General features: G+C 29.8%; 5 protein-coding genes across 5 annotated transcripts; 2 read left to right on the top strand and 3 right to left on the bottom strand.

Moving 5' to 3' along the window:
* The first annotated feature begins 60572 nt into the window (after nucleotides 1–60572).
* Nucleotides 60573–99831, top strand: LOC122859553. The gene is made up of 3 exons (XM_044163217.1): nucleotides 60573–62100; nucleotides 71598–72027; nucleotides 96161–99831. The coding sequence occupies exons 1-2, from the start codon at nucleotides 61433–61435 to the stop codon at nucleotides 72007–72009; spliced, it is 1080 nt and encodes a 359-aa protein (XP_044019152.1). The 5' UTR covers nucleotides 60573–61432; the 3' UTR covers nucleotides 72010–72027; nucleotides 96161–99831.
* Nucleotides 99832–99947: 116 nt separating this feature from the next.
* LOC122859550 (cytochrome P450 4g15-like) lies at nucleotides 99948–115622 on the top strand. The gene is made up of 10 exons (XM_044163214.1): nucleotides 99948–100373; nucleotides 100465–100503; nucleotides 112710–112881; nucleotides 112956–113252; nucleotides 113348–113649; nucleotides 113733–113842; nucleotides 113923–113991; nucleotides 114870–115038; nucleotides 115119–115293; nucleotides 115369–115622. The coding sequence occupies exons 1-10, from the start codon at nucleotides 100223–100225 to the stop codon at nucleotides 115538–115540; spliced, it is 1656 nt and encodes a 551-aa protein (XP_044019149.1). The 5' UTR covers nucleotides 99948–100222; the 3' UTR covers nucleotides 115541–115622.
* An 18437-nt stretch (nucleotides 115623–134059) lies between these two features.
* LOC122859870 (death-associated inhibitor of apoptosis 1-like) lies at nucleotides 134060–135289 on the bottom strand. The gene is made up of 3 exons (XM_044163552.1): nucleotides 134458–135289; nucleotides 134246–134343; nucleotides 134060–134065 (listed from the first exon to the last, which is right to left on the bottom strand). Exons 1-3 carry the CDS (start codon nucleotides 135287–135289, stop codon nucleotides 134060–134062), a joined length of 936 nt encoding a protein of 311 aa, XP_044019487.1.
* A 711-nt stretch (nucleotides 135290–136000) lies between these two features.
* LOC122859869 (uncharacterized protein F54H12.2-like) lies at nucleotides 136001–137332 on the bottom strand. Its single transcript, XM_044163551.1, has one exon. It carries the CDS (start codon nucleotides 137330–137332, stop codon nucleotides 136001–136003), a length of 1332 nt encoding a protein of 443 aa, XP_044019486.1.
* Nucleotides 137333–141687: 4355 nt separating this feature from the next.
* LOC122859868 lies at nucleotides 141688–143289 on the bottom strand. Its single transcript, XM_044163550.1, has 2 exons — nucleotides 143019–143289; nucleotides 141688–142886 (listed from the first exon to the last, which is right to left on the bottom strand). The coding sequence occupies exons 1-2, from the start codon at nucleotides 143287–143289 to the stop codon at nucleotides 141688–141690; spliced, it is 1470 nt and encodes a 489-aa protein (XP_044019485.1).
* Nucleotides 143290–144179: the final 890 nt, after the last annotated feature.

Here is a 144179-nt window from a genome sequence, read left to right as displayed (position 1 = left end):
GGCCAATAAGTGGCGTTTTTCAATGAAAATTGCTATGGCCTGTCTCAAAATTTAATATGATGCTCTTATGGTTCCAGCTTACTGTAACACAACGCAAAAATTGCTATGGTATTATATTAAAAAAAAATGTAAATTTTTCTCCGTGTATGTCTACTGTATTTGTTTACACAATTAGGACGTTCTGATGCTTCATCCTTGAAGTTGTTCAGTTCCTCTGTAGTCACGTTGAAGAAAACATCAAATTTTTTTTTAAAATGTCCAATAGCAAAAAAAGAAATTTCAGTGATATTAGTGATAACGATTCAGGTGATAATTTCCCTCCACAGAAAAAAAAAGAAAAATCAAAGTATCAAGAGTGGTTTGAGTTTATTGATCGAAAAGAAAATGGCAAAGATATTAAAGAAGCTCTGTGTTTACTGTGCAAGAATAAAAGAGTTATTATTGCGCGTAAAGACCGAGGTACATTTTTGATATAAATATAATTTTTTTTTATGAATTTAATAAATGAAAATAAAAAACAAACGTCGTATATAAAAATAATTCTCGTCATAATTATGTATGATTAATCAATTTTATTAATATTAAAATTAATAATCAATTTATTAATTAAAATAATTCAATATTTATTGCATTATTTTATATTTTATAATTTAAAAAAAACTAGGTAATACAATATTAATTGTTTTTATTTTACACGAATTTGATATACATGGTATTATTCAATCACTTTTGTTACTTTACTTGGACGAATAAATATTAGTATAAAAGCGAGACCCGGCGATACTTGCGAGACGAGACCGAGACCGAGACCTGGTGCGAACGAGCGAGACCGATACCGAGACTCGTCGAATCTCGTCTCGTCTCGTACCGCATGAAGCCCTAGTAAAATCATTCAGCAAATTTTACTAAAATTTGCTGAATGATTTTCTCCGTGTACATAAATATGAAAACACAGGCCATATTTCATGGCAACCAAATACTTACTCTAAACTCAGAAATGAGGAAATGATAGAAATAAAGCTCTGAAAACAATTAAACCAATAAAACCACAAGAAAAGGAAAAAACTATGTTGTATAGTCTAAAAGAAGGATAAAATAGAGCTCAAAATAAAACAAAACAAAGGAAAGAAGTAGAAGAGAATAAAGACTGTGCTGTAAAGTAAAAAGGAAGTGAAGTAAAAAAAAATGTTTAAAATAAAAAATTGACGGTGAATATTCGACTTGATTCAGAAACCTGACTGGAACTAGAAGGCCCCCAGGTTTTTTCGGGATTCAGGTAGCATATGTCGAGCTTGACAAACGTATCCTCGGGAGGGTATACATAAAACGAGTACGATTGAAGACCCCAAGTTTCGATCAAGCATACCCATATAACTATAGTTATTTAGAAGTTTAAAGGGAGCTAGAAATTTACGTATTAACAGTGGTTATCATTTCCAATGATGATAGAACCATAATAGGATGCAATCAATGAAAAATACAGGTGAAAAAAAAAATGATTAATTTTTGACTCAAGTTTTGTTTCAATTATTCTTCAATCATCGATAGATTTCATTATAAATTCGACTAGATTGTAACGGATACAAAATGTCAGTGTTGATATCTATCACCTTCGCGCTCGAGTATTCAAGAAAATATAAAATAAACTATTATTCGTAATTTTTTTTTATAAAAATAAAAACGGTATAAGGAATATAGATCGAATTAATATTCGTCTAATTTTTATTCACGATTTCTTACGGAATTTTTCACACACATTCATTTTTATTCAAATATATATATCTTATTTATACACATTGTAAATTACTGTACTCAGAAAAAAAACTTCTATATCTGAGTAAAAACTTCTACTATAGAAAAAAATTTTCTTGCTAATAAAAAGCTTGAACTATAAAAAAGTTTTATCTGATTTGATTTAATAATGCAAGCTTGGTTACAATGATAGAAAAAAAAATTACATTTCCTAATTGTATGTTGCATTCTTAACTGTCATGACGTAAAATTCAGAAATTTTAATGGATCTGATTAATTTTTAAAGAATGTATGTATTTATTATTAGAAATATTTCCTTATTTTATTGTTCAATTTTAAAAATAAAGTTATCGTTATTGATTCCTTTAAGAATTTTCGGGTACGTGTGTAAATTACATAGATATCTGTTGTGAAAAAACGTCAAGTTACTATATATAAGGAAGTGAAAACTTAATAAGTTTAGGAACGTAATTAATATTGAGTAACATTATTTGCATTTTTTTTTTTTTTAACAGTAGTTTGAATATCAGTTGTATTATTCATTCAATAAATTTCAAATTTGCAAATGGATTTTTTCCTCTTCCTTTCTTAATAATAAAGAATTATATTTACTGGCAAATTGGACAACAAAAATCGTAATATTTACACGACACCAATTTTGATACTTACATTCTTTTCATTTGACTTCTATCGTTATATTAGTTATAAATTTTCCACTAGTGGATTCAAAACTGCCATCGAAATTGTAAGAAACGATGGTCTGATTTTGTAGAATGTTCCGTAGGAACATATTTTTTTTCGCTCTATTAGCTCAAAATAAAAACTTTAATTCATTGAAATCGTTTGAATTGATCGTTACGACTTTAGAATATCAACCTAATATTACGAATATAGTTGAGAGTCACTATAAGGCTGCATAAGAAATTGAAACTTCTACGCACATGCACAGCCATAGACATGAAGGGTCGTGGAGCACAACAGTGCACCCTAATACACCCCTCAATTGTTCTCACGTATGAGAATGTATATATGTATATACGTACTGTTGAAGAAAAAAAATAATAATAGAAAAGAAGAGCGCTTCAATGCTAGCGGCAAGTAGAATTGAAGTACTGAAGAAGGTTAAAGAATGTGAAAGAGAGAAAATTCAGCTATTTCAACAACAGAATATCGTCGCATGCCAGTCTCATGCTCCCCAGCCTTCACTTTTCCCTGAATATAGAAAAATCTTTTCAAATATAATAAAAAAATTTACTCAGTCTGTACCTCTTTTTCTTATACACTCCACTCACCGTACACCACTTTTTCTTATACTATCAGTGGAATATAAATTTGTGATTCATGATTTTCGGTGTGAGGAATCTAAATCTGCAATTTTTTTTCCATAACTAATTAACATTTATCGTCACAATCAATTTTCACAATCAAGTTTTTGGAAACTTACGATAATCAACTTGTGGTGATGATCGATATTATAGTATAAGACGATAATGATGATAACGATAGAATAATGCCATTTTTTATCCTATCGTCTTCACGGTAAGATACGATATTTGACATACCCGGGGAAAAATATATATTGTACGTGGAATTGTATATAATAACATATAAGGTTACTGTCTGGGTTTCGGGACGCTTAAGGAAAATTTTTGTCTAAAACTGCTTATAAAACTACCAAAAAAATACATTTCTATATATATATTTTTTTTTTTTCATTAAAATAGTCTTTGAAGTTATTAAAAAAAAATATAAGTAGTAAATAAACATAATGGTTTATTTATAATGATTTGTTTATGATTTTATAATGATTTTTGCCCAATGGCCGAGTTACGGGACATTTGAAAATCTGGTGCCGGAGTTTCGGACCGTGTAAGTACGAGTTACGGGACGCTTATAAATAAATTGGTCGTACAGGGAAAAATAATTGTAAATAAATACTTATAAAGTGTTTAAATGTTTTAGTAATCATTTCCCTTTATTTAAATATAAATTTTAATAATATAAATAAAATAAGAAGGCTCTGAAACAGTCATCTATGAACGCGCATTATGTTTTTTTTTTTTTGTTCTTTTTTTTTAAGTTTATCATGTATTTTTTTCAATGCAATTGTTATTGTTTTATTTGTGTAATCACGTTTTTTATTTTTAATTCTCATTTTAAATATTTAATTTTTATTCGAAAAAGTAAAAAAAAAATTAAATAAATAAATTCAACAATTTTAGGTTAAACATGGTGGAGATAGGAAATCCGTGATCGGGCCAAGCATTGATTTTCGAGACCCAATTACGGATTCCAGTATTATTAAATAAATAATTAATAAAAAAAAAATTATTTATTAAAAAATGAAAGAAATTAAATTTCGAATAGATTATGTCTCATATGTATTTTTTTTTATACTTACATAATATCATATCTTAACAAACAAAATAACATATATTCTTAACGTTCAGGACTACGACAAACTACGACACTACCGAAAAGTGGTGGAAAAGTTTTTACACGATATTTTATTTTTTTTAAGTGATTAATACTAGAGTTAAACATTAATCCTTTTTTTTTCGCCAAAAATAAAAGTTTTTCTTTGTAATAGAATTTTTGATGTGTAAACATCTTTAGGCGCGGGTTGGGTTAGAGTAAAAGGAAAAAACATAGAGTTTAGACGTCAGATCCGGTAACGGATCTGGGCAGGAATCCATTTTCTGTTTGCGTTTTTACATGGCTGCCATAATTCTAAACATGGCTGCCGTAATTTTAAACATGGCGCCTCCGTGATCCAAGCTTTGAACACTAGATACACTACACACACATTACACACAACTACATTTTTCAGTGATATTTTGGTAATATATAGCAATATATAGTAATTTCGAGTGATTTAAACGCGCGTGTGAATTTACCCGCTCGACATTGTCGAGCGGGTGGATTAAATCACGGAGGCGCCATGTTTAGAATTATGGCAGCCATGTAAAAACGCAAACTTTTGCGTGTCGTGAGTTCGCACCCTCAGTCTACATTGCGCCTTGCAGCGCCATGGTAATCGGTCGGTAACCGTTACCATCAGCCGTTCTGTAGTATAGATGAATTTAAATGCGCGTATTTATATATTTAATTTATTTATTATTATTATATATATTTATGCGCCGTTGTATATATTAATATACAAGTATTTTATTTGCATTTATTAGTTATACTTGCATTTGTTAGGCGAAGTAAAGTTCATATTGTACATATATGTATATTGTATATACATGCATATGCAAGTATTTTTCATTTACAAGATTAATATACCTATTATTGTTTATATAAAATAATATTTCCTAAATACAAAACATAATATGGAATTATTATACAATAATAATTTATTTATAATATTGACTAATTTTATGTTTTAAAAAAAGAAATAGACATTGATGACTGATGTGTTAGTTTGAAAGAAAATTATTATTGTAATTGTACAGAAGAATTTCAGAAGATATTATCATAACCGAGACAACATGTTTTTATTCGGTTTTATAGAAAATTTTCTCACGATTACGGGAAAAATACGGAAAAATTCCTACGAATGCGCAGTGGTTAAAATGGGTTGAAATATGGAAAAACGGCTATTTATCGGTTATAAATTGTAGTTATTGAAATAACGATTCATTCTCGAATTTAATAATGGCCATCAATGAATCTCGTCAAGTAAAAAAACAGTCAACATAAAAAAATTCGATATCGCGAATAGTTTTCGAGTTATAATAACTTATATATTTCGATATATTAAGTTTTTAATATTAATAAAGGCAATCGATAAAACTCGCCAAGCTAAAAAAGCCCAATAAAAATTTTATATCTCGAATAGTTATTAAATTATCGATATTTTTTAAAATGTATACAATTTTTTTCTCAAAAAAGTCAAATTTTGTTTTTTTCAAAAAAACTGCTAATTATTGATTGTCACGTATTGTTAAGCACGAATATATATTTTTTCGAAAATAATGAATATATCAAGTTTTTACTTGGTCGCTAGGTTTTTACTGAGCTATATTTTTACTTAGCTATTTTTTTACTTAGCTATATTTTTTACTCAGCTATATTCATAGCCAAACACACAATATCTACATAATTTTACTTAGCTATATTTTTCCTTAGCTATATTTTTTACTTAGCTATATATTTTTTACTTAGCTATATTTTTTACTTAGCTATATTTTTTGCTTATCTATTTTTTTTACTTAGCTATATTTTTTACTTAGCTATATTTATAGCCAAACACACAATACCTACATAATTTTACCAGCTATATCTTTTACTTAGCTATATTTTTTACTTAGCTATTTTTTTTACTTAGCTATATATTTATAGCCAAACACACAATATCTACATAATTTTACCAGCTTTATTTTCAACTTAGCTATATTTTTAACTTAGCTATATTTTTTACTTAGCTATATTTTTTACTTAGCTTTATTTTTTTACTTAGCTCTATTATATTATCAATTATGAAAAAAATTATCATTCACATTAGAAAGATATCGATAATTCGAAAACTATTCGCGCGATCAAAAAATTGTATTCGATTTTTTTCTCTCCTTGATGAGTTTAATCGACTTCCATTATTAAATGAATAAATAAAAAAAAATCGATATATCGAAATTTTAAAAAATATTATAACTTGAAAACTATTCGAGATATTGAAATTTTTTTAAAAACATTTTCTTCTCCCCGACGATCTCTATTGATTGCCATTATTGAATTTGAGAATAATTCGTTATTTCAATAACTATACGACATATAACCGATAAATAGCCGTTTTTTCATATTTCAACTTCATTTTTAACCACTTTGCGCATTCGTAGGAATTTTTCGTAGAAACACGCCGAAGATGTTTACACATAATAAACCCGCGAGTCTAGATGGCTCACAAAATTTTTTTTTTTATCGTATATATCAACAATAATTAATAAATATAATAAATAGACGTACCGTCCCGTAACATGGACGTGTCCCGAAACCTGGACAGTGACCTTAATTGCATATTATTGTATTGCATATTATTGCATATAATTGTATGTTATTTTATACAATTCCATATGTAAAATAAGATTTGATAACATACGTTCACATATGATTGTAGTATTTAATAATAAATAACATATAATTGTATATGGCTTTATTTTAATACAGAATCATACGTGCGTATTATTATATGCAATTGTATGTGATAATATACGACTATATATGGAAACATAAAATTTCAAATGACTCTAGTTTTTTGCAAGACCTTATGTCCATATTATTTCAAGTTTTAATATACAATTGAATATGATAACATGTAATTTTATATGACTCTGGTTTTATGCAATATTTTATGTCAATGTTATTGTATGATATAACATATAATGTTAAGTAGTATCATATAATTATATATGACTAGTAATACGCAAAAAGTTATGTCGATGTTATTGTATATTATTATATACAACTATCAAAGATAACATATTATTACATATGACTCTGGTTCTATGCAAAATCTCATGTCCGTGTTGTTGTATGGTATGATATACAATTGTATATAATTTCGTATAATTATATATAACTCTTGTTTTTATGCAATATCTTATGTCAATGTTATTGTATGTTATAACATATGAAGATTCAAAATTATTGCAAAAATTGGAAGAAAGTGAGAGAGGTAAAAAAAATTTTTGTGGGTTTTTAACATCTTTTTTTTTTATTCATAAATAGAACAATTTTTTTCTTTTTTGTGTTATAGAAATTGCTTGGTGTCAATACGAAGCTAAATTAACACCAATCACTAGGGATGGAACTTTTGAGGACCTGCAAGCTCTCTACCCAGAAGAAGTTGAAGAGTATGAATGGGGTCCAACTATATGCAATGCGAACACAACCCTCAATCAGTTTGAAAGATGCCTCAAAAGGAATAAATAAATGTATTATATAAATAAATGAATACAATTAAAATAAATAAATAAAAAAAAAAAATAATAAAACAGGAAAATTCAAAAAAAATCTTCTCATTTTTGACCCTTAATTCCCAAAAAAATAGAAAGAAAAGATTAGTATAAAAAAAAAGATAAGCACATGCACCAATGAAATAATAAAAATTAAGAGAATAATTAAGTTGTATATTACAAAAAAAAAATTGAATTGAAAATTAAAAAAGAAAAATTATATTAAATTTACTTACTTCTTTCATTAAATTTCCACGATACTCTCTTAAAATAACACTTGGACGTGGAACCATGATTATGAATAGAAGGATTTAATTTGAGGATAAGGTTGCAGGCAAGGATGCAGGTTGAAATGATAAGATCTTATAACCCTAAAAAGGGTAGGAAAGTCAGGTAGTTCTAGGATTTTTCTCTAGAGAGAACTTTGAACCAATGGTCTATTTATGAAGATTTCAACCAATAAAAAAATTCCCTACCCACTGATTCTAGCGTCATTAGTTTTCACCATGTAACTGGAAAATTTAAAACTAATTCAAATTGAAGATCTTTCTAAAAATTCGACGCGATTTTTTCGTTTTAACCAATAGGAAAATTCGATGGTGTTGTTCATGGCATAATCTAGCGGAAAATGTTTGAATTAAAAAAAAAAAAAAAAAAAAAAAATGGGTGAAATATTAGGCGCGAAATTATTCAATTTATTATTATTTTTTTTTTGCTTATTTTTCTCATTATTTTAGATGAGAAAATAAGAAAATCTTCAGGCAAAATTGGTTCATTCTCGAGTTAGGGTCGTTTTTTTTTTTTTTTCTTTGCTATACAAACTATTTTTTTCTTTTATTATTTTAAACATAAAAAAAATAAATAAAAATATTCAAGTTTTCCTTTTTTTCTCAATTATTTTCAAGAGTGTTAATTGTATTTTTTTTTATTATAATATAAAGGTAATAATAATAATAATAATAATAATAATAATAATAATAATAATAATAATTTTCATAATTTAAGTTCAACTACTATTTTGTAGAAAAACTTGTTTCCATTTTTTAAGAAATTATTTTTTAATATTTTTATCTTTTTTGTTTTTTTCTTTACAGATAAATCTTTTGTTAAATAATATTAAAAATGGATCAACTCCCAGACCAGATTCACCTGAAAAATAAATTCTCTCAGCTTAAAGAAAATCCGAATGCTTTGGGAATTGTAAAGAACATTTGCGAAATTCAAGATTACATAAAACGTTACAATAGATCATTAGGTGGCCTCACAGGATCTAGAAAGAAAATGACTGGTGCAACAGTTGCATTGTTGACTACTTGGAAATGTAAATTAGAGCATTTGCAGAAAAAAAGCGGTATGGTTGATGAGTCTACAATACACCAAAACCATGCTGATGCTATTGATGCAAGAATCCAATGGAGTGACTTAGAAAGTGCTTTTAAAAACCGAATGAGAACTAGAATGATTATTAATATATTACATAAAAATTTAGATTTATTTCTTGAAGATGCAAAAATGATGTTGATTGATCGTTCAGAGAATGAGTTAACCAAAAAGAGCGCTATTAAACTTAATACAATTTTGGTTTGTAATTTTCAAATTGTTAAACAAGAAGAAATAGAAATTGAGACAAAATATTTTAGTGATGGATGTATGGAAATATTGGAATCATCAAATCTTGATAATATTTTATCAAATAACTTTGAGATACTTAAAGCTGATCTGGAAGAGAAAGAAATGCGTGGTTCAGGTTGGACCTTGCATGAAATTCTACATTTAGAAATAAATATAAACGAGTATGTACCTTTACGTGGTGGTTCATCAACTTTTATTGAAATGCCTGATTGGATTATAAAAACAAAATCAGTTGTAAACGTTATAAATTATAAAGATAATTATTGCTTTATTTGGAGTGTGTTAGCTGCCATGCACAAGGTTCCACATCCAAACAGAGTCACATCATATGAGAGATACATGAATGATTTAAATTTGGATGGAATAACATTTCCAATGAGTTGGTGTAAAATAAAACAATTTGAAAAAAATAACAATTTGAAAATAAATGTATATGGCATTGATAACACTGATGATTTAGATGATAAATCCAATGATGAAGAAGGCGATAGCGTTGATGATTCAAATGGTACAAATGAGAAAAAAAAAAGAGACGTCAAGAAAGGATTGTTCCATATTATTTGGGTAATAATGATGCATCAAATCATTCAACAATTCATCTTTTAATTATTGAAAATCCTGAGAAAAAAGTTGATGGATTCCAAGATGAATCAGCAGATGAAGATGTTGATGAAGAAGAAGAAAGTGATGAAGATTATGATGAATATGATTTTAATAATATTACAAATAAAAGAAAACTTGGTAAATTCTCAAACCATCACTTTGCTTACATTAAAAATTTATCTAGTTTAATTAGTGCACAAGTTTCAGCATATAATGGCAAAAAATTTATATGTGATCGTTGTTTATCATATTTCCATTCTTAAAAGTCAATCGATTCTCACAATCCTGCATGTAGAGAAAAGAATCAATATGCAATGGAGATGCCAACAGAAAAAAACAATATTTTAAAGTTTAAAAATTACAAATATCAGCTTCGAGTGCCTTATGTAGTATATGCTGATCTGGAAAGTATATTGGAAGAAGTAATAGATAATTCCAATAATTCGTTGAAAAAAACAATTCAACAAAAACATATTCCAAACAGTGTAGCATACTATATTAAATGTTCTTATGATAATACGCTCTCTAAATTTAAATTAAAACGAGATAAAAATTGTATTGAATGGTTTATAAAAGAGCTTGAAGAGCTGGCACACAATGTTGATAATATATTGGAAAATATCAAACCGATGAATTTAACATTTGATGAAGAATTGCAATTTTTTAATGCAACAAAGTGCCATATATGTAACAAATTGTTGACAGCGGAAAACATTAAAGCACGTGATCACTGTCATCTCAGCGGGGTGTATAGAGGAGCCGCCCATGCTGCGTATGTATAATTAGCCTAATTAAATTTTTTAATTTTTTAATTTTTCTCCGATTTTTTTTTCAATTTTTCTGTTTTTCTTAAGAAATAAAACTTTATAAAAATAAAAATTACTGTTGAAATAAATATTAAAATGAAAATTTATTATTTCAGATGCAACCTTAATTATCAAGACTCTTGCATAATAGCTGTGGTGTTTCATGGTCTCAGTAATTATGACAGCCATTTCCTAATTAAAGAATTAAAAAAACAATTTCCAGGCAAGATTAATCTTTTGGCTTTAAATAAAGAGAGCTACATAAGCTTTACTAAATTTGTGGACGGTACTAGGATTCAATTACGTTTTATAGACTCATATAAATTTATGGCCAGCTCAATAAGTACACTCGCTAATGAATTAGAGGATAACGATAAAAGTATAAGTCGTAGTTATTGCGACAATTTAGAAGAATTCAAATTAATAACAAAAAAAGGTATATTTCCATATGATTATATTGATTGTTGGGAAAAATTTGATGAAGAACAATTGCCTTCAAAAATTGATTTTTATTCAAAGCTTAATGAAGAACATGTGAGTGATGATGATTATGCTCATGCTTGCAATGTATGGAGAGTATTTAAATTAAAAAATCTGGGGGAATACTCGGATTTATATCTCCGTACAGATGTTCTTCTTTTAGCTGATATATTTGAAAATTTTAGATATTTTTGTTTAAAAACCTATAATTTAGATCCAGCTCACTATTACACCCTCCCAGGGTTGAGTTTTAATGCAATGTTAAAATATACAGAGATTGAGTTAGAATTATTAATGGATGATGATAAATTATTGTTTATTGAGGGAGGCATTAGAGGTGGTTTATCACAATGTTCACATCGCCATGTCATTGCAAACAATAAGTATATGAAAGAATACAATTCAAATATTAGAGATTCATATTTAATGTACTTTGATGTTAACAATTTATATGGTTATGCAATGGCTTCTACACTTCCAGTAGGTAATTTCCAGTGGGTTGCGAACTTTGATATAAATTAATTACAATATATTGGGGATGATGCTGAGTGGGGTTATATTTTGGAAACAGATCTGGACTATCCAGTAGAGCTTCATGATGAACATAGGGATTTACCTTTGGCACCAGAACGACAAATACCTCCTTTATCCACAAGTAAATGTCCAAAATTATTAGCAACTCTTTATCCTAAAGAAAAGTATGTAATTCATTACAGAAATTGAAAACAATACGTATCTTTGGGGATGAAAATTAAAAAAGTACATAGAGTTTTAAAATTCAAACAACGAGCTTGGTTAAAACCATATATTGACTTACCAAGGCAACATCACTCTTTGCTAAAAATCTATTTAAATCATTAATTAATATTTGTTTTGGTAAAATGTTAGAGTCAACACGTTCACAAAGAATAATTAAATTAGTATCAAAATATGGTGGTCGAGGTGGAGCAAGAGCTTCGATATCAAAACCTAATTTTCACAGCTCTCTAATTATTGATGATTTAGTTATTGTTGAAATGAAACGATTGAGTATCCTTTTTGATAAACCAATATATGGTGGTTTTACTATTCTAGATATTTCAAAAACAGTCATTTACGATTTTTATTATAATTATATAAAAAAGGAATTTAAAGATAATGTTAATTTTGTGTATATGGATACTGATAGTGCAATTTTAGAGATTTTTACACCAGATATCTATGAGTTTATTCGTAGAGAATGTAATAATTTTGATATATCTGATTACCCTCTAAATAATCGATATAACATTCCTCAAAAAAATAAAAAAGTACCAGGTATTATGAAGGATGAATGCAATGGGAAAATTATGAAGGAATTTGTTGGGTTACGTTCGAAAGCATATTCATTTCTAGTTGAAGATGAGACTTGTATCAATAATGTAAAACTTCATAAAAAAGCTAAAGGAGTAAAAAAATCATCAATGAAAACGATCACTTTTGAAGACCATAAAAATGTGTTGAAAATCATGTTCAAGTATCTAGAAAACAAAATTTAATTCGCTCTGGAAGACATCAAGTTTATACAATTACCACAGAAAAAATAGCTTTAAGTTGGAATGATGATAAAAGAGAACTTATTGATGGTAAAAATTAAACTCTGCCTTGGGGTTATGCAAAAGAACTTAGAAATAAAATTAAATAAATAAAACAATGTAATATGATTGAAATAAAAAAAATTTTATTTAATGAATTATGTTTTTATTTATTTATTTATTTACTACAAAGCTGTCTGATCCACTCACTGGTTGTGTGAATTATCAAATCCCAGATATTTCACATATATTTTATTTCCTTTCTTTTTAATAATTTTTTCAATTAAATAGACGTCAGGATGTTTTACTTTTTGTAATTCAGGTTGATAAAAACACCCTTCAATTGGGTTCTGTTGATAGTCTTCAAGTTTATATGTTACTGGAGATGTGTTATTTATTTTTATAATTTTAAATATTTCAGTTGTCCAATTGGGTTTATAATTTTTCTCAAAGACATGTTTATATTTACTTATTCTAACATGATCATTTAATTTAAATTTATTTTTCTGATAATATTGATTTAAATTTTTAAATACAGTATGCTTTAAAATTTTTATATTGTCACCAACAACTTTTGCTGGTGCCATTTTGATTGTACGATGTTTTGTATTATTATATTGTTCAATTAATTTCGGTAATATTTTAATCCATTTTTTAAGTACCTTCTAAACTGAATTCAAAGTACAATTTATTTTTAATTGTTCTATTAAATCTTTCAACTATTGATGCTTTCATATGGGTGAAAGTTGAATACATATGAACATTGTATTTTTTCAACATCGCTTGAAAAATGGAATTATAAAATTCTGTTCCTTGATCCACATGTAGATTTTTACAAACTCGTCCTTTTTTAAATATTGATTCCATTGCAGCTGATACTTCTTTTCCGGTCTTGTTTTTGAGTTCAACAGCCCAACTGAACTTTGAAAAAATATCAATAATATTAAAAATATATTTATATCCAGAATTTACAGATGAGTGTTCAATCATGTCAACAAGATCAGCTTGCCAAGTTTCATCCTTATCTCGAATATCAACTTTACGTCTTGGAAAATTTCGGCGAGCTGGTGCATGAAGCTCTCGTACTATGTCTCTTTTAAATTCAGTCATGTTTCATTGAGAGTAGTATGATGACTGAATTTTAACTAATGTTAATGTATAATGTTGGCCTCTCTTAGTTCTTCAATGATTGACATGATTTCATTATCGTGACTTGGATTGCCAGCTGTTCGTGAAGCAACTAGCAATCTTAAACGATCAACAAGCTCGTTCGGATTATCCCAATAAACATTATTAACTTTAGATTGATTTTTACTTTGAATTATCATATTTGTTGGTAGTAAACCAGAACCATGATGTTGTGTACTCTTCATGTGAGGCAATATGAATGTAATATACTTTTGTGATGCTGAATTTTTCACTGTATTTTTAGAATTATGATATCTTAAATGTGCATTTGTGTTGAGAAGAATTTGAGCATAATTTTTTTCATCAATTTGAGTGACTTTGGTTTTTTCTGGGGATTTCATAAATAATAATTCCAGTAGTCCTTGGGTTATTTCATACGTTTTATCAGCAACAATCATAACATTATTTTCGAATAGTAATTCAGCATTTCCAATTTTATATTCTCCACTGTTTTTTCTTTTAACCCCATAATCTTTATCCCATTGTAAAGTATCTATTTTATTTAAATATTGAGTTGTTAAATCATTTTTAAGACCTGTTTCATCAGCCTCTTGCTCTATCAGTTGTAGATCTTCAATAGTATCATGGAAAGCCTCTGTTTCCTCATCAGAACTGAGATTTTGTTCTGTATTTATATTTCCAGAATTACTTGAATGCGTTCTATCAGAAATGATACTGTCTTCTTCTCTCTCAGAATCATATGTGTTGTCTTTACTAATTTTGCTTTTTTTATTGTTTATTATCGGTGTTATTTTAGCAGCTATATTCTCAAGTGGTCCAATGACTGGTTTCAAGTACTCGTTAGCAGTTTCAGATATGCTTTCTTTCCCTAATTTTAATAATTGATGCTTCTTTTTTATTACATCTCTAACTTTTTCTATTTCTTCAAGAAATTTTGCTTCTTTTGACAGTGCTTCCTTCTTGAGAGTCATGTTGATTCGACAGGATTTAAACATGAACTAATATTTTTTTAACAAATTGTATCGTTATTTATATTTATAAAACAATCAAAATTTTTTCTGTATCTTCCATCATTTATATTGCGATCTTTGTCAATACATAGGAAACAATATTTCTCTTCCCAACACTTGATACATATCCGAAGAAATTTATTATACTCCATATCAATATTTGCATGATCCTGCCAAATATGTTTGAGATTTAGCTGATCACAAGGGAACACAACTAAGAAATTAATATTATCGCGAATCAAATGCTTTGGAATTCGAGAATACGATTGACACAAATAAAACGAATCAACATTACAATGACGTCCTATTGAAAAATAATCTCTTATTGGCTGTTGATTTTCAGTTGCAACATCATCAAATATAAACAATGAGTTTGGTTTTGCTTCTTCAACAGGAATTACTTGATCATTGCTTGAAAATTTATGATAATTTATATTTTCAAGTGGTTCCAATAGTTTTTCTAAATATCGATATTTTGGTTGGTATAATGATTTACTATAAATATAAATATTAGCAAAACGTAAACCATTTGTATTAACAATTAAACTCATAAGTGCGTTGGTTTTACCACAATTACTTCCACCAATAATAGCACAACGTATCGTATTTGGGAAAAAGTCTCCATGTCTTTTTTGAATTAAACCCTCACCACTTTTTGCTGTAATTATATCAAAGTTTATCACTGGTAATTTGAGAGCTTGCTTCTTGTACTCCATCTTGATCAACACTAATTGAAAAAGTATAAAGTCAACTGTTTTATATGGAAAAAATCAGTCAATCATCAACCATGATAGAGCATACAAATAATAAGAAAAATAAAAAACGTTTTGGAAAAGGAATATTAAATAAAATTATTAATAAACTACCTATCGAATTACATCTACCTGGATATTCTTTTTGTGGACCTGGAACTAAGCTAGAGAAACGTTTGGCAAGAGGAGATCGAGGAATAAATCCTCTAGACGAAGCTTGTAAAAATCACGATATCGCATACTCAAAAGCTGACGATATTTTAGCGCGTGAAGCTGCAAAACGAATTTTTGCCAAGGATTCAAGTCTGGGTGAAAGAGCTGCAGCTGCACTTGTAACTGGAACAATGAAAATCAAATCAAGATTCGATATGGGTTGTGTAAATAAAAAAAATTGTGTTAAAAAACGTAAAACAACTGGTGGAAAATTAAAGAAAATTAAAAAACTGATAAAAAATAAAAATAGTTCTGGTGAAAAGAAAAAAAGCAAGAAGAGCAAGAAAAATAAAAGAAAAAACCTCAAGAAAAAAGTATCATTTATGAAAATTGTACAAGCTGCTAAAGAAGCAAGTAAGGGATCCAATGTTCCATCAATAGCAATTAAAGCAGCATTAAAAGGAGCAAGAGGAGCTATTAAAAATGTTGGTGGTAAATCTGCTGTCTTGATGCCAAGAGTGGTACCAGTTGCTAAAAGTATAAGTGGTGGTGCATTACCACTATTAATTCCAATACTTTCAGCCATTACAGCATTAGGTGGATTAGTTGGTGGAGCATCAGGTGTTGTTAAGGCAATTAATGCAGTAAAATCAAGTAAAAATCAATGACAAGAAACTGTAAGACATAATAAACAAATGGAATCAATTGCTATTGGAAAAGGACTTCATTTAGCACCATTTAAAAGCGGAATGGGATTCTATTTAACTCCAAAAAACTAGATGTGATGCTACCACAGAGAGCCTTGACTGACGGTGATATTATCAAATTTGCTAATCAATTAAAAATAAAAAAATTTCGTGGTGTTTTCATGCGAAATGATATGCCTCGAGATGGTTCTTGGACACGAGAATCAGGAGTTGTTAATTTAGATGATAAACAAAATCCTGGAACACATTGGGTTGCATATAAAAAACTCAACAACAATTTAGCAATATATTTTGATAGTTTTGGTAATTTGCAACCACCAAAAGATCTTGTCAGTTACCTTGATGTTGGTAGCATCAATTTCAGTCATAAACGATATCAAGATTGGAATACATTTAATTGTGGGCATTTATGCCTTGCATTCCTTGCTGAAAAACTATAAAAGACTTGAATATAATAATTTGACAACAGTCTTTAATGAACTTTTAACATGAACGATACATTTACTTTAACATTAAGTGGTACATCATCAGTGCTTGAAACTCAATATTTTCCTCCAATTCAATTAACAAGAGGAAAACATTATTCATTAGCACTTATTTCTTTTTTAACATTTAATTCAATACCAAATATTGATAGTCATAATAATCAAATTGAATTTATTGATGCTAATGGTCATTCTGAATCAATTACAATACCAACTGGCAGCTACGAAATAGATGATCTTATTTAAAGCTTGAAAATACATTCTATCAAGTTAAGCTGCAACAATAATACTCTGCATACATATATCCAAAGCGATAAAATAATTGATTTCACTGGACCAAGATCACTAGGACCTTTACTTGGATTTACATCAAAATTATTGGAAGCTGGTAAAACACATGAGTCAGATCTACCAGTAAATATAATTCAAGTCAATAGTTTGCGTATAGAGTGTAATATAACAACTGGAGGTTATTGTAACAACCAAAAAGTACATACAATACACAGTTTTTTTCCTGCTGTACGACCTGGTTATAAAATAATAGAAGTACCAACTTCTCCTATTTATTTACCAGTTACTGTGAAGTCAATAGATTACATACAACTGAAAATTGTTGATCAAGCAGGTCGAGCTGTTAATTTTCGTGGTGAAACAATTACAATCACTCTACATGTTAAATCATAGTGATGGGGATTGAGTTTAATTCTCACACAATAAAGAGAGGATTTTCATATAAAAACAGCAAATCATGGACATCACCAACCAGTCTCAATCGAGCAGTAAAGAGATTAACAACTCAGAATATAACATACCTAAAAAGTCTAGGGTTAAAAGTAAAAAATACTGGACTTGGAACTTCAATTGGGTAAATATAACTTGTTTCAATTGTTTTGCACGTCAAAATGGGTGATATACTTGATATCAACGCACCAGTCCATTTCAACAATGATATATCCAGTTATGAGCTGCATGCACATCAAACATTTGGATCATCAAGCTTTGAGAATAGTGATGAAATTAGAATATCAATACAAAACCAAGATTTATTCATTTTGCCATGTAAAAGCTACATTCATATAAGTGGAAAATTATGTAAAGAAGAAAATAATGATGTACCAATTGGTATTTAACTAGTTAATAATGCAATGGGTTTTTTATTTGAAGAAATGCGTTATGAGTTAAATGGGGTTTTAGTTGATAAATCCAAAAATGTTGGGATTACAACAACAATAAAAAATTATTTATCAATTAATTCGAGGGAGAATAATGAAAATGCTGGATGGTTAAACGGACTTGAGCAAATGATGTTAACAGATGAAAATGGTTATTTTGATTTATGCATACCATTGAAAATGTTTTTTGGCTTTGCTGAAGACTATCAAAAAATCATTGTTAACGCCAAACATGAAAATATTCTGGTACGATCTTGCTCTTATTTAAATTCAATCGTGAGAGATGTTGCAACTTTTCAAGAAGAAGTTAAATTTGATTTAAAAATTACAAAAGTTGAATGGTTAGTGCCATATGTAACACTATCGAATAGAAATAAAATGGAAATGATGAAATATATACAAAAAAATCCAGTCATTTCTATTGGGTTCAGGACCTGGGAACTCTATGAGTATCCACTGCTACCAACAACAAATCATCATATTTGGACGGTGAAGACATCAACTCAACTGGAAAAACCTCGCTATGGTATTCTTGCTTTTCAAACAAATAGAAAAAATGTATGGCATGCAGATGCAGCAAGATTTGATCATTGTAATATAACAAATGTTAAATTATATCTTAACTCACAAATTTTCCCATATAGAAATTTAAATCTTGACATTTCGAAAAATCAATTTTCATAATTGTATGATATGTATGCTAATTTTTCTGAGTCTTATTATGGAGCTAAAAAAGATTTGATATTAAAAAATTCTTTCATCCATCAATCACCATTAATTGTAATTGATTGTAGTAAACAAAATGAACTTTTAAAAGCTGGTGCTGTAGATGTACGTTCAGAATTTGAATCTAAAAACAATTTTCCACAAGGAACTGCAGCTTATTGTTTAATTTTACATGATAATATAATTGAGTATAAACCAATCAGTGGCATTGTACATAAATTAAGTTAAAATAATAAAAATTAAGTTTAAATTTAAGAATGAAAAATAATAAAATAAAATAAACTAAATTAATGTAAACAAAAAAATTAATGTAATAAATAAATAGAAAAAAATTTTCTTTGTCAACTGAATGCTCTATTTAACCCCAATGTTTGCAAACTGTGAATTCGCAGTATGTAACTCACAGCATGTTTTTGGAACATTACAAATTTTGGGAAAAATAGATTAAATTTCTTTGACGGTGAAAATGCTTTATATTTTTTCCGAGAAAATTATAACAAAAAAAAAAAAATTTTATTTAATTATTTTTACAGGAAAATTTTTTTTTTTTTTTTGGGTTTGATAAAAAACAAGAAAAAATTATTTATTTATCAATTTATTTATTTATGTAATTTATTTTATATTTATATTTTATTTTACATATCACAATTTTCATTCGAACTTGATTCTTTACATTTTACACAATCTTTTACTGGTACTTGTAAAAAAAGACCAATTTCATCTTCATAATCATTTTGTAAAGGATGCTGCTTACATTTTCTTAGTCCTAAAATTGTTTTATTCATTTGTTGTTTCTCTGATAATTTATCCCAGATTTGATCTATTTGATTTGCCGCAAATTTTATTATTGCCATGATTGGAAATGAACTAATTTCTGTTTTAGCCAAATCATTTATATTTTCAACAGCACAATAATGGATAATCGATTTATTTGAACTTGGTCTGGTTGAAAAGGTTTTAATATACCATGATCGAAAACGTTGAACATTTTCAACTGAACATTTGTAAGTTGAACAATTGTTGTGGATCCTTGAGTGTCTTATAGCTGGATGTTGTTCTTCCAGAGTTTTTATCTCTGGACAATTTAAATCATCCAAATTGAAAATTGTTATTTGAATTTCACGTAAATCAAATTTTAACCATTTCTTTTTCTCTTCTCCTTTTACAAATAAATATTCAAATTTTCCATTTATTGATTGATTTAAAATTAGTGAAATGTCGTTATATTCCTCACAACCTTGTTCCCATAACATACCATGATGATTCAATTCACATTTTAATACCGTTTCTTGATAAGTTTCACTTAAATGCGATCTATCACAAGGTGGTTTAAATATTTTAGATATTGGAGTCAATCTTGAACTTAAGGGTTGAATAGCTAGTTCTTTCAGCACAAATAACCCTTGCTCTTCTTGAAATCCTTGGAAGTCGATGAATGCAGACATTTTATTTTATTTTATTTTTCAACTCAAATTTATTGTATACCTTTTTCACTGAAGGCTTTGGAGCTAACTAAAGATATTTTTCAAGGCTTGATTTTCAACAAATTTCTTCCCCTCTTTAACTCACTACTCCCACTTTTTTTTTCTAATATTATTTCTATTTTACACCAAAAACTCGAAACAAAATTATATATTTTCATTAGCAGTCTTAATGGTAGATTGTAAAACATCTAATTGCTCTTTTATTTCAACATTTTCAGCCATTAAAATTCCAATTATATCACCCAATTTTTCATAATTCAATTCAACACTTTTTTTCATTTCATTGAATAATTTTAAAGTTACAACATCCATCTCATCTTGAGGTGTTGCAACATTGCAAATTCGCCGGTTGCCAATATCGAAATTATTATATTCATCTAAATTAAACCCAATTCCAGGAGGCCCTGATCTAGATCTACCAGCAGCTCCAACCAAATAACGACCAAACAAATCAACGCTCATTTTATAACTGACTTAGAACTTAAAAATCGGTTAGTTATATGTATAATAAAAAAGAAAAAAAATTTTTAAAGAAATAAAAAAACAATTATTATAAATAAATTTTTCCATTTACAACAAATTTTCGAATTTTCCAGTATCACTCACCTTCTACTTCCAACATCCAATAAGATTGAGCCGTGGTCTTGGGGATAGCGCACTCGATTTTAAATCCGAAGTCCGTGAGTTCAAATCTCCTTCGAAACACTTTTTTTTTTTCTCACAAATTTAAAAAAAAAAAAATAATAAAATGGCCGAAATTCGAAAAGACTCCCCACTCATATTCCCCTCTCTTATTCCCCTCTCTTATTCCCCTCTCTCATTCTCTTCTCTTTCTTTCTACCCCAAATTTATTTAAATACCAACCACCCATCCCACCCACAATCTCGCGGTTTTCCGTGGTCCAGAACTCTTATAAGTACACTACTGACTGGTTTTATGCAAAATCTTATCACTATGTAATTGTGTGTTATAATCTACAATTGTATATAATGCGATATAATTGCATATAGCTCTGGTTTTATGCAACATTTTATGTCGATGTTATTGTATGTTATAACATATAATTCCAAGTAGTATCATATGATTTGATATGACAGCTTTTATAAGAAATCTTATGTCGATATTATTGTATATTAAATTATACAATAATATACAATAATATACAATAACATATAATTACATATGATTCTAATTCAATGGAAAATCTCATGTCAATGTTATTGTACATTTTTGATCATAGACAGTGCAGCTTTTTTGAGACAGCATCATTCATGTCTTGAGCATCGGCAACGTGACATGATTTTTGTTTCTGCACTGTGATAATGTCCGTCTCCTGTTAATTCAACGCCTTTTCCAGGTGGAGATTTTAAAGCTAATAGAGGATCAGGATTTTCCTGTAATTTTTTTTACGTTGTCTATCACGATATTGTCGTACACGTACGGTACTTATGGTCTTAATTTCTTTGCAGGATTTTCCTGTGGTTTTTGATCAGTTGAATCAGGATGGCAAACTTGAACCTCGACGACTAATGGAGTTAGATTGGTTTTTTTTTTTAAGCATACCTATGACGTGCTGTAATTGTTATACCCCAATAATATCTTAAATTTTAGAAATATATTTATCTTAGTTAATTGATCAATTTGACGATGGCTGTGGATAACTAAATCTTTTGTTGTTACTTCACATGCTTCATTGATAGAAATGATACCTGAACCTTCCAATTCTATAATCTCTGTTGCGTTAAAGACACAATTGATTTTGACTTCTTCCTTGAATGGACTCGTGAAAATCCATGAATTTCGTTGGTGTAATTTAATTAATGTCAAACCCTTTAGTCTAGTATGTTTAATTTCACAAGATTCTGGCAACTTCGTTAGGCAGGTATACAACTCAATTTCACAAGTTTTATGGTTAGCATTGTGAATTGGATACATATCATTACACAAAAAACTATCTTCAATTTGTTTGCATTTATAGAATCGTTCTATACTTATTAGCATTGTCTATTTCGTTGCCTCATTAATAACTAAAAAGTCTTCTGTTGGTTCGATATATGAAAAAAATTCTCCCTCTGTTGGCACTAGAACCCCATGAATTTTGAACGCTTCGAATTTTTGTCTGTCTACTAATGGTATTTGTTTCTGACAACTCATCCAATTTATTCATCTCTCGAACTGCAAATCCAATGGGAAAAGTAAAGCCCAGGGGCAAAACAATTTCTCCCAGAATTTTTACAACCTGATCTTCCCTGATTATGCTGGGATGAAGCAACCTAACTCCTCTCATAACCAGTCATTCCTCAATATCTTGAGCATATTTTATATACGATCTGTTATAATCACCAAAGTCACAAGTTTTTCATCAAGACTACTCCGTAATTCTATGTTATTAAGCCCTTCTGTGAATTTCTCTGCCATAATATAAGTTATGTTATATAATTCTTCTTCATTTTGCTTGAATTCCTTCTCAGCAAATATTAACTCTCCTATTGTCGAATTTATTAATTTTAATCCTTTACCTGCTACTGCATGACTATTTATTTGATCGTTCTCTATCTCTCCAAGACGATTTTAAATTATTTCTCGATCTCCAGAGTCCATTACACCAAATATAACCTTACACAAATATCCACCTAAGTCGAAGAAGCCTCCTCGTGTCCTACGATTTATCCCAACGATAGATTGTATTGAATTAATAGTTATTTAAAGGTCGTCTAATTTCTTTTTTAAAAGACCCTTGACGCTTTTTGAGTCCTCCGAAATTATTCCATTGGGAATTTTCTCCATGTAGTTGTAGAATCTTTCTGTAGTGCTCAAACTTATTTTCCCAATCTCTTAAAAATATATCTCCGAATTATGTGAAAATTCTGTCACCCAATTCCCCGTGCTTCCACTGAATCCCGACACCAAAAGAAATGATAATTTGTAATTATTTACCAGACTAATTAAAATTATTGTACTACTATATTTTATTTGTTGGCAATTTCATTATAATGTTCCCAGGTAGAAATTGATGTCAGAATTTGACGTTCAGTGTCAAACAGACGTCTCAGATTGACGTCTGCTTGACATACATTTGTTACGCTTACAGACATTAACTTGACGTCTGTGTCAGAAAGATTCCCTAAAAAAATGGTGACCCGTCACAGATAGCAGTGGCTCTCAAATACATGTTGATGACAAAAATAAAAAAAAATTCCCTATAAATATAATTTATCATTTTTTACAGAGTCGATAATGTTATTATCGTTAGTCGATTATTATTATTATTAAATTTTTTAATTTGAAAAAGACAAAAGACCTGAACGAACAAGAAATCATTCATTGAATTTTCATATCGTTTGAATAAAATCATATATATATAGTGTAAGGGATACATTAACAGGTTAAAAAAATTGAAAAGTAATATATGACAGTTCTATTTAAAAAGAAATATGTAAAATTAATTTTTGCATTACATGAAAATATAGAAAAAAAAAAAGAAATAAAAAAACATTACAACTGATACACTGTTACACTATTGATTTTTTCTAACTAAGACCATTGTAAACTGTCTTGTTTAACAATAATGCAAAATTTAAAAATATACACGAAAAAAAAAAGAAACATATAAATATTACAAATAAAAACAAAACATAAATTTACAATAAATGTCACCAAAAAGCCTTAATTTTTAAATACCTGTCTATTCATCATACCTTTAATAATCAAAAGACGTAAAATATCCAAAAGAATGTCAAAATTTTGAAGTATAAAGTTGAATAATTTGCTGGATAAAAAAAAATTTTTTTAAAAATTAGGCACTGCAGTTTTTATCATTTATTATGCTATTATTATATCATGTATCGAAATAGCGCCTAATTTTTTTTAAAATTTTTTTTTATCTAGCAAATTATTCAACTTTATACTTCAAAATTTTATCATTCTTTTTTGATTATTAATATGATGACAGGTATTTGAAAATGAGGGCTTTTGGCGACATTAATTGTTTTGTTTTTATTTCACTTATTTTGTTCAAATTAATAATAAATTATATTTGTAATTCGTCTACTTTAAATTGACCGTGAATACTATAATAAATAATGAATGCGTTTCACACAATATAACACGAGCGCTGAATATATATTTTACAGTGTAAAAGGTGGTGTCCACTATGCAATTTTCCCAGATATCACCAAAAAATATAGTTGAATTCAGTGACAATGCCAATAAGCTAAGGGTTTGAACTCACAATAAGCCTAGTTTCGCTTGCCCCCCAACTGAAAAAACAAAAAAATTTTAAATTTGAAGAAAAAAAAATTAACATAAAAAAGACAAATTAACTTCAAATAACTTAAATTTTATTTATCACTCTCTTATTATATTTATTTTTCAACTAATAAACTTTTTTATTACATAAACTTACTTACTAATTATATATCAAAATATTATTTGGTCATGTTGCACAATCATTTTTTTATTGCAAAATAATATTAGTAACACATGAAAAAAAAAAAAAAAAATGTCAAACCAAAATAAAAAAAGACCTGGTAACGTTTGTTGGGGCGTGTGGCCCGCGTTACCCGTTGAAAATTAAAAATTTTCAATACTCCGGCTAGGGCCATGATTATTTCAAATTATTGCTGAAATATAATTTAATGGTTTATCAACAATAACATTACTCGAATCAAGGCTTTTTTTGGAGCCTCATAAACATTTTATTTCAACTCTATGATGACATTTTTTGGTCCATTTTTTTGATTTTTTTTTCGGCGAGTCATAACTTTTGTTATAATCAAGATAGGAAGTTCGTATTAGGCTCAAATTATGCGCCTTAAAAACATCTAGTGACGGCATTGGGTTTTTTTTTTCTCTCAATAACAGTTTTCGAGCAAAAAATTTAAATATCCGAATTTTTTGTCAAATTTTGAAGTTTTTTTTTTTTTTCTCAAAAACTATTATAGATAGGGGAAAAAACCCATTATGCGGGCGATAGAGTTTTTTGAGACGCATAATATAAGCCTTATACGAAGTCTCTCTATTGATTTCGCGTTGAGTTATTCATTGCGCCGTTTTTCAGTTTTTTTTCGGCGAGCCATAACTTTTGTTATAATCAAGATAGAGAGTTCGTATTAGGCTCAAATTATGCGCCTCAAAAAAAACTAGTAATGGCATTAGGGGTTTTTTCTCTCTCATCAACGGTTTTCGAGAAAAATAATTAAATATCGGAATTTTTTTTTTCGATTTTATAGTTTTTTTTTTTTTTTTCAAAAAACTATTATAAATGGAAAGGGATTTTGCAAAGCGGGCGATAGAGTTTTCTGAGACACATAAATTGAGCCTAATACGAAGTCTCTACTATGATTTTGCGTCGAGTTATTTATTGCGCCGTTTTTATAACTTGTAAAATTTTCACATAAAAACGTATGTACTATTTTAAGTTACATAAATAATAATTTAAGAATAATGAAATATAAAACAGAAAAAATTTACGAACAAAAAACCTTTGGTGATAAATACTCTCTGATGGATAGTTTAGACACCACAAATTTTTAAGTAAGAAAAAAAATTTTTTCAAAATTTACATTTTAATTTTTTGATTAAAAACTATTATCAATAGAGCAAAAAACCTATTACGCGGGCGATAGAGTTTTTTAATGCGCTTCTTTTGAGCCTAGTACGAAGTCTCTCGGTTACTTAGTTCGTAAGTTATGAGCGTTTTTTTTTTTTCGCCGATGAATTCAAGACTGCGGCTGAGCCCATGGCTCCTAGCCTCCGTAATAATAAAGAAAAAAATAATTAAATTAAATTTCCAAACATTGACAAGACAAAAAACTCTTGAATAAAAAAATAATAAAATAATAAAGAAAAACGTAATTTTTTTCTTTTATCAAAAAAAAAAAAAAAAAAGGAAAATAAATTTAATATTATATCAGTCATCATTGTCAGTAGTTTCTTGTGATATGTCATCATCATTTTTAGATGTTTCGTTTGATGTTTTATCTAAAATTTGAAATGTAACATTACAATTATTTAATTGAAATGAAAAATGTTCATTTGAAATTTTTTTCATAATTGAATTTGGTTGACAAATATTATTCTTTTTTTTTTTTAAATTTGGTTTCATCTTAATTGAATTCAACTTTGATTTCTTTTCAAATGAAATATCATTTGGTAATGATGATTTCTAGTTGATGAATTAAGTAGTTCATTATTATTTTCATCATTGGTCAAATTCTCCTGTTGTGTATCTCCATAAATACCATAATTAGTATACATTTCTTCGTTATCTTCAAAACTTGGTATATCATAAACTGTTGTTGGTTGTATTACTTTTGGTTCTTCTACTGGTGCTTGTTGCTGGTAATTGGTACTTGTACTTGGTACTGATTCACTTGCTTTTATAAATGATTTTTTATTAGCAATTGAACCAATATGAACAGTTAATTCAGATGACATATCTGAAAACAATTATAAACGAAAAATAAACAAATTAGAATTTATAAATTTCAAGTATAAAAATTATATAAATAAATATTTACTTTTAAAAATTTTTCTTTTATTGCCCTTTGAATCTTCAATATATGTTGCTGCTACAGCTTGGGATTTCCACCCACCAAAACGCATTATAGTTGTAATGTCAGCAAGAAGAGTTGCCCCACTTCGTCTGAATGAGTGACCAGTATATGCAGTTGTATCTGGTAACTCCAAATATTTAGCAACTACAGCTGGGACACCTCCTATTTTGTTAACACCAATTGGCTGACTAGTGCATTTACCTTTCTGGTAGTTAAGAAATAAATTTGCTGCTGTTGTTGGTTTTGTTGGTCTTAGACTGAGATATTTTTTACAAATAATATATAAATCATTTGCAATAATGAAAGATCGAGCAACATCATTTTTAGTTTCTGGTATTGAAATGAATAATTCTTTTCCACTGTCCTGGACTTGGTCAATTGTTATGTCATGTAATTCAGTACGCCTGCAGGCACCAAATGTACCAACAATTAAAATAACCTTAAAAAAAAAAAAAATTTATTATTATATGATAATTAAAAAATTACTGAATAATAAATTTATTACCTTGTTAGCTAAATGATTCATATCATCAGCATTAGCACAAAATTTTGCAAGATCCTCTGAATATAATATTTTTGACTTTTTTGGTTTATGACCTTTGTTTAATATCTTCAAGTAAGATTTTAATTTTTTAAATTCACCAATGTCAATACTATCATAGCCATTGAGAGTTGTTCTTAACATCGACCAGAGTGACCACAATGTGGACGATGATAAACCTTTGTCTTCTTTTAAGAAATTAAAATAAACTGTCATCACAGATTCATCAATTGTTTTTATTTTCATTTGGTTTTTCCATCCTTGAAACTGATTGTACGTTTTTAAATATTTTTCTTTTGACTTACTTGGTAACAAATTTTGAAATATTTTTGAAGCCTTTTGTTTGACATCATGTGGTATATCATCATCATCAGAATCTGAATCACTAGCTGGAATAATATGTTCCAGTTTTTTTGAAGCTTTTTGTCTAATGTCAAGTGGTACTTTCTGATTGGAATCACTATCACTTTCAAAACTAACAACTTCCATTTTTTTTTTAATTAATTATAAAAATATTGTTTTAATTGTTTAAAACACTGACAAATAACATTGATAAATAAAAAAAATTTAGAAAATCATCTGCTGGACCTAATGCGTTGTTGTAAACATACATACACATATACACAAAATCGTACGGCGCATGCTCGACGACAGCTCAACGGTTTACTGTTTACACATACAACAATAGTTGGTGTGTATGCGACACACCAAATATCGTTGTATGCGTTATTTTTTTTTGGAGAGGGTAAGTTTCCCGCATTATTTCGTGTTGAAATAATGCAGGAAATGAAAAAGTTTCCTGCATTATTTCAACTATGCTCCAAACGAGTACTTTCGGAACTAAATTTAGTGTCAGAAACTAGTGTTTCTCGAGTACGGATAGTAAAAAATTATTATCACTGTTTTGTTATTTTTTGTTGATAAAATTTTATTTAATAAAATTATTTAATTGACTCATTGTTGAATTACCTGTAAACAGCTCTTTCATTTGGTGTTGATGATTTGAGACTTCTTTGCTGTAAAACATGAGCAATTTTTTTTCTAAATGTGATTGTGTAATTTTTGCTTACTAGGAAATGATTGTACTTGTACACTTCGTATCGAATTTTACTTGGTCCAAGTGGCTTTGTACTATCAGCAGCTCCATTAACAACTGAGCTTATTAAACAATATCTTTTGTTTTTTTTTTTTTTTTTCAATTATTTTACTAACTGGAATATCAATTATTTGTTTATTTGTTGTTGTTGTTGTTGTGGCCTTAATAATCTTCTAGATCTTGTTTGTGCTACTTTTTTTCCTATCATCCTGTAACTATTTACAAATTAATAATATATATAAATTATTTAAATAATATTCTTATCTTCACCTTTGAATCATCAATTTCTTTTCAAACATGTGGTGGTGTTGGTGTTACAACTGTTGACACTGGTGTTAGAACTGGTACAGGTTTTGGTGATGTTACTAAAATTTAACCATGAACTTTTTTTTGGTCTTCCACGTTCACCAGTACCATGTCGTCAAATTACATTACTTGGCGGATTTCTAATTCTCAAGTTCGATTCTTTTAATTAATTGATTTTTTTTTTTTTAGAGCTTGCATTATTAATCATCGATGTTGAATTAAACTTTTTTTTTATAATTTGTTTATTATTGATTATTTTTTTTTTTTTTGATGATAAATTAATGTTAGGTTGATACAAACAAATGGAGCAAGTACTGGTACAACAATAAGAACTACAAATCAAATGAATTCAACACCAGCATCGATTATGTTAAAACCACAACAATTTACAAAAACAAATAAACGAATGCATTATTACAAATACTTTTACACATCAAATATCTGAACAATAACGTTTGAATTTTCCTTTATTTTTTTTCAACAATATTTTATCAAAATTATTATCTTTTCAATTCAAAAATGAATTTTTCTTGCCCGTTATTGATCCATTTGCAATTTTCAGCACCTCGAGTTTTCTAAAATTTTTAATTTAAATTATTATCATTATTTTTCGTTATTTTTTGTCGATAAAATTTTATTTAATAAAATTAATTTAATTGACTTATAAGTTATATTGTTAAATTACCTGTAAACAACTTTTCCATTTGGTGTTGATGATTTGAGACTTCTTTGCGGTAAAACATGAGCAATTTTTTTTCTAAATGTGATTGTGATAATTTTTGCATACTATGAAATGATTGTACTTGTTGTACACTTCGTATCGAATTTTACTTGGTTCAAGTGGCTTTGTACTATCAGCAGCTCCATTAACAACTGAGCTTATTAAACAATACCTTTTTGTTTTTTTTTTTTTTTTAATTGATTTAATAACTGGATTATCAATTATTTGTTTATTTGTTGTTGTTGTTGTGGCCTTAGTAATCTTTCAGATCTCGTTTGTGCTACTTTTTTTTTCTATCATCCTGTAACTATTTACAAATTGTGTACAATGATTCTAAAATGGTGGATGGGGAATGGACCATACATGGTTATCTACCAAGAAGACTAAAGACCTCCCCAGTCTCCTTGGTATGTACTAGCATCTCTTAATATATGTATCGATATATATCGATTATATATCAATGCCAGACATTTGTTTGCCAAGAAAATTGTATGTGAATGTGACACCACAATACACATTGTCTTATGTATACTCTCTTTTTTTTATTTTTATTTTATTTTGTTTTTGTTTGAATAATAATATAAGTTATCTGCGAGCAACTTTTATTATATTCATCGATATATAATCGATAGATATCGATGATATATCAATGCCAGACTTTTGTTTGGTGTCACATTCACATACTCACAATTTTCTTGGCAAATAGACATCATTTTATGTACTCTTTTATTTTTTTATTTTTTTTCTGAATAATAATATCAGTTAACAATCAAAAATTTAAAAATAAAAACATACATTTTTGTAAATTGTGTTGCAAGCTATTATATTTTTTATTTACTTCAAAAATTTGTCTTTTTTTATGAAACATTTTGCAAACTACCTCGAGCAATGAGTAACAGAAGATTATTTTATTTTTCTACATCTGAATTATGATTTTTTATGTCTAATTTTTTTTAAATATTATTATGATATTAATGAATATTATACGCCGATGAATATATCTCAGTCATCCTCGAGATTTGATTTCCAGTTATTCGATCTTGTCATCTGGTAACCCAATGTACTTAATACTTTACTTTCTGACAGTTGTAGATGCTCTTTTAAAACTCCTTAAACGTTAAAGATAAAAAAAAATTATAATTTTTTTCTTATTATTTAAAGAATTTTATTCAAAGTGTTTTTCACTTACTTGTCATTGCCTTCACGAATATTGGTGAAATTCTTCTTTCAATTTTTTTTTGTGTGTTTCAAGTTTTCCTTTTTGCATTGTGAATTGTGAACATAATTCAGGTGAGATGAAATTTACCAATATTGTTGTAGCGTGTAAAAACAGGTACACACATATTGTAAATATAAAATGTATATATGTATATATTGGTGCCTCCGTGACACCAGTATAATTGTTATATTTATTGAGTGATGTATGTATGAGTGGAAATGTGTGTCTGCGTGTCGTAGAGACGACGTAGAAAAATATAAACTGCACTTCTTGTCCGGCCACCATCGAGTGCGTCCGCAAAATAAAACATATAAATACTTCTGGTCCGGCCACTATCGAGTGCGTCCGAAAAACATTGAGAATTAATTAAAATTTGTATTTGTGATTTGGCTTTGCCATATCACAATTAGTAAAATATATACATATTGTGTCTTGTTAAATTATCACATTAAATATTTTGTTTGTTGAATGAATTATTTTATTATTTTTAATATTAAATATAATTTTGTATCTCTGTTTTAAATTATTGTTTTAAAATTAAATTAAATGTAAAAATAGTAAGTGAGAAAAAAAGGCTACTTTCATTGTTTTGGCACATTTCCCTGAATTTTTTTCTCCAATTAATAAATTTTTCATTGCATCCTTCTGAAAAATACCAGCATTAAAAGTTTCTTCATTAATAATATTCTTTCTATATTATTACTGTGTATTATAAGTATTATAACAAACTTACTGTGTTTTCATAAATTTTTTTGTCAGTCTTTAACTTTCTATCAAAAGATTGTAAAGATTCAAGTGATTGAATTGGCAACTGAATATTGTATTTTTCAATCAAGTCTTCACAAAAGAAAAATTTTCATCAAATGCCTCAAACTTTTTTGCATATTGGTCATTTTGTTCAACCAAACTATTCAATTTTTGTAAGATTTCACCAATAACTGTAAAAAAAATAATATATGTATGTATGAATATTTGCATATAAATTATAAAATTGAAAAATATCATCTACTCAATGCTTGTTGAATTATTAATTGTTATTTATTGTCTATAAATTCACTTTCCATTATTAAGATTATATGTATTTATTATTGAGGGTTTTTTTTTTTTTTTTTATTATTTATTTATAGTGAATCTTTTCCCATACCTGATTGTGAAACTAAGACATAGTTATTTGGCTCTTCTGTATCAATTTTTTTATTTTTATTATTTTTTGGGATTAAATTTTTTGGATTGTTTCCATGACTACCAACTATACTGTCAGTATCATCATCAAGATCTTTATAATCTGTATCAGCATGAGAACAATCTTCAGCATCTGCTTCAATGTCAACATCACTGTTGTCTGTAGCATTAACTTCATGATTATTATCATTATTTCTTTCAGCAGCTAAACCAATATTATCATCAATATTATTATCAGCATTTTCATCAATACTATCATCAATATCATCACCAATATTATCATCATCATCAACTTCAGTATTATCATCATTTTTAGCATTTATATTCTCAACACTTTTACCAGCATCTTTATTACCCTGTTGACTTTTTAAAAATTCTAATTGCTTATTATTTTTTTCTGCAAAAAAAAAAAAATATATCATGATTACTATTCGATTGAAAAATATGATTCTTTGTTTCATGTAAATATTATCAAATAATTACTTTTATATTTCTTATTTATTTGATGCTGTTGGTCAAGCAAGTGTTCTTTCCGAAGATTGCTCTCTAAAGTTTCTAATCTTTCTTTAAATTCGAAATCACTTGCTGATGAGAAGACAGACTGGGAACCTCGTTCTAGTTTTCCAAACAAGTCTTCAGCTTGACTAAATAAATCTGTGATGAACAAGAAAAAAAAAACATTTCAATAAAATATTAAACTATTAGCACGGAGATAAAAATTTTAAGCACTTGTTAAATACAAACGTACTGGCATCACCAAGAATCTTCACTGTGTTCAATGTCCATGTTTTTTCATCAGGCTTTTCAGAATTTTGTGCCATCGATTGAACATTATCATAAGGAGCTGGTGGATATAAACACTTCCAAATTGTTTTTTCTTTTTTTATCCATTTTCTTGGAACAATGTCGACACACTTTTTTGCTGGCTTTCTTCCTCTATTTATAAATTCTACTACAACAAAATTTTTAACCGGAGTTTCACTGAGTTGCGACATTTTTTATCAAATGAATTGAATGAAAAACCAAAATTTGAACAGGAATATTCTCGTACTTTTAATCTAACACAAAAAAAAAAAAAAAAATATTCTAAGACAATGGATATAAAAGGCATTCAGCGGGTGACTGTAAATGAACGAAGGACTCAGTTTTTTATGATGTCAGATTTTTTTTATGCCGAAGGTTGGAATGTGATATGCATGCGCAAACGTATATGCGCCAACGTTTGTACACTTGAACGATGTTATAATATTTCACTTATAATCATAAACTGTAAAAAAAAAGATTTTATTCTATTTTTATTTTTTTTTGTTCAATCAATCCATATAACTTTATAAGAAAAAAATATCATAAATTGTTTATAATAATAATAAATATTACATTATTTGAGTATTGCCGCCCAATCCACCATGTTGAGAACACTGATTGGTTCTTTTGACGAATTATTTTTTTTTTATTGTTATTTGTTTTTCTTTTTTATTTTATTTTATGAGAAAACATAAATAAACAGAGATGGAAAGAAACATCTTTTCTAGCATACAATTGATAATAATAATATTAATTTCAGGCTTGGGAATTAATACAAAAATAATTATAGTGATACAGTGTTCATGAGGAAAAAAAGATTATACAATGATGAATTGTGTGAAATAATCAATGAAAAGTTAAAAGTGCAACGAAAAAAAAGCAAGATGACATGAAAGAAAAAAATTGGTAATGTTGAAGATCTAGGGGTGTTTTCAAAAAGAATTGTAAGTTGTGATACATCAGATTGGCTTCAACAAGCATTCCAAAGTGTCGTTGATGATGATACTGATGATTATGAATTATTGTAACACATCTATAAAAACAAATTCTTTTTACTCGACAAGTGGTTATGACTGAATTCTAGTTATAACATTTGACACAAATAATGGATTCTTTGATGATGGTGATGACGATGATGATGACAATGATTTATCATATAATCACAATGTAACACAGCTTGAAGATATGAGAAGGGTGATAACACAAAATTTAAGAAATCAAACAACACAGACTCAACCTGAACGATTGACGAATATATCATTAAATAACACTTATGAAGAATGGCTCTATGACAAAAATGATGATCGTAATATTATTGAATCTCTTCATGAAACAATTAATGTGAAATCACTTGACATAAAACAAGATGATATAATTAAAGATTATGATAATATAGAAACTGATAATATAATCAATAAAGTTGTATAAAAGTCATGATATTGAATAATTACAACGTTAATGATTATAGATTGACGAAACAAATAATTCAATTTTTGAACAAAATATAACACAAGAATCGGCACCAAAAATACAACAAGCAACGACAACAACAAAACCATAAAATAACTCGAAAGAATTGAACTTGAGAATAAGTAATCCAAATATTGTAATTTAAGGACGTGGTAATGGTGAACGGGGAGGACCAAAAGAAAAAATACGTGGTAAAATTTTAGTAAGATCACCAAAACCTGTACCAGTTCCAATACCAGTGTCAACAATTGTAACACCAACATCCCCACATGTTTCGTACAAGTAAAAATATTGAAACACCTTGTAAATTGGATAATAATTGACAGTACATAATAACATCAAATGTAAAACAAACAAATAATTTACACGTTTTAAGAATCAAAGTTTAAATAAAACAAATGCAGAAAGTATTGGTACAACAATAAGAACCACCAGTTCCAACACCAGTGTCAACAGTTGTAACACCAACACCACCACATGTTTGAAAAAAAATTGATGATTCAAAGGTAAAGATAAAAATATTATTTAAATAATTTATATATATTATTAATTTGTAAATAGTTACAGGATGATAGAAAAAAAAGTAGCACAAACAAGATCTGAAAGATTGATACGGCCACAACAACAACAACAGCAACAACAAATAAACAAATAATTGATATTCCAGTTAGAGATGCCGCGATAATCGATAATATCGCGACAAGACGATACGATAATGACGACAACGATACGATAATGTCATTTTTTATCGTATCGTCGTCACGACACGATACGATATTTGACTGACGATAACCGATAAAATTATCGCGTTATCGCGATAATATCGGAAAAATTATACATTTAACTTCAAGCAAAATTGTCTTGTTTATAAAAAGGAAAGAAAAATAAACACTTGAGTTCATAGACTTTAAATTTTTTTAACTCCACACCATATCATAATTTAAAAAAAAAATAAATTATTGCAACATATAATATTAATTTTATTATAATCTAATAATATTAAAGTAATATAAATTTAAATTATAAAATAATTATTAATAGTTTTATATGAAGTTTTATATATATATAAAATTTTGCTGCAAAGAGTATATTTTTTTTTAAATTCGTTTAAAGAAAACTTGTCAAATTTATAAAAGCCACGAACTTCTCATATTGACTTTTTTTTATTTAATAAATTTTTTATGTATAAATCATGATATACTTATTACTTGGTAAATTTCATAATTAAAAAAAGAAAATTATCGTCGATAATGCCGATAATACACGATACGATACGACAACGCCTATGACGATACAATAATAAGACGACACGATAATTTGATTTTTTGTCGAATTTTCAGACGACACGATACGATAACGACAATCAAATTCCACGATACGATACGATAATAAGCTAATTATCGTATCGTATCGTATCGCGGCATCTCTAATTCCAGTTAGTAAATCAATTTAAAAAAAAAAAAAAAACAAAAGATATTGTTTAATAAGCTCAGTTGTTAATGGAGCTGCCGATAGTACAAAGCCACTTGGACCAAGTAAAATTCGATACGAAGTGTACAACAAGTACAATCATTTCATAGTATGCAAAAATTATCACAATCACATTTAGAAAAAAAATTGCTCATGTTTTACAGCAAAGATGTCTCAAATCATCAACACCAAATGAAAAAGTTGTTTACAGGTAATTTAACAATAAGTCAATTAAATAATTTTATTAAATAAAATTTTATCAACAAAAAATAACAAAAAATAATGATAATAATTTAAATTAAAAATTTTAGAAAACTCGAGGTGCTGAAAATTGCAAATGGAATAATAAAGGGCAAGAAAAATTCATTTTTTAATTGAAAAAATAATAATTTTGATAGAATATTGTTGGAAAAAAATGAAGGAAAATTCAAACGTTCCCAGGTAGAAATTTGACTTCGAGTTGCGACATTTTCGACTGTTTCGTTTGCGACTTTTTTTAATGTCGCAGCATGCTGGGCGCGAGCTATCTATTGCGATACTCGCAGCCCTATGCAGCTGCGAGCTTGCTGCGAGGTAATAATATCCGTGGCCCTTACAATAATATATGCGCATGTGCAGTGTGCACTAAATCTGATGCAGTCTTGTGGTTCTCTCATAACAGGGAGAATGGAAAATGACATTGTTGACGTTTTAAAATATATAAATTTATTGTAATCAAATTTAATGACTGTTTATACAAGTAAGTACTGATTTTTATTCTTATATTACTTTTGAGTATATTCTTGTGATGATGGTTTAGTTATTGTTTTATTTTAATAATATAAATGAATAGATTGATATTTTATAATAATTATAACCTCAATCTTTTTACAGGAAAATGAACAATTTAATTAATGATGAAGTCAATAATCATCAGGAATTGATACTTCAAGCCGAAGAAAATATGAACAATCATCAACATGCAAATGGCATATAAGGGAATTATTACTAGCTATCAAAGTAAGACAATATAAAATTAATTGTGAGATTGTAATAAAAATTTTTAGTTTTTCTTTTTATCAACTTCTATTTGTTATTGTTTTTTTAGCCTTGGGAGAAGCCTACTGGCAGCTGTTTTCCAAGTCGAATAGCACTGAGTGTTCAACAAAAGTTCGTGATACTGTTGATAACGATGATAAAATAGTAGCTTGAAGTCCCATCAAGAAGAAAATAAAAGTACCACAAAAATATATTATAGCAGCAAAAAAAGAAACCTAACGACTATGATAGGTTAGTAATGGCATTATTATAACCCAGGTAGGAGTTCTCGGGCTTGAACAACTGTGCCAGGCTTGTGCGAGGGTCGTGTATCGAGCCTGGGGAGCACAGGCTTGACACAAGCTTGTGCCCATTGTTTTCTCCGGCCTTACACGAGCCTCGTTAACACAGGCTTGACACAAGACTGTCCCCGTTGTCTTTAAACGGCTTCACACAGGCCTTAATAATTCAAGCCGGTGTCAAGCCTGTGTTTTTTGTTTTCCCCGGCCTCACACGAGCCTTGTTAACACAGGCTTGACACAAGACTGTCCCCGTTTTCTTTAACCGGCCTCACACAGGCCTTAATAATTCAAGCCGGTGTCAAGCCTGTGTTTTTTGTTTTCCCCGGCCTCACACGAGCCTCGTTAACACAGGCTTGGCACAAGACTGTCCCCGTTGTCTTTAACCGGCCTCACACAGGCCTTAATAATTCAAGCCGGTGTCAAGCCTGTGTTTTGTTTCCCCGGCACGAGCGTGTAAGCAAGCCCGTTTTACCAAGCCTCACACGGGACTTGACTTGTGCATATATTCAATTAAAAAAAAAAAATTAATTAATTCGATCTATAAATTGTAAATAGACATTTTAAATAAAAATTATTAGGTTTTGACTATCGTGCCAGGCTTTTACAAGAACTGTGTATTGACTCTCGAATAAATTCATTCATATAAAAATTTTGACTGACTCTTTCATGAATCCCCCGTGGTCGACTTGATAGAGCATTGGAGTTCCACGTGAGAGACCTAGGATCGATCCCCCGTTACGCCGTTTATTTTCGTACATATAATCATCGATAATTCAAATTGTATCGCGCACAAATAATAATGTCAAATAAATAAATTAATAATAATTGTTTATTTATATTTTTTTATAATTTTTTTTGCAAGCCGGTGTCAAGCCTGGGAACACAAGCCTGTGTCAAGCCCGATACACTAGTCCGACACCAGCAAATACATCGTGAACATTCCAGACTTGACACAGGCTTGTGTCTCAGGCCCGACACAGGCCCGAAAGCCGGGTAATCAGGCTTGTCCCAGGCTTGTGCCCGTCGTCACTTCCTACCTGGGAATTCATATTTATTTTTTTGAACAAAATATATAAATATTTATATTTGTTTTCAGTATCCCACCAGGCTTTTGGAATCCAACATTCTCACTATCATTATCATCATCTAATGAAAATTAATGTGTTTAATGTATTTTTAAATTGAATAAAAAAAATGTTTTGTTATTAATTTTATTATTATTATTATTATTATTATTATGAAATTTACCCCCTAATCTCACCTAACCAAACCTGACTTGTCTATATCGCATGCGACTCAAAACATCATTACATTGCGGGGTCGCCACGAGCTTTTTGCGTTTTTTTTTGCGATACTGCTGCGACATTGTATTTCGCGCACAAACATCGCAGCTATATCGTTGCGAGATCAAATTTCTACCTGGGTTATTGTTCAGATATTTGATGTGTAAAAGTATTTGTAATAATCAGAGCCGGGAAGTTCGTCTGTTATTTCAGCTTGCCGTAAATACCATGGCAACATGGTGAAATATAGTTTAAAAAAAAGACGATCTGAACCTCGTACATGGAAAAAATGGCCTCAAAAAATGGCCTTTTTTTTTTTGGCCTCTTAAAAATGGCCCTTTAAAATGGCCTTATATTTTTGGCCTCTTAAAAATGGCCTTAAAAAATGGCCTTATTTTTTTTGGCCTCTTAAAAATGGCCTCAAAAATGGCCTTATTTTTTTTTTTTGGCTTCTTAAAAATGGCTTTAAAAAATGGCCTTATGTTTTACTAAATTATCACTGAATTAACTACTATTTACTGAATTAACTGACAATCCGTAGTGTCTTTCCGTGACTGCAGAACAAGCTTGACACTACCAAGCTTGTTCTAAAATCACGGATTCGCGATAAATTTAGTAAATTCAGTTACTTTTTGGTGATTTTTATAACCACCATGTTTACAAGCGGAAATTTTAGCTTGTCGTGAGTTCGCACCCTAAAATTAATGTCAAGTATTGGTTATTTGTTTGTAGGAAACCTTAAATTTTCGAAAAAAAAACTGTTTTTGGAATAATTCCATGTTGAATAAAGTGTATTTTATATTTTGTTATTTTTGGCTTATTAATATTATTTCATCATTGTTTTATCAATTATCGATATTTTATATATTTTTCTATTGTTGTCAAGTGTATTCAATTTTAGAGCTCTGTGTTCACACGCGAGTTTTTGCTGCGATGCTTTATGCTTCATGAATGAGTGCCCTCATCGGTAAGTTTTCTCGCTCACTGACGAATCGAGTCTCCGCTACAACTTCACAGCTCTATGGTGTTATTCATTTTTCATTAGCAATCTACAATTGTAGCTACGAACAAAAGTATTTAGAAAAATATGAATCGTGTTCATATGCAAATGTTTCCTTGTCAAACGAATTTATGATAAATCTTTTAATACCAAATAAAAATAACACATCCACTTTACAAGAAACTTATCGACCAATCACTATCATTGTGGCACGAAGGGGTTGGTACATGTGTCGATTGTTTTAGATCAACGAAAATTCTAAGAAAGATTGAAGTCCTCAAAATTAATGATATTATTGTTTTAAGTCTATCATCAATAAATTTAAATGGTCAAGTAAAAATGATAATTCGTTAATCAAAGGAATACCCACTTCTAAAATTCACATTTGTGGTTCTACCAAGAAGACTAGAAAGAAGAAGAGTCAACTCCGTACATTGGAAATGGACAAAATATGTCCTGTACCTCGAGCTTCTTAAATTTGCCAATTTGGCGCTGATTGGGTTCTACGTATAAAGTTAGTTATTTTGTCAGTATTTTCCGCAAAAATACTAGCTGGATAAAAATTGATAATTTGTTCGTTGCTAGCAAAAACTGGTGAAGTAATGCAAAAAATGCTTACATATTTTTTTTTAGAACGAACAAAAATTAATACGGATGGTACCAAGTAATTTTATATACTTTTTAATATTATCGTTTTTTCTATCGAATGATTGAAGGACTTTACAAAAAGATGTGATATCTAAACAAAAAAGAAACACAGTTTTTTTTACAAAAAGGAGCGTCAAGTATTCGAAATCCCCACTAATTATGTGATTATAGTAATTTTATTTTATATTGATATTTATGAATTTTTAAGATACAAAAAGATATAATACCAAAATAAGTCAAGAAGGAAATATTTAACGCATATAATTAAGTCTTAATCTTTGACAGAATTTTATACTTGACCCGGCCCGGTTCTTCCCAAATAAAATTTAAAGACTTTCACACCAATGCAGATCTACTGAAATTTAGTAGTCGTTCTACATAAATGTATGCGCGGTCACAACCTCGCGACTTTATTATAGTAGTTTCATATACAAGAGACAAAAAGTGTAGAAATCTATGAAAAGTATTTGAATTATATTAGATTAATGTCTTTGAGCTCAAACGCACGACAAGCTAACTTTTCCTTGTAAACATGGCTGACGTAATTCTGAGCGATCTAAGCATGCGCGACACGTAAAATTACTAGAAAAACCACGATGGCTGGGGACATATTACTAGTTTTATGGGAATTAGGACGGCCATGTTTACAAGTTCGACACAACCCAACTTGTTGCGCGTGCTCAGTGCGCTTTACAAGCAAACGTTAGCTTGTCGTGAGTTTAAGCCCTAACTTGTTACACATGTTAAGGCGCTTTACAAGCGAAACTAGGCTTATTGTGAGTTCAAACCCTTAGCTTATTGGCATTGTCACTGAATTCAACTATATTTTTTGGTGATATCTGGGAAAATTGCATAGTGGACACCACCTTTTACACTGTAAAATATATATTCAGCGCTCGTGTTATATTGTGTGAAACGCATTCATTATTTATTATAGTATTCACGGTCAATTTAAAGTAGACGAATTACAAATATAATTTATTATTAATTTGAACAAAATAAGTGAAATAAAAACAAAACATAAATTTACAATTAATGTCGCCAAAAAGCCCTCATTTTCAAATACCTGTCTATTCATCATACCTTTAATAATCAAAAGACGTAAAATATCCAAAAGAATGATAAAATTTTGAAGTATAAAGTTGAATAATTTGCTAGATAAAAAAAAATTTTAAAAAAAATTAGGCGCTATTTCGATACATGATATAATAATAGCATAATAAATGATAAAAACTGCAGTGCCTAATTTTTAAAAAAATTTTTTTTTATCCAGCAAATTATTCAACTTTATACTTCAAAACTGGATATTTTACGTCTTTTAATTAAAATATGATAAAATAAATGAAGTATTTAAAAATTAAGGCTTTTTGGTGACATTTATTGTAAATTTATGTTTTGTTTTTATTTGTAATATTTATATGTTTCTTTTTTTTTTCGTGTATATTTTTAAATTTTGCATTATTGTTAAACAAGACAGTTTACAATGGTCTTAGTTAGAAAAAATCAATAGTGTAACAGTGTATCAGTTGTAATGTTTTTTTATTTCTTTTTTTTTTTCTATATTTTCATGTAATGCAAAAATTAATTTTACATATTTCTTTTTAAATAGAACTGTCATATATTACTTTTCAATTTTTTTAACCTGTTAATGTATCCCTTACACTATATATATATGATTTTATTCAAACGATATGAAAATTCAATGAATGATTTCTTGTTCGTTCAGGTCTTTTGTCTTTTTCAAATTAAAAAATTTAATAATAATAATAATCGACTAACGATAATAACATTATCGACTCTGTAAAAAATGATAAATTATATTTATAGGGAATTTTTTTTTATTTTTGTCATCAACATGTATTTGAGAGCCACTGCTATCTGTGACGGGTCACCATTTTTTTAGGGAATCTTTCTGACACAGACGTCAAGTTAATGTCTGTAAGCGTAACAAATGTATGTCAAGCAGACGTCAATCTGAGACGTCTGTTTGACACTGAACGTCAAATTCTGACATCAATTTCTACCTGGGAACATTATAATGAAATTGCCAACAAATAAAATATAGTAGTACAATAATTTTAATTAGTCTGGTAAATAATTACAAATTATCATTTCTTTTGGTGTCGGGATTCAGTGGAAGCACGGGGAATTGGGTGACAGAATTTTCACATAATTCGGAGATATATTTTTAAGAGATTGGGAAAATAAGTTTGAGCACTACAGAAAGATTCTACAACTACATGGAGAAAATTCCCAATGGAATAATTTCGGAGGACTCAAAAAGCGTCAAGGGTCTTTTAAAAAAGAAATTAGACGACCTTTAAATAACTATTAATTTAATACAATCTCAAGTCAAGGTTCAAGTTTGCCATCCTGATTCAACTGATAGAAAACCACAGGAAAATCCTGCAAAGAAATCAAGACCATAAGTACCGTACGTGTACGACAATATCGTGATAGACAACGTAAAAAAAATTACAGGAAAACCGTGATGCCATATTAGGCTTAACACTGACTACTTTATCAAGTACGGAACGTTCACAGCAATATCAAAGCTCGAATGAACGATTAATACAAAACAAAACGAATACAAGTTATATTCTACTCCATTAATCGTCGAGGCTCAAGTATATCATCATGATTCCGACAATGAGAGATTACAGGAAAATCTTGCGAAGAAATCAAAACCATTAAGTACTGAACGTGTACGACAATATCGTGATGTTCTAAAATAAAATTACAGGAAAATCCTGATGCTCTATTAGCTTTAACATCTTCACCTGTTTCAAGTACTGAACATGTTTCGTCGAAAGTAACTAAATGTACATGTCATCGTTTAAACTTTTATACAAGAGATATCTAAAAACCTTAACCAAGGCTGACGTTTAGCTGACGCCTTGTACCCTTAACTAATTGGTAGATGAATTTCTACAGGGATGAGCGCTCACCTAACTATTTGATGGACCCCTGGACTGCTTGCAAACATGTCTAATTTTCTTTGTATTTTCTTAAGGTCAACTTGCCGCCAGCCCAGAGGTCAATAGATTTCTCTCACCAGAGAGAAATCAAGTCAGTCTTTTTCTCGAGCTCGACTAAAACATAACAACCTGAAAGGGCTGATTCAGTTGTAGCAGTTTCACTGCCTGATAGATTCGTCTATAATTTAACTTGCAACTGAATAAGAAATCTCTTGCATTTGAGTGATAAATTCGACATTTGAATTAATGTTTTAATATTTCATGAATAAACTCTAACTAATTAATTATTGATTGTGTCAACAAGATTCATTTAAACCCCTATGAACTATGTGGTGAATATTAACTTAGTCACGACAAAACAGAACATTTACGGCAATATTGTGATAGACAACGTGAAAAAAAAATAACAGGAAAGTTCTGATGCCATATTGGCTTTAACATCTACGATTTTATCAAGTACTGAACGTTTACGGCAATATCGTTCTAAACAACGATAATTGATAACAAAATAATTTATAAAAATACAAAATTTTATACTCGTTTTTTATTATTTTATAATTTAAAATAATATAAAAAAATGACATATTACAAATAATATCTTGAATTCCTAAAATAATTACCGTATTATTTTAATTTATAAATTTTACTAGTTGATAAAATGAACAATAATATGAATACCGACCGTAATATGAATTGTCAAAACCAACAGAAAAATCAATTAAAAAAACTTATAGTTTCATCATCGCATTGACTCCAAAAGAAGTTTCACTTCGCCCGCGCGTACTCGCAACAAGCTTAATTTTTTTAATATATGTGCTCATTTAGTCTTCAATGTACAGTCATCGGAGGAAAAAGTGATGGCGATGCTATAAGAGAACCACCTGGAAAAGGCGTTGAATTTACAGGAGACGGACATTATCACAGTGCAGAAACAAAAATCATGTCACGTTGCTCAGGACATGAATGATGCTGTCTCAAAAAAGCTGCACTGTCTATGATCAAAAATGAAACTAACAATCTTCTCAGAATGATGAAAGAAGATAGTCAAAAATAGAATACTGAAGTCATTAGCGAACTGACAATCAAGGTGGACACATATATATCTCGCTATTTAACAGAAACTTTAGGAATACGCTTAGAAAATCAAAAATAAAATGAATGGAACAACAAAAAAAACCAAAAAAAATAATTAAAAAGAAGACAATAACTATTTGAGAAGCGTTGTGGCACATGATCTACACAAGCCTGTTCGCGGATATTATTAACTTAAACATGGCAATGTGATCATGTTGACATGAGTGCATAGGCTTCCGAAAACGAAAATTACAAGTTTATACTTACAATAATTGATAATTTTTCCGAATATGCATTTGCTGTACCACTCAAGACAAAAAGTGCAAAAGATGTTGCTGCATCAATGAAATCTGTTTTCCTAAAAGGTCGATATCCACAAAAACATCTACATATCGATCAAGGAAAAGAATTTTACAACAGTCAAGTTAAGAACCTCGGGAAAGAATATAATATAAATATGTACACAACATATAGTACTTTCAAAACAAGTATAGTCGAAAGGTTTAATAGAACCATGAAAAATCAAATGTGGGAAAGATTCACTTTCCGAGGCAGTTATAAATGGTTGACGATACTTCCTAAATTAATCAGAATTTATAATAATACAAAGCATAGAACAACAAAAATGAAACCAAAAAATGTCACTGAAAACAATGAAAAGGATATATTTAGGGGAATATATCATAATCAAAATTCAACGTTATGTGTCACATCAAAGTTGAAAGAAAAATTTAAAATTGGCGATAAAGAGCAAATAAGTAAATATAAAAAAACTTTCGAAATATGGCTACACTCCCAATTGGACAACTGAAGTTTGAACTATCAAAATAACAATGTTGAAGGATGTTTTTATCAAGAAGAACTGAGTCCAGTACGCTATCCAGATATACAGACTGTCCCATTTTGATTTATCAATGGATTTTTTTCAAAAAATATTGCTTAAATTGAAAAATGTTTCAGGTAAAAGTTGTAGGGTACGGAGGGGAATGTAATAATAATTCCTTTTATTTACCCAACTGGTTATATACCAAATTACAGGGTCCAAAAATTACATATTATAAGTTTTATTAATTACAAAATCTTAATTAACTTAGCCTACTAAAATAATACTTTATCTTTTTATTTTATCATTTTAACCTGCAACACAGCAATTCTACTTTAATTCCTTATCAGAAATACCATTGTTAATTACTTAATTAGTAAGCCTACATGTTCAATAATTGTGCATACAAAATAATAATAATAAAATAATAAATACATTAACTATCCCTTTAATTTAATTTAATATTATTGTAATGAACGAAGCGTTGATAATTTAACTGGTCTAGTAACCGATAGTATACATAAATCCTGATGTTTGTCTGAAAATGTATTGGCTGATTGCATTAGTACATTTGATGGCTTAAGTAGTGAGAACGAAGAGTTTGAAATAGATGGATAGAAAGGAGTAATCATTTGCCTCATCTGCTGCCTGGCTGGTACTAATAAATTAATTGTATGAAGTAACTGTGAGCAGTCAATGTGCCCAGAGACTAGGTTTAAGCAAGCAGCAGATGCAACAAGACACCTCCTTTCTTCCATTGAAATTAATCCTACTTTTTTACACATTTCTTGGTTGTCGTATCCTTTTTGAAAGAAAACAAGATTATTTTTTATTGCATAATGCCTTATAAATTTTCTTTGCAATGCTTCAATTTTTTTTATTAAATATTTTGCTTTTGGTGACTAAATTAATAATGCATATTCGACTTTTGGGTAAACAAATGCATTAAATAATAGTTTAGTTATGTGTGAATCACTAAAATTTTTACTTTGTCTAATTATTAAACCCAATATTTTAAATGCATCTGTTACCATATTATTAATATGAGTTGCAAAATTTAATTTTGTATCAAAAGTGACACCCAAGTCCTTTTTAAATGAGAAGCGTTTTAGCTCTTTATTATTAAGAACATAACTAAATAAAATCGTAGTTCTATTTCTAGTGTACGACACAACCTCACACTTATCTTCATTGATTTTAATTTTTTTTTTCTCACATAATTTTGCAAAGTTATTCGAAACTAATTGTAAATTCTTAGCATCATTAGTATCTTTAATTGTTAAGTATAATTTGGCATCGTCTGCAAAGAATAATATGTTACCATCTGTCAGCTTCATAATATCATTAACAAAGATAAGGTATAACAAGGGTCCAAGGTTTGACCCCTGAGGGACCCCTGACGTTGGTGTGAAAAGTCTGACTCAGCACCATCAACTTTTACAAATAATTTTCTGTCTATTAAATACGATTTAACAACTCTTATCAGCTGATCAATGTCATGGAGACTCATGAGCAATTCGTTAAACGATACCTTATCGAAGGCCTTTGAAAAATCTGTATAGATTACATCTACTTGTAATCCTGATTCAAATGCATTGATTATATATTCTTTAATTAACGCTAAATTTGTAACAGTTGACCTCATTGGCAAGAAGCCATGGTGTTGCATAGATACATATGGTTTGAAATATGAATATATAATTGTGTACAAACATTTTTCAAAGACCTTTGACAAGGCAGATAGCACTGTAATTGGTCTTGAATTTTTAACATTATCTTTTCTTCCTACCCCTTTATAGATTGGCGTGACTCTTGATATTTTAAAAAAATCCGGAAATACCCCACTTATAATTATACAGTCAAATAAAATTTTTAATGGGTATAGTAACTCCATTTTACAGTGCTTAATAATTGATGATGGTATTCCATCAGGGCCAACAGCTGTGTTTATTTTTAATGAGGATAAAGATTTCTCAATCAGGTCAACATCAAATAACACATGACCACCTATCAGTGGCTTATAACAGATGCTATCATTACTCACACCATGACCCTGTTCTAAACTATATGTAACATCTAATGACTTATTTTTATTATTAAGCCATGGTAGTTGCACCATAAGTGCTGGGTGATAAATTCCCTCCTCAACTATAGCCTCACACGCATTAAAAACTTCAATATAAAGTGAACACAATATTAGGTCCAGAAGCCTGCCTTTATTATTTAATATATTATTATATTGGCGAAGACCAAGAAAATTAGTAAAGTCCAAGAGTTGAGTTGAGAATTTATCAGTTACAGTGCCAATGCAATGATTATGATAATTGGGAATGTTAAAGTCCCCTAGAATCATAATATTGCCCTCTAAATTAATTAATACATCTGTGACGCTATCCAACACATTTTTATATTTAACTATATTTGAATTGTACTGTGGTGGAATGAAAACAACAATTATATTTAAAATAAGTTTCTTGAATAATAATCTAACTGCTAACAAATCAACATCATCAAATGGTAGTTGAAAATTATCTGTAATGTCAATTACATGTTCATTAATATCATTCTGTACTGCTATTATGCAACCCCCACCCATAGTCCTGATTTTATCCCTCCTATCCACTCCGAAAACATTATACAAATTATTTGGAAAATATTCATTTGTGTTTCTGCTATTGTTTAACCAAGTCTCTGTCAGTATATAGATATCATAATTCATAGCAAGTAAATTTATTTGCATAGATTGGGCCTTATTTAAAATACTAGTAATATTTTGATAGTAAATTCTCATGTTGTATTTTAGACAACTATCTGATAATGATGATAATTCACGATGATCTTGACTTTTGAGATTATCAAGAGTTGATGATGATGATTTATTTAACGATGATTTAGAATAACTCGTGCTAAGATCCATGGGGCACAAGCTATTAACTACTACATTTGTAGAAGTATTAGTTATGTCTGAGCTTGATGCCGATGATGTTGATGTATAACATATGTACCATTCTTTTCTTTGATAAAAATATTCTTCTCCCCTTTCAACTGTCTCTTGATTAATAAGTCCTTTACCTTGGCGTACTGCTGCCTTCGATATTTTGTACGGTCTTGAGCCACATAGACTTGGCCTAGTCTACTTTTTTCTTTCAAGATTTTCCTCATTTTCTGTAACAGCATATTAGCAACAAATTCATTAGCAAATTGGATTAGTATTGGCCTGGGTTTAGCATTATTTTTATCAAAAATACCGAGTCTTGAGAATGAATAAGTATCCAGCTGCCCTTTGGCATCCATTGACTTCATTGATGTGTCAACAAAACTTTTAACAATGTAGAAAAAAAAAAAAAAAAAAAATTCGAAAAATCCAAAATAGTGAAGTTTCCGGTATAAACATAGTTTTTTTTGAATAGATACCATATTTTTTTATTGCACAGAAAGGTTCTTTACATCAAAACTAACTTTTTTTATTTGAAAAATTTTTCGATAAAATCACTTTTTTCTTCGGCCCAATTTTATCTGTTTATGGATTTTCTTGAAAAAATATGGCTTTAATTAAAAAATGATATTTAGAAAAGTTGTAGCGCTCAGAAAGAAAGAAATGAAAAGAAAAAAAAAAAAATTTAAAGTTCAAAATGGCGGAGTTTCCGGTATAAACATTTTTTTTTTTTGAGGTTAGGCGTAATTTTTTATTATTAAAAATTGTTTACATCAAGACTAACACTTTTTCTAAGTGAAATTTTCTAAATAAAATGGGATATGAGACATGGGACATGAGACATGAGAAATCACACGTTAACATGACGAAATTTAATTTTTTCCGGTCAAGTCTGTATTACTGACACATGACAATTGTGTATTCACACATTCAAATGATACATTCAAATTTCCTTACCATCTCTGCATTATCGACACATGACAATTGGGAGTTCTCACATCAAAATGACATATTTAAATTTTTTTACCATCTCTGTTTCACTGACCAGGTTGCAGTCTTCCGACGTATCCGATCTACTTTTCCCCTGACCACCCTCTGATCAACAACTCTCCTTGATACACTACTTTCAATAATGACTAAATTACAAAAAAAAAAAAAAAAAAATAAATAAAATTCATAAATCAACATTATTTGGAATTTATTTATAATTATAAATAGTTAATTGATTTTAACATAAAAAAATAAAAATTAGATAGAAATTGCTTTGGCAATACAACGTAAATGTTTTCACATCTGTCTCTTAGTCATATTATTACACTGAACTTTTATTATATAGTTATCCAGCATCAATGAATTAATTTCATGAGGTGCATTTTTTAAAAAAAAAATTATTTTTTCACTCTGCAATTTCGCCTTGTAATACCGACTAAAAGCTTGAAACAGAAACAACGACAAAAGTAATAAAATCCTCTATGTAATTCTCCAGACTTTAAACATTCACGATAATATCCTGTACAACCTATGTGACAATAACAAACAATACAGAACAATTACAAAGAGTCAGTTTTTGGTTTATGATAGCTTGATATAAACATTAAACACTCATTCAGGATATTTCTTCAATAATAGTAGCCGAATAAAAAAAAATGTTATGTGCCAGTACTGTCATTACACGGAACAGCTTTTTCCTATAAAATTTTGGTTGGTATTACAGGGCGAAATTGCAGAACGAAAAAAAAAATTTCTATTAAAGGAATTCACCCATGGTATTCTAGAAAAACACAGAAATATTTAATTCTACTTATTCATTTTTCTTGATAAAATAAACAACGTGTGACACTAAAATATATATATTTTTTTCCGATAGATTACCAAGTCAAGACTATTATAGTATACATCAGAACGATACTAATAAAGAAAATAGAGGAAATCCATGATATCGATCAATAAGTATTCGATATACCATAAAAACGTAAAATTAAAAAAAAAAAAAAAATTACGGACATTAAAGTAATTTTGTTAAATATATTTGTTGAAATTAGATCACATAGACCTCAATTGAAAGACAAGTCATTCAACTGAAAGCAACAAGCATTCGAGTTGAGAGAAAATTTGCAAAAATGAAATCAAAATTTGCTTTATTACATAATAATTCACTCAACTTAAATATGTTTTTGTCTAAACTTAAATTAGTAAATAATGAAAAGTTGAAATAATATATTTTTTCGTATTATATACAAAATCAATCGCATATTTTATTTTTTAAATACATAATTTATATAGATTTAACTTATTTTAATTGAAGTATGTTTTTTTTGAAATTAAATTGCATAACCATTCATATTTCATTATTTGTACAAAAAGAATTTAAAAAAATAAATTTTATTTAAATAAATGTATTATTATTACGTGAAGTTGATTATGTATTCGAAAAATAATATATGTGATATTTTAATTAACAAATATTTTACATAAAAAAGATCAATACTGTTTTGAATTGAGGTATATATTATTTTATTTTAGCAGATTTTCTCTTAACTCGAACGTTTATTGCTTTAAATTGAATGACTTGTCGGTCAAATTGAGGTATATGTGATTTAATTTTAGCAAATTTTTCCTTAAATTGATCGTTTGTTGCTTTGATTTAATTCTGAAGTTATTTTAATTAACAAATATTTTACATGAAAAAAATCAATACTGTTTTGAATTGAGGTATATATTATTTTATTTTAGCACATTTTCTCTTAACTTAATTGTTTGTTACTTTCAATTGAATGACTTGTCTTTCAAATTGAGATATATGTCACTTTAGTTTAGCAAATTTTTCCTCAAATCAAAAAACGAAATAGCTTTTAGTTTACCACAAGTTTTCTTCAGTTAATTTTACATTTTTTCAAAAAAAAAAAAAATAATTATCTCAAATCGAAAAAAAATATTCTTTCAAATTGAGACATTTTTTCTCAAATTGCTCATTTTATTTTTCAACTTAAGACAAAAAAGTTCCAAGAAAAAATTTGCTAAACTGTAATAATTTTTTCTAGAGTATCTAGTTGATTATTTCTATTTTTTGCTTATTAACAATAGTAATATTAGTTTAATATGACAAGAATAATAATGAAAAATATAAGTTGACCAGGTTGTCTCTGTTTAAGATATACTGAATAGCATCCTAAACAGGTAAACTTGTAAAAAAAAAAAAACAAATTCTATGACATATTCATCCTGATAGGATTCTATTCAAAATGAGTTAACTGTCAGCTAGCACAAAGGACTGTTGTTCAGTTAGAGCAGTGGTGTGGTTTGGTTGCTCCAGCATGGAAATAAACATGCAGGCAACATCCTTTCCTTAGCTAATATTTTTCCCATAGGTTTTAATTGATTCAAATTAATAAATGGTCATAGGAAAATGGTAGCTACGGAAAGGAAGTTGTCACATGTTAATTTATACGAAATTAATTTTGCCAAAGAAATAAACATAAAGGCAACATCCTTTCCTTAGCTAATATTTTTCCCATAGGTTTTTATTTATTTAAATTGATAAATGGTCATAGAAAAAATGGTAACTAAGGAAAGGAAGTTGTCACAAGTTAATTTATACGAAATTAATTATGCCAAAGAAATAACCATGCAGACAACTTCCTTTTCTTAGCTACCATTTTTTCTATAGCTTTTTGTTTATTTAAATAAATAAAAAGCTTTGGGAAAAATATTAGCTAAGGAAAAAAAGTTGTTTGTGGCCACATTCTTTTCTTAAACTTTTTTTCTATAGCTTATTATCTATTTAAATTAATCAATTACCTGAATATATTTACTACAATTATCAAACGAAAATTCAATTTAGCGGGTAAGAAAGAAACGCGACAAATAACGTAGAAATATACCGATTTACCATCTAAATACAGCTACATGTTTATTTCTTTGGCAAAATTAATTTTCTATTAATTATGGGGACATGGAACAGATTCCTGTTTTACCATGGATGATAAATAAAATTGAATTTTCAAACATGGTTTTTTTGAAAATGGATGAACAGAAAGTTCTAAAAATTTAACAGGGAATAGAGAATAGTACCCCCGAGGGCACTTGAGTCCAACTTTTTCGAAACTCGAAATTTTTTTTTCGGTCGGTAATTGAAAAAAAATTTCAAACACGTTTTTTTTTGGAAATGAGTGAATAAAAAATTCTAATAATTTGTCAAGAAATGTAGAATAACATCCGTGAGAGGACTTGAGTCCAACTTTTTAAAAATTCGGATTTTTTTTTTAGATTTTAATATTTCTTTCATTTCTAGGGGAAAAAAAAATTTCAAACATGGTTTTTTCCCAAATGAGTCAATAGAAAATTCTAAAAAATTCGACAGGGAATGTAAAATATTCCCCTGGAGGGCACTTAAGTCCAACTTTTTTAAAATTTTAATTTTCGAAAAAAAATTTCAATATTTTTTTCTACTTCTAGGGGGAAAAAAAATTTTCAAACATGGTTTTCACGAAAATTTACAGATTGAAAAATCTGATTTCTTGGCTGGTGACAGCTGGCATGATCTTGAAGAGCACTTGAGTCCAACTTTTTCAAAATTTTGACTTTTAAAAGACTTATCAATTTTTTTTTCACTTCTAGGGAAAAAAAAATTTTCAAACATGTTTTTCACGAAAGTTTACAGATTTAAAAATCTGATTTTTTGTCTGGTGACAGCTGGCATGATCCTTAAAAGCACTTGAGTCCAACTTTTTCAAAATTTTGATTTTTAAAAAAAATTTTGATGGTTTTTTTACTTCTAGGGGAAAAAAAAATTTTCAAACATGGTTTTCACGAAAATTTACAGATTGAAAAATATGATTTTTTGGCTGGTGACAGCTGGCATGATCTTTAAGAGCACTTGAGTCCAACTTTTTGAAAATTTTGACTTTTAAAAGACTTATCAATTTTTTTTATCAAAATTTACAGATGTAAAAATCTGATTTTTCAGCTTGTTCGGCTACGTAGTTAAGGTCAATAATGAATTTATTGTTTCTGATACTTTTTCACTATATGCCTCTCGTTTGTTCAACGTGTTGGAAATAGCGATATTTCATCGTTCGTAATTACTTGTGCCATATGTTCACGAATTTCTTTCGCAACTGGTGAAAAACGCATATGCTTGGATCTTGGCCCAATACAATCGCTGTTGCAAATGCAGCAGAATACGCACCACAACTACTTCCATCTGGTTGCCGTGTGACTTTTTTGAAGAAAATTTTATCTTTGGAGATATTAGGATATCTTTTAGCAATATATTTCCTTTCAACATCTGTCAGTTTTTCATATGTATCACGTAAGAGACTGTCATAAATGAATGCATGCCCAATGTCGAAATTCATTTGTACCACCCATGATCTGTATATCACGCTTAGTGTCAGAAGGCTGCCCATATTCAATACTCATAAACCAGTAAACGGGATATATGTTAAAATCAGAATATTTCGCTAATATCATCAGAAAACATTGTATCGCATCATCAAATATGTACGCCTTTTCATTAAGAATATTTTCAATGATTCTTTTCTTTTCTTTACCCAGTAATATATCACGTATGAAAACATTATAGCCTTTCGTCAATCTGTTGAGTTCAGATTTATAGTAAGCTTTCTCGTTCCTTGATTTTAGAGTTTTTGAAGGAATTACTTCACTGATATCTTCCTCTTCTACTCTTCGTTTTTTACATTTTTTTTTAGGTTTTTTTTCTTTGTCATCTACTCTCTGCTGTGCTTCCATGATATACTGTGGATCTCTGATCGGTAAATTTCTCGTATTTCGAGGATCTATTATCTCAGGAAGGAGACAGTGCATATAAAATTTTTCAAGTACAGGTTGTACTATTATCCAGAAGCTACGATCTTCCATGACTTTGATATATTTTAAATCATATATCTCCATGTTTTTATAATCTTTGGAGTCGTTACTTTCGTTTTTCCAGTTTAAAGTATATACTACAAAGTAACAGAATTTTTTTCCGGCTATATGCATTTGGCTTTGAACTTGATAATAGTAATTATGATTTTTATTCATTTTACTAATATCTTTTTTGTCAAAGATACGGCGATAGGAACTTTTTGGAGTTGATATTGCTTCATCTACAGTTTTACCGATTGCAACTGATGACGCAAAGCATTTTACTTCAACACAACTATCTTCACCTTCTACTAGACCGTCAGGGGAAGCACCAATATAAAAGCAGTCTTTATCAATAATTAAACCACATGCAGTCACTTTTTTATTTATTAAAACAGACAGCTTTTAAATGGCATCTTTCTCAAAATCTGATCCAAGTTTCATTTCAATCGTTTGTCGACCCATAGCAGATTTTTTTAACGATATTTGTGCAAGATGTAGTTGGTTCTAAGTGGAATATTTCTCCAATAACTGATGCAGTTATTAAGTTTTTACGATACTCTTTCCATAAAAGAGATGAAGCTTGAAGTCTTGTGTTTTCTTCAATTTTTATTCTATCAATTTGATTATCTTTCATTTTCAAAAAATGTTGTTTTACGAAGATTTGATATTCATCTTGTGGAATATCAGGTTTTTCACAATTAGTACCATAATTTGTGTCTGTTTTGCTATGATATTTGTGTCTTTTAAAGTTGTTTCGTGCTCTATGTGCTTGCGTAGCTCTAACTGCAGCTTGCCTACTAGCTTCCATTTTCAAAATTTGGCAAGGGACTTTTTTACCTTCATTTTTATGAAGTTGGCTTAATACATCTAGGCTATTATATTGTACAACTGCACTCATAATTCCAACTTTATAGCCATTGCGCATACTTTAATTAATTCTTTGTCCTCCTAAAACTTCGTTTGCAATTGAATTCATGGATTCAGCGTGGTTAGTTGTTTTATTATGTAAAAGACTCTTTGAGTGTTTCCTTAGGACGTTTAAGTACTTAGTAATTTCGGTATACATACCAACAGTTATAAGGTCATTGACCATATCGACATCATCGTTGGTACAGTTAATTATTTCCACAGATTCACAATTTTTATGGTTACCAAATGTATGGGGTAGAACTGCTGATATAAATGCTGATAACTTTTCGAGTTTTTTTATATTGTCAATATCCTCTGCAGCATTGAGCTCTTTGATTTTGTCTTCAATCAAAGTTCGCATTTGTTTTCCACTTGTGGAAACTTTTTCTCGAAGTTGCATAATTGTACATGTTATCAATTTATTTCTAATTTCAGGTTCGACTTTTAATAGTGATACTTCGAAAATGTGCCTACAAAAATTTCTAAATAAATGATTCTTACATTCGATTTTCTCAACATGAATTCCTAAATGGCCATAAGGATCCATTTCTTGAATTTTCGGGAAACTGTTGCTGTCACCATCACCAATTACTGTTTTATAAATTACACCATAAGTAGCATAACTTGACCTAAAACCTTCTGTAAGAATATCCATTTCCATTGGAGTCGAAGGACTATTTCTATCGAAATTTTTCCAACAGTACTTTTTATGAAGTTGATCAGATTCGACGTTGCGGCGTTTTCGACTTTCACATACTGAGCAGTACTTATTGCGTATACCGATAAAAAGTACTTTTTTGGTATGAGCGCCTACAATAATTGCCATTCCAGACAAAGCATCGTATCTTCCTCCTCTGTATGATCTTTTTGACCATGATCCGTCGATTTCCACGGTTAAGCATGGAATACCTTCAGCAGTAACACTTTTCGTTTTTCTTGCCCATTTAATTTCTTCCGCAATGGCTGCTTCCATGCTAGCTGCTGATGCTTTATGAATAAGATCATTGATTCGCTTTATATGAATACTTTCATAAGTTTTATGGGACATAGGTCGTACACCTACGCCTGATAAAAATTCTTGCAGTGTATTATAACCGATTCCTGATGTTACAGTTGCTAAAACAGCACTTTCATCGAGTGGAATTTTTGTATCATCAAGCGAGTCAGTCCAAGCATCATCTGTATATCCGCAATGGTTGCACTGTATATAAAGTCTTGATCGTAAGCCTTTGTCATAATATTTATATATTCGCATATCTTTAAATGCACATGGGCACTCATTATCATGATTATCAAATTTTTGGTGCAACTCAGTCATAAAATAGTTGATGTCAATTAGTTTTCTATCTTCTATCAATACATTCTTGCATTCTTTTACAGTATTCACATCATTATCGAATTTATCAACAGTACAAAAATTAATATCGTCTGATACTGTTTTTTCTGATAAATTAAAGCTTTCTTTTACTTTTCTCGTGTTATCGTAATCGTCAAAATCATACGGTAATGGTGAAACTAATGAATCAAAACTACTTTCGTTATCAAAAACATCACGAGATGTATTCAAGTCACTACATGTATCATTTGATAATACGTTTACACAGTCATCAATGGTCTTTGTACATTGATTAGAATGATTACTGTTTGATATTTTATTCGAGTTATTATTGGAAGATGAATCAAAAATTACTGATTGCTCCAAATTTGAAGATTTATGTATACATGTTTCGACGTTATTATTTTCGACTATATCACTCGGTTTCATGTGTATAATGTCGTTTTCAATGCTTAACATTGAATTTATATTGACGGTCTTATTACTTTCATCTTTTAGTGATGCTTTATAACAATTTGAATTTTGTTTTTCATCACATCTGCAAACGTTTATACAAAAACATTTGATTCCCATTGAAATATTGATATTATTCTCAATGCTCGACATTGATTTAATATTGACACTTTCATCTTTTAGAGATGCTTTATAACTATTTATATTATGTTTTTCGTCGCATGTACAAAGGTTTATACAATAACACTGATTTTCTATTAAATAATCAATAGTTGGAGTATTCAATGATATTGTAATTTCACCATTATTACTTTCATTTTCAAAAGCAACATTTTTCGATTCATCAACATTTTGCAATGCTGATGATTCATCACGTATTTTAAATAAAATATTACTATTACTTACTTTACCATTACTTGCTGCTGATTCTTCTGACGAATTCCTCTGGGAACTCGATGTTCCCTGAACCTGCCTAACGCGATTTTGATTTATTCGCCTAAAGTAAATGTAAAAAAGTCGTGCTCGTTACAATCGTTAAAAAAAAAACTGTTTCATTTTTTTTGACTATGATGGGGTTGAGCCATCTTCGTAATTTTTTTTTTAATAAATTGTTCAGGATCAAAGCTAGCTAAGGAAAAAAAATGCAAATTTTTGAAATGGTCAAAAAGGGGTAGAGGGTGGATTTTAATTGTTTTTTGATTGTGATAATTACAAATTTGAATTTCTTTTGTCTCTGTCTATTGCCGCAGAGGGCGTCAGCTTCTGATATTGAATAAAATAAAAACAATCAAAATCCACCCCCTACCCCCTTTTGACCATTTCAAAAATTTCCATTTTTTTCCTAAACTAGTTTTGATCCTAGAAAATTTAATATTAATAAAAAAAAATTACGAGGATGGCTCAACCCTATCATAGACAAAAAAAATAAAAATAGTTTAAATCCACCCTCTACCCTCTTTTGACCATTTCAAAGATTTCCATTTTTCTTCTTAAACTAGCTTACACCCTAAACAATTCAATGAAAAAAAAATTACGAGGATGGCTCAACTCTATCATAGACAAAAAAATTATTTAGCCAACAACCCTTGAATTTATTCTCTTTAAATACGATGTAACTTATTCCAGGGGGTTGTTTTTTTATATTTGTGACTTCTTTGGGGTATATTAACACTTAATTAATAATTTCTAATAAATTTTGATAAATTTCATATCATTTTTAATTGTTTATTCATGTTGGAACCTTGGGACCCGAATTATTCCTGGATCAGGAGATTCGAGACGCCAATTTTAGCGCCATAGTCCAAAATATATTTTTTTCGAGGCATAACAAGCTCAAAAAATTTTGGACTGTGTATAAAGAAAAAAAATATATATTTGAAGACCTTTACCATCTAATTTTTTTTAGCTAGATTATCGTAGACCTTATGAGCGATGTTTATGAATTTTTTTTAGAATTTTTTATGTGCCTTTTTATGGGAAAAAAATAAATACCAATGTGCGCAATTTTTTTTCCCATAAAAAACGACATAGATAAATTCTAAAAAAAATTCATAAACATTGCTCAGAAAGTCTACGATAATCTAGCCAAAATAATCAGATGGTCGAGTACTCAAAATAAAATGACTGTGTAAAAATTAAAAAAAAATATATTTGAAGACCTTTACCATCTAATTTTTTCGGCCTAAATTATCGTAGATTCTATGAGCAATCTCTATGAATTTTTTTTTAAAAATTATCTATGTCGTTTTCTATGGGAAAAAAAATTGCTTGTAGGGTCTACGATAATCTAGCCAAAAAAAATTAGATGGTCGAGTACTCAAAATATATTTTTTTCAAGGCATAACAAACTCGAAAAATTTTAGACTGTGTGAAAATTAAAAAATATATATTTGAAGACCTTTACCATCTAATTTTTTTGGCCTAGATTATCGTAGACCCTATGAACAATTTCTATGAATTTTTTTTAGAATTTTCTACGTGGTTTTTTATGGGAAAAAAACTTGCAGGTATTGATATATATATATATATTTTTCACATAGAAAACGATATAGATAAATACTAATAAAAACCATGCTTGGACAGAAATATAAACATAATTTTTTATTTCAAAAAATATGTAAAAAGTTTTAAATAAATCAATGTAAATATATATGTATATATATATTTTTGATATAAATATAATTTTTTTTTATGAATTTAATAAATGAAAATAAAAAACAAACGTCTTATATAAAAATAATTCTCGTCATAATTTTGTATGATTAATCAATTTTATTAATATTAAAATTAATAATCAATTTATTAATTAATATAATTCAATATTTATTGCATTATTTTATATTTTATAATTTTAAAAAAATTAGGTAATACAATATTAATTGTTTTTATTTTACACGAATTTGATATACATGGTATTATTCAATCACTTTTTTTACTTTACTTGGACGAATAAATATTAGTATAAAAGCGAGACCCGGCGAGACTTGCGAGACGAGACCGAGACCAAGACCGAGACCGGGTGCGAACGAGCGAGACCGATACCGAGACTCGTCGAATCTCGTCTCGTCTCGTACCGCATGAAGCCCTAAACTTGATCAATTTTTGATCAGGATCAGATATCAAATCCGTCGAGCCTGACCAGATTTCCACTCGGGAGAACTTTGTTGTTTAAACCAAAACTTTTCTTCCATATTTCAAATGTTTTTTTTTCAAGAACGAAATTTCTCTTCCGGAGGAACTTTTTTTTCAGTGCATGGCCAGCGAGGAATCAACCAAGTGTTGGCCCATAGATGGCGCTGGATTTCAGGCTGCCAAGCATTAGATACTAGTAATGCGACTAGGCTTGGCCACGTTGTGATTGGCAAATCCTACACGAGTGGTTTCAAGAAAATTTCTTAATTTTAGGGAGAATGGCCCGTATCATATGAACTAAAAGTTTTATCCCTGATCTCTATATTTTGCCTGTACCAAAACCAGTCGCTGACATGAAAACTTTTGATTTTTTTTACTCACACAATGACACAAAAATTTACACCCACACAAAAAGATCGATTTGGCAACGTTTGATCTAAAGAGGCACGCGATTCAGAGACGCGGTCGATAATATACTATCAAATTTATAACACGAATCCAATGTATTCTAAATAATTCTATTTACTTATATTCACAAAAGAAACTATAACGAATAATTGTGGTGCCTGCTTTTTTTTCTATATCTACTGTCATGGAGGGTCATTTTTTCATTACTCCATAAGAGCCCATGTTAAATTTCTTTTTTTATAAACATTATGACTTTCGAACTAAATTAGTACGTAACTTAGGAGTTTGTTTTAATAGATTCATCATAATTTTAACTATCTAAAAACATAATAAAAAAAGAAGTTTATAATTTCCTTCAATGGGGGCAGTTCTCCTTTGAAAGAAAAATTTTTTCATCAGCTTATGGGAACTTAGCATATGCTATTTAAAGTTATTTTATTTGTATAAAATGAAGACTATACTTTTTTTTGGTGCAGCTAAAACTGTATCATCTACATTAAATTAATCCCTAAAAATAAAATATATTTAAGATGTCGAAATAGAAAAAAAAAATTAAAACAAGAACAAAACGTTATTTTACTAACGCATAATTTACCGTGTACTTAAACTGTATATGTAGGGTACTACCTGGCTACTGATTCACATAAACAAGCGTTTACTCCTCGACCAAAATAAATAATTCTGCATATACTTATATGTCAATTTTCCCCATTTTATAAACCACCATATGGCTTTCAAACGGTATTTTCGCTTCTCAGAATTCGAACCCCCCACCTAGTCCCGCGTTCTATATGTGTTCTAAAACCCGAGGGAGTGAGATAATAGAAGATAAATGAAAACGAGGTTCAAGCAAATTTATTCGACAGAGAAAGAAAAAACTATCCACCCCTATACACGTCAAAATACAACTGCGCACAAATATAGTACACTTGAATTGTTCAGTTCGATTAATGGGGCCGTACTATTTTATCGTGTGGCGCGTGCTCAGTTCCCTGCCTCTAACGTCCCGCTGAAATTTTTTACACATACATATATGTCATGGCTTACATAAAAATATATGTCTATTCCTCCCCTAATATAACGTCATTGAAACTGCGCCTACTGCGTGTTTCTTCGTTTCAACTTGCTATCATATACGTGTATAGCAATACACGTTTATACGTACATACGGCTAACCATATGCATTCACTATAGCAAAGGCATCGTTCTTTCTATCGCTCATTCCAAATGTGGATGTCATGCGGCATGTAACATGCGACGTCTGTGGAAACTGGCAATAAGTGAAATTTATTTTTAAATATTATCAAGTTTGTATCCGTTTTACTGGGGTTGTAACTATCAAATGTGTAACATTAGTGCTATTTTTATAGATAGTTGGCAAAAAAAAAAAAAGTCTATATTTAGTCGTAAATTATTTTTTTATAATGTAATTATTAATATTATTGTGTTTAGTTTTGAATTTCAAAAAATAGCGGTATGGATTGTTAGTCTAACTATTCTATCGATAGTTAAAAATCTCTGATTTCCATCGCTACAAAATTTTATGACTGATTTCACAAGATTTGATTGGCCCCATCTTTTCAATGATTCATAAAAGACGCCAGAAAAAACAAATACATAACAATAAAGTTTGTTCAAAAAATTGACGTGAAAGTGTAAAAACAGAAGATTCAAGTTGATACAAAAAAAAAAAAAAAAAAAAACTTTACAAAAACAAATTGTTTATTTTTGTCAATTATATTTTTTTTGATTCATTCATCTTCCATTTTCACGTATGATAATTGACGTTTTGAAAGATATATTTCTACTGTAAAAAAAATATTTTCTTTAGTTTTTATAAAAAGAAGAAAGAATAATTTTTTTGGTTTTTGTGTAATAATTATTGTGTGACTTATATGATATTATTACTTATGTAGATGATATTATTCAAAATCTAATGGTGATCGAAGTGTATTGAAAAAAGTGAATAAATTTAAGATGCCAACTATGGGTGTAGCCGTTTATTGTAATCGTGCTAACGTAAATCATGGTGATCAAGAACAGTTAATGTCGCTGAGGACATTACAGGATAACAAATCAAATATATTAAGAAATCAAACACATTCGATAATCCAAAAAGGGATTAAGAATATATCGAATCCTAATAAAATCAACAATAACATTAACATTAAGTATCATAATAATGTTGCTATAGTAACTTCATATGATCGATCGAGATTGAATAAACATGTTAAAAATGGACATCCACCACCAGTTGCAGTAGCAAGAAGAAATGCTAGAGAACGAAATAGAGTTAAACAGGTTAATAATGGATTTGCAACACTTAGACAACATATACCAAGTCATATCGCCGCTGGTTATGGCGATAGAGGTAAAAAATTATCAAAAGTTGAAACATTGCGAATGGCCGTTGAATATATACGGGGATTACAGAAACTATTATCTGAAACCGATGGTGTTGAGTATAAATCGAATTCAAGTACGAGACACAATGCATTATCACCAACAAGTAGCATGGTTTCATCTAGTAACATTGAATCTGGTGAAATATTCGCTGAGGATCATCGTAGTAATGATGATAATGATGCAAAAAATTTGGATGATCATGAGGATAATGAAATCAAACGTTCTAGTCTAGTAATTCGGTAATTAAATCGTTCCTCACAGATATTATGTATATATATATACGTATGAAAACCCCTGAAAGTGCGTTCCAAAATCTTTTTTTTTCGGATTTTTAAGAAGACTCTAGTAATTTATAATCAAATCTAAGTTATTTGTTCTTTGTATTTATGAAAGTTCATCTCATTTACTATATTTGAAGAAGAATTGAAAATTTAATAATATTTATTCCACAAGCATCTCCCGACGGAATTGTAGAGTATGGCAGAGTATTGTCTAACATTTTTTTAAGTTTAGCTTTAGAGTATTTTTCAATGTTGCTGAGTTTTGCAGAGGCTTTCAGAGTATTTTTTTTCAATACTTTTGATTTCTGAGACTCGATTCGAGTATTACAGTATAATTTTTCGAGGAGTGGGGGGGGGGGGCTCCAGAAGAAAAGCGAAAACAATAGGAAATTAAAATTTCCTAAAAAAAATTAGAGTTTTCCCTGGTAGAATTCTGTCCAGTTTGGTGAGATTGAATCTCGTGACTAGCTATTTGTGATAGCTAAAAAATGTATACAGTTTCGATGGATAAGAACTGGCCAGTGAATATTTATTTTACCTACAAATTATAATATATAATTTTTATAAAAACAAAATCAGATCAATCATAATTTTTTCATACAATTTTTATAATAAAATATAATATGAACAGAAGCAAAAATACTTTGCGTATTGAAAAGCATCGGACGTTAAAAGAAATCCGAGATTGGTAGAGTTCCGTCTATAGTTTGGTTAGATTAAATCTCGAAACTAGCTATTGATAAGCTATAAAATGTATATTAGAAAAGAGGATTTGTTGCCAAAAAAAAATTAAACAATAAACGTTTAAAAATAAAAACAATAAACTTTCCAAATTAACAATAAAGAAAATTATTATTATTTTCATTTTTTGCAAGATTTTTAATTTTTAATAAATTTTTAATTTTTTTAATGGGTTTTTTTTTTGTATAACTTAACATGGAAGTTAGAAATTTTTTTTCTTTATTAAGGTTGATTCTGAATAATTGAATTTCTGATAGATTTTTTTTTTTTTTGGTTTTTTTTTTAAATGAAATAATTATTTATCTTGTAAATTTTTTTCAATTTTTTCTGACGTGGTTTTTTTGCGATAATGGGTGTCAAAGTTGACAACTTTTACACACGAGGATTGGCTATACTTTACATTTTTATTTTTAGCTAGTTCGCTGTCTGATATAAATCTTTCAAATTTCGATCAAATTGAAGTGTTTAAAAAGATAATCCATTTTATCCTTAATAGGGATAGCCTGATGCTATCCTGACCAAGCAATTTGTAATATTCAAAGACGCAAATTTGATACTTTTTTCTTTATCCATTTTGGATCCAGCTAGCCTTACTCCATCCTTAATAGGGATAGCCTGATCCATTCTGGATCAAGACTGGATCAAGGAAAAATTATTTGAAAAAAAAATGAATCGAATATTTTTACCTTGATCAAGTTCTGATCCAGAATGGATCAGGCTATCTCTGTTAAGGATGTAATAGAGATAGACGGATGCTATCTTGATCAGGCCATTCCTACTCTATCTTTAATAGGGATAGCCTGATCCAGTCCGGATCAGGACTTGATCAAGATGAAATTATTCAAAAATTAAATAAATTTAATACTTTTATCTCAATCAAGTCCTGATCTGGACTGGATCAGGCTATCCCTATTAAGGAAAAGATGTAGGTGCCTGATCCAGGCTTGATCAGGATGTGATAGAGTTACTTGAATAGGGATAGCCTTACGATATCCTGATCAGGCCTGGATCAGTGTTCAGGCTATCCTGAACAAGTTTCTACTCGGATTCCGTTTAAGGTTGAATGTAAATCGCATTGGTGGACAAAGTTTGGGCCCGAGAGGATGCGCATCTACATATGGTTATAAAAAATATTTTCAGTGCCCCTCTGTCTAAAATATATTCACTATCATGGTAGAAATATACAGGTACGTCCATTTCTCGGACGAAAATAAAAATCTACTGCGCAGACCATTGGTGGCCATGGTAAAAATATAAAGGTATGTCCAATCCTCGGACGAAAATAAAATCTACTGCGCAAAACTCTGAGTAGCCATTTTGTCTACATGTGTGTAAATCTGTGTGCCCGTCATATTATTATTATTACCCATTTTGTTTGTATGTGTGTAAATTTGTGTGCCCGTCATACTATTATTATTATACTGTTAGTAATTAATGCATGACATGTTTAAAATTTACATTAACCATGATTAAAAATTTTAAAAATATTGTTTAATAATTATACATATTTATAAATGTGTCAAAACAATTAGAAGTTAAATTTTTACTTCTTCACAAAAAACAATTAGAAAAAATAAAAGGAATTTTTATATATTTAGTTAACAAACTAAAAGTATGGATGAAAAAAACAATATAAAAATATTGCACTGAATGGAATACAATGTTTGTTACATACTTGTACGTACATTTGACTTAGAGTTTTGAATGAGAAAATTGTAGAAGATAAAAAAAAAAAAAATAAAAAAAAAAAGTTAAAAAAAATATGTAACAAAGCTAAATAAGAATTTCATTTTTTATTTTTTATAGAATTAATCATTTATTATTTTAATTTTTTATTGAGACCATCTTTGATATGTACTTCAATTTATGATTCAAATAAAATTGCGCCAGTTATAGCCAATATGGCGACGTAGGGGCCGCACTTCTTATTGGCTTAAAAAAACGTATGCGCATGGACCTACCTGTATATTTCTACCATATGGTCAATATATGTTCACTATACTGGCAGGTTCTTGGTAGTATGTGTGTATGCAGTTTATCTGGATAGACACACACATACTACCATAGCCAAGAAACATGAGACAGCACGACGAATAAAAGAAAGAGAATGACCGCTAATGATAGAAAGTTTTGATTCTAATAATTGAATATCTTTTAAAATCCGTTGTAGAAAAAGATCATTGAGGGCTTAAAAAATCCGTATTGTAAAGGAGTACGAACTGATAGAAAATTGAGTAAAATCGTATAGAAACTTTTTGAGCTAGAGAAGAAAATATGTGTTCAGTCCCTATACCTACGTGTTAAAGTTGTCAACTTTGACATTAATTATCTAAAAAAAAACGTTGTGTAAAATTCTGAAAAAATTCAACAAAATAGATAATTATTCTGGCTTTTATATGGGAACAAAAATTCAAAAATCGTATAGTTAGAAATTTTATTTACATTCAACCTTAATATACTTACTTTATAAAAAAAAAAAAATAAATGAGTTTTCTTTTTATTTTTTATATTTATTTAATTTTTTTATAAAAATAACGTTTTTTTGAATGCATTGAAGGTATTTCTTAAAAATGCCCCGAGTGGAAATTTAGTTAAGGTTCTGATCAGAACCGGATCAGGGAACCTGATTTCAAATCAGAACCGGATCAGGAATCCTGTTCAGGAACGGATCAGAATGTAACGCTCTTTTTTAGGATTCTGATCAGAACCGGAAACCTGGCCAATTTAGGGTTAGAGCCAGGATACCTGAACAGGAATGGATCAGGATTCCTGACTAGAATATAACCAGGAATCCTGTTCAGGAACGGATCAGAATGTAACGCTTTTTTTTAGGATTCTGATCAGAATCGGATCAGGAAACCTGACCAGGATACCTGATCAGGAATGGAACAGGATTCCTGATCTGAAACGGATCAAGTAATTTTTAAAAAAAAATTGTTTTTTATTAATTGATGTTTTGTAACTAATTTACTATATCAATGTTATTGATGAAACAGATTGAACGATAAGATTTTATATACCTAACATAACTTAAATTACCTAACCACTAGCGGGACGCGAACTCGGAACTTTCAGATTACAACTACGGACCTTAACACGCGCGGCCATGCCGTCTATCGATGATCTGATGTGATTTTTTGCTTTCATAAATTACATCAGCTAAAAAAAACTTAAATTAGAATTTGCGACGTTAATTTAACGTAAAAATAAAATATAACAATTTGTTAAATTGTCCCTTGTCATTTTGTATTAGAATTAAAATTATAATAATAAATAAATATTTATTATAATAATAAATATTTTTCCTGATAATATCCTGGTCAGAATCTGTTCAGGAAACCTTACTCAGGATACGTTCAGGTTTCCTGTTCCTTTCCTGAACAGGAAAACTGAATAAAAAAAATTAATTTATTTGATAAATTTTTCCTGATCGTATCCTGGTCAGAATCTGTTCAGGAAACCTTATTCAGGTAACGTTCAGGTTTCCTGTTCCTTTCCTGAACAGGAAAACTGAATAAAAAAAATTAATTTATTTGATAAATTTTTCCTGACAGTATCCTGGTCAGAATCTGTTCAGGAAACCTTATTTGGGATACGTTCAGGTTTCCTGATCCTTTCCTGAACAGGAAAACTGAATAAAAAAAATTAATTTATTTGATAAATTTTTCCTGATAGTATCCTGGTCAGAATCTGTTCAGGAAACCTTATTCAGGATACGTTCAGGTTTCCTGTTCCTTTCCTGAACAGGAAAACTGAATAAAAAAAATTAATTTATTTGATAAATTTTTCCTGATAGTATCCTGGTCAGAATTTGTTCAGGAAACCTTATTCAGGATACGTTCAGGTTTCCTGATCCTTTCTTGAACAGGAAAACTGAATAAAAAAATTAAATTATTTGATAAATTTTTCCTGATAGTATCCTGGTCAGAATCTGTTCAGGAAACCTCATTCAGGATACGTTCAGGTTTCCTGATCCTTTCCTGAACAGGAAAACTGAATAAAAAATTAAATTATTTGATAAATTTTTTCTGATAGTATCCTGGTCAGAATCTGTTCAGGAAACCTTATTCAGGATACGTTCAGGTTTCCTGTTCCTTTCCTGAACAGGAAAACTGAATAAAAAAAATTAATTTATTTGATAAATTTTTCCTGATAATATCCTGGTCAGAATCTGTTCAGGAAACCTTATTCAGGATACGTCAAGGTTTCCTGTTCTTTTCCTGAACAGGATTGGATAAGGTTACCTGACTTAAGGAAATCGTAAGGTGTCCTGACCAGGTTCGGGTCAGGAATGAGTCAGGTTCCCTGAATAAGGAATCCTGATCCGTTTCTGATCAGGGTTTGAGGTCAAATAGGGCATCCTGAAAATTTTTCCACTCGGGTGACAATAATTTTCCAACATTCACGTTAACGCGCGTTGGTGTCGGGGTAATATACTCGCTTTTAGAAACTAAGTTCAGGTAGGTAGCTAGGTAGATAGGTTTGATCCCGGTCAGTTGTACAAAAAAAAAAATTAAAGAAATACAGCGTTATTATAATAATTTTTTATTTTTTTTTCAGTAACTAGCGAACTAGCCATAGACTAGCCAATTGTCCATTTCTATAGAAATTGTAAAAGTCTAGTTTTGAATCTACAAACTATCTACATCTGAGTTTGAATCTAGTAAAAATAGCTAATTTTTAGACGTTTATGAAGCTGAATTTCTACCAGGGTTAGAATATCGTTTTTAAAATTACAATACCGATGTTCTAAATTTTGTAGAAGTGTCGACTTATAAAATGACAATCGGTTATACTAAAATTACAAACTCTCGTATTGTAATTCCAATTCAGTATACTTGTTTCTAATATTTATATACACATTTCTAATATTAAGAGATAAAGTATTATAAAAATCATATACCGTATTGTGAATTTATAATATCTACACCAAATTAAAAAAAAAGTTGGAGTTTTAGAATACAAGTTTTAAAATTATAATACCAATGTTTCAAATTTAGTAGTTCTGTATTATAAAATTTGTATACCGTATTCTCATTTTCCACCACTATACTGGATACGAAAGTTCTTTATGTTTACAACAAAAAGGCCGTATTTCACGAGCGCATCGTGGTGCAGTCGATACCGTGTCTGCTTCCCAATCTCCAAGTTTTAGGTTCGATTCTCGCGATAGGTATTAGGGAAAATTAGATTAGTAAGTTCTTCGCAATACGTTAAAACATTTTATATCTAAGTTTGTTCAACGAGGTTTTTCAGATCATGAATACTTATTGTATCTTTTTTTTTTTATATTTATTTTAAAATTACAAAATCGGTGGCCTCAAGTTTAGAACATCCGTATTATAATTTTCGAAAATTAGTATTCTGAAATCGTTTAGAATACTGTGTTTATAAATTTCATTTAAAATAATTGTATTCGTACAATGCGTGCGTATACATGTATTCTAAATTCAGGACTGAAATTTTTTACATAGTGAAGTTTCACTTCTTCCACGCGTACACGGCACACGCATAATTTTTATTATTATTAATAGTTCAGGAGCGGTCATGACATTTATTTCTTTACTCGGGATAAAAGTTTTAGGTACGGAAAAAGTCTTGAAAAATAAGACTCAGAGTTTTGAAATAAGACCAATCCTGATGGTTGACAAAATGACTACTTTTTCAGGACTGTTCAAAAATCTTGAAAAAGTACGGAAAAATAAGACTTTTGGAAGTTACTTCCAAAAGTTACGGAATTCCAAGACTTTTTCCATACTATAAAAGTATTGCAAATTAAGACTTATCCAGTACTTTTTTCTATGGTCCTGATTAAACAATCATATATATTTATGCTGAGAATAATTAAAAAATTTATTATAAATTGTTTATATAATATTAGATTATTGTCAAATTTATTTATAATATAATTTATATTCGTTTAATTATCTTTTATTAACTTAATGAAATAATTTATCATCATACTCAAATCAATATTACATAACACAAACGTATTAACCCTGGTAGAAATTTGTGAGCGCTGCCCGACTTAACCTGTATAAGCATATATGCTTAATGCTTATACATGTAAAGTCGGGCCAACGTCGGGCCGATGGAATTTTTCTACCAGGGAATTAATTAATTAATTATTACTAATTTATTAGTTGCAATTTTTTAAAATAAAATCGACTCTACATTTAAAAAAAGCTCTGTATTCAAAAAAATCAATTATTTTATAAACCCTTTATTTATAAATTAGTTTTTTTTCACTCCACATAAGGATTTTTTAAAGGTATATAAAATGAAGGACTTAGTTTTATTTAACCAAAATCAAAATTTTCTAAGTCAATAAAAAAAAAGAACTTAGTTTTTTTTCAGCCGATAAAAAAAATTTTCAAGTTTTTTATTAAATAGTACCTTGATCTTGGATTCGAGGACTTTTTGAATGTTCACAACATATCCAGACAAAAATCTTTAAATTAAATACTTTTTCCAGACCAAATTCGAATATCTTGAGAAAAAAAATAGCCTGTCCTGAATATATCAGGACTTTTTCCAGACTAAAATTAAAGGCTTCAATCAAAATAATACTTTTTTCGTCAAATTCGTATGTTTTCAGGCCTTTTTCCATACTTTCAATACTTTTTCTATACTTTTTTAAGCCTGAAGACTTTTTTCGTACTTAAAATTTTTACCCCGGGTTTGCGTCAGTGCAAAAAATAAAAATAAAATAAAAAAAAAAATCATTAAAAGGGTTAAAAAAATTACTGAGAATTAAATTGAATTGTAGAGTAATGCGGGGGCTGAGCGGTATGGGGAATACAGAGGGGCGTGAAAATGATTGAGTGATGGGAGTTTTTTATCTTTTTTTTCTCTATAGTTTTCTTCTCTAATATAAACTCCAAGCTGACTGCCAAACTCCCCACCACTTTATTATTTTCACGCTCAGCCCCCTCATTACTCTACAATTCAATTTAATTTTCAATAATTTTTCTAACCCTTTTAATGATTTTTTTTTTTGATTGAAATTTTTTTTTTATATTTAAAATACATTAAAGAAAAAGAACCTAGCTCGCCAATCAGTTTAGACGTACACTATAATTCATGTTTTTTTCAATTTTCAAAAATTAATATCACGGCTGGATTGATTGAGATTTGATTGAAATTTTGAATTTAACTTAATCTAATAAAATTAAAAGTATTAAATAAATTACAATCAATTCAGAGTCATATAAATTATCGATTTTTTACCTAACTTACCTGTGGACGGCAGACAATAAACATGATTGGAAATAGGTGCAACGTGTTCTGGGTCTACAATTCAGATTCACACACTGTTTTCGCCTCTGTCTTACGGACTAATAGGTATACATGACAAGCTTTCAAGGAACCTACATTGCTGGTTCTTTGAAATATACATTACAGGTTATTATTCAAGTCACGTCCCTGGTAGAAATTTGCTCTTAGTGCGAGCCAATTGCAAGGCATCACAAACTAGCAGCAGTATAGGAAATAAGCGTGCAATATTCTCACTGCAAGCATATATGTTACGCGCATTTGACTCGCAGCTACAGTGCACTGCGAGTTTGTGTAATTCAAAAATCTGGGGTTGGGTTAGGTAAATTTTGAATGGTTAGATAATAATAATAATAATAATAATAATAATAATAATAATAATAATAATAATAATAATACTAACAATAATTATATCAATAATAACAGTTTGCTTTTATTATTTATAATATTTATTAATTTTCCAGATGCCGCGAGACGAGACGAGACGAGAGGCAACTCTCTCTCGTCTCGTCTCGACTTTAAAAGATCGTCTCTCGTCTCGTCTCTCGTGACGAGAGAAAATTCGTCTCTCGTCTCGAATTTTATCGTCTCTCGTCACCTCTCTCTCGTCTCGTCTCGAGTTCTCTCGTCTATCGCGGCATCACTAATTTTCCTCATTATAATATTTCTTAATATAATGATTTATTTAATTTGTTTAAATTCATAATAAATTTATCAATCTACACAGTGGAAAAGAAAATAAACAGGTATTAATGAAAATGATTAATAAAAAAAATATGAAAAGTTTACACGAATCATATTAAAAGTTAATAAAATTATATCAAAGCCACAAACAAATATTTAAAAGGCAAAGCTTTATTTATATGATGATGTTCTTTATTTTCACTATTGAATATCACTTCAGAAATCGAGATCACTGAAAGCTGATTATATATTGTTAATATTACCGTAGCCGTACCGTTTTCTCGTTTTTAAAAAATTTCGTATTATTGTTACTTCAGGATCTATAATTTATATGTCAATATGACAGCACGTAAACTGAATAACTACAATTTTTATTTTACTGAAGTGAACAACTTGTCACAAGTTATTGAATATTGTTTATAAAATACAAGGTTAGATTTATTATGTCTAAACCTAAAAAATGCGTGCGCACGAATAAAACAATATATATACAGCTTCTCACATTAAGACTAGAGGACAGTAGAACTTAGGTCCTCTAATCTTCATGGCCTCGCGGCTGCCTTGCGGCTGACTCGCAGGTAATTGGGTCCCCAAATCTCGCATATTCTGACTTGCTGCTATCTTGCTGCGATAGTTAATCTCGCAAAACGAAGGCAAATTTCTACCAGGGCGTATTTATCGCTATTTCTATGAACGAATAAACTAAATTCTGTAATAATTCTATTATACTTAAAAATTAATTTTCAATGTTTCAGCTGGTCACCAAACCTTGACTATAATTCAACATCATTAAAACATTACTACAATCGCTTGGGAGGAAATGAAGAGAATTTAGTACCAAAAACACACCAGCTTATGAATGTGAATCTAATTCTTTCGAGACTATCTCCAACATCATTGTCATTATCGCAAAATAGATACTATGGTTACAATAATGAAGAAAACTTAAAGCCCCGAATATTATCTCCATTTAGCGGAGATGGCGATAAGGAAGAGGGTGAAACAGTTTTTGCAGTTAGCCCTGAGGCATTTTCGGGTGCTTTGTATTACAAACAGGAGATTACCGAGACTGGAGAGTTTATGGATGTTGTTGCATGGTGCGAACAGGAACAGGGAAGACTGGTACATCATACACAACCGCATGCCCAACGGCTTGCGCACGCTTGATGCGCCACTAAAAAACCGGTAAGCTCTAATTTATTCTTTTTCATTCATTCATTTTTTTTTGTCCATATCAAATAGTATTGCTTTGGATTTAAAAAATAATGCGAATGAGAAAAATGTTAAAAAAGTAAGAAGGGGTAAAAAGTAACCAACTTATATATAAGGTCGTGTGCCCAGTTATTGAACTCGGCCCTGTTTCTGAACGATATCACCTATTTATTATATTACTCAAATATTGTTAATATATATAATATAAGATTAAAACAAAAATTTTTAATTTTTATATACAAAAGTAACTCATTTTTTCTCTTTTTAATAAACAAAATATGTGAAATAAAAATATGAATAAAAATAATTAGGTGGTTATATCTTACGATAGTTTGTAAATTTGATTTTGTAATTTTGAAAGAACAACCTAATTTTTTTTATTCATATTTTTATTTCACATATTTTGTTTATTGAAAAGAGAAAAAATGAGTTACTTTTGTATATAAAAATTAAGAACTTTTGTTTTGATATTATTTCACTTCTTTTGTTTAATTAATCGCAATATGTAAAAAAAAACTATTATGGGGAAGATCTTATATTAAGTTTTCAATTTTTGAAAGAATAAAATTATAAAAGATTATTTAAAAAAAAACAAATACGCGCCGAACTATCCCGGCTAATACGCATCCGCGTTTATACATGCATATGTGTGAATATGTATACGCATATTTATATGTTGTACAATATAAGGCGAGAGTAAATTGACATGGTAAACGGAAGAACCCGTGTAGGAGAACACAACACGGCCAAGAATCAGCCGATGCTCAGCGAACTTCAGCCAATAATCGGCAAACATTAATAGGCCATTAATGCGCCAAGTCTGGAGCGTTACGGTAATTTAATATCGGCTGCCACGAATGGCTCAATAATGTTTTCCAAGATTGGCCCGATAAACGGCCCAATGATTTCCCATTTACGGCCCATTGATCCAAGGGTAAGACAAGCATAGACCAACCATCAGCCATTATTGCGCCAAGCCTGGAGCATTACGGTAATTTAATATCGGCTGCCATGAATGGCCCCATGATGATTGATGTTCTCCAAGATTGGCTCGATGATTGACCAAGTATGAGTCAATAAACGGCTGTTGATGGCCTTTTATTCCCTCAAGAGTAAACCAAGTATGGCCCATTTATTAATTCCATTAAAAAAAAAGAAAAAAAAAATTATTTATTATTTAACAATACTGATAAATTTGATTCTACCTGGACTTGGACTCGGGTCTTCTGTTCGACTTCCTGAAGCATTACCACTCAGCCACGGCGGGTATAATGAAATTTATGAATAAGTTTCCGGTTCAAATGAAATCAACGAAAGACAACTCTTGGCCGCCCGAAAGTCAGCCGAAGCTTGGCCAGTGATGGCAACCATGCGTTGGCCATTTAAGGATTCGAAGGCTCGGCCGATGAATGGCAACCAAGCAATGGCCATTAATGTATCAGCCAAGGATTGGCCGATAATTAGCAACTAAGAAATGGCCATTAAAAATCTGCCAAGACTTGGCTAATGTCTGGCAACCGAGCAACGGTCATTAATGTATCAGCCAAGGATTGGCCAATCATTCACAACCAAGCAACGGCGATGAAATACCTGCCAGGAATTGGCCGATGATTGGCAACCAAACAATGGCCATTAATGTATCAACCAGGGATTGGCCAATGATTGGCAACCAAGCAACGGCCATTGAAAGTCTACCAAGACTTGGCCGATGATTGGCAACCAAGTAACAGCCGATCAAATCAGCCAAGTCTTGGCCAATGATTGGCAACCATGCATGTTCCATGAATGTATCACCCAAAGATTGGCCAATAATTTCAGGCAATCAAGCAACGGCCATTAATGTATCAACCAGAGATTGGCTAATGATTGGCAAACAAGCAACGGCCATTAAAAGTCTACCAAGACTTGGCCGATGATCGGCAACCAAGCAATGACCATTAATGTATCAGCCAAGAATTGGCCAATGATTGGCAACCAAGCAATGGCCTTCAAAGAGCTAGCCAGGCTTGGCCCATGCATTGTTGCCAATCATCGGCCATCTAAGAATCAGTCAAGGATCGGCCGATGCATGGTTGGCAATCATTGGCCATCTAAGAGTCAGCCAAGGTTCAGCCATGGATCAGAACCATGAATTGGCAGTACAAGAATGGGCCAGACGTTTGCCAATGATAAACTATGAATGGCCTATGCCTGACTACTAATCATTAGGTACCATTGATGGGCCAATGCATGGCCATGTTGAAAGTCTTGGCGATTCTGACACGGGTAAGAGAAAAATGCAGAATCGGGCAATATTGATAAAAAATTTATTTTTTAGTCCAATCTTGTACCTGGCTTTTACGGGTTATTATATCTATTTTACTATACATCGGAAAAATTCGAGACTAGGCTCATTGGATAGGGAATTATCGATATTAATAAGGAAAGTAATTGTAGTTTTGATTTATATGTAATATTGAAGGAGTTATTGAATAATTAAAAATTCTTGACGTCATACCCATGCAACCTATTTATACTTCTGATTTTTTTTTTCAAATATTAAATTCTCTTTTATTTTTTATTGATTTTTTTTTTGATTAAGTTTATTATGGAGTTGGAGTATATTGAATTCAGGAACTGGGTCTGAAAAATCAATGCCGTCCTTTAATTCAGCAATTTAAAAATCATTTTTTCCTTTTTACGTTTTTTGACCTGCCAAGACTTGATTTGACTTGGCCAGGATCAAAGACCCTCCACCGTTTTTTGATTTGGCAATTTAAAAATCGTTTTTTTCTTTTTAAGGACTCAGTTGTTGAACGCCTATCTACACCATTTTTAACCTAAAATTGTGACATTTGAATTTTCAAGCCGCCATCATTATTTTTATTTTTCATATGTTATATACGTTCAGAAACTGGTGCCTACTAACGTTCAGAAATTACGACATTACATTTTACATCGTTTATAAATTGGGATATCGTTAGAGGTTCACTTAATAAATTATTATAAATAAATTATTATGTTTTTTTTATATTTATACTTTTTTTTATTAACTTTAAAGCCTATTTTAATGAAAAAAAAAATATATATATATTTATAGACCTTCATGACCTTATGTAATCTTTTTTTCAAACGAATCCATCTTTCCCATTTCATATCTTTCAATGCAAAGTACTACCTCTTTTTTTGATAAATTTGTCGTTATTTTATTAGATATAGTCAGTCTCACAGTTAGCCGCAGTCAATGTAATCAGTTATTTAAATAATATTAAAAAGTCTCGTAGTCGATTTAATTTTAGAAAACGCCTCACGTAGATGTATGATTTGCTTTAATTCAGCCTCAAATCAGATTAAGACTCAGTTCGAAAACTCCACACGTAGAACTGTACTTAAATCTTGCATAACAAACATATGTGCAAGTGTTCAAGTCTATCTTTTTTGCGAGTTACAAGACTATAAAAGTAATTGATTTTGAAAAAGTTTTCTACTAAGTTTGTTTTATTTAGTTTTCTTTTGCTGACTGTTTCTTACTATTTTTTTCATTCTTGTTAAAACATTTTTGGAGAAGACTACGACGAAAACCTTATGTGCAGTTGTGCCATATGGCCAACAATGATTAATCGATAACAAAATTGAACTAACGCTAGCAATGTTAACCATATGCTTGTTGAAACAGAGAGCTTCTCTGCTAAGCAGATAAAACTTCTTTGCTATCTTTATTCACAGTTTATATCTTGCGATAAATTTTATTGTAGCATTTCTTTTTAAAATGTAAAACAAAGATATATACGTGACGTTGTTGTATGCTGGTTATACATATATGTTTATCAGAAAGATAGCTCAAATAATCGTGACATGCGGGTAAAAACCAGCACAATTGATTTGTAAATGATTTTTTCCATGTTTCTACAACATATATGATTGTAGTCGCCCGAGATGAAATTTTTTCTCTGAAAACAGCCTCTAATAGTCTCTTCAAGCCTCTAACTGACTCCAACTAGCCTCTTTCTGACTCTCCTAACTCTGAAACAGTCCCTGCTTAATCTCTGTAGCCTCTACACAAAAATTTTTCAGAGGCAGTCGATTTGTGCAAGACTCTAGAACAGAGAGAGATGTCTCTGTAATTTCTGGCAACCTCTGAAAAATCTCTATCTGGCTCTGAAAGTTTCTACGATTTTTAACTTTGAAAATAATTAATTTTTTTTCAAAGTTTAAAAATTACAGAGACTTGTAGAGGCAAATTTCTCGGGCAAGGTAATAGCAACTTTAACTTTTAAAATCACAGAGCCTCTCAGAGACAAATGAGAGAGAAGAACGGTGTATAAGCTAAATACAAATTAAACAACCGTGTTACCAATAGTCGAAATAGCCGAGTGTGTTAACACTTGTAAACAGTTTGAAAAAATTATTAAATAAAAAAAACTTATAAAAAAAAAAAAAAAAAAAAAGTGTGTTAAGTCCCATGTTTAGTAATCGAAAGGTTGAAGGTTCACGTCCGTCCAGAGGTAATTAATTTAGGTCACTTTTTCTGTGTAATTCTGTCTTCCATCCATAGAATCAGTCTCGTCGTCATATAGTAATAATAAAATCAAGTCTAAAAAATTAATGTTTTTTTTTTTTTTTTTTTTTAATTTATAATAATATTTATTAATTAATTAATAATTAATATACATAGTTATCCTTTTTATATAGTCTAACGGAATGACCACTGGCCAGGATTGAATCTAAAATAGAGACTCGATTGCAGAGGCAATCATCTCTGTATCACGCAGATAATATTTTAGAATTTGTCAGAGGCTATTGTCTCTGATCGAGAGGCTTGCACCAGCCTCTGAACTACCTCTAATTTGGCCACTTTAGAGACAGAGTTTAGAGGCTGCAGAGTTTTCAGAGGCTGTTTTCAGAGACAAAATTTCATCTCGGGTAGAGATGCCGCGATAATCGATAATATCGCGACAAGACGATACGATAATGACAACGATACGATAATGCTATTTTTTATCGTATCGTCGTCACGACACGATACGATATTTGACTGACGATAACCGATAAAATTATCGTGTTATCGCGATAATGTTGGAAAAAATATACATTTAAACCAAACCAAAATTCTCGTATTGTTAAACTCCACAAAATGTTAAATTAAAAAAAAAATAGATTACTGCAACATATAATATTAGATATATTGATCTAACAATATGAAATTAATATAAAATATAATAATATGATAATTGACAATCATTTTATATAAATTATATAAAACGTTGTTGCATGTGCTATAATATATTTTTGTTTATTTGTTTTTCAAGTTTATATTATCGATTATCGCGGCATCTCTACTCGAAAGGGTTAAAACTCGACATTTTTTCTATATGACTTTAAGGAGAAAAGAAATTGCTACAGACGCTGAATAATTTTAACTAATTTTCACTATCAAGCCCGAAAGTTGTACCGCGATAATAACAACAAAAAAAACAAATATTTAGCTGATCAACTGGACTATTTCAAATAAAAATATGTTGGCAAACGTATACACACACATTTCTTCCGAGCATATCATCTTCTCTTACTCAGTCGTATTCACCGTTTCACTTTCATAAATTATCACACTGAAAAAAAAGTTCTTGGAAAAAAGGAAATTGTGTCTTGAATTGAGAAGAAAAAGATTTCTATCGAGTCAAATTTAGATTCAATTCAAGAAGTAAATTACTACTAATTTGAATGAAAAAAAAAAATTCTTTATTTAACATTGCTTTTGTTAATTAACAGAAGTACAGTGCAATTTTACATTGTGAACAATGATTTTTTTTCCTAAACTTATAACCTATGAGGGGATTCGAACCCTCGACCGACGCAAATCACGATATCCTCAACCTATCGACTTTCCTGCCGAGCCACGAGTGCATCTACGTGGCGGACAAAAATTTCTGTTCTTATAAAGCATGACATTTACAAATAAATATTAATCATATTCGAATTTATATGATTAATATGATAATAATAGAAAAAAAATTACCGTTTTCGTGTTTTATTAAATTTTTTTCAAATAATTTTTTTATTCTTTCTCAAGTATTTAATATTGCACTTTACTCTATTTTGAATGCTAAAAACTAACTTTGACATTATTTATAAGTTAGAATTGAAATTTAACATTTTTTTAAATGTTGAATTCGACATTTTTTGAATGTTGAAAACTAAATTTGACATAATTTATAAGTTAGAATTGAAATTCAACTTTTTTTTTAATGTTAAGTTTAACATTTTTTCGAAGGTTAAAAATTAAAAAGCTTAAAAAATTAAAAAAATTAAACAGCTCATCACTCTTTGCCAGTGGAGTGGGGAGGCAAGCGTTACGCGCGGGAATCCAAGCGCACAATATATATTTATGAGTATGTTATATGGATTTGTATGTATATACACATGTAATTTTTTTTTATATTTCATTTAATTATTTTGTTAAGTATTCCCACCCTCTTTCAATTGCCGTAAAAATAAAGAGGTACACTGAGAAAAATTTCTTCTATTTTTTAGAAGAAAACTTCTTGGCAATATTCTGTTTGAAAGAAGAAAAAAATAGTTTATTATAAACAATAATTGGTTTGTAATAAGAAAAATAAAAGTCTTGTTATAAACAATATTGTTTGTTTCATGAAGATGGTGTCTTGTTTGAAACCATAGATGGTTTGCTTCAAGAAGAATACTTCTAAACGTAAACCATATTTTTTCTTGACACAAACCAAATTCTGTTTTTTTTATGCAGATGGCGTCTTGTTTCAAACCATAGAATGGTTTTCTTCAAGAAGAATACTTCTAAAAATATGCCACTAACTTCTTGTTACAAACGGTCGATGGTTTAAAGCAAGATAATTAACTACTTATTTCAAACAACAAAATGTTTTATACAAACGATAAATTGATTAAATATTGAAAAAAAAAAAAAAAAAATTAATTAATATTATTTTTGTAGTCCAATGATTAGACAAGTTGATGAAGACGTTTTTTTTTTTTTTTTTTTGTGAACTACCAAACCTAACTGTCTCGAGCGGGAATCGAACTAGGGCCTAACCAGATGAATATCTAACGCGTTACGGAATCACCACAGAACCGAATATGATTCAAGAAGTTTTTTTGTTATACATCAAGAACGTTTAGATACAATAAATAAATTACATACAAAACATACATATAATTATCATTTACTTTTTACTATGATATTTTAATTATGAATTAGTTTTAAAAATTAGTTTTATTTTCAAACAGTCATTTCTTAAAGAATTAAATTATGTCAGTTTATCTAAACTTGATGAAATTCGAATTAAATATCATTTTTCAACTGTATTGAAAATAAAACTAATTTTCAAAATAAATTCATAATTAAAGAATCCTTTCTATTATGAAAAAGACACTTGACCGCTTTTGATTCGTGATGTGATTAGTCAAAAATTTTTAGCATTTGTTTATAACTAATGATATTTTATTATCTTTTTTCTCCTAATACAAAACACGTTGCTACGTGGCGTTGTGTGGTTGCTACTTTTGCTTATTTTCGGCAATTAATTTATTTGAGTTGTGTCGTTCCTAGATCAAAAGTCATATTACAGCTTTTTATTGAATTTTATTTATTCATATTTATCAAAAAAGTATTATTATATTTATGAATACAAATAATATGTATAAATAAGTTAATATTTAAATAAAAACAAGTTAGTGTCGTTACTATGATTATCAAAAATGTCACCATATTTATTAATATTACTCAAGAAAAATAATATATGTATAGATATAAATATTGTATAAAATATAAATATTTATATAAATAAAAAAACATAAATAGAAGAAGTTAGTGTGTGCTGTCATATGACTTTAATACTTTGATCGAGCAACGACGCAACTAAAATGGTATAATAATTCTTTATAATTATATCAAATGATATTTCTATTCATTACGATAATTAATATTGATTATTCATTTGAAATACATATAGTTGTTCATGAAAATTAAAAATAAGAAAGGTAAGAAAATAAAATGGTTATAACGAACATACACAATAATATATGGGGCATTCTGAGTCAATTCAGCTGGTCATCTGCCTGACCCTCTCGGATTGAGTTGAAAATTTTTCTATACATTGTTTTTGGTTTTTTATGCAGCCTGAATTTTTTCGGAAATTTTATGACGTATTTTAGCCGGTAAAGTAGAGTGTTTTAATGTTAATTCTCTTCTTTCATAAAAAAAGCCCCAATTTAAATACATGAAATTTTTTCCATAAAATAAGGTACTCAATCCACGTGTGTTCGATTAAAAATTAGAGTGGGCCGAGACGTTTATATGCTTTTTTTTTTTTTTTTTAAAATTTTTTGAAAAAAAAAAAAAAAATTAAATTTTTAAATACAAAAAAATAAAACAAAATTAAAACATATCCTGGTAAAATTTCATTTTCGGCATATTTTAAAACTTAAAAGTGGAAAATTTCAATTTTTAACGAAATGTTCGTGAAATTTTCCACTTTTAAGTTTTAAAATATGCCGAAAATGAAATTTTACCAAGATATGTTTTAATTTTGTTTTATTTTTTTGTATTTAAAAATTTAATGTTTTTTTTTTTCAAAATATTTTGAAAAAAAAAAAAATTGAAAAAAAAAAAAAAAGCATAAAAACGTCTCGGCCCACTCTAATTTTTAATAGAACACACGTGGATTCAGTATCTTATTTTATGGAAAAAATTTCATGTATTTAAATTGGGGCTTTTTTTATGAAAGAAGAGAATTAACATTATAACACTCTACTTTACCGGCTAAAATACGTCATAAAATTTCCGAAAAAATTCAGGCTGCATAAAAAGCCAAAAACAATGTATAAAAAAATTTTCAACTCAATCCGAGAAGGTCAGGCAGATGACCAGCTGAATTGACTCAGAATGCCCCATATACAACTACGCGCCGGAAGCGCGGAGTCGCTCTTGTCATAGTCAAAAGTAAATGATAATTATAAGGTAACGGTAGGGGTAATTGACCCATCTAAGGAAAAAATCTGACTGAAAAATGCGTAATTAATTCCCATTAACGAAAAAATTAAAAACAGTGATTGATATGAGTAGTTTAGGTCATAATGAACAAGATAAAATTTAATTAATAGCTTCTTTTATTCATTTAATATTAAAAAAAAATTATTTATATTTATCCATAAATAAAGTAGTTACTGACCGTCAGAAAATTGAGTGTTAAAGTTATCGACCGTTCGTGATGTAGTTACTGACCGACTGTACAAGTATACAGTATAGTATAGATGTATAGGAAAAAACACAAAAGTGTCATTTTTAAATTACATTAGATTTATTAATTAATTAAGTACTCAAGTCGTTAATCATAAATAAAATTTAAAAATTTTTTGAAACAAAATATCAAAAATTAAACATTTTAAAATATATTTACTCTTCACTTTCTGTATTGTTTAGAACTCTTATATGACAAAAATTGATTCAAATTACAATTAAATAGACTGGGTATAGGCTAATTGAAAATAATAACTATAATCAAATATTTATCAATACAAATCAAGCAAACATAAGTTAAAAAGTGAGGTTAGCTGTCAGGAAAACAATAGGTCATAAACTGTAGCACGTCATAACGTGAAGGAGTTTCTTGACTTACCCATTTCACACATTAAATAAAAAGTTTTTTTTTTTTTTTTTTCTTTAAATAAAACTTGATATGTTTAATTAATATTAAGATAATTTTGAAGTTATTTTTTACACCCACGTAATTAATATTGTCTTAACAAAACGAGATCATCACCTAGCTCCACCATTAAGAAAATGGCCGATGTTGTTCAATCAGTGGCACTCACTTTTGAAAATTAATTTTAAAATACTTATAAATAATAAAATATTTTTCAATCGTGTTAATAAGGTGCAGCATTAATTTCTCGTTATAAAATAGTTTTTACATCTGTCAAGGTGGCAAAAATTAAATATACACCTTTTCAGCCCAAAACAGTCAATAACTACTTCGCGGTCAATTACCCCTACCGTTACCTTATGTATGTTTTGTATGTAATTTATCGATTGTATCTAAACGTTCTTGATGTATAACAAATAAATTTCTTGAATCGCGTTTGGTTCCGTGGCGCATCGGTAACGCGTTAGATTTTCAGCCGGTTAGGCCCTAGTTCGATTCCCGCTCAAGACAGTTAGGTTTGGTAGTTCACAAAAAAAAAAAAAAAAAAACGTCTTCATCAACTTGTCTAATCATTGGACTACAAAAATAATATTAATTAATTTTTTTTTTTTCTTTTCAATATTTAATCAATTTATCGTTTGTATAAAACATTTTGTTGTTTGAAATAAGTAGTTAATTATCTTGCTTTGAACCATCGACCGTTTGTAACAAGAAGCTAGTGGCATACTTTTAGAAGTATTCTTCTTGAAGAAAACCATCCTATGGTTTGTAACGAGATGGAGTTGGCATAACCCAAATTTGTGCTACTGTATCAAGAGGCACGGTAGTGCCTCGCGTCAAGTATGAGAAAAAAAAAAAAAGTGGGAGAAACGATATTTAACTACCGTGCCTATATATTATCGACACAAAGCTAACCTTAACCTTCCAATTCCTCGGGAAATTATTTTAAAATATGATTGATCAGATAAATATATTATGTCTTCTGATCATTTTATTAAATCAATATCACACTTTTTTATAAAAAAAAAAATAGATTTTTTAGAAGTATACTTTTCTTTTAAACTTCAAAATCATTTTCAGAAATTGCGCTTTTCTTGAAATTCTTATAAAACCTTACCGCACTCTGACAAACATTATAAAACCAAAATCAGATCAAAGCATTATGGCTGCCAAGTCCAGAGCAATTCCCAACCTTATAAAATAAAAATTGAGCCATAATAGTAGAATGGTGTGAAAGAACCTTTATTTATATCATATACAGTATTCAATATCGCATCGTTGGTGCTACAGTATTCAATATCGCAGCGATGGTGCGCGCGCCATATGCCGTTGGGATATAGGCGCGAATTCTACTCAACAGGAGTGCTAATGTGTGCTAATATACAACATACACATGCTTACTGATAAACGTAACCTTTTGTTTATACATCCTTTTGTCTTTATCGTGCCCTTGTTTCTTGTGCCTTTTGGAATATATTATTCGATTGATGTGAAAAATATTAGATAATTATACATATATTTATTTGGTGTAAATTGGATAACAACTGTCAAGGTAATAATATATTATACTATATAGTAAATAATACAATTTTAATATCAAGAAGCACGGTAGTGCCTCGCGTCAAGTATAAGAAAAAAAAAAAAAGTGGGAGAAACGAGATTAACTACCGTGCCTATATATTATCGGCATAGAGCTAACCTTAACCCTTCAATTCCTCGGGAAATTATTTTAAAATATGATTGATGATGAAATATATTATGTCTTCTGATCATTTTATTAAATATCACACTTTTTTTTTTTTAAAAAAACAGAATTTTTAGATGTATACTTTTTTTTTAAACTTCAAAATCAATTTCAGAAATTGCGTTTTTCTTGATATTATCTTAAAAACTCAGGGCTGTTACCGAGTTCGTTCCCAACCCGGATTAAGGCTAAAAAAAATCCGAGTTCGTTTCTGGGGGCGGTACTATTGCAGCCAAGTTCGTTCCCATCGCGATTTCCCCTATTTTAGTTTTGGATACCCCCTCCCTTAACATTTCCCTTCACATTTTTTCCAAGCTTAGGATTGGCGGCAAATTGCAGGCATGTTTAAAAATGTGTTTTATATACATATAATGTATATTGTATATATATATAATATATTTTTTTAACTATAAGTTGAAGTAAAATATAAATGTCAATATAAAATAATTTATTTTGAGTGCTTAAAAATGAATAATAATAGATGAAATAAAATAAAAAATAATAATATAATATTATAAATTATATATTTTGATATGATATACATAAATATAATATTTTTTTTTATCAATTATTCATTATTTATATTTATTTTCTTTAAATATAAGTCATAAATTATTACGTGTTTTTAAACAATAAATTTAACATTTATTTAAACATTAAAAAAATGTTGAATTTAATGTTTAAACAAATGTTTAAATTTTTGTTTAAATAAATGTTGAATTTATTGTTTAAAAAAATGTTAAATTTATTGTTTAAAAAAATGTTGAGTTTAATGTTTAAATAAATGTTGAATTTACTGTTTAAAAAAATGTTGAATTTAATGTTTAATAAAATGTTTAAATTTTTGTCTAAACAAAAAAAAAATTAAGTCCGAACATTTTATCAACCAGGGTTATATATCTATATTTGAATTTATTTTATCGATATATACCGGACATAGTATTCATTCGTACTAATTAAACTCGTGAGTGTCTATCTGTTTTTTTTTTTTTTAACATAAACAAACTAAGTTATTAATAACCATGGCACCCTCAGCTGACCAGTTTCGCCGACGAACATCCTGGCTTTGGTCATAATTAGTAACTTTTTGCTTATAAAATAAATAACCGTATAGAAAATAAATTCAATATATATGTCAATATACAAAAGTCAAACTTTATATTAAATAGTAATCTCAATTAAAATTAAATAATTAATTGATAAACTAATTATTAAATTTGTATTGTAATTAATAAGTCAATAAATAAAGTATTAATATTTGATATTAATCAATAATATCTTAATAATACTAAAAAGTCGTGCTACACCGAGTAGACTCGGTTAGATTCGGGCATGCTTGATCGATGGTTGGTGGAATTACAAATCGTGCTGCACCGGCTAGACTCGGTTGAATTCGGTCTTCGGAAAGAAGCGAACTGGCGAAGTGGAGGGGACACGGTAGGGGAAACGATTGGAACGAACTCGAATTTTTTTTTGGGAAAGAACTCGGATGAACGTGCCCCGCCCTCCAAAATTAATCCGGGCATTTCGGGGAAGCGGGAACGAACTCGGCAATTGCCAAACTCAGGGCACTCTGACAAACATTAAAAACCAAAATTGAATCAAAGCATTATGGCTTCTAAGTCCAGAGCAATTCGACAACCTTATAAAATAAAATTGAGCAATAATAGTAGAATGGTGTGAGAGAACCTTTATTTATATCAGTACAGTACAGTATTCAATATCGCAGCGATGGTGCCTCCGCCATATGCCGTTGGGATATGGGCGCGAATCCTGCTCATCAGGTGTGCTAATGTACTAATATACAACATACACATGCTTGCTGATAAACGTAACCTTTTGTTTATAGATCCTTTTGTCTTTATCGTGCCTTTGTTTCTTGAACCTTTTGGAATATATTATTTGATTGATGTGAAAAATATTCTGTCTTCTGATCATCTTATAAATTTATTGAATCTTTTTAATAAAAATAAAAACAGATTTTTGAGATGTATACCTTTTTTTTAAACTTTAAAATCATTTTCAGAAATTGCGTCTTTCTTGAAGATTATTTAAAACCTTACTGCACTCTGACAAACATTATAAAACCAAATCAGATCAAAGCAATATGGTTTCCAAGTCCAGAGCAATTTGACAACATTATAAAAATGAAATTGTGCAAGGTAGTAGTAGATGGTGTGGGAAACCTTTATATTTACCACAGTATCCAATATCGCATCGATGGCGCAAATTAAATAATGATACTTTAAGCTATGTTCCCAAGTCACATGTTATTGTTTATTTTTTATTCCATTAAGTTTAATGAGTTTTTTTTTTTACATCATGTGTAAACAAAAATATAAAATATTTTTATTTACGAAAGGATTTATTTTCGATTATCTAAATCAGCTGCCAGAAGCATTGGTCTATAGAGCAAGAAAGCTAACATATTTAGATGGTGTGAAAAAACCTTTATATATGTCAGTATAGTATTCAATATAGCATCGATGGCGCGAATCAAATAATGATACTTCAACCTATGTTCCCAAGTCTCATGTTGTTATTGTTTATTTTTCTTTCCGTCAAGTTTAATGAGTTTTTTTTTTTACAGGATATGTAAATAGAAATATAAAATATTTTTATTTACGAAATTATTTACGAAAGGATTTATTTTTCAATATCAAAATCAGCTGCTAAAAGCATCTGTCTATAGAGCAAAAAAACTAACATATTTAGATGGTGTAAAAAATCTTTTATATATGTCAGTATAGTATTTAATAGCGCATCGATGGTGCGTGCGCCATATGTTGTTGGGATATAGGCGCGAATCCCAGGTCTGTAAAGTTAGCACATACATTTATAGCACAATCAAACCAGACTATAAAAAACAAAAAAAAACGCACAAAAATTGCGGATTCCGCACAAAAAACGCATATAATTCGCACGTAACTCCTGATATAGTCCGGTTTGATTGTGCTAACTTCACATACCTGCAAATCCTGTCATGCTAATTATGCTAATATATACAACATACACATGTTTCTTGATGAACGTAACCTTTTGTTTATATATCTTTTCGTATTTATTGTGCTTTTGGGAATATCTATATATTATTATGTTATTATATAAAAAATATTCATAATTATATATTTATTTAATTTGAATTTGGATATTAATTGTCAAGGTAATTAATATTATAATAATACAATAAATAAATAATATCAATATAGATTGATGCATATAGTAATTAAGTAAATTTTATAAATTTGTATTGTGTGCAATTGTGTGATATTTTGGTGACAATTCATTTACATTTACAAATGAAAAACAATAGAAGAAAAGAATGAAATTAAATGTATCCAGTGCAATAAAATTTTTAGTGGAAAAAGAAGTCTTCAGGCTTATACAAGTTGAATTCATAAAATTGAGCTGGTCAAGACAATAACTGAAAACGAAATGTGTTATTTAGAGGGTGTTAAAAAATTAATAAGCATTTCTTTCATGCTTTAAAGTATTTACTAACAAAATTTCACTACTTTTACTTGATTTTTCTGAAATTTTCATGAGCCGCGGCCCGGCACCCTATTCGTCTCTGATTAGGATGCCAAAGTGGCCGCCAACTTCAGCCCCGTTTTTTTTTCACTGTGGAGTTTCATTTAACACCATCTATTTAGAGTGAATACCGGCCAATGATCACATGTAAGATACCATGTAAATTTGATAAAATGAGATAAAAATCATTCAAAATCATTCACAAAGGGAACAAAAAAAAAAAAAAATATAGTCAAGTGCCCGCTGCACCCTAAGTGTTCCGTGGGGTTATTTTATTGCAAAATAAAAGCCTGTTTTTTTTTTTGTTTGATGTTGTTACTTACTGATTCAGTTCGATAGTTCAAATCTTAAAGTAAAAAATTTTGACACTACATTTTATTAAATAAAAAAAAAAATATTCGACCTAAAAATTTGAAAAAAATATCTTAAAGTCTACTAATGAAGCGTCGTTGATTGAAACATCATTAGTTAAGGCAATCAATCAGTTTTAGCTTGTGGGCTATAAAAATACCAAAAAATTCTTATTTTTTTGATACACAAAAATTCAAAAATATTCTTACTTTTTCAAAACAACACTGTGAAAAAAAAATTCTGTTAAATAGAAATTTTTGTCTAGGAAAAAAAAACATTTAAAAGAAGTAAAAAACAGTTTGGTAGGAATCAAGAATATGTCTCATTGGAAAAAAATGAAATTCTCGATTATGTATTATTCAGGTTCAATTCAAGTATTAGAAACATCAAATAAAGTGAAAAAAGATTCATTTTAAACCAATCATATCCTCCATTCAAAACAATTGGAGGAATTAAATTTATATTTTTTTTTTCTTATTCAATAAATATAATTGTCTTGAAAAAAATCAAAGGTATCTAAATTTCAGACACTTTCATCTTGCTTCGTAACAAGTTTGGTTTTATTAATTACAAAAATGTCTAATATCTAGACACGGTCGTCTTGCTTTGTAACAGATTTTCTTATACTTAAAAAACAAAAGTGTCTAAATTCTAGACACTGTTACGTCTTGCTTTGTAACACGTTTGGTTTTATTGATTACAAAAAGGTCTAAATCATAGACATTATCGTCTTGCTTTGTAACAAGTTTAGTTTTATTAATTACAAAAATGTCTAATATCTAGACACGGTCGTCTTGCTTTGTAACAGACTTCTTATCAAAAAAACAAAAGTGTCTAAATTCTAGACACTGTTACGTCTTGCTTTGTAACACGTTTGGTTTTATTGATTACAAAAAAGTCTAAATCATAGACATTATCGTCTTGCTTTGTAACAAGTTTAGTTTTATTAATTACAAAAATGTCTAAATTCTAGACGCAGTCGTCTTGCTCTGTAACAGATTTTGATTCTTAAAAAACAAAAATGTCTAAATTCTAGACACGGTCGTCTTGCTTTGTAACAAGTTTGGTTTTACGAATTACAAAAATGTTTAAATTCTAGACACGGTCGTCTTGCTTTGTAACAGATTTCGTTTTCTTAAAAACAAAAATGTCTAAATTTTAGACAATATTACGTCTTGCCTTACAACAGATTTGGTTTAATTTAAAACAAAATTGCCTAAATTTTAGACACTTTTTGTTTTGATGTATATACTTGTACGCCTTGGTTTATCAATAGAGTCCCTCAATTTTATACACAATTTGTCTTCTTATATGCTATAATATTCTTGAGTGAAAATAATAACATTCTTTTTTCATGGACGTGGAAAAGTATAATATAAATTATATATAAAATTTACATAGATTATCTTATATTTATATATATATAATCTATACACAATCTATATGAAATATACAGAAAAATTTTAGAAAGTAATAAGGGTATATATAAGGGCATAAATGTATTAGTATAGTTTATATACAGTCTGTATATAAAAATGTTTAAAGTTAACTTTAAACATTGCGTAATTAATCAAAGTTCAAAAACAAAAAATCCTCAATAATTGTAAATAATTAAAAAAAGAAAATTTCAATATATTAATTTATATTATTATTTATATATAATATATTCAATATACTATTAGTATATATAATAATTAAAATTAACCTTGATTATGTATAAATTATATATAGATTATACATACTAAATAGGCCCAAAACTATGTATTATCTATGTAAAACTTATACATAATCTATGTAAATTTTATATATAATTTATATTATACTTTTCCACGTGGGATATATATTGCCTCGAATCAAAACTTAATTTTTTTTTTTCCAAGACTTTATTTTCTAAATTAAAAGCAATAAGAGTATAACTCAAGACGTAAAAAGATATTTTAAAAGTTTTTTAATAAAAAAAAAAAAAATTATATTTTTTATTCTTATTTACTCTTTATCATATTGTTATCATATTCGAATGCCTACATATCCGAAAACCTAAATCTATTTTTGAGTCTTAACCGACAACCGAACCTACTACCTTCTAATTTCTAAACGCATATCTTAGCCCGCGTGGCCATCGCAAGATTTTCATTTGATTGTGATTTTCGTAAACTTAAAGTACACGTTGGCTAATTAGCGTAGAAAAATTATATCTGAAATATATCCCAATTATATCTCAATTTCGACAGATATGGAGGAGATACGATATCTAATAATATGTATATTATATCTACTATTATTATATATATAAATTATATGAATATATAAGAATTTATCTATACGAGAATATGAAAAATATATATGATAATGACTAATATATATATAATCTATCGAATATATATATATATATATATATATATATTATATATATATATAAATATATATATATATATATATATATTATATATTATTTTTATATTCCTGGTAGAAAAAATTATTCATATATACATGTAAAGTCGGAAAATATAAATAACGAAATTATAAACTAACGAAAAAATATGGAATATATATATATATATTTTATAGATTTTTTTTTAGATTTTATAATAACCGATTTTATATATTTTTCTATTTGGATATATATATCATAGTCTATATAAAAAAGATATGCAATATATATAGCATAGATCTGCAGAACATAAAAAAGAGATATAAAATATATATACTATAAATATATTCAAATTCAATATTTTTTTTAACAATAAATTTAACATTTTTTTAAACAATAAATTCAACATTTATTTAAACAAAAATTTAGACATTTGTTTGAACATTAAATTCAACATTTTTTTAATGTTTAAATAAATGTTGAATTTATTATTTTAAAAAATTTTAAATTTATTGTTTAAAAAAATGTTAAATTGAATAATTGAATAATTTTTTCTACCAGGAATATAAAAGTAATATATAATATATATTATTTAGATATATTCGATATCTTTTTTATATCTTCTCCATATCTGTCGAAATTGAGATATAATTGAGATATAATTGAGATATATTTCAGATATAATTTTTCTACGTAGGAAGATAGATAGTTTTTTTTTTATTAATTTTTAAAGTTGACAACTTTTAACATTGGCTCTTATAGAGAATGCGATTTTTGTCAAAAAAAAATCCATTAAAATACCAATATCTCCAATCGACAATATGACATCATGAAAAAAAAACTATCGGGTTATGAAATGAGACAAAAGAAAACGTATAGAAAAAAAATTTTGTGAGCCATCTAGACTCGCGGGTTTATTATGTGTAAACATCTTCGGAGTGTTTCTACGAAAAATTCCTACGAATGCGCAAAGTGGTTAAAAATGAAGTTGAAATATAAAAAAAACGGCTATTTATCGGTTATATGTCGTATAGTTATTGAAATAACAAATTATTTTTAAATTTAATAATGGCAATCAATAGAGATCGTTGGGGAGAAGAAAATGTTTTTAAAAAAACTTCGATATCTCGAATAGTTTTCGAGTTATAATATTTTTTAAAATTTCGATATATCGATTTTTTTTTATTTATTTATTTAATAATGGAAGTCGATTAAACTCATCAAGGAGAAAAGAAAATCGAATACAATTTTTTGATCGCGCGAATAGTTTTCGAATTATCGATATCTTTCTAATGTTAATGATAATTTTTTTCATAATTGATAATATAATAGAGCTAAGTAAAAAAATAAAGCTAAGTAAAAAATATAGCTAAGTAAAAAATATAGCTAAGTTAAAAATAAAGCTGGTAAAATTATGTAGATATTGTGTGTTTGGCTATAAATATATAGCTAAGTAAAAAAAATAGCTAAGTAAAAAATATAGCTAAGTAAAAGATATAGCTGGTAAATTTATGTAGGTATTGTGTGTTTGGCTATAAATATAGCTAAGTAAAAAAAATAGCTAAGCAAAAAATATAGCTAAGTAAAAAATATAGCTAAGTAAAAAAAATAGCTAAGTAAAAAATATTGCCAAGTTAAAAATATAGCTAAGTAAAAAATATATAGCTAAGTAAAAAATATAGCTAAGTAAAAAATATAGCTAAGTAAAAAAAATAGCTAAGTAAAAAATATAGCTAAGTAAAAAACCTAGCGCCAAGTAAAAAAAACTTGGATATATTCATTATTTTCAAAAAGAAAAAATATATATTGTAACATGACATTTTGAGTCAGCTACCTTCTCGGACTGTTGCTATGGGAATTGATATTTTCAAATAATATTTATAAATAAATATAAATAAATATTAAATATATTATTGGTTTATTCGATTTTTAGGCCAAACAATAATACCAAAAATTAATAAATGAGAAACATAATAATAATAATAACTGAAAAACGTAGTTTCGTAACTCAAAATTATACAATAAATTCTCAAACGCAATAATAACAATAATAACTAGTAAAATGAGTAAAATCGGAGTAGAACCATAAAACCTGCTGTAAATCCAACTGCAACACTGCAACGTAACGGAAACGGAACGGAAACTCAAACATAATCTTAATCGTAGTCGAAATCTTAAACCAAATCGTAGTCGTAATCGGAAATTAAAAGCACAAAATTAACACCAGAAACTCAATCGAAACAAACCTTCCATAGACTCAGTCTTCGAGGAAAACCTCAGGGTCGCTCAGGGTGTGGGTTATGGAGAGAGGGACGGGTAAAGTTGTGTGTGAGAATTAATTGAACAATAAATTTAATAAACAATATTTAAGCAAAGCAGTAAATCAACATTTATATTCAAAATCTCAATAATAAAATACAAAACATAACTAAAAACGTATCAAAAATCCAAAATAGCATATTTTATAACCAAAAATTAGAATCGAGAATACCTCAACTTAATCGAAATCTGCTTACACAAACCGCCAGTAAATCGACTCTAAATCCGTAAATAGCCTCAAAAGATATTCATATACAAAAGCAAAACTAAAATCGTGATCGGAAAATTAATTTACGCGTTATTCTACCAAAAATCCAAATTAACTAAATCAACTTAATCGTAGTTCGTCGTCACAAACCCCCAATAATTAATTTAAATCAAAGATACACGCGAAATCAACAATCAAAAGCTAAACGAGACCAGGACTAACCTCAGTCAAACATAACCAAAACGAACACGAGGCTACTCTCAGGGATAACCCATAGAGGCTCAGAATACTTGGTTATTCAGAGAGAACGACTGTTCAGCTCGGAGTCCCAAAGCAGAGAGAGAGTTTGTGCTACTCTAAAACAATACGTAGTCTGAATTCTTATACTACTCCCCTCTTCTTTTTGATATAGTTCGTTGAATAGTATACTCTCCGCATCAAGCTGGAGTCTCAAATAATAATAATAATAATCAAAATACGTATTACCGGGTTCACCCGGATTTCTATCAAACAAAAATAAAAAAAAATAAATAAATAGTATTTTAAATAAATATTCTCTGCATCAGCTGGAGTTTTAAATACAAAATTAAATAAATAATTAAATAATATCACCGGCGGAAAGTCTAACAAATAAAATAAGATGGGTTTTTAAGGTAGGCGATAAATATCGCTACAATATTCGTGCTTAACAATACGCGACAATCAATAATTAGCAGTTTTTTTGAAAAAAAAAACAAAAATTTCGACTTTTTTTTTTGAGAAAAAAAAATTGTATACATTTTAAAAAAAATATCGATAATTTGATAACTATTCGAGATATAAAAATTTTTATTGGGCTTTTTTTTTAGCTTGGCGAGTTTTATCGATTGCCTTTATTAATATTAAAAAAAAAACTTAATATATCGAAATATATAAGTTATTATAACTCGAAAACTATTCGCGATATCGAATTTTTTTATGTTGACTATTTTTTTTACTTGACGAGATTCATTGATGGCCATTATTAAATTTGAAAATTAATCGTTATTTCAATAGCTACACGATATATAACCGATAAATAGCCGTTTTTTCCATATTTCAACTCCATTTTTAACCACTGCGCATTCGTAGGAATTTTTTCCGTATTTTTCCCGTAATCGTGGGAAAATTTTCTATAAAAACCGAATAAAAAAACATGTTGTCTCGGTTATGATAATATCTTCTGAAATTCTTCTGTACAATTACAATAATAATTTTCTCTTTCAAACTAACACATCAGTCATCAATGTCTATTTCTCTTTTTTTAAAACATAAAATTAGTCAATATTATAAATAAATTATTATTGTATAATAATTCAATATTATGTTTTGTATTTAGGAAATATTATTTCATATAAACAATAATAATAGGTATATTAATCTTGTAAATGAAAAATACTTGCATATGCATGTATAATGTATATATATGTACAATATGAACTTTACTTCGCCTAACAAATGCAAGTATAACTAATAAATACAAATAAAATACTTGTATATTAATATATACAACGGCGCATATATATATATAATAATAAATAAATTAAATATATAAATACGCGCATTTAAATTCATCTATACTACAGAACGGCTGATGGTAACGGTTACCGACCGATTACCATGGCACTGCAAGGCGCAATGTAGACTGAAAGAAAATGGATTCCTGCCCAGATCCGTTACCGGATCTGACGTCTAAACTCTATGTTTTTTCCTTTTACTCTAACCCAACCCGCGCCTAAAGATGTTTACACATCAAAAAATAAAAGAAGTTTGGAGCATAGTTTTTTTACAATTAATAATTAAAGTATGAAAAAATGGATTTTTATGAGGAATTATTGAAAAATGACTAAAGACCTCTTGCGGATGACTTCCAGAAACACAATATTTCTATGAGTGCGAAAAAGACAAAAAACAGAGAAAAAATGTTGTCTCTCTCTTCGTTTTAAAAAATCGTCCAAATCCCTTAATTCCTCCAATCGTTTTAAATCGAGGATATGATTGGTATAAAATAAATCTTTTTTCACTTTATTTGATGTTTCTATAATACTCGAATCGAGATTTACTTTTTCTTTTAACCAAACTGTTTTTCACTTCTTTCAAATGTTTTTATTTCCTAGACAAAAATACTTGGAATGAAAAACAGAAACTTGGAAAAAAATTAAGAATTTCCCCCGCCGGGATTCAAACCCGAGTCTATTGCTTTCCGGGCAAACGCCATAACCTGTAGACCACAAGGCTTCTTAATATTTATCTAATTTTGTAATTATGTCCCATCTAGTTTTAGAGATAATTATAATTATAATTCTAAATAGGTGATTTCAAGCAGTTTTTCTTTTCAAGTAGTATAGAATTATTGCATGTATAGAAATTTTTTTTCATTTCTTATATTTTTGGTTCTAACAAAAAAACGGTTCTTACCAATTTGATGAAAAATTAATTGTTTAGATGATTTAGAAAAAAAAAAATCAGATTTTCGTCTCATCCCGATTTCTAGCTATTGTTAATTAAAGTGTATAAAATGTAATAATATTTGACATAAACAGTGAAGCTGAACGGCAATGATGATATACACATGCATATATACATCCTGATAAAAATACACTTTTCTAAGAAAATAAATTGCAATTTTTTTAAATCAAACTTTCCTATTATTTCTGAACACAGGTCATAAATGATTTCAGTTCGCACCGTATGGTGATCGCTCACGTATATGGCCATAGGGGAAAATTTATTTGTTTTCAATAATTGGTAAAACTTTTTTATTGCTAACTTACATATGAATCGTTTATACTTAAAGCGATTGGATCCCTATCAAACAAACTTCGAATTGCTGAAGAAGTAAGAAGTTTAACTCTCATATGCGTCCAATAACACAAACTGCTTTTTTTTGATCATTTTATTTATTTTGTTATTTTTTTTTTTTTTTGACATTCAGTTGAGAGGAACAACTGGCTTGAAACCTCAACCTCAAGCTTCGACGATGATGCCCTAATAAATTTAGATGTAAAAAAGATCTTAATCAAATGAGAGATCTTGATCAGGAAGTCTGGCAGCCTCAAGATTTTTTCCGTACTTAAAATTTTTATCTTGAGACGTGTTAGAAATTGACATTATAAATATCTAATTATATCCACGGTCGAAATCCGTTATTATTCTATTTAATTAACTATCAAATTTTTAAAACCATTTGATTTAGAAATAGCGCAATAAAACCTTAACTCCGACATTAATTCAACGTTTCCAAGGTCTAGATTGAATTTCCAAGTTATTTTTTTTCTTGATGTGTGCTGTAAGGAAGACTTACCTGAAAATATAGGAAGATCAAAATATAGTGAATAAGCAATAAAAAAAATATAGAATATTGGTTATAGAACTATTCTTCAGTACAGCAATATATTCTTCTTGTATGTGTGTCAGTATTGAAGATTCATCCAAAAATTGAAGAATCAGAATAAAGAGGAAGTAGATATTTTTTTCTGGGATGCTGAAGAAAAAACTAATGTTTTTTTTTCCAAATTCTTGTCATACTCTTACGTCGAGGATCTCTCCCTTAGATCGCACTCCCTTTTTATTTTTTTCTCCTCATGTTCCACGCTCTGTCTATATTATTTTAATGTAAAGATGGACAAGGGATTTTTTTTCTTTTTCTGCCATCTGGCATGAATTGGCTTTAACGTAATTTATTACGGAGGTGGGATAGGCGCGAAGCACCCCACCATAGTATTGCTTTCTGTACATTTTTTAAGAAGACCACTCATAGTTTCCATAATAATTAAGATAGACTGTTCATATTAGGCTCAAATGAAAGATTTTAGCAAAAGCCACAGCCTCATGCATTTTATACTTCAAAACCATAACAAGAGTAAAGTTCGAATATTTTTATTTATTATCTATTTTTTTGTTTCCAGATGGTCTTTTTCAACAATGTATTCAAACTATAACTGGGATTCATCACATTAAGGAAATTCATCAGCCATCGAAAGCACATGTCTTGAGTAATTAGTTTAGGCTAATTCCATCGGGCATAGTTATGTGCCTTAAAATTAAACTTGTATTATTATACATCTATATGATTTCCTATTTTTATAAGTAATTATATATTTATACACTTAATCATTATAGATACAGCGGAAAAATTCAATCGAGGGTTCAGTATATTTGTATATTTATGAATGAACGGAGATGAATTTTGAGTAAAAATTGCAGTCTAGGTTGGGTAAAAATTCTTGGTGACACACAAGTTGTAAGAATAATGTAGTGTATAATTTTTAGTATGATAAGTTAAATCTCTCCGCAACCTATCAAAATTATTGTTACAAATTTTATTCGAAACAGGTTACTCAGAATGTTTTTTTTCTATTTCTCAATTGATTTCCGAAGTATGAGTGTTTGAATAAAAAAAAACAAAATTCTTTTGTTTTTTGTAAATTATTTTTAGTTTTTGAACAATAATATTGTCATGTTGAAATATATATGCGGCATTCTTTTTTTTTTTTTTCTTTTTTTTTTTTATTGTCTGTTTTCTAATCTCTAGTTTTTTTTTTTATTAAACGATTTTAAAAAACTAAAAAAAAAAAAAAAAAAGTTCAGTGAATCTAGTAAAATATATACATTCAAGAGTCGGTAATTTTAGTTCCACTAAATTGTGTCCTAAAACTATACCAAAATGAATTACGGATATATAGTAGTAAATTTTATAACTTAATATAGGATATTATCACCGATTAAAATTTTACTAAAGCCTTCAGTAAGACAACTGAAAATTCAGAATGGAAAAAAATATTGATATTTATGTATAAAAATAGGTCCGAGAATGTAATCAACTCTTTTTACTTATACACTTCAATAATTTTTAATCAAAATTTTGCTGCGTGTAGGTATACTGACATGCATGTTATTTTGTCAAAAAGTCAAAAAGTCTGGATCTCTAAGAAAATTTTTCTTGATGTATAATACAAATCATCATTTTTTTCAAGACAAGTATATTTATTGAATAAGGAATAATAATATTGATTTAACTCCTCCAATTGTTTTAAATGGAGGATATGATTGTTATAAAATAAATCTTTTACGTAGGCGAAGCCTATAGTATTGAATTCATACACGTTTTTTTTAAAATGATCATATCTTGTAAAGTAATAAAGTTAGAAGAATCGTATTAAGACCAAATTATTTGTCTATGAAAATACTAGAACCGGGGACTTACTAAAAGTAATTTCAATTGTTAGTTAATTTGTTATTAACAAAAAACGACCACCGTATAATTTTCAAAGTCAAATAATAAGAAAACTAAGAACAAATCATGGATGCGATTTTTTGCCAGGATATTAAGAATGACGGAATTTATAATAATCGAGTTGAAAATTGTTTTTAATGTCGTTGGAAGATTGTTAATAATCAAAAAAACAAAATTGCTGTTTTTATATATTTTGCATAACTCTTTAAAATTTTAACTTACAAGCTTTGTTTATAGCTCAAATTAATTGTCTTTTCGATACCGAGAGCCACCCTCTCTTGATAAAATTTGCTCTGATCATTTGTTAATTAGATATCAGCAATTGTTTATAACAATCACTATCATATCCTCTATGTTACAGTTGAAAAATAGTAACGAAGGAGTGATTTTAGCGATTTTTATCAAGACAGGGTGGCTCTCAGAAATTTCATATTAAATTTTTTGAGCTTAATAAAACTTTTTTATGTTAATTTGTTCAAAAGTTATCCAAAATATAAACGATTACCGATTTTTATTTTAAACATTTTTTCTTCAAAAAAGAGTTTAAAGCGCATGCGTAAAACTTTCTTTGCTGTGGTTACAATTTGCTTGATCGATAAAATAGTTATTTAAATTATCATGTTATTGAAAATAAAAAAAAAAACTACCATGGACAAATTTTATAAATAAAAGTAATAAACAAAATGGTTCTAAAAAAGATTTGTTCAGTTAAAAAAAAAGTAAATTGAACGATTTATTCTTTTTATATTTGTATTGATTTCTTTTTTGAACGAATCTAATAAAATTATTAATTACAAGTGGTATAACCTCAAATTTTTTTCATCTGTATTTTGATTTATGTACATAATTTGACAGGTGAAAAACAGCGCGAAAAAAACAAAAAATATTTAATCATATAATTTAAAATTATTAATAAAAAAAAAACTAAAATGAATTTGGAATAATCAAGAGGAACCACACGGGCTTTCGCCGGAGTCTTGAAAATTTTCAATTTTCAATAGAACGAATCCGTTACTAAACATTTTTTTCACTTTATTTGATGTTTCTAATACTCGAATCGAGATTTATTTCTTTTTCCAACCAAACTGTTTTTTATTTTTTTCAAATGTTTTTATTTCCTAGACAAAAATTTCTATTTAACAGAATTTTTTGTCTTAATTTTAACAAAAAATTTTAACAGTATGGGGTATTAAGTAGTAAAGTATATTATATATATATAGGATTGAAATTTAGCATGACATGTTTATTCATATATTTTTTTGATGTTATGTAATTGCTTTTTTCGAATATCAATTCAGCGTGATATTGCTAATATCCAAAGAAAATCTTTATTTGTTTAATCCAGTGCAGAAAGTTTACTGACCCAATAGAAGCTGTTAGTAAGGTTTTTCTGTTCTTTGAGAGGGTCGATATCCAGATGATCAGAGTTAGTTCCATGCCGGGGGTTGTTTGCGACATGCAACGTCACTTCCTTTCAATAAGTGTTTCCGGTGATAAAAGGTCTAGGTCAATCAGACCATGCAGTCTTCTATCTCGTATTTCTAAACCAGTGAAAAATAATGTTATTCATTCAGAATAGGAGTTTGATAAATTCCATTTTTTACGTCGAAAATATTTTCTGGAAGAATATTTTTAATAACTTTTTCGCATCTAGGCATTGTTTGTGATTTAGCCAGAGTATTTAAACTTCAGCTATAACTGGTTGACTAGCATGTTGACCGGATACTCATACGTCAATCCCTGAATAAATAAATTCGGAATTCAAATTGAATTGCACATTACTAACCCCATTATACTGTCAAATCACACATGACTAAATTTTCCGTTGCATTTACACTAAAAACATTATTCCACTGTTGTTATCAATTTTTTTTTGTTATTTATTTATAAATTAAAAAGTATACTGGAATTCATCATGATTGTTGTATTTTTAGTATCGCATCTGATTAAATTAATAAACTTCAATTCAACGAAACAAATTAACTTCAAAAATAAATTCAATGAAAAACAAATAATCGATAAGTTTTCTGTGCACAGGTTTACGGGTCCAAGTTCTCAGTACCTTCAGTCTGTTTTTGAAATAACTTTAAGTATTTTGAAATAAGTTAAGCTGAATGATAAGAAAGTAATAAAATACCTCAGTTAACAAGATACACTCAATAGGTCATTGTGATAGGTATCTATAAAATATTGTGACGTTTGTTGTTGATGCATTAAATAAAAATAAAACCAATAACATTTTTTATTATCGACGCCGATACGCATTATATGAAATATATTTTTTAGCACATATACACTATAATTATAATATCTAATTGTCATTCGCTAAAGTGATTATGAATATCGATTATGTGAATTTTATGTCGAGATTTCCTTTCTTTTATTCAAAAGATATTGCACAATATGATCAATTATTTTGATTTCTCGCAAAAGCCATTCCATAGTTTAATAAGCAGTCCATATCAAAAGAGAGGGCAAGGTCAAGCATGAATAAAATTCATTCGAAATTAAAGAACGCTTTCGACGTCGTTATAAAAGTATCTTCACAGCACTAAACTGAGCAATGCGATGCTAAACTTGCAATTGAACGGTGTTCAAAATCAGAAATACAATATAAAGATCACCTACCAGACAAATCTGTAGTATAGTAACACAAAATTGTTACTACGTGAAAAAAACATTTTAACAAATTTTACTGTTGTATCGGTTTTTGTCATATTGGAAAATTCTAAAAATGGAAACAATATCGATTTCTTCGGCAACTGCATCTTTGTACTTTAGCTCAAGCCTATTGTATCCACTTGTCTTGATCATTGTTACTCTTTGGATACTTCACTACTACATTGAAAATATGAGAATTGTACGAATGGGTAACAAATTACCAGGTAAGAATCGAATTAAATACTAGAAATAATAATGTAATATGTGCTAAGGAAGAAACAGCAAAATAGAAAATTGTGTTTATAATATTTTTAGGTCCGAAGACAGTTCCTTTTTTCGGCAATGCTTTACTTGGTAAGTGTTTTCATACATTTGAAAATGGAGTATTTGACTTATTATTATTTTTGAAATTTTAGGTGACTTTAACATTTAAAGGTAGTTGAAAATATAATATAATGTTTTACATATGTAGATTCATTGCTCGACCAAAATTATTATTATTATTAAAGTTGTTTTTACAATTCGTCAAAAATTATACAAGACGAAACCAACAGGGTTATGTCTTTTATTTTCGATTTATGACGTCACATTTTCGAAATATGCCTACTTTAGGGTTCTCATTTTACTTCCTCATTTTACTTTTTACTTCTTCACAATACGGATTTTTTAAGCCCTCAAAGATCATTTTCTACCTCAGATTTTATAAAATATTCAATTATTAGAATCAAAATTTTTTATCATTCTCTTTCTTTTATTCGTCGTGCTGTCTCATGTTTCTTGGCTATGGTAGCATGTGTGTGTCTATCCAGATAGACTACATGCACACATACAACCAAGAACCTGCCAGTATAGTGAGTATATTTTGGACAGAGGGGCACTGAAAATATTTTTTATAACCACATGTAGATGCGCACCCTCTCAGGCCCAAACTATTCGTCCACCGATGCGATTCACTTTCAACCTTAATAAGATTAGACAAATTGATTTTTTTCGTCAACATGAAACAATAAATAAAAAAAATTAAACAATATAAACAAATAACTCTTCCAATAATGGCATCACTGGATCATCATTAAGCTACAGTCAAATTTTCAGGTTAATTTATTGACTTTTTAAAAAGTTATCACAAGTTATATATTTAAAAAAAAGTATTTAAAAAAAAAAAAAAAATTTCCATTTTACGCATTAACTAATTATCATTAAAAAAAATTTATTTGAAAGAAAATATGTATTTTTTTATTTTTTAATTTTTCATGTTTGATTTTTCACCCAGAGCAACGTCGTGTTTTCTTGGGCTTCAAGCATGCGGCTGGTTATTGGATCCGGACTCTCAATTATTCAATGACGTTTGAGATTCTTTTGTGAAATTATAGATTCTTTGAAAATATTAATTTTTCTTGTTACAATTTATCAGATTTATTGATTCTTAATTAATATATATTAATTAAGTTACTTTTCAAATTTTTGCCAGGAAATCGATCGGTGTTTACACTATGTTCATTTATTTATTTTTTTTTTCATCTTATTACCGTTTTTTTTTTTAGTTTTTCGTGACTGGAGACAATTTTTGAAGCCTTTATTATTAAGCGATTTTCTTCGAAAATTTCTGAAATTGTTGGAAATAGAAACATCTAGGTAGTTTGAAGAAATGAAAATAAAAATAAATTCTTTCTTTGCCTCTAAATAATCAAAAAACTGCTAAGAAACTCATTAAAAATATAAAATTTTGTCGATAAATATTGAGTATAAATATTGAACAATATTTAAGTTTATTTATGGTTGGCCACCATGGGTAAAAAACATGGGACTTATCCCTTTCGTTTACCATACAAAATCAGCGCTGGTAACGCCGTAAAAAAACGAATAAAAGATATGAATCATAAAATATGAATTAAAAAAATAAGGCAGTTTTTTCAGTCACAAAAATTTAGGTTTAATTTTAGTTTTTAGAAAATATCTTAATTGAACTTCAAAGAAAATAAATATTAAATTATTTATAGAAACAAAAATTAAACTAGTCACTGAACAATTATGTAAAGTCCTCTATTTTGTTATTCCCAACCGGGTAACAGGATTAGAGGTAAGTGTGCGTAGTTTATTTTTTGAAGATGTTATACGTGAATATCAAAAAAATTTGTGAGGCGTTGTCAATCTGGATGGTCAACCTTGTAGATGGGAAATGTCTTGATGATAATCACTTGTCAAGTTTTTTTAAGAAGTATGCGTCAAAATTCAAGACCTTTTTAGCATTGATTTCAAGAAATTTTTTTCCCATTACAAGAATAATTTTTCTTTTTTCAAAACCAAATTAGTTCCATTTTAGATCTAAATCTGTCATGTTTCAAGAATTTTTTTGTCTTTTAACAAGAAGTTTACCATTCATAACAAGAAATTTTTTTTTTCTTTCAAATCTTAAAATTTCCTAGGACAAAAGTTCTATTTTCAAAAAGTTTTGTTATGAAATATAGAATTTTTTTTTTGCAGTGTAATATGAAGTATTGACATTCTCTAGTTAATAAGCTACGACGTTTTTTTTTTTTTTTCGTAGACAAACTCAATACGTATGTGTCGCGGAGCTCACTTACCTAATATCGAAATAAACAATTCAATAATTCGGTATATTTTTTTTCATTTGAATGTGCATAGAAGAATTTCAACTGTTACTAATTATTTCACATTTGTTGGCGTTGCATGGAAGTTTGAAGAACTCAATGTACATTTTAACTGCAAAAGAATCAAGGCTATTTTCGCCAGTCAAAATATCCGAGCTCACTAAAGCTTATTGTAGTAATTGACAAGTCACGAATTTGCTATCCCACACGGGAAAAAATATCTAATTTATATATAAAATTATATATAATAATTATATATAACAATTATATATATTTTATATATAAAATTAAGCGAAATCGTCTATATAAATTATATAAAACTTATATATAATATACAAAATCAAAAATATAATTTTTGTAAAAAACAAACTCGTTAAAGTTGTTCTTTACGTTAGCTTAGTACTACTGTATGATAAATAATTTAGGAGAATTAAAGCTGCCTGTGTTTGAAAAATAAAATCGAAATAAAAAAAGATCACGTTTTATCCTTATTACACAAACAAACTTTAACGCCGCGGTTTTCTTCACAATTCCAAGATCAGGTTGACAGACAGCTAAGACTTAATATAATTTCATGATATGTCACAACAATAAAATATAAAGCAATATCCAAACGTTTTACCGCAATATTTTGAGGCAGTGTTCAGCGTTGGATAGTTTTACGATAATGTCTGACAATGTCATACGTTTAATACTGACTTGCAGTATCGCAGATCGCAGCAAAGATTCAAAAATATTGGCAAAACAATCCTGCGCAATAACCAGCGTACGCAACTACAGTTGTGCTTGCCAATGTTAATTTGTTAACTAATGTACTTACAATCTTTAACATGAGTCGTTTCATACAACTATTATTTTGATTAGTAATAATAATGAGAGGCCCTAGAAATCACAGAAAATGATAAAAAACAAGGTATGGTGCGCGCAGCATCGCTACGCCATTTTTAAACTTTCGCTGCCATATGACATACTGCTAATCAGATAGAGCAGGATGACCAACCAATATTCTGGGGCGAATTTATCAGATACAGGACGCCAACTTGGTAAAAACTTCAAATATCGACAAAATCGACAGAAATTTATTTTTTACAAAAAAACGGGGGGCCGGTTTATCATATATTTATATCTTTTTAAATAAGGCACCGGAAAATCCGATAATAGGCTCATTTGAAAGAGGAACCTCGATTTATATAGTCAAACTGTTGTTATTTTTTTTTTTCGATTGCTTAATCAAAAGATATGGACTTGACTATAAATCAATGACGTCACACACACGAACTTAAAAGACATATATCCCCGGCAGTCTCTCGTTTTTGAACAACTTTAACGAGAGACCCTACCGGGTCTCATGATAACGATTATATAGAATAGTTTATATAAAATAGGACCAACGATATAGCACTCCGGTAACGGTTCGGGCTTTGTGACAGGGAGTCACGGGTTCGATCCCGACCATCGACGCCATGTATCGAGTGGTAGGCGCAAGCAGGCTGTACTGCCCAGGTTTTTCATGGTTTTCCTGGGCTATAATAGGAATCGGGTACAGTTTGAACGCATTACAAAGTCGACATCCATGTCTGTCGCAAAAATGAGTTGTAGGAGTTGACGGTTAGAAATGTGTAAAGAGAAGAGGCACCGTGCAAGAAACTTCCTAATTAAGAAGTATAGCACGTTAAACAATTTTTTTTTTTAGTTTATATAGAATTATATATAATTTTTATATAAATTTTATAAAAATGTTTACCCCCCCCACTCCCTCTCCCATGAATTAATTTTTTTTTTCGAATTTCCTCAAACTTTAATTTTAAAAAATCAAAATTAAATCGTTCATCGGGGTTCAAACCCGGGCCCTTCTGGTTGGGAGGCAAGTACTTCACCTCAAAGCCATAATTCTTGAAATAGATTCTTATAAAAATATACATAAGAATATGATTTTTCTCAATTCTTTTACTTTGCGGTTTTAATACCGATTTTATCTTTCTTTCTCATAAAAATATAAACGAAGAGATGTTAAAATTAAAATTTTATATATTTGAATAAAAGTCAATAATAGAATTGTGATTAAAACAGCAAAGATTTGTGGCTTCGAGGTGAAGTACTTGCCTCCCAACCAGAAGGGCCCGGGTTTGAGTCCCAGTGAAAGATTTATTTTTGAATTTAAGAAACTTTAAAAAAAAATCGAATCATAGGAGAGGGAGGCGGGGGGGGGGGGATCTGATAAAAAAATTTATAAAATTTATATAGAAATAGATATAACTTTATATAAACTATTATATATACACGTTATATATACATTTCATATAATTTATATACACGATTTCGCCCAATTTTATACATAAAATATATATAATTGTTATCAACAGACTCGGTAGAGTCTCGCCTCAACTTTTAAAAAGCGAGTCTCTTACCGGGTACAAGTATTTTAAGTCAGTGGTCCGTGACGTCGTCGGTTCTAATTTATCAAATGTCGTTCTAATTATTAGTTGAAAAAAAAAAAAAAAAATAGTTTCATTATGTATATCGATGCCTCTCTTTCCAATGAACCTACTCTCGATTTTTTTCAACAAATAATAAAAAAGATATAAGAGCCAGTAAAAGCCACGTATTAAATCTTACTAAAATAGTATATTTCGTTACAAGTGCCCACTCAGAGAGTGTGCTCTCAACGAATTTGGAGGGGCAAGCACGAGCCTTGGCGAGTGTTTCCCCTCCAAATGAGTTTTGAGCGGGCTCTCTGATTGGGTACATGTAACGAACCATATTTTTCGTTACACTATTAAGAAAAATACCCCCAATCTGCATCGTTTTCAGTTCATAAAGATGGCGGTTCTGGTATAGTAGGAATTAGTGTGTCGATCAAGAAGTACACACATTATTTGGGACTGAAACAATGTGTGAATTTCCAAAATAATGTGTGAATTTCCAAAATAATGTGTGAAGCTCAAAATATCGATAATACAGGGCCCCAAAAGTAGCGACATCGGGCGGACAAAATTAATAATACTATGAATAGTATATGTGTTTGTAAGCTATTCACGTTTCTGTGTGTTTACAAGTTATTTTTTATTTTGTTTTGCTTTGTTGTGTTGCTAAATGTCTTATATATAAATTATTTAATACTTAATTAATAAAAATAAAAAAAGTGTTGATATTTATCGTGAATGTCCAATACCCAAAAATTATACTTGAATCCAGTGAATCAAAGAGTGAAAGTGATCAAGATGACAATCAAACATTCAATGAAAATGACATACCAGATGACATTTGTCAACAAGCTGATGCCCTTTTTTACCAGAGAAATCAAATGAATTATTTTATTTATTTTTAAAAAACCAGCATAATGGTTAAAATTTAGATAATTTCCAGTTTTGTTTTTTGTTTTGCATTATTAATTATAATTTTTTTTTTCATCATTAAAATATTATTTTGTTTTTTTTTTTTTTTTTATGATTTAAAAAAATATGTTTTGACTTGTCAAAACGCAATGTTATTGCCAAAAAAAAAAAAAACAAAGATAAATAATTTTAATAGATTTATACGAGTTGTTTAGAAGAAAAAGTAATTATTGAAAAATTACTCTGTGCCTTGAGTTTATTATTATGTAATAGAAATTCATTTATTTTTATAAATAAACATAATTGAGTTTGATATAATGAATTTGAATTATTGTTTGAAATTTTTTTTTAGCCCTGTTTGTATTGGATTGATAGTATTAATGCAGTTTTTTTTTTCAACAGTATTAAAATTGTTGTTTTTATTTTTTTTTAAATAATTTTTATTATAATCATATTAATTATTTTTTTTTTTTAATTCTGGGGGGGTTCACCCCCCAGACCCCCCCACGAGGGCTCGGCCCTTCGAACCCGCCAGGGCTCCTCGCCCTGGACCTAGCCAGGGGTTGCACCCCTGGACCCGCTTTGGGGCCCCACATATATTGTGATAGTCGTTTATTGCGTGGTATTTTTCTTAATTTTTGTAAAGAAAAATAGCGTATGCACCTCGTGCGAAGTAGGTGATTCCACACTCTCATGAAGAGATTTCACTCAGTACAGGAGAGGAGAGCTCGTAGATTCTCCTGTACTTCGTTCATCTCTCCATGCTCGTGCGTGAATCACCTACTGTTCGCACTCGATACATAATATACTATTATGTTACTAGGGACAGTGGTAATAATGTGTGAATTTCTAAAAAGCGCACTACCCCTCTTACGCTTTGGAAATTTACACATTATTCCCACTGCCCTTGTAACATAAAATAAATTTCTAAGCTGAAATGTGTAATTTCTTTGGATACGTTGCGCATACCCCGTGCCTATTCCTACTCCTGATTTTTTTTTACATGCATGCAGCCGCATGTGTTAGTTATTTATCATTGATGGTATACCAGAATTTGTTTATTTTCCTTTTATTTAAAGCATACATATATAATGTATATACGCATTTTAATTTTGATATTCAAGAAAATTAGTATTCGATATTATCTATTATGGTATTCACGCTCAATTTAAAGTAGACGAATTACAAATATAATTTATTATTACTTTAAACGAAATAAGTAAAATAAGAACAAAACATAAATTGACAATTAATGTCCCCAAAAAGCCTTAATTTTTAATTACCTGTTCATTCATCATACCTTTAATAATCAAAAGGCGTGAAATATCCAAAAGAATGTCAAAATTTTAAAGTATAAAGTTGAATAATTTTCTAGATAAAAAAAAAAAAAAAAAAAATTAGGTGCTATTTCGATATGTGGTAATAATAATATAATAATAAAAACAGGGCGTAACTTTTTTTACGGAGGCTAGGAGCCGAAAGGCTCAGCCACAGTATTGGATTTATCCCCCAAGAAAAAAAAACGTCTATAACTTTTAAACTAATTGTCGTAAAGACTTCGGATTTGGCTTAAAAGAAGTGGCTTAGGAAATTCTATCACCCCTAATAAAAAAAACATTATCTATTCGGCCATTTTTTTTTTCACGAAAAATACTATTCGTACGGGAAAAATTTATTTGAAAAAGTTATAGAATTTTGAAAAACGATTAATTCTATAATTTATTAATATCAATCAATGAAGCTCGTCAAGGAGAAAAAAATGTTTCGATAAAAATTTAGATAATAATTTATTAATTTCAATATATATTTTTTTTTTTGCAAATATAATAATGGCAGTCGATAAAACTCTTTGAGTAAAAAAAAAAGTCAAAATAAAAATTTCGATATATTTGATTTTTTTTTTTTCTTTTTAAATCGCTAGATTTTTAACTGAGCTACGAGATTTTTTACTTAGCCGCTAGACTTTTTACTTAGTCTCCGTTATAGCCAAATATATTTTTTATCAGCTTAATTTTCCCTTCAGCTACATTTTTTCCTTAGCTAGATTTTTGACTCAACTACATCTTTTCCTTAGTCTCAATTATAGCCAAACATATTTTTATCGGCTTAATTTTCAATTCAGCTACATCTTTTTCTTAGCTAGATTTTTTACTCAGCTACATTTTTTACTTAGCCGCTTGATCTTTTACTTAGTCTTAATTATAGCCAAACACACAATATCTTCATAATTTTACCGGCTTAATTTTTCCCTTAGCTACATCTTTTCCTCGGCTAGATTTTTTACTTCGCTACATTTTTTACTTAGCCGCTTAATCTTTTACTTAGTCTCAATTATAGCTGAACACACAATATCTACATAATTTTACCAGCTTAATTTTTCCCTCAGCTACATCTTTTCCTTAGCTATATTTTTTACACAGTCTCAATTATAGCCAAAAAAACAATACCTACATATTTTTACCAGCCAAAATATTTTACTTAGCTACATCTTTTCCTTAGCTCTATTATATTATCAATTACGAAACAAATTACCACCAATACCAGAAAAATATCGATAACTCGAAAAATATTCGGAATATATTAAAAAATTTTATTTTAACTTTTTTTTCTACTTGATGAGTTTTATCAATGGTTATTATAAAATTAGGAAAAAAAAATCGATATATCAAATATATAAAATCATTGACTATTGAAAATTACTGAACAACAATAATTGTATGAAAATAGAAAAAAATAAAATAAAAATAAACAATATTTTCATAAACGAATGAAAAAAATTTGTTCAAATGTGTACTTATTATTATTTTGTTCAATTACAACTAGAGATGCACACGAGACGAGACGAGACGAGATTTGATCGAGTCTCGTCTCGGTCTCGAAAAATGACCAAAACAACAGTCTCGTCTCGGTATCGTCTCGGTATCGTCTCGGCTGAAAAAATCAGAGTCTCGTCTCGGTCTCGTCTCGAGTAAAAAAAATCGGAGTCTCGTCTAGTCTCGGCTGTATAATTATAAAGTGAACAAAAGTAAACTTTTTTTTTTTACTATCAATGCAACATTTTTTAAAAATATATATTCTTCTAATATATGCATATAAAATTTTTTTTTTTCTTTCTTACTCTTTTATAACGTATGAGTACTTTATTAGTTTTTTTTCAATTATTAATTAACATCATGCATTTATTTTAACTCAAAAATTGCGTATCGATTGTACTGAACAACAAACAAAGAAAATATATAATTAAATAAAAAATGCTTATGTATACTTTGATTTAACATATATAATGAAGATGTTCTTTATTTATTTCATACGTCTAAATCCAAATATAATTTACCATTATTTTTTTGAATTAAGCTGGATTTTAATTCAATTTTTATTCATTTTATATATTTTTTGTTTGTTTATAGTTATTATATAGATGCAATATGTATAAGAACTTAATACTAAACAAGGCACCACAAAAAAAAAAAAAAAAAATTAAGAAAACCAAATTTGATATTAGTGATGACACGGCGAGACTCTCGCGAGAAATCTCGGACTAATGCTAGTATCGTCTCGGTCTCGTCTCGAGTTCGTGAGACGAGACGAGAAATCGCCGAGACTGGTCTCGTCTCGTGCGCATCTCTAATTACAACAACTCGCCGAAGATGTTTACACACAATAAACCCGCGAGTCTAGATGGCTCACAAAATTTTTTTTTTTTTTTTTTTTTTTGTTGCGATATTACATTTTTTTGTAAATTCTTTTGATCATATAAAATTTAATAAATCCAGCCTGAGAATTACCGATTTGTTATTTTGACACATACTGGTTCGTCGTGACACTTATATCACAAAAAGTTGTTTCTAACGTAACAAAAGAAATCTGGACTTTATATAAATTTGAAGATAACAAAGAAGTGAGGTTATAGCGATAAAGAAAGGATGGGAGAGGTAACAAAAGTAATGTTGTTATATATACCAACATAATGGAAGACATCTTGACTAAAATAAAAATTTCAGCAAAAACGCAAAGTTGAAAAATTCATTCGACATGTAAAAAAAAAATATACTATCAAAAAATTTGTTTTTTTTTTTTTTAATAAAGCTTGATCACGTAAAATTATTAAAACATGAATATGGGGCATTCTGAGTCACTTCAGCTGGTCATCTGCCTGACCCTCTCGGATTGAGTTGAAAATTTTTTTATACATTGTTTTTGGCTTTTTATGCAGCCTGAATTTTTTCGGAAATTTTATGACGTATTTTAGCCGGTAAAGTCGAGTGTTTTAATGTTAATTCTCTTCTTTCATAAAAAAAGCCCCAATTTAAATACATGAAATTTTTTCCATAAAATAAGATACTCAGTCCACGTATATTTAATTAAAAATTAGAGTGGGCCGAGACGTTTATATGCTTTTTTTTTTTTTTTTAAAATTTTTTTTTTTCAAAATATTTTGAAAAAAAAAAAAAAAATTAAATTTTTAAATACAAAAAAATAAAACAAAATTAAAACATATCTTGGTAAAATTTCATTTTCGGCATATTTTAAAACTTAAAAGTGGAAAATTTCAATTTTTAACGAAATGTTCGTGAAATTTCCACTTTTAAGTTTCAAAATATGCCGAAAATGAAATTTTACCCATATATTTTTGATGATATTCACTTAAGATATTTCAAATGAAGATTAAAAATTAATGAAAGAAGAGGTTTCCTCTACCGTGCCTTTTAATAAAATAATAATGTTACTCTGTGTTCGGCAGCCAAGTTAAGGAGGTTATTCACCAAACCATTGTGGGTATTTCAGGGTGCTTCTGACATCACACCCTCAGCCGAAATATGACAACGCTGTCAACCGAGAAATGTAATAAAGTGAAATGCGCAGAGCATCAACGCATAAAATATTGAATTGAGCTTGCCAATGTTAATTTTGGGCTTAAGACAAACACATACAAACACATATAAACATGAAGCGTCCGTGAGGCTTGAAAAAACTGAATTCGGACCGAACGCAAAGGAACGAGCCTTCATGTTTATAGGTGTCTTAACCCCGAAATTAACATTGGCAAGCTCAACTGTAAGTGCAGTCCATGAGCCTACGTTGTCACTTAAAATTTAATTTCATCGGAGTTTTCAACTAATAATTACTCATCAATTGACCGATCAACATGAAAATTATTCAAGCGATATATAAAGCTTGATTTCTCGTATGTGTGATTTTTTACAAGAGCTTTTCATTATTTTTTCAATTAGAAAAAAAGGTTGAAACCCAGGTAGGAAGTGACGACGGGCACAAGCCTGGGACAAGCCTGATTACCCGGCTCTCGGGCCTGTGTCAGGCCTGAGACACAAGCCTGTGTCAAGTCTGGAATGTTCACGATGTATTTGCTGGTGTCGGACTAGTGTATCGGGCTTGACACTGGCTTGCAAAAAAAATTATAAAAAAATATAAATAAACGATTATTATTAATTTATTAAGTTGACATTATTATTTTTTACGCGATACAATTTGAATTAACGATAATTGTATGAACGAAAATAAACGACATAACGGGGGATCGATCCTAGGTCACTCACGTGAAACTCCAATGCTCTATCAAGTCAACCACCGGGGTATTAATGAAAGAGTCAGTCAAAATTTTTTATATCAATGAATTTATTCGAGAGTCAATTCACAGTCCTTGTAAAAGCCTGGCACGATAGTCAAAACCTAATAATTGTTATTTAAAATTTCTATTTACAATTCATAGATCTAATTAATATAATTTTTTTTTTTAATTGAATGTATGCACAAGTCAAGTCCCGTGTGAGGCTTGGTAAAACGGGCTTGACACAAGGCTCGTGTGAGGCCGGGGAAAACAAAAAAAACAGGCTTGACACCAGCTTGGACTATTGAGGCCTGTGTGAGGCCGGTTGAAAACAACGGGGTTGGTCTTGTGTCAAGCGTGTGTTAACAAGGCTCATGTGAGGCCAGGGAAAACAAAAAACACAGGCCTGACACAGGCTTGGACTATTGAGGCCTGTGTGAGGCCGGTGAAAAACAATGGGCACAAGCTTGTGTCAAGCCTGTGCTCCCAAGGCTTGATACACGACCCTCGCACAAGCCTGGCACAGTTGTTCAAGCCCGAGAACTCCTACCTGGGAATCTCCATAAGAGCCAATGTTGATTAATATTTTCAATAGTTAATTATGAATAATTTTATCGGTCAACATGAAAAAAAAAAATATACCACTGTGTTCAGAATTAAAAGAGCTACCTGTATGTAAAATTATAAAAAATTCTCATCATTTTCAAAATTAACATTGGACTGGTCAATAACCACCTTAAAATGTGTGTTCGCAAAATACTTGAATATTCTATCCGAGTACCAACGAGGCTTTATTTAAATAATATTTGTCTCTGAGTTTTCATAATTTAACTGTGTACATTTTCATCAATCGTTATTTTAATATAGTTTGTTTAATATAAAATTTGTGTGATTTTACAATATAAATACAATAGGTTAAATTATGTTTATATATATTTTATAATGAAAAGTTTAACACCTGACACTCATCATGGGACACTGGCTCGAGACATTTGTTCGCTTCCAATACGTACTTAGAACACGCTAATTTTTTTTTTTTTTTTTCAGCCTATGGTGTCCAGCCTAGAGATGTTTTAAATGTTGTTATGGAATATGTCCATTTTGGAAGAGTCATCAGAGCTTTCCTTGGAACAAAACTTGTAATCTTTCTAATGGATCCCAAAGACGTTGAAATCATTCTCAGTAGTCAAATTCATATCGATAAGTCACCGGAATATCGGTACTCTTTCTTGACGTTTAAAAGATAAACATTAGAATTATATTCATATAGTTAATGTAAAAACATCTTTGCAGATTTTTTAAGCCATGGCTTGGTGAAGGTCTTTTGATAAGTACCGGTGAAAAATGGAAAACTCACAGAAAAATAATTGCACCTACTTTTCATCTTAATGTTCTAAAGACTTTCGTTCCTCTATTCTATGAAAACAGTATAGATCTTGTGAGGCGTTTGCGATCAGAAGTTGGTAAAGAGTTTGACATCCATGATTATCTATCAGCTGTAACTGTAGATATTCTATTGGACACTGCTATGGGTGTACGAAATGGAAAACGACAGAAGACCGGATTTGACTATGCAACGGCAGTCATGAAGTATGTTGACAACAGAACAACGATAAAGTTTTTATTATATAGTGACAAGTAATTATTATTTATTCTGAATGATTACATAATATTTTTTATTACAGGTTGTGTGACATTATCCATCAGAGACAGTACAACTTCATGCTACGAATTGATCCATTTTTCAAATTCACTAGCTTTGCAACAAAGCAAGAACAATTATTATCAATCATTCATAGTTTAACTCGGAATGTTATCAAACAAAAACAGCAAGAGCTTGCTGAGAAAGGTGAACTATCACTTCCTGAAGTTTATGCGACTGGGAAAAATATTGAGACTTCTACTGTCAACATTGATAGAGAGAACAAAAATTCAAATATGCGTTATGTAAGAGATGATCTCGATGAGATTGACGAAAACGATGTTGGTAAATGAACATCAATTTTATTTTTTTATTAACTTTATGTAAAAGTTTTTTTTTAAATCCTCACTATAAACTTGAACTCTTAGGGGAAAAAAGACGCCTCGCGTTTCTCGATATGATGCTGGAACTTGCTCGGAATGAATCAATTTTGTCGGAAGAAGAAGTCAGAGAAGAAGTTGATACTATCATGTTCGAGGTTTGTGAAGGAATTTATTGTATAATTTAATTATTTAGAATATTGATATATTTTCAAAATTTAATATTTACTCTTTTTAGGGTCATGATACAACAGCTGCTGGTTCCAGCTTTACACTTGCGGTTTTGGGAATTCATAAACACATTCAGGTAATTCGCATTATGTTAATAAGTACAAGGTTGGAAGACTGTGACTTACCATTTCAGCATGTTTACTCGGAAAAATTTTGGTTTGGAAAACATAGGCTTCTTATAGAAATAAAAGCTTCAAAATCATTCATGCGGGTAGCAAGGCCGCATATTATAAAATTGCCCTGACTTGAACATTTAAAACAAATAAAACGCAGACCATGAATTAAGTTTATAAAAAAATTTTCTGAGTTCTATAATCACAATAAGTTTTGAATAAAATTCAAGGTCATTTAAAAACTATATGTTTTCAATTTAAAATACACGGGCTTAAGTTAAAGACTTATACATTTTCATCCAAAATTTGAAAATGTAACAGTATATCCCGGGAAAGGCCTGAAAACGTACGAATTTGATGACAAAAGTATTATTTTGATTGAAGCCTTTACTTTCGGTCTGGAAAAAGTCCTGATATTCAGGACAGGCTATTTTTTTTCTCAAGATATTCAAATTTGGACTCTGTAGTTCATAAGTAGAGCTTAATTTGCTATGTGATTCCCATCTATCCTGATTTTCCTTGACCCATTCAAAATGTAGCGCTTCACGTTTCTTTTTTCAAAATTATCAAACATCACAACGTGGAAATTTCAAAGGGACAATCAGATGGATCGTTACAGATTGTACTGAATCGTTGAGAATCGGCCAGCGTCACTATTTAAAATGAAAAAAAAGATAATTTTATAGTGACCCTGAAATAGCTTTATATGTTATAGTTTTTCTCGTTGTACAAAAACCGTGGAATCGGAGATTCAGTATAACCAGCCCTCACAGATCGTCGAAGAACAGTTAAAAGTAATATGGTTTCTAAAACAAAAATTTCGGGTTAATGTTTTGTTTAGGACAGAGTAATGGAAGAACTGAACGTAATTTTCGAAGACTCCGATCGTGCCTGCACATTTCAAGATACACTAGAAATGAAATATTTGGAGCGAGTTATAATGGAAACGTTGAGAATGTTCCCACCTGTACCAGCGATTGCTAGACAGTTGAATGAAGACGTCAAACTCGGTAAAATTAACATACTCACATGTCATTTAATTCTTTGAAGAATTTATTAGGTTTTTTACAGAATCATTAATAAATTTTAGCGTCTGGTGATTATACATTACCAAGAGGTAGCACAGTCATCATTCCACCATTTCAAATTCATCGCTTGGAAGAATACTATCCAAACCCGGAAATCTTTGACCCTGATCGTTTTTTACCAGAAAATACTCAAAACAGACATTATTATGCTTACGTGCCATTCAGCGCTGGCCCCAGGTATTGTCAAATAATAATTGATATACTCAAAATGAAATAATGACGAAAATTGAATAACACTAACTATGATTTCAGATCCTGTGTCGGAAGAAAATACGCTATGCTGAAACTCAAAGTTTTAATATCTACAGTCCTGCGAAATTACAAGATTGTATCAAATTTATCGGAAAAAGATTTTCAATTACAAGTGGATATCATTTTAAAACGTGCCGACGGTTTTCCAATCATGATTGAGCCACGTAATTAAACATCAGTTTAAACATAAGAAAATGTCGTAACTAAGAATCATTCAATTCGTAAATAAAAACTTTATATTGTTGTTATTACTATTATTATTATTGTTAATATGATTATTATTAGCCATTGCGTCTGGCCGGAAGAGTTCTTATTTTGACTATTTTTCCATTTAATCAACAACATAAGTTTTTAATACATATGATAGAATCATTAGAATTTTCCGAAAAGCAGATATATTATTAACAGTCGATGTGTAAATATAATTTTTATTATTAGAAGATATTTTGACGTTGAATTCAAACAGAATTAATTATGCAGCTAAAAAATAAAGCAACATCCGGTAAGTAGTGAATCAAGGACAGTTCTAGACCAGAGGGAGGCCGAAAAAAGGTACATCATCGAGGGGACAGGGGACTGCAACTCGGTCACTAAAACAGAGATGGTAAAGAAATTCGTCATCTGAATTCCCAGTTGTAGATAATGCAGAGATGGTAAAGAAATAAAATTGAATATTTCATTATATCGTAATTTAAATTACAGCCAAACGGTCGATTGAGAACCTCGGAGGCACTGTATATGCCACCGTACGTTGTTGATACCACGCGACAGGAGTGAATAATCATTAGCCACTGTACAATGACCGTACGGTTAATGCAATGCTCACGGTAAAGCCATTGTACAATGCGGTGTTACAGTTCAACCACGAACGTCCACCGTACGTTGGGCTTTACGTTGCCTCCCATATCTTACATTTTTTCAGCCTCCAACGTACGCTCATCGTACGCTCATCGTACGGGCAACAAGCTCATACTCAATCTCACTGTACAATAATTGTACGGTGAGCAATTTTCTTTTTTTATACAACACCGTACAATGCTTGTACAACAATTTTCTGTCCATTGTACGTTCAACGTAATGTCAAAATTTACCGTGCCGTAACATTCCGCCAGGGGTCCCATGTCCTATGGCATAGCTCAAGTTTCAAGTCTCATGTCTTACATACATATATATTTTTAAATTGAATATTGCTGTAACTAGAAAAAATTAAAATTAAAATAAAAAAAATTTTATTGTATTTTCGGTTGACACATGAAATGAAGATTTCTACTTTACTGACTGATGGTAAAGTAGATTTTACCAAGTTTCGGGAGTCAACCAAATATGTAATAAAATTTTTTCAGAAAGTTTCCAAAAATATTCTTTATTTTCGATCGACTCCTAAAAATTTTTCTTGACAGCTATAAATTTACTCGAAATAATAATTTTTTATTATTATTCCTTTATTTTTCAATATTACCAACAGACTGTAAGCTGACGTCATCATTCAGTTTTTCAACTTAAATATCAATTCAACATGAAATTACAAAAAAATGATTCTCGTAGAATGTATTCAAAGATAAAAAAATGGAGAGTCCTTATATAAAAAAGACAGTTGTCATCGATCTTCCTAAGATTTGATTGGTTATTTGGTTTTCTTTGTCATTCTCATGTCATTTGTCATTCTGTCTTTGTCGGTTGTTAATGAAATAAATAAACAAATTTTCTTTCTCAGTCACTCACATTTTTTTTTTTTTTACCCGTCGTTAAGGTAATCAATAAATTTATTTGTTTATATATTTTGAAATCAAGATTTGACAGATCGCTTGAACAAAAAATAGTCTTCAAATTATAATAACTGTTTTTATTGATAATAAATGAACTGATTTATATATAACTTTATTAATATGATGATGGAAAAATCAATAGGCTTATGTACAAGAAAAAAAAGGTATGTATCTATATAATATCCACATACATTCTATTTAGAAACAAAAAAAAAAAAAAAAAGGGAATCATTTTATTCACAATTTTATTGACAATTGAAAATGTAATCATTCTATTTTGACAAAAAAGTAGAATATATATATACATATATACATGTCTCTTTAAGTAAAAACACTGATTATTTCAGTATAACTATTGATAAATATATGACTGTTATAATTTATTGATGGAACTGGTCATGTTGATATGATTAACGGCATAGGTGTTTATTTTTATAATTTCTTCTTTCACATCTTATAAATAATTCACGAAAATGAGTAATGTCACACTTTGTTTAGAAGTTGTGGTGAATTATGTAATGAAATGAAATTGAAACATATAAACCGAGGATTCGAAACTTTAAAGGTAATAATATGTTGGTGTTGTCTTGATATTAGTCATGATCTCACTAAAATTTCATTGGAAAATATTTATTAGTCTCACAAGATTTTCATGTATCTAAGCTAGGCAATTTTTTTGAAGAAGTTCTTTGATCAGGCTGGCCTTAATGAAGCGAAGTTAAGGTTTTCTTCATTAATTCTTGATCAGGCTGGCCTTAAAAAGGATGAGTTAAGGGTTCCTTGATCCAATCTTGTTCGAGGTATCCTTAATCAAGCATCTTGATCAAATATTGATCAAATTTCGATCAGGCTTCCAGTGTTAAGGGAACATTATATAAGGGATCAAGTCTCAATCAAGACTTGAAGTCAAGTCAGGCTAGCCTGACCAGATTTCCACTCGGGATCATATTTATAAAGGAGAATTTTTTTTTAAAAAATACTTAAGAACATAATAATTCGCTCTGTGTGAATGAATGATTAATTAATCAAAAATATACATATCCCTGAAAACGGAATAGTAAAATGGAAAATGTTTGAAGTAAGCACAAAAATGTTATAAAGAAATGGATTTTTTTTCGACAAAGGTTGCCGGAAATTTCATTGGTTTATAAATTATATGTTATTCGTGAAAATATAATGTCGAAATTTTTTTGAAAATTAATAATAAACATTAATGAAAAATAATTGAAAAAGAAGATTTTAAAATAGGCGAATGATTTTTCAGATCCTTAGTTTATGATTTGACAAATGGCTCAAGAAAAACGAAATATTAGCCACTTTTTGAATTTATTTTATCTACAAGTCGTGGTAAATATAAAATTGCATAAAATAAAGAGTTATAATCATTTCATGAAATTGTTCGGAGATTTTTATTGAGGATGAGTTTGAAGTCTCAGATTCATAGTTTCACAAAAATTCTATTCAGAAATATGTTTTATGTACATGACTTGAAGCAGGAAACGTCGTATTTCGTGTACAAGTTATAGCAAATATAAAAAAGAGTCAAAATTTTTTAGGATAGAAGAACTGCACGGACAAAAATGAAAAGTAAAATTTATCATAAAAAAATTGTATAATTAATATTTTACGGAGGAAAAGAAGAATCTAAGGACAAAATCAAGTGAAAATTACCTATTAATAAAATGAAAAAACGGAGACGTGTTTTTATATTTTTTTAATATGAATTTTACAATTAAAAAAAATGAAACACAAGCTTAACCATATTAATTTATAAAATTTACATTTTTTTTTTCCTGTAGTTTTTTTCATGAGGTGTTTTTTGAATATAGGAATCATGATTTCGGGAAAATTCTATTTAGAAATATTTTATTATCAACATGAGTAATTTTGAAATGAATGTTTAATTAATTAATTGGGAATTGCATCACAGAAATAAAAGAATCGAAAATAAAGTGATCAAGACTTTGATGAATAAAGTATTATGGGTAAATTATGAGATAGGTTTTTTGAAAGACATAAGAAATGTTTGAGAATAAGACCGCAACTTCTAAAACAGCCTTAACAACCGACAACTGACCACAGGCACGCCCGACAACTAACCACAAGCACGCTTACTTACGAACGCTAGTTCACTTAGCTTACTGTAGTCGTAGAGCAAGCACACGTTTTTTCTGATTTAGTTTTTCAGTAAACTTAAGTACACATAAATTCAGTTGAAGCTAATTCAAGATCACTTAGACACACATAAATTTTGTTCATTTAACTCAGTACAATTAAATATTAATAGTAATAAATTTAGTACACTATTCACAGAAGAAACAAGTCAGATTAATATAATCTAGGCTTTGTTCGTTCTGTTCAGATCACAAGTCGAACAATTTTGACCTCATTTAAAGACAAAGACTAAGTGTATAATTTTATAAAAACATTAAACAATTATCATAAGTGTAAATAATAGTGTTAAGTGAAATAAATACAATTTTATTAGTTAAATTTATCAAGCATTTCCAAAGCCACGTTGGCGCCTTATTTTTCACTCTGCCAATCCTAACATAAAATTAAACAATAAGCTTTGTGCTAAACATTTTGGTCCTTCGAGCCGGATAGAGTGAAAAAAGAGATAGTGTCATTGCATTAAGTGATAAAATTGTGATTAAGCTAAGTTTCGTTTGTTCAACACGTGGTGTAAGAAAACGAAGCGTTCAGTTTTGTTCAACGCTTAACCACACCATACATCACCCAGTAGAACTGCAGGATTGCTGTATGTTTTGGACGTATAAAACTCAGTATTATACTCAGCAGTTTACACGGTGTATATAACATTCAGTACACAACTCTTGTGTTCTCACAATTGACCTTAGTGTCTCAGTGAAGTGATTTCAGTACTCAGCTTCCCGCCTTTCCGTACACGAAAGTGTATAAATCAAATTTAGTAATTAATAACAGTTTAATTTGACTATACTTAGAACATTTAGTTGTATTTTAGTTTAAATTATCTTAGTTTAGTTTGCACTCGTTTAGTTGCAAATAAGAATTTAGTGAAATTTAGTGTCATTTAGTGATCTAGTGAAATTTAGTAAATTTTGGTAAATTTCAGTAAATTTGTGCATCGTAATTGATCACAAGATATTTAGTAACAATTCAAATTTCCTTTGACTTTTAGTTGTGATTTAGTGATACCTAGTAAATTCTAGGGATATTTAAGTTTATTGTATCAACTAATATGTCAGTGCGTCGGAGTAAGGAGAATTTGAACGTACCACCGATACATTCATCAACACGTTCACTACCTGAAACACGATCATCATCATCAAAGAAAGAAATGGAATCCACAGAAATCTTGAATAGCGTTATACTTCCGCCTTAATACCAACTTAGAGTCAATCTACAGATAGACAGAATTGAGACGTTGGAGACGTTGTTTGAGGAACTTGAACTCAATCAAAACACAATGGTACTTGCTTCAATTACTGACACAATCGATCAAGCTAAGTACACTCATGAAGAGTTTTTAACCGAGCATAGCAACTTAGTTCTAAAATGGCCAACAGCATTTATTAATCATGAATATTTTAGAGCAATACCATTCAAACAAGAACGTAAGGCTTATAACAAACTCATGCGTTACTTACGTCGTTTGGAAGATAAACTTAGACCACCTATGCCACCACCAGTTTTCAATGATCAAGTACCACAAAACGTGTTACCACGCAGGGCACCACTTCCTGAAATTAAATTACCTAAGTTCAATGGTGATTACCGCAAGTGGGCTGAGTTTAAAGCAATTTATGAAGACTTAGTTATGAAAAGAGAAGATATATCTGAAGCATCAAAACTTCATTATTTGAAGACAGCTGTGGACAAAACCCCGGCAGATATTATCAGTCATATTCAACCTGAAACTGGTAGTGTTGAAGCTGCTTGGAAAATCTTATCTGACCGATTTGAAAATACAAGATTAATGGCTCAGTCACATTTTGACAGATTTCACTCTCTTCCACAATTAAGATCACGCACAGCCAGTGGATTACATCACATGCACACCACCATCAATGAAACAATACAGATACTCAGTTTAGCTAAAGTCAAAAACCCAGCAGATTGTATTTTAGTTTCTCATTGCACAAAATTGCTCGATCCTGACACAAGAGAATGCTGGGAAACACATCTTAACAACACCCGTGAGATTCCACAATTTGATCAATTCTTGGAATTCATTACTTCTCGAGCTCGAGTACTTGAAGGTATTGAAAGCAGCTCAGCAGCTGCTAAACCATTACCAAAGAATACAACAACCAAAACTACACCATTCCGAAAGGCACAAGGTCTTTCAGTAACACAAACAAATGATCGTCAAACTAACATGGGTAGTAGTCCTACAAGTTGGATCTGTGACGCTTGCTCAGGAAATCATCACATGTCCACTTGTGAAAATTTTCAAGACTCGAATCTTCAACGAAGACTACAAATTGTTAAGAACAAGCATTTATGCTACATCTGTCTAAGCAGACATAATGCTAAGAATTGCCGTAGTGGCTTAAAGTGCACATTTCAAGGTCCATCACAGCAACAAAAGTGTCAACAACGCCATCATACGTTGTTGCATGGGATGGACTTTGGAAAGTTTTTTGATAACACAAAGGTTAATAATACTCAGTCAGTTCCAGTCGGAGCAACTGAGCCCATTGTTACACAAGCTCAGAATCAATGAAGTTGTAGTACAATTGTCAGCTTAGATCACACAAATAAGCCAAGCTCAGAACACACAACTAAGCCAACCTTAGAACACACAATTAAGCCAAGCTTAGAACACACAAATAAATCAACTTTAGATCACGCAAATGAATCAACTTTAAATCACGCGAATTGTGATCAATTCTTAAATCATTCAGCTAAGCACACAGCACTACATGCGCACACGCACATGGTGTTCTTAGCTACTGCGCAGGTCATAATCAAGACTAGTACTTACGAGCACTCGGCACGTTTACTAATCGACACTGGTTCAGAGTTGTCATTTATCACCGAAACTCTTGTTAACAATGCTAATTTAACAAGAATAAGAAGCACTGTAGAAGTACAAGGCATTGGTGGAGCATCGGCTCTTAAAACAAGAGGAAAAGTCAACGTAATACTTCACTCAGTACATAAAATTAAAAATGTAGAGATCGAAGCTCACATACTGCCAGTAATTACTTCTATGATACCATCACAAGATTACGAAGTTGATAAACATGCTTTTGCCAAGATCACACTAGCTGACGAACAATTCAACAAAGCTCGTAGTATTGATTTGATAATTGGTGCTGATTATTACGGCATGATTATTAGACCAAACATCATGAGATTTCCGAACACCAACTTATTAGCACAATTGTCCATCTTCGGGTGGCTTGTTATTGGCAAACCTTTACCATTAAGGACAAATGATAAGTTCAAAGTCGAATCAATAACATTTAGACCTGAATATGTATCAACAAGCTCAGCACCCCAAGATAGGATCAACTATGTTCAATGTTATCAAGCCAGATCAACAATATCAGACTTGGATCTCGAATCTCTGTTAAAACTATTTTGGGTGCAAGAAGAAACACCAAATTCTGAACTTAGTTCACTTACTCAAGAAGATCAACAATGTGAAGACCACTTTAAGTCCACACACTCTCGAAATAATGAAGGCAGGTATATCGTACGTATTCCATTAAAGTACACTGGGCAATTCATATTGTTCAGCTCATAAATGCCTACAACGTACTTTGCGACGACTTGCACGTGATCACACCTACAAATTACTATATGATCAGTTCATGAAAGAATACGAAGACTTGAATCACATGAGAGAAATACCAGAAAACAAGTTAGTAAACAACCAACATTATTACTTACCGCATCATGGTGTAATAAGAGAACAAAGTACAACTACTAAACTACGTGTAGTTTTCAATGGTTCAAGTAAGACCACCTCAGGTAAATCAATAAATGATATTATGCTTCCTGGTCCAAACCTGTTATTGAACATAGTTGACGTTTTAACTTGGATCAGACAATATCCATATTTATTTTCAACTGATATAACAAAGATGTTCAGACAAATAGAAGTACACGAAGATGATTGGGATCTTCAAAGAATACTCTGGGTCGATTCACAAAACAATGAACATCATTATCACCTCACTACGATCACATATGGTACGAGAGCAGCACCTTATCTTGCTGTAAGAACACTGCTACAATTAGTTCAAGATGAAGGTCATAACTATCCTCTAGCTGTACCATCATTAGTGCACGGTCGATATGTCGATGATATATTTGGAGGAGGAGATACTCCAAATGAACTTGAAGAAAAGGCTTACCAATTGAAAGCACTTTGCAAGGCGGGCGGCTTTCCTCTTGCGAAATGGCATTCATCACTACCACATATAACACAAGAAACAACAGATCACACTAAGATCACATTTGACAATTGTGATATCCAAATACTCGGTATTTATTGGTCACCATCGAAGGACACATTCACGTTTGCAACAAGTGAAACTAAGAATGGAAATAAGTGCACTAAACGCCTCATATTATCTCAGATTGCTACGATATTTGATCCTCTAGGTTTTGCTTCTCCAGTAATAGTGAAAGCAAAAATATTTATGCAAGAACTCTGGCTACTAAAACTAGGTTGGGATGATAACCTACCGAACACACAAACAAACAAATGGTACATTATTAAAAATGAATTGATGAATCTGACGAGAATCTCAATTCCCAGGTGGTTTAACACATATAAAAATTCTAGTGTTGAGCTACATGGCTTTTCTGATGCATCACAATTAGCAATGGCTGCAGCCATTTACTTAGTAATTCACGAATCGTCCAACGGCGCCACGAGTACACTTATATGTTCAAAAACAAAAGTAGCACCTTTAAAGAAAATCACCATACCACGCTTAGAACTTACAGCAGCTTTGTTATTGGCCAAACTATCAGATCACTTTAGAAAACAACTGCAGTTTAAGATCACGAACGTATATTTATGGACGGATTCAAAAGTAACACTAGACTGGATCAAAGCACCACCAGCTCGCTGGAAAGAATTTGTGTGTAACAGAGTATCACAAATTCAACAATTAACTGAACACGCTCACTGGAGGCATGTACACTCAAAATCCAGCCGATTGTGCATCAAGAGGTACAACAACAGAACACCTATCTAAAATTATGGTGAAAAGGACCACAGTGGGTGACACAAAATCAGCACACTTGGCCGAAACTTACAAATGAAACACAAAGTTCCAGCCTGCTAGAAGAAAGACCAGGACTTACATTTTTAGCAACTCAAGACAATAAAACGAACACATGGGATCTTATAAACAGATATTCATCTGTCACTACATTATTTAAGATCACATCTCTCTGCTTCCGGTTTATTTATAAATTGAAATCTAAATCTTTACAACCACATGAAGCATTAAATTTAGCCAGAAAATACTGGATTAAGACCACACAATTAGTGTATTTTGCAACCGAACTACACACGTTACAAAAAAATAACAATCTACCTACTCATAGTGCTTTAAATAAGTTAACAGCATTCTTAGACTCTGAAGGAGTACTACGAGTTGGTGGGAGACTAGAACACGCATCATTAACTTATGATAACAAACATCCAGCTATACTACCAAAAAATTCTCGCCCAACAATATTGCTGATTGAACATGCACACAAAGTCACACTTCATGGTGGTACACAGCTCACATTAGGACATATTAGACAACATTATTGGATCATTGGAGGAAGAACTAGTGTAAAATCATGCATTTTAAAATGTGTGGTGTGTGCTCGACAAAGAGGGATCCGTGCTCATCAACAGATGGGCCAACTACCTTCAAGAGTAACACCTGCACGAGCATTTGAGCACACAGGTATTGATTATGCCGGTCAATTATATTAAAAATTGGAAGTCAAGAGGAGCAAAACATACAATTAAGTTTGTTTTTGCCTTTTATAATACTGCAGCACATTTAGAATTGGTCACTGAGTACACTACTGAGGATTCCTTGCCGTACAAAAGATTTGTATCAAGACGAGGAATTCCGCTTAATATACTCAGACTGTGGCACTAATTTTATTGGAGCTGATCGGGAGTTGAAAACATTATTTACTCAGTACACTAAAGAAAACCAAACTCTTCAAACTAAGGTAACAGATCAAGCAACTCAGTGGCATTTCAATCCTCCAGCAGCTCCTCATATGGGTGGTAAATGGGAGGCACTAATCAAATCAACTAAGTATCACCTAAATCGTACCATCGGAGAAACAAAGTTGACGTATGAAGAAGCTTCTACTTTGCTAACACAAATAGAAGCCATACTCAATTCAAGACCACTAGAACCTCTCAGTGATGATCCGACTGACCTTCTTACACTTACCCCAGGACACTTCTTAATTGGAACACCATTGCAAGCAATACCAGAGCCGTGTTTAACAGAATTGTCGACCACGAGATTGTCTAGGTGGCAGTTTATACAGCAACGTGTACAGCAGTTCTGGAAACAATGGTCAACGCAGTACTTGCAACGACAACAGTCAATTTCTAAATGGCATCACATTACTAATAATATCCAAGTTGGATCCTTAGTTTTAATTTCAGACGAACGAGCACCTCCTGGTCGATGGCCTTTGGCAAGAGTGACCGAATTACTACCAGGTTCAGATGGATTAACTCGAGTAGTGAAAGTTAAAACTGCTACAACTACATTGACTAGACCACTTGCTAAGCTCATTATTCTCCCCATGAACACTAATCAAGCATCAGCAATGGATTGCTGATGGCGGGTGGAATGTTTGAGAATAAGACCGCAACTTCTAAAACAGCCTTAACAACCGACAACTGACCACAGGCACGCCCGACAACTAACCACAAGCACGCTTACTTACGAACGCTAGTTCACTTAGCTTACTGTAGTCGTAGAGCAAGCACACGTTTTTTCTGATTTAGTTTTTCAGTAAACTTAAGTACACATAAATTCAGTTGAAGCTAATTCAAGATCACTTAGACACACATAAATTTTGTTCATTTAACTCAGTACAATTAAATATTAATAGTAATAAATTTAGTACACTATTCACAGAAGAAACAAGTCAGATTAATATAATCTAGGCTTTGTTCGTTCTGTTCAGATCACAAGTCGAACAATTTTGACCTCATTTAAAAACAAAGACTAAGTGTATAATTTTATAAAAACATTAAACAATTATCATAAGTGTAAATAATAGTGTTAAGTGAAATAAATACAATTTTATTAGTTAAATTTATCAAGCATTTCCAAAGCCACGTTGGCGCCTTATTTTTCACTCTGCCAATCCTAACATAAAATTAAACAATAAGCTTTGTGCTAAACAAGAAAGCATAATTATAATTTGCTCTTTTTGTAACTGAATGATTAAGTTATCAAAAATACTCAGCCATGAAAAACTGAATAGTAAAATAAAAAATATTCGAACTAAACATCCACAAAAATGTCATAAAGAAATGAGTTTTGCTTCAACAGTGGCTGTACGAATTTGTTTAAACTCTATCTTTTTTAAAAATTGTCTTTTCATTCATTTGTGAACAGGTGTTGTTTAAATTTATAAATAACAATGAAAATAATTGAAACATAAATGTGAATTACTATTTTTAGAAAATAGCTCAATGAATAATGACATCAAGAAAAAATTGTGATAATATTTTTAAAAACTATCTTCTATTTTTTATAAAAAACAGGCATACTTGAAGCTTGATCTGTAATCGAAAAAGTAAAGTCAACCATATTTTTTATGTTTTTCTAAAGTGATATGAATCACGTCCAACGTGAAGACAATGATTTGAACGGGGCATCGAAACATGATCCATGCCGTCCGGCAAGCACGTGCGGTTATTGTAGATCCATTGTCTTAATCATGCATCTCTTTTTATTTTTTGCTTACTTTGCACATTTTTATTTTTCTTTTCAAGACAAATATATTGTTTTTTTTATTTATTATATATATTTTATGTTGATTGCATGGTAAATTATTCATCTTTCATTAGTCAGTGGTCAGTTGATTTCGCGACAACTAGTTCCTTCTGATTATTAAAAAAATGATATATTCAAAAATGTATTCAATCGAAAGGTGTGAGAAACTTGATAACATTTTTAGTGCGGGTTATTCATCTGCAAATACTATTGAGAAAATTGATCGATGGATCAAATGGGGTAGTGCAAATGTCAAATTACTGAATAATTTTTTGAAAAATTCATCTGATTCAGTAGGTGTAAAAAAAAGAATACAATTAGTGGTAGTTAGACTTACAACAATAATTGAAAAGTTACAAGTGAAAAGAGAAAAAACATCTCATCATGGTGCTGGTATGAGCACTCATCATGATGAACCGGCATTGCATGATAGAGTAAAATGGAGTGATTTGAATAATATTTTTAAGGGTAATATAATAACCGGAAGTATAACAAATCTTCATCGTATAAGAATTGAAGATTTTTTGAGAGATGCCCAAACTGTTCTTAACAAAAAACTAAAAACTTTTTTGAAAAAAAAATTAATCTCAAGATCAATTCATGTTTATATTGTAAATATGAGGTTCCCAAAGATGACAAAGAAGTCAGAGAAATTAAATCAATTAATACGAAAAATGCTGTTATACTACCAACAACAACATTATTAAAGAAAATTGAGGAGTTCAAACTTGCTATTTCCGGCTGGAGCTTGAAAAAAAATTCAGAGCATTATCTTCACTGTATGTAAATATCAACCATTGCGTGGTGGTGCTCCCACGTTTGTTGAAATGCCTGATGATATTAAAAAAAAAAGAGCAGTTTTTAATATAGAAAATAGAGATAATTTTCGTTTTTTGTGGTGTGTGACTACAGCTTTGCATCCTGCACAAATGCATACGAATCGTGTGAGTTTATATCCACATTTCAGTACAATATTATCATATGACTCAATATCTTTTCCAATGAAGCTGCGAGACATATCAAAATTTGAAAAGCTGAATCATCTAAGAATCAATGTTTACGCGATAGTTTCCAGCAATTCGAAAAAAGTATTATTGCTCCTATTTTTGAGTGATAATATCAGTAATAAATAAACGATTCATCTGTTGGCAGTAGATAAAAACTAAAATGATAATAAAAAAAAAAATGTTACCAATAATAATGACAGTATTTTTGATGATGAATGTTTTTCGGCTGACGACGATGAGGATGATGACGATGACATTAATATGGAAGTTGATGAAGAAAATAAATATGAGAATTATATTCAAAAACAGAAAAAAGGGAAAAAACATTTCCATTTTGCATTAATTAAAAATTTATCACGTCTTGTAGGCTCGCAAGTGAATAAGAGAAATGGTTGTTTATATATTTGTGATAGATGTCCAAATCATTTCTCGTCAGAGCTCTATTTGGAAAAACATTTTGCTGACTGTTGTCAAATTAATCATGCACGGATGATTATATCAAGAGAAGATGCCAATATACTGAAATTTAAAAATCATCGATACAGAGACTTTGTACCTTTTGTCGTCTTTGCTGATTTGGATTGTATTTTAAAACCGATTGATAATACCGACTCTGAAGAGCATATTCCACACAGTGCTGCGTACTATGTTAAATGTATCTATAATAATACATTATCATTCTACAGAATGAATCGTAGTGAAAACTGTATTGAATGGTTTATTGGAGAATTGGAAAAATTAGCTCACCAGGTTAATAATATACTTTTGAATCCAATACCAATGGAAAAATTGACTGTGGAACAGGAGCACGAATTTCAAAATGCCACAATTTGTCATATATGTGAGGAGATTTTCCTGGAGCAAGACGTTAAGCACCATGATCATGACTATTTCAGGGGAACATATCGAGGTCCAGCTCATGCTAGATGCAATATTAACTATACAAAGTCTCACAAAATACCTGTAGTTAGCACAATTTATCAGGATACGACTCACACTTTTCAATATAAGAACTTTGCAAGGCATTCGATGGTCGCATACATATACTATCAATAAACAAAGAAAAATACATTTCATTTACAAAAAAGTGGATAATACTGTTGTAAATTTGAGATTCATTGACTCATTTAGATTTATGTCTAGTAGTATTGATAGATTATCATCTGATTTGAGCAATGATCAAAAAATTATAACACGTAGTGAATGCAATAACAAATACTTCGATTGATTGTGTAGAAAAGGAGTATTTCCCTATGAATATATTGACTCATGGGTAAAATTAACTGAAACAACTCTACCACCAAAAAAAGAATTTTCCTCATAATTAAATAATTCTAATATATCAGATGCAGACTATGAACATGCCAAAAATATTTGGGGAAAATTTCAAATAAATACATTAGGTGAATATTTAGATTTATATTTGAAAAATTATGTACTTTTGTTGGCAGATATTTTTGAAAATTTTCGTTTGAGCTGTTTATCAACATACAGCCTAGATGCACTCCATTATTTTACTGCACCAGGTCTAGCATTTGATGCAATGTTAAAGTATACAGGTGTGGAACTTGAACTTGTGACAGATCCAGCAATGCATCTTTTCATTGAGAAAGGAATTCAAGGTGGTGTTGCACAATGCATGAACCGTCACGCAAAAGTAAACAACCGATATATGGATAATAAATATGATCCAAACGAAGAAGAATCATACATCATGTATTTTGATGTAAATAATTTACATGGTGCAGGCATGAGTCAATATCTGCCTTATGGAGGTTTTCCAATGGAAAGATAATTTAAATATTGATGTGACAAAATTATCTGATGAAGCTGAAATTTGATATATCTTAGAGGTTGATTTAGAATATCTGAAAAATTCGCATCATTATCACAAAGATTTACCATTATGTCCAGAACATTTTATAGCACCAGATTCGAAACAATCAAAATTAATGACAACTCTTCATGACAAGAAAAATTATGTGATACACTATAGAAATTTGAAACTATATTTGGGGCTTGGCATGAAGTTAAATAAAATTCATCGAGTATTAAAATTTGGACAAAGCCCATGGCTGAAAAAATATATAGATCTTAATACTGGTATGCGTCAGCAAGCAACCACTGACTTTGGTAAAAATTTTTTCAAATTAATGAACAACAGTGTATTTCAAAAAACAATGCAAACTGTGAGGAAGGAAAAAGATGTGAAGTTGGTGACAAAATGGGAAGGTCGCTATGGTGCAAAATCACTGATAGCGAAACCAAACTTTCACAGTTGTTCAATTTACAAAGATGACATTGCAATTATTAAAATGTCAAGAGTTAAAATAATTTTTAATAAACCAATTTATTCAGGGTTTACAATATTAAATCTATCAAAAATTTGGATTTATGATTTTTACTACAATTATATTAAAAAAAAATTCAAAGATGATGAGGCCAAAGCACTATATGTATATGGATACTGATTCATTAATTTTGAACAACATGCCAAGAGTCAACAAAAAAGTTATTGGTCTTATGAAAGACGAAAATAATGGTCAAATTATGACTGAATTTGCTGGTTTAAGAGCCAATTTGTATAGTTATAAAGTCATGAATATTGATGATGATAAAACTTACAAAAAAGCAAAAGGTTCAGTTCTAAAAGATATAAATTTCGATAATTATATGTCATATTTTTTTGATCATTAAATATTGAAAAAAAATCAACATTTAATCAGAAGTAAAGATCATCAAGTACGTACAATTGTACAGAGTAAAGTTGCACTCAGCTGGGCTGATGATAAACGAGCTCTCGATCAAAATGGTGGAACTGATACCTTACCTTGGGGATATGATCCCGAATAATCATAAATGAAAATATATATATTTATTATAAATAATAGTTATAATATATATAAAAAAAGTGCTGACATTTTATTTTTTAAATTATTTTATAAACTAAAATGGAAATCTGATACTAAGTTGCGCGAGTTATATTGTTTATATTTCGTTGAATTTGAAGTAGAAAGTGCTGGCGTTTAATTTATTTTAAACTATTTCATAAACAAAATAAGAAATTTGATACCAAAGTGCGCGCGTCTTTACTCTTTTGTATATGAGTACCAAAGAAAAAAAAATTCAGTCGTGAATAAGATTTCAGTCGTAATGGTTGAATATATTGTTGATGTTCAAGGATTTTATGATGCTGATCAAAGTTTTATTGTTAAAGAATTTGCAATAGCAAATTTGAATCAAAAAAATGATATCAAGTCGGTAGTATTCAAGCCTCCATGTGCCATGAGTACATTATCATCTACTTGCAAACTGACAAATAATTGGTTAACAAACAATCATCATGGAATATTATGGAACTCAGAAGATGTTGATTATAATGAACATGGAAAAATTATGAATGACAGCCTTGAGTCATCAATTTACGTATATGTAAAAGGTCATGAGAAAAAAAAATGGCTCAGCAATCTTTTAAAAGACGATAAAACTATTAACGATTTGGTTGATATGGATTGTCCAGCGCATGGCAAACTACCAACTGAGGTATGTCGAAAAAACTATGTTCACCATCTGAGTTATCATCTCAATTTATGGGCTCTTACTTGTGCATTGGATAATGTACAAAAATTGAGAGCATGGTTCCGAACTACCTAGGGATCAGTTTCATCATTGAAAAAATCGATTCAGCAATTTGTCATCTTGAGAGTCTGGAAAAAATGTCAACAGAAGATATTGCAAATTTACCAGAGAGATATATTTTTCTGCTTACACCAAACTCAATAAATGCTGTATGGGACAAATTGCCAAGAAAATTTAAAACAAAAAAAGATTTTCTTCAATATAAACGCTGCATTGAACGCTATCATCATCAAGACGAAAAATCAGACGAATTTGCCGGGCCATCACCCATGATAAAAGATTGTAAAATATGTCAAAATAAAAATAAATAAATGAAAAAAAAAATTTTTAACATACATTGTTAGTTCATTTATCCTGTATCCATACCTTCTGAAATGTTCATTTTTCATTATTTTTATAAACACAAGTATTATCATAAAAAAAAAAAAAATAATGAATAAATTGACTAAAAATTTTTAAAATTCATTTATTTACACATAAATCACACATAATTCACACGTAATTTTTAGTCTAATCAACAGGCACGGTAGTGTCTCGCGTCAAGTATGGAAAAAAAAAAAAGTGCACTGAGAAAAAAAAATAACAATTTTTACGACTAAAATCAAATAAAAATTACTGTGCTGCGTAGTAAAGGCCGGGTATTTTGTATGACTAACACATATTACAATGCGAACAATAATTTTTACCCTTCGTGCCATTTTATTTTGTATTTCGGCTGGACAAAAATTACCATGCCAAGCACAGTAATTCTAACTATACATACACACTAAAAAATATAGTGTCGATAAGTAAAGCCAACAATTTTTATCATTTGAATTAATAAAAATTCCAAATATATTATCTTTTTTTAAATATTGCTCAAAAAATAAATGAAAGGGTAATAATTAAATAATAATACTCAAAATTAAATTTTTATTTAATGTATTTTTTTTTATATCCAATTTTTAACAATAAATTTTGTATTTGGTGCTCGTGTTATATATGTTAACTTATAATTATATATTTTACTTAAATCTAAAATTTTCCACGAGACAATTTTTTTATTAACTTCATAGTGCACGGTGTGTTCATCTAAAAATACAGCTAATAATTTTTTTGTTATAAAATAATATTGTGTGGATGTTTCCATTGAAATATTGTTTATAATATAAAAATTAGGGCCATCCTCACTTGCTATCATAATAACACAGCCAATTGTTATTAAAGAACCTTGGTTATCTAATTTTTTTAGACTGTAAATATTTTTATTCAATATTGATTGATGAAAAATTTTTTTAAGTTCAAAAGCTGCTCCTAAGTCATAAACATTGAAATCTTTTATCGAGTTCGAAAAAATTAATTAATTAAATTCGTCTCTCATGGTAGGTAATAGATATTTTTGCAATTTTCCGCAGACTATCAATACCCGCTTCATTTATTGATAATGGTAGTACATACTGATTATTATTATTTTGTAAAAAAAGACGCAAAGAATCTTCAATTTTCTTACTAGACATTATTCGAGGGTGGATTAATCCGAGTCTAGCAAAATAGTCGATTTGAATTACGAGTTCTAAGGAATTAATATATTCATCATAACTCAGCTCTATATTCTGAAGCCAGGTACGACCGAGGTTTACCATAGTTTCAAAGTGAACTTTCCATAAAAGTGTATCCTTGCTTTTCCATCCAACACTAAATTCTTCCATTTGTGCACGAAAATAATTGATAAGTCCGTCATTGTTTTTTAATCGAGTCTGCACTGTATGTAGCTCTGTTTGTAATAGATGGGTTGTATTATTTAAAACAGAAATTGTTTTTTTATTATCACGTTTTAATTTATTGATTTCTTCGTTAATCATCTTGGCATCGTCTTTATTCAGAATCCCAAATAAAGAGCTTGATATTGCACCCACGATAGGGTAGATCGGTTCATTACGTTTTGTTTTTATAACGTCTTTATGAAATAATAAATTAATTTGTTCTGTATACATTGCGATTTTTTTTCGTTGCTGTTCCAAAAAAGGAAGGCGTCGTGATACAACGTCACAATTATTTTCTACAATTTTATCTCCTTCATACTTTTGACATATTTTATGTAGACCAGCCAATCCTGGGTCTTTTTTAGTATAATTACCTCCCCCGCCCAAATCAGCATCAAAGTAACGCAAAGGTAAAATATTCGGTAAAAAATTGAGAAGATCGTCAACATCGATATACGTTGTAAGTTGCAGACTATTACTCGTTAGACGCACGTTTTCGATATGATCATAATACAAACCCGGTGTCTGTATTCTCGATTCAATTATCTTCACAACTACAGAAAAAATCAAAAATGCTGTAAACGCCATGGTATTGACTGAATCACGGCTTGTGATTGACTAAGTCGATTAATTTACAACATGGGTATATGAATAGGTAAAATAATTTACAAGACAGGTTATATTTGTTTAAAAAATTATTTTTATTTTTATATTTATGAAATAATTGGTCGTACAACTTTTTCAATATCTGCTCTACATATAACACATTTTTTTAAATCAGTTGAACAATTTCCACAAGAAACAAAATGTCTACATGGTAAAAATAATATACCTAAATTTTTTTCAAAACAAATTTTACATTTGAATTCAATATCTTCATCTATACTGTGGTAATCCGTAGGTATATTTCTCATAATGACTATTGAGTTCGATTCGATTGTCAAACTTTCTGCTTCCTCATCGTCTGATGGTTGATCATCGGTTTGAGGTATTTTAAAATGATCAATAAATTCTTGTCCTTTGATAACACGTACAAAATAACATTCTTTAAAATAACGTGCATGTTCTTCCCAAGGATCTTCATTTGGGAGCCAATCTTTTATACCATTACCACAGTGATAACACTGAACGTAGTCACCAATACCAGTGTAGAAAAATCCGGCCTCAGCTAGCTTTTCTTTTTTCTGGCTCATGTGCCTAGGCCAATATCCATATGATTTCAGGCGTACGTCATAAGTCAAGTATTGTCGAACCTTGGCAGTTTTAACATCAATCTCAGGTTGTGGATCAGGGTACGGTGGTGGTACATAATCAAAAAGACTTAAAAATTCTCGATGTTCAAGTCTTGATACCGCAGCTGAATAATATGAATAATGGAATGACGGTGAAATTACAGGAGAAATATTTTTCCGATAAGGGTAGAAAGTAGGTACAGCCACGGTGTCAGGGTGGATGCCCACAGGGACATTTCCACATGGTATTCGGCGTACAAATCTACAGCTTGGTTTGTTTCGATGATGTTCAAGCCAAGGATTATCACCCAAAGTCCAATCGTTAATTTTAACTCCACATTCGAAACAACATACAAAGTTACCAACTCCGGTATAATAGAATCCCGCAGAAGCCAATTCAAAAATATCTAAAAGATGAGTTAATGGCCATGTTTCAAAACTTTCACGGCGATTGGATTCTACACGATACAATAATCTTTCACCACGTTCAAACCAAGTACGTTTTTCGATGTGTTCGGCCATCACCATGCTTGCTGATGAAGCCATTTTTTTAAACTAAACATCTATTTTAAAATTTTCTTTATATATAGATTTTAAAAAATTAAGGAGAGGGAATAATTTAAACAAAAAACAATTTTATTTATTTTATTCATTTATTTCTTTATTCAACGAAATTTACAATAAGAACGTTGTACAGTTGCACCACTACCTCGGAGAAAATGGAAACGCTTATTTTTAAATATATTTTTTTTTTGAATCAGTTTTTTATACATTGTCATTATAGTATTGTCGTTGAGTTTAGTATCGTCGCCAAACAGGCGTTGGAAACTCGAAAGATTTCCGCCATTGGAAAACCAATGTAGAGCAACAATGCAATAGCAACCACACACATTAGACGAAAAATCTTGAAGCCTTTTATTATTATACTCGTAACAGACAGTGTTCCTTCTAAGGACATAGCTGAAGCGTGGATCGGTAGGTCTTTGTCCAAAACTATCGAAGTATATTCCATAGCCAAAATGATCGATAAATAATGCGACCGAATGAGATCCTGGTTGGTTATGATTGTCTGTATTTGCAATTATTGCACACGGCTTTGGCCAGACAAAAGGAAGTTTGTCTACAGGATAAATTCTACCAACAGAGATATCTGTATACGGTAAAGCTCTAGCTAGCTGTTGAGTATCCATGAGATGAATCACGCTATCCTGCGCTGCTTAGACTAATATATATTTTTATTTTCACTCTTCTTTATATTTAATTACTATAATCCATTATAACTTGACGGCTGGAGTCCATTTCAATAATATTATCATATTCGGCATAAACAAGACAATTAACGACTTGTGCCAAAGCTTCACTGAAGCGTACTTCAATACGCAGGCTACCACTCTCAATTAAGTTCCAATGACCAGCACTATGTGTGGAAAGATCTGGTGTTAAGTCAAAAGCAAATAACGTATAACCTTTTCTATAGCTATCTCTATCTATTTGCATGCCATGGTCTCCAAAATGAATACCAGTACCAGAAAAAAGTGTGTGGTATGCCTTAGCATCAAATATATTATTGGAAAATGTAGGCTGCAACGGTTTTCCAGGTATTTGTTTACCATCGACGTAGAGACATAGAAAATTTATATTAAAGTGTTGGAAGTAGAATGGATTATAGAGCCTATTACCATTAAAGCCCCGGTTATCAACAAATCCAATAACAACTCGCTTAGGTAAAGTACCAATAATAATATTGTCGAGACAATTTCCAAGGATTCCGGCGGTGAGTAAAAAACTCTTGACCTCCACTCTAGTAAGGGGATATTTAGCTGTCGTTTTCGCTAAGGCTTTTGCATGAGCAATCATAATATGAGGATTTAGCTTGACTCGGCGTACAATCAATGACGCTTCTAATATTTGTATTTTATAATCCTTGTCGTTTGAGGTATCCATTAAACAAAATTCTTGTTTTGACCGTGTGAGATTAATTTTCATTTCAATCCCGTTCAATAAAAATTTTTCCTGGTTAAATACATCAACATGTAAATGCCCAATCATCTCAAATTGTTTTCCGGCATTTGTATGAACACATCGGGCAACTAAGCCTTCATTTTTTGCATCTGCAGCAACAACACTATTTGTATTCATACGTCCAGGAGTGTCAGGATACCATAACGCTAGTTGAAGATGACTATTTGTTGCATCATATCCATAATTAAGAATTGTTTCAATGTATGCTCTGTAAGTATATGTGCTATTTGAAGCTGATACTAATTTTTGATTGAATAATACATCAACTTTTTGAAAGAGAGTGTGGAGTGTTAAATTAACTGGACCTACAGCGTCAGTTGCCGGTGCTACTGCCCCATTTTTATCCACAATCTTAGCACGAATTTTTAACAGTGTATGTGGTAAGTCTATATATTCCTCACTTGTTTCAGGTACATGAAATTCGATTTGCGAATCATCACTCATTGAACTAATAGGATTGTAATAAGCCCATGTAGAATCTTCGATCGTTGTTTGTGTTGGAGGTATTGTAAATAAGTCAAGCTCCGACTTTGTACACTCACACGAATTATTATGTAAAAAAGACATGGTTATTTAAGAAAAAATATCGTACACGTTACGTTTATTTTTCTTTTTTATTGATCTTTTTCTTATATTATTTTTCTTTATATTTTTCCTCTTTTTTTTACCACCACCTTTCTGGACTCTAGAACGAGATTTTTGCTTCTTGACGCGTGGACGAACACTACCTTTCTGATTACGTTTTTTCTTCATCACACCCTTTTGTTTATTAATACCAGAGCCTTTTTGAATATTTTTTCGACACCGCTTTTTCTTATGACTACTGCTACCACCCCCACGGTTATTCCACAATGTTTCTAAGTTATCTACTGCTTTACGTTTGAGTCGGTGACCAGATTCTTTTAATCGTGTCTCTAATGATTTTTTAAAATCAGATTTATGGGTTCGTACATCATCCAATACACTAACTCCAGCCTGCCACAACTCTTCACCAACAGGTTTAGCTACTCTTTGTCATATAGGATATACTGTTCTATACAATCCCTTGAGAAAACCTCCAACACCGTTTCCTCGCTGATTATAAGTAATGTATTGACGTTGATGAGTTGTTACACCACCACCGACTTGATTGTCATAATACTTTAAATACATTGACATAATTAATCAATTTTTTGAAAATGAACCGTCATGGTCAAAGGGTCATCCCCAAATAAGACTATGTGGTCATTAGAATCTTTTATAATACATGATATTGTTTGAAAAGTCTGTTGAATTACTGGTAATTAATAAGGCTGGAAATTCACATTATAATTCCCACCATACTTATATTCATTACTATCAAAAGGTACAATTCTTAAAACTTGTTTATTTTTATCACTTATAATATATGGTGAACAAATATCACAATAAACATACAATAAGTTTGGCAATGCTCTCAACAAACTGGCTGGTTTTTCACTAAGACGTATAACAATTTTTTTGGAAAATAATAATCCCCACTCTATGTAATTAAAGCCTAAAATATCTGACAATTTTTTTGTTAGTGTTATTGAATGTGAAGCACAGGTTTCACCACAAATTTTTTTTATACTGGTAAAGCGTGTTTGGGAATTAAATTTGAATTCAAAATGTTGATTCAGTATTTTATCTCCATTCAATGCATTAATTATTGCCTCAGTATTTTGATAAAAGCCATGAGGTAAAAATATCGTAATACCCCCAGACTGTGTTACATCAACACCTATACAACCTTCTTGAGGGTAGACATGTAAAAAACCGATAGGTATATTTATATCACAGAGACCAACAACCCACTTGCCTTCCAAATTGATTTCACGTGGTAGTTGTATACTAAATTCTGATGCATTATTATTAGGATAAAATTCAGTACTTTTGTTACTAACAAGTGTGAGGTAAAAATTTCTGTCATTATTCATTGTAGATTACTTGCAGGAATCCAGCTATCAAATTTCGATGGCCAATCCAGCCAGTGTACAAAATATTCTTTTCGCTTGCCTTTACCACGTGTTTTTAGAATTTTTTCGATTTTGAATACACTTTCTTTAATGTTTTTGTTGACTGGAGACAATTCAACCTCATAAAACATACCATCAATAACTTCACCAGCTAAATCGGCTAAGTCATAAATCGGTTTGCCTTGACGTGATGTAGCTTTCGTTATTTTAAATATTTCCTGAGACCATGAAGGGGTATATCCTTTCTGGAATTCACCTTTCGCTGTACTGATGCGCACACGGTCATTTACTTTATATTTAAATCGATTAACTATTTTTTCATCATCATAACGACTTTCTATATTTTTTCTAACGATTTCCAAATTATTTATCGTCACTGCAGCTGGTGTCATTTTAATCGATGTATGAATAGAATTATTGTACCCATCGACAATTTGTTGTAATATATCTATATATTTATGTGTTCTTTTATGTGTAAAATAACGCCAAATACGTTCTTTTATTGTACGTATTACGCGTTCTACAATTGATGCTTTTATGTCAGGATTTCTTGCCACTCGAAAATAAATATTAGCATCGCTTAACATCTTTTGGATAATTTTGTTTTTAAACTCACTTCCAGAATCGGTCTGTAAAATAACAGGCATACGGCCATTGCTCTTTTTGAATATACGTTCAAATCCTGAACATACTTCAGGACCGGTTTTATTTTTTATTGGTTCAATCCATAAAAATTTACTAAATACATCAATAACAACAAGTAAAAAAGTTATACCATTATTTTCTGATTTTATACTTTGCAAATCTGCTAAATCAGCTTCCCAAACAGAATCGATGCCTGATACATTATAATGTAAACGCGGAAATTTACGTTTGACAGGTTTGTGTAATGTATACGCGTCTTGTGAATTTAAATACTCTTTTATTTTATCGCTTAAATCTGGATATTTTGCTACAATATTACGTGCACCAGTATAAGCAACAGGATTTGATAAATCATAATAAATATTTGCAATGGGTGTATTATTTTTTTTATTTTTCTCATTAGTATTTATGAGGTCTTTTTTGACTTTTTCTTTTCGGGGCTTAGTCTTTGCCATGATACTTCAGGTTCACCACTAGTAGTTGGTTGCTCACCATCCGGAAATTGCGGATCAAGTCTTTTACTAACTCTGTGATTTGGGCGGTCGGCTAATGGTGTTGAAAACAATATTGTCTCTTCATCATCTTCATCTTCTGAAATGATAGGTGACTTCCAGAAATTGTCATTACCTACAAAATTACGTGGAGTATTCATACCACGGAGAAACTCTGCAAATTCTTCTTGACCAACAGCATTATGACTTTTACGATAACGTAAAGCATCATTCAATAAATCAACAATATTTGTATTGGGTATTTTATTGTTGTTTATACTTATGTACCCAGATTTATCCCATTTGAAACGCTTATCTATATCCGCAGTGTTAATACGATCAATTATTGCCTTAGCTTTTTGCTGATTTCGCGGAGGAACACTTTTTATTATATTCTCGACAGGGTACGATGAATCCTCTGTAGTATCATCGATATCTTTATATGTTAATTTTGTATGTGGTCTGTTACTATCACTATTAAAAAATAAAAATCGCCTAAATAACTCACGATATTCACTCCATTTTTCAGCATCATTTTTAGAAGAATTTAAAATTTTTGTAAGTTCTTTATCAAGCCGTGATGTTGGATCCCCCGGTGTTTGGATACTTGTTAATGCATGATTTTCATTTTCAAGCGACTTGAGTTTATTTATAGAATCGTGAGGTACGAGGGCCATCTTACGTGTATGCTCCATATTTTACGCCAAATTTTTAAATAAAAGATTTATTATATGCGTAATTAATAAGGCTAAAATACCAATACAATGCTTTATGATAATTTTCTTTTTAGATGCCCAACTTATTTTTGAAATTAATTGTCTCGAAATTTTCTTATATTTTTTAGCTTCCTTTTTTCCTTATCTTTTATTGGTAAACCCCTTTCAAATAATTCAAAATGATTTCACAAATACAATGAATAAATTTAGAATCACTGTGTTGAAGTATTGCTCGACGCTGTTTTGGATTAGCATGAACAAGTGATGTTAATAATATTGTATTTTTCCGATCAAATGGTATTCTCAAAGGCACCCGCTTCGGTGTGTTGTCAGACATTATAGATGTACAACTGGTAAATTTAAAGATGGATCACTATTATTTATATCACGTATTTGTTTTGGGACATACACATAATTTACAGGGTCACTAGGAAAAATACATGTCCTAATACGAATGTTTTCAGGTGTTGACTGATTCAAATCAATTAATAAGTAACCATGTGGCGCTGATGTAGCATCTAAATAAGCTTCTTGAATAAATTTTGTATTCAATGGGGATATAGCAATTTCGAGATGAGAAATTTGAGCTTTGTCACGAGGATTTTTGAAAACAACAATATAATTTGTATTCAAAAGATTTCCCTATAAAATTTTCCCCCATGGAATAAATTTTGTGATAATAATAATACACTTAAATTACGGTGATGTGAACCCTTGGTAAATATATCTAATACAGATGAACCACTACTACTTTCACGCATTAAATCATCCATTATGATTAACTGTTTTTTTTTAATATCATTAAAATCTTTCATGTCTGGTAACCCTTCTTGAAATTCAACATTTTTATATTCAGTATACACAGGTTGCCATTCGGCGTAATATAGAATGATACGGTCAAATTCAGTATCACATAATCCCGATAATTCTTTTAAGAAACGTTTAGTCCAAACACTTTTACCAGCCCCTGACGGTCCTGAAATAATAATTTTAAATGGATGTGTCATTTGCCAAGCCATGAGATAACTGAAAAAAATTTGGTGTGGGTGTATATTCAATAAAACATTAAACAATTATTTTTATTCAAGATTTATTCATATAACATATTTAGCACGTTTATTTACAGTATTATTACATGTATTATACTCAGTCGTTAAGTCCCTAGGTCTTTTTTTACTGGTATTATACTGGCTAGTATTATACTCAGTAGTTAAGCCCCCATGTCTTTTTTTACCGCTATTATACATAGTATTATAACCGTACGGTAATGTATTATTCATGTTAGCCGTAAATTTCCGTTTCGGACCGGTAACACGTACAATTTTCGATTCTGATATTGTATGTACATCATGTTCTTTAGTTCTACGTATTGAGTCACAAGTTACAATAATTTTGTCGTTTTCACCATCAGTTAAAGTCTTAATACTATCATAATTGACTAATTTTTGAGCATTAACGTCAAGGCGCACACCTTTTAATTTACATACTTTACTTATTGTACCATCAGGTTTTTCAGCAATATAACTATAAAATTTAGGGCCCCCAGAAATAAAAGTTTTTATGTAACCACCATCAAGCTCATCAGTGAGATCACCTAAATAATTACCTAATGGCAGTTTATCATTTTCATTCTCAGAAATAAAAACTATAGAGTCAGTATCAACATACAATACTCGTGACTGAACTTTATCAAGATATTTGTATAATTCTAAGCGCGCATGCGCAGTCGTGAATGCGCCTAGAACTGGATTAGTTGAGCTATCAGTTCTATCACAACTTTCAACATATTTCCAATTGACAAATAGTGTATCATCATCGATAATAGTTATGCAAGAAACTTTAATATTGGCATTTTCAATAATTTTATTAAAATCTTGAATATTTTGAATAATACTGTACATATCCGAAATATTATCCATTGCTAGCCTACCCCAAAGCGAATTCAAGTTATTTTTACTAACTTGACGTAAACCAGGATTTTTTTCAATTTTCGTAGGATCTAAATCAATTCCCTCTACTTTACTATAATTATCTATGTATGCTTGTTTTGATGCGTCATCAACGCACTCTACAGGCCAACCACTAGCTTCTTGTTTTATTTTTAAAAATTTATTTATATAACCTGTAAATAGACCACCAGTTCTAGTTTTCGGGTCATATTGAGTTGTTTTATCCCAATGCCATATTTCTTTTATTTGTAAAATTTTATACCCTTTCTCAACCGCTACTTTCAACTCTTCAGATACCCAAGTACCAATAAGTGCTCGTTCTGATTCGTTATGAGTACAATTTTCTTGATTTAAAGTTAATGTACATGCGTTTCAAAGTGGAAAAAATAATTTTTTATGACATCTCATTGGCAATACTGGTATATATAAATCGGACGGTGGCAAAACTCGACATTTAATTAATCCTATCACATTACTTATGTTATTATCTGGACAAAGCTCACGTATATCATCCAGAACAAAAACTTTAGGCTGGCCTAGCGGGTAAATATTTTTCTTCAATACCGAAGGATAAAGTGATGTGACGTCCACGTAGTATATCTTTTGAGAACCAGTAACAGTATGTGAAACACAAAAATTTTCAGTTCGCCCACCAAATAAAGCATCACGAGGTAATATTGCTTCTTTATAAAAATTATTATCAATTGTTTTCAAGAAATTCTTCAAATCTACGTTGTTTTGACACATTTTTTTAAAATCACATTCCCAAATAATAATCAATTCATAACCTTTTTTTTTAAAATATGCATTTATGTACTCAGTATTCTCGCGCCTCGTTCTAAGCGTTGTATTATCCCCTAAATCTGCATCCACATCTTTGATCAATTCAAAACAATCACAACCATGATAGTAACAACCTAAAAAAGAGTATATGGTTTTGCCATCTTCTGAAATGCCATCGACCAGATAGGGTCCTACTCTACGCTCACGCCCTCTACCAGCATGAATTATTTTGATCCCTTGAGAATGTTCAAGCCATAGTAGCCATTGTATAGCTATGGTAGATTGCATGTCACCTAACCTATATCCATTCTTGGGAATCAGTGCTACCTCATTCTCTTTTAAATAATTTCTACGATAAATTAATAAACTAGTCGATGCAGCAGTTAAAGCTTCGGTGAATAGGCAAACATTCCCTACTTGCATCATTAATTTTCTATATGTAATACACGCCTTCTTAAGTAATTCTACATCAGATTTACAATACATCGCCATTTCTCGTTTAAAATCAAATGGTGGGCCCTGAAGTCGTTCATTATACCATTTATCAAATTCTTGTTGTTTTTCAATAGTCAGCGCGCGCACACCAAAGTCTTCTTTAGGCGGTAAAGGACCAATATAATTTTGATTTTCTGGTTTATCGAAGAAAAAAGGAAAAAAACCCTTAGTCAATTCGTTGATTCCAAAAGCTTTTGGTAGCGCACTTAATGGCATGAAAAAATAATTCAGCGAGTCTATAAATTTGACGTTATCGAAAGATATTAATGTAAGTCTAGTTCCTTTAACAATTGTTTGAATATTTGTTATAGGCACTCTTCTAACTATTTCACGTAAGACAAATTGAGCATCATAGCCAC

The sequence above is a fragment of the Aphidius gifuensis genome, linkage group LG6 (assembly GCF_014905175.1).
Source record: "Aphidius gifuensis isolate YNYX2018 linkage group LG6, ASM1490517v1, whole genome shotgun sequence".
NCBI classification, from domain to species: Eukaryota; Metazoa; Arthropoda; class Insecta; order Hymenoptera; family Braconidae; genus Aphidius; species Aphidius gifuensis.
The sequence above is the reverse complement of the archived record's forward strand: the minus strand, read 5'-3'. Positions and strand labels throughout refer to the sequence as shown.

Excerpts from the sequence above, each read along its gene's own strand:
- LOC122859553 (XM_044163217.1), top strand. The coding sequence starts at position 61,433 with ATGCCAACTATGGGTGTAGCCGTTTATTGTAATCGTGCTAACGTAAAT. Across the intron at positions 62,101-71,597 it reads CGTTCTAGTCTAGTAATTCG|CTGGTCACCAAACCTTGACT; the intron begins GTAATTAAATCG and ends TCAATGTTTCAG.
- LOC122859868 (XM_044163550.1), bottom strand. The coding sequence starts at position 143,289 with ATGTGTCAAAACAACGTAGATTTGAAGAATTTCTTGAAAACAATTGAT. Across the intron at positions 142,887-143,018 it reads TTGTCCAGATAATAACATAA|AAAATTGTACTCATAACGAA; the intron begins GTAATGTGATAG and ends CTTTAAATCAAG.
- LOC122859869 (XM_044163551.1), bottom strand. The coding sequence starts at position 137,332 with ATGTCTTTTTTACATAATAATTCGTGTGAGTGTACAAAGTCGGAGCTT.
- LOC122859550 (XM_044163214.1), top strand. The coding sequence starts at position 100,223 with ATGGAAACAATATCGATTTCTTCGGCAACTGCATCTTTGTACTTTAGC. Across the intron at positions 113,253-113,347 it reads TATGCAACGGCAGTCATGAA|GTTGTGTGACATTATCCATC; the intron begins GTATGTTGACAA and ends TTTTTATTACAG. Across the intron at positions 113,843-113,922 it reads TTGATACTATCATGTTCGAG|GGTCATGATACAACAGCTGC; the intron begins GTTTGTGAAGGA and ends TACTCTTTTTAG.
- LOC122859870 (XM_044163552.1), bottom strand. The coding sequence starts at position 135,289 with ATGGCTTCATCAGCAAGCATGGTGATGGCCGAACACATCGAAAAACGT. Across the intron at positions 134,344-134,457 it reads AGACGATGAGGAAGCAGAAA|GTATATTATTTTTACCATGT; the intron begins GTTTGACAATCG and ends AAAAAAATTTAG.